We start from the raw sequence: 144,179 nt of genomic DNA, 5'->3' as shown, positions 1-144,179 counted from the left end.
AGCGTGGAAGTGTGGTCTGCCACAAGCGGGCGGCAGGAGCGGGGCTGTCAGCATCAGCTTGTAGATGGTATTTTAAACTCGATGCGCTCTGAAACTACGGGGCGGCCAAGGAAAAAAAATACACATGCGTTAATCGCGTTAAAATAATTAGTGGCGTAAACATTTTTTTGTTATCGGTATCGGTCTTGAGAAGCAGGAAGTTATCGGTATCGGTATCGGTTTCAAAAAACCAATATCGTGCATCCCTAGTTTTAATGCAAAACAAGTTATGGATAGAGCAATGTCAGCTCATCAGTCACCCAGAACTTGCTCTGTAATAAAGGAATATACAAAGAATTGAAGATGTCTGATTCAAAACAGCACAAATAGATTCATGAATGGATGCCAGATTTTCACGCGGATTTTCTCTGTAGTTGACTATATCTACTTCATTTTTAGGTGTAATAATTTCGTGTTACTGTCATCATTTCAAATGAAAAATAACAGATTTCAAGTAATGCAGCAGTCGCTTCCTGGAAAATAGCCTGAGCTTCATATTATTCACACTCCCTGCTGGTCCCAAACGGCACGGTACAGTGGAGGCTGGATTAAATGCCTTGTTAAAAGCCTTGGCAAAAAAGTCAAGCATGAAGCCTGAAATGATTACAATTTATAACATAACCGCAGAGTTAGGACAGGATCTGGAGAAATTAGGTCTCGAGCACACGGTAAGAGTTAAAGCACTTCAGTCTGTAGCTTCTTATTAAGCTATCACAGAGAAATTCACAGCATGCAGATGGCTGCTCTCATATTGTCAAGAAAAAAATAAATGCACAAGCCAAACACATGACAAATTCGGCAGTCATAGTAGCAGTGGCAGTTCTAGACCAATTTGACTGGGGGGGGGGCCACTGGGGGGCCAGTTATTTTCTGAGGGAGGCACAATAAATGCAGGACGAAAAAGAGAATTAGACAGTATGAAGTAATTGCGCATAAGAAAACAATGCAATACAGTTATTAGTATTTGTTTCAGTACACTTATTTATTTCAGATAGATCTTATAGTTATTACTGTTAGCTTCAGCTTAAGTTATAGTGCAATGTTTGCACTAACACCATATTTATATAAAAATAAAGGCAATGAACAGTTACATCTCCACTTTACATAAGGGTGTCTGCACAATCTCACATTACATCCTGCGGTTTTTGGCAAACCGAGTACCAGAAAATATACATTTAAAAAATAAATAAAATACTTTTCATTGTTAGGGGGGCCACAGGGGGGTCAGAGGTCAGTGTTAGGGGGGCACTGCCCCCCTGCCCCCCCTAGAACCGCCCCTGCATAGTAGAGATTAATAACGAATTCTGTAATACCTAATAACCTGTGGTTTTTCGGCTGAACACAGATTGTTTTCCAATGAACTCAGCTGACTGTTATAAGCAATACTTAAAGTTTCAGCTATCACAAACTATAGAAAAGTGAAACAACTTTGAGAAATATTACAGAGAAACCTATTAAAGGAAACTGTAACAAACACTTTAAAAGCTTTACTCTCACCAGGGAGCCGAAGGACAATATTCAAAACCACAGAATCCACCCACAGAAATAAACAACTTCATTAGCTTCATGTATAACAAGGCCACAAACTGCTTTCCAAAGGAAAAGCTAAGAGAGGGGCTAAAAGCATCTTCTCACAGCACTACTGCACAGAAAACCTTCCACACATTATTGCCTGAAGTCCGCTGCACAGTTCGGCTGGTTGTTTTCCAACAACAGGGAGTCTAGAAGATCAAAGATAAAATGAGAATATTTTAAGTATTACAAATAAGAACAAAATAAGAGGACTTTAAGACCATAAACCCACAGTATTGTGGACTGTTAACGCCTGACTAAAGATAACAGATGTGTTGTTCAGGATACCTCCCTTTCTCAGCTCTGTCGGGTCAAATCTAAACTTTGCACAAATTAAAGACTTGCTGTAATTTATGTCTGCATACATCTCAAACTGGGGTGGACTAGATAGGTAAGAGACCGGGTCATTGTTGTGTCGTCAGGTTTTTAAATAGTCCGGTTTCTAACATGGAGTTGTTTATATTTGGCTCTTAATTGAATGTGGTGATCACACACACGATCAGCTGATCTTTTTTAGATATCATATTTGTGCTAATCTTAATTCATATCATTTTTACTTCCTTACACATAGCATCAGCTTCGGTTTTGTCTCTGTGTTATGCATCTTTTTTACTCCAGTAAACATTCCACCATAAACATTTTCAAGCTCTTTAATAGGCTGGTTTTCCTGCTAAATGCTGGTTGCCCAATGACCTACACTAGGTAAAAAACAATGCTGCCGATAGGTGAACGTTTGGTGAGGTGTTTAGGCCACCTTTATTAGATATATCTTTTAAATGTATGTATTCATTCAGTATTGATAGAATTGGGCGTATAAGAAATGTGTATATTAGTTCATTTCTACTGTGCCAAATATTGTTTTCTAAAGCTAAATAGAGAAAGAACAATTTTAAGAATATAGCTCTATATAACTTGTTTTGTTTTAAGTGTCTAAAATCTTCTCTGGTTCTGCAAGGATTACACAGCTATATTACATGGTGAGAGATACTGTAGGGATCCCATATATCCTCATTTCATGCATTTCCACACACTGATTAATGTTAATGAGTGTGTGTCGGGTCTTGTGTACTAGAGTGTGATTTGTTCAGCGTCTGTATGCTTCACAGGGGTTCAACATCTGGACACACATATTAGCCCTGACTGGCCAAATGCCATTCACTGGTCTGGTGTGATTGTTCAACAAAAGCATTCCAGGCCTATAGTGAGCACTAGTGAGCCCATGGTATATTGGTTAAGCCACAATCTCCTGTTACAGTAAATCCATGTCATATTTGACAGCTGGGTGGCCGAAAACCAGACATGGAGGGAAGATGTATTTTGTCTGCAGCGCACTGTCGTCTCGGTTTATTAACCTAAACACACTAGTGGAGTCCATAAAGTTCTCATAACAACATATTGTCATTACATAATCAAAAAAAAGAATCAAATGTTTTTGTTTACAATTGTTGAACTTATTTCCCTGAATTGTTTTCTCATATTTCAGGCTCTATACTCAGATTTGAACACATCTATTTGTTATTGAAAATGAATAGTTTTTTTTGCATTCATACCTTGAGTTGTGGAGTGAGGGCTGTTGAAACACCGCATTTTGAGAGGTCCAAGTTACTGTTATCAATAAATCAAAAGCAAAACAAGAAGAGTGAGGTGGGAATACACCAAGAAAATAAACCCAACGGATGCACTTACACTGAAACAAGCTAAACATTTACTATAACATTCCTCACATTAATAAATGAAACTGCAATGGTTTAATGGCACCCAACTGGAGAATAAGCGCCATCTGCTATCTCAACTCATAATAGCATTAATAGTTATTAAAAAGTCAAACCAACTTTGCAGGAATTCAGTTAAAATGTGTGTTCAATTTGGATTAAAACCTGGATTACATTAGACCCAATATGGTAGGATTACTTTCTGTAAATGTTATTATTGATTAGTGTTGATAAATCCAGCTGTGAATAAATGTAACTATATTAAAACATCATTGGTTACATTGTATTGATTTATCAATCCGTTTTTTATTACTATTTCAGTATTAAGTACAATATATTTGGGTTGGAAAATACATTTCAAGATGTCAAATTGGGTTCTGGGAATTTATTATGGAAATGTTTGACCATCTTCAGACTTTTTAGACCATACCACTGACTGAAAAACTCTTAAATTATTATCAGTAGAAATGGAAGTGTGTTATTCGCAATATTTAATATGATACAAATCAAATATTGTTCAAGCTTTTTGTTGTTCAAGTGTGTATACAGGGGCAGACTAAATTTAATATGAGCATATTGTTTTCTTTACACAAAACAAATGGGGTAAAAATGGTGGTATTCACTATTATTTGCTGTAAGTGATGGCAGACTGCTGCTCATTTAGACAGGGAGAGAAAGAGAGATGACTGTTGTAGTTGTAATGATTTCAGCAGCTGACTCATGATTCCTCACTGCCTTTTTGGTAGACATTTTAACGGATCTGTCGTCTTTTTGTCCTTCAGTTCTTTCCCTTTGAGGCAGGCCTCCCTCGCTCTCACCCCTCCTTTCTTGCCCACATTTGGAAATGTATTAACACATTATTATCCAAACCATCCTTACTTTCTCAAAGCGAGAGAACAGAAGTGTTTTCATGAGGGGGGGAAAAGGCTCACCTGCTGTGCCGAGATTTGCTTTGAGGAATTACTTTTTTGTTGTTTTCGGCAGAAAACCAGAGATGCCTTTTACCTCCTATAAACTTTGCCGGATTCTTGGCAGCTGCTGCCGGTTCAGCTGAGGACAATGCAGATCTGGGAAACAGTCCTTTTACTGCTGCTTACTTATTGTGCTGGCGGGGCTCCAGAAACCGCAATTGATGAAATATCAAAGACTGAACCACAAAACAGATTGATGATATGTTTTCGATGCTGGCTTCTTCTCGTTCAAGCCACTGATATCTCTCTAGTTGCGCTCTCCTATCCGCTTCACCCTCCACGACCCCGTCTAAATCAAAGAGCACTAGTGTTCACGCTCAACTTGAATGAACTGCTGTTGCCTGCCCTGTGGGCTGTTTGTATCTCAGCAACTGGTGAGCCAATGAGGAGCGGGCTAAAATGTTATAATAATCAGTTTCATCTTGCTAGTCACATCACTCACAAGGCCATTCAAATAATCATCTTAGTCTGGACATTTCTTCCAACAAGAACAACCTATTAATATTAAAAATCCCAGTGGCAAGCAGCAGTGTGTGAACCTGTGAACCTAATCTCTAGAGAGCTATTTAAAAAAAGAGAAGTTCAAAAGGGAAAAAAAGGATTTAGAAGTGTATAAATGTTGTCTTTAAACCATGTATTGTGGGCTGATAGAGGGAGATGGTTTGTCACCTTCTTGTTTTCTGAGTGTCAATGATATTGTAATGTTATACCATTAGTGACTTTGATGGCATTGTGTTCTCTACAGCAGCTTTAGGCTAAATGGTAATGTTACAGATATAGAACCTCGTTAAAGATGACTGTCTGCCTGTCTGCTACTAAACAAAAGTACACCTGTCTGAGCCAAATCTCAAAGAAACACTGACACCTGATCAGTTGTAGGTAAGATTTCCTCGTATAAACAATTTAATAAAAATGCTTTTTCAGGGACACAGAGAAGCTAAAGAAAGAAACTGCCTATTAGAGTGGGTTTATTGGAATACAAAGTCAAGAGCAAAGACATAAGTGGGCACTAATAGACTTTCTCCAGGTCTTTTCTGCAGGGTCCACTTTTGGCAGATAATACAACATATATATATATACATACACACATATTTTCAAGCCCCCCATGCCAGCGCAGAACCATTAATCATTTGTATTTAGCCTCGGCGTGCACCACGTTATAACTGAAATCAGTTTCAATTAATTGTTTGCTTCATAAATCTTTCTCGTACAGAGATAAATGAAAGAATAGAGGAACTGGAAGAGAATAACAGAAAGAGCCAACTCTGGAGTTAACACACATGGTTGGGGTGCAGGCTACATTGCTAGATAGCTACAACTAGTCCGTCTGTACACCTTCTATATTGGCAGCACAACATGTATATCGTCGTGTAGTACCACATGGTTAATATTCACATATTTGCCTGCAAGAGGCACAAGAGAGCAAGCATGCAGCAAAATGCCATGTCACTGGGACACTTGAAAGAAACATGCTGTTGTTATTGTTGTCAGTGACACACGTGCCTTTTCAGCTACAACTAGTGAAAATGTCTGCCGTGAAAAAAGGCTTGCAGGTAGTGCAGGACGGAGAGTCTGTCTAAATCTACTGGTGCTGCGGCTCAAGTTAGATATTTTGGATTGGCCTAGATCCTTTGTGTGTGTGTGTACGTGTGTGTGTTTATTTTGTGTGTGTGTGCGTAATCCCTTTTCCTAACAATGTTGCTCAAGACACAGATAATCTTTTGTTCTAAACAATACCCCAAATGTGTATCTCGTATATATTACAACAAATATTTATATTAAAGGCGATAAAATGGATGATTGTCTTTCCTCTATGGGTGAACTCTATACAGAGAAAGCAGAAACAATGACAATAAGTGTACCTTTGGATTCAACTATGCAGATGATCTTTGACTACACCTCTCTTCAAACCTGTAGTGCAATTGCTTTTGTTTTGCTATTTATACGGTGAGATATTCTCTCAGCTGTTTGGGTGTTCATGGCAAGTCGAGACACAGTTTCATGACTCCGGTTGTCTTGCCCTTATTTGCACTCTCTGCGTAATGATGATGAGGAGCATGTCCTCATGTGGCTTCTCCACTGCTGCCTGTTTGAGCTTATTAGCGAGTGCCCGTCTGTACACACATTGATGCCAGTCCTCAGGACAGATGGTGGCAAGACAGGGTGGGTGAGAAAATCACACACACACACAGTAGATATTATCAAACCTTGACTGTGTGTTCATGTAAGATATTCTACTGGAATGCAAATGGTTTATAAATAACTGTTTGCAGGAACACTGCAGCATCAGTGAAGTCGAAATACATCTATCCTGGTTTGTTTGCTAATAATATTAACCTTTTTAGCAAACATTTTTTCTGCATGTTCAAAACGGTTAATGTGCGGTTTAGGAGTTTACCAAAAACAAAATCCCTAGGAGGTGAATCAAAGCTCTGCTGTCCTCATGAGGTTATTGTGCACTCAACAGTGTTTAATAGGATGTGTTTTCTGCCCTGAGTTGTCTCTGCGGGATGCCGCTAAAGGAGTGGGATAAACATCAACTGGCAGCATTTGTGATGCTGGAGAGGAAGGTGAAGCAAACACTGAAGGCTGAGATCTTCAGGCAGAGCAAGTTAACAAACGGATACAACTTTAAGTAAGATGCTCTGTAAAACGGGATTAGTTGTGTGGGTTTGTCTTCGATGAGCAGTTTGAAAAATCATGACTTTGTTCATTAACTGAAATCCAATTGTTTTTAAATTTTTCTCAATTGATTCATTAATCGTTTATCAGGTCAAATGTAGAAGAAATGGCATTATTATCAGTTGTAATCTTGTAGAGTGAAAGAGGATATCTTTAAATGATGTGTGTTATCAACCAACAGTCCACAACCCAAAGGAAAATAAATAGCAGAAAAAAACTCATATATGAAACGCAGCTATCATATATATTGCATTTCTTACAAAACCTACGGAATTGTTATAAAGATCTCAATAAACCTTTTTAGTCATTCATTTAAAAACATTTTGAATTCCCCAAATTCCCATCCAAAAACAAGAAATTCTAGGAATCTGGCCTGATTTATGTAATTACAGACGAAAGAGATCAGTAAGCTTGTTTTGGAGTTTTCAGTTGACAAACAGAGTCTTATAATATTTCCAGTTCAAGATGATGGAAATGATTATTTGTTTCACCACTGAACATGCTCTAAGTGTAAGTTGATCATATTATTGGCTCTTCATTCGATCTTATATTAAATCCGTTTTTAAATACATTATTTTAACATTGTGGTGTATATATATATTTGACCACATGCATATCTATATTACACTTGCCTAAACACTTGCTAAAAACTTAAACACAGATTAATACTATGCTTGAGTAACAGGATGCAACTAGATCTCTTCAAATACATGTTTTCCGCGCATGGTTTACCACTTCAAATCCAGGCATAAACACATGACTGAAAAGCATGATGTCATGTGTTTCTTATTTATATTATTCATTTAAGACGTAAACACCCAGAAAACAAAACAACAGCTTTCTTCTCTACAAAACAGTGTAAAATGTTTCCTGTTATATATTCCCTAGTTGGTTTTGTGTCATGTGTAAAGTATACGTCTAGCTTGCTGTTTAGAGTCCAATAAAAATCATCGTAATGCTGTCCAAAATGCTCAACTGAACAATATTAACAAGCAGGAGATAATAATATGGTTCAAATTTACATCAAATAAGGCTTGCAATAACATGAGCGTGTGGGTGGTGGAACAAAAAAGTGTGTTTCAAGTGTTTTACAAGTGATGAGAGAATTGCAAACATTTAAAGTCATCAAACAACAACTCATCGTAAATTAGGGGGATTTACAGCGAATCCAGCTGTTTTCCATTGGTTTGATTTCAATTGGTTTAACAGCTATTTTAGAAGATTTCATGATTAGTTGAAGGATTACGATATAAATCAAGGCACTCAAAGGATGTTAACATTATGAAAACCGTCCAAATTTCGTAATTTGAGGTCATCGGCAGCTGAGAGTGAAAGCTTTTTTATTTTTTATTTCATCCGTCCTCGTTTTCCTTATTTAACCCCATCTCCCCAATCTGCAACTACACATCCCCCCCCCCCCCCCCCTCCCTACCCTACTCTCCTCTTCATTATTGCCTTGGCTTTGTAAGACCCCCTGGTGAATCCTGGCATCACACTCTCATTTCAAAGGAATGAAAATGCAGCACTGGTCTGTGCCATCAGTTTGCACTATTCCCCCTTTCATCTGCCTGGACATATTAAGACAAGAATTGCGAAACTCTGCAGGAGCTCCCACATGAATCAGTCTTAGCCCCCCAGTGGGAACGTGTGCTGGTCATTTCAGGTCCCGTTTCAGGCGGGCCAGGCACAGAGAGAGAGATCAAGTTAGAGGAAGCATTAGGGGCAAGAGATAGTGACAACAGACACAACTTGAAAGAGACAGAAGAGAGAGAGGGCGTGTCGCGTGTGGCATGTGGCCTGTGCTTTTGAGGGCACGGCACAGCATTTGTTGCTTTAGTGTCCTTGTTTTTAAGAACACTGTGTGCCATGATAAGGAGCCACACCGACCACTTAGGAGAAACAGTGGGAAGCCAAGTATAACAAAATATTGGTAACACAGAATGGCCCAGAAGATGTATGCAACTCTTTTCCCCATATGCATCTAGTTTTCCAATTACATTGTGGTGAAAAACGTAATCACTGCCTGGATTTTGTCCAAACTAAGTGTATGTGCTGCATTTACAGTATACAAGTATTAGGGAGTAGATTGGGAGGGGATGGTGGGCCTAACCCATGGATGTATAATAAGAACTGGATACAGCGTGGGAGGCGGGGCCTCATTCATTCCTATGAGAGCTGCTCATTAGCGCATGATGATAAAATGGCCCAACTTTTGAGAGAGTGAAACGTCACAGATTACTCAGCATGCCTGAGAAGTACCCGTATGTGCACTCATAGAGCATGCGCAACTTTAACCAAAATGCTCGTTCACATCAAGCACGTCAATTTGCGTACACGTAACAGCACCGCGCGTTCATGACAGCATGGTAATGGGGTGTTATCATGGATTTGATATGAACGAGGCGGCAGTTAGCAGCTAGCGGCTAGCTAGTAATGATGCTAATGTACACATTAATCGTTATGTACTTATATTACGCTGTAACAGGATCTAGTGATATCCAACAGAGCTTCATTTAGCATGAAATAATTATGGCACTGTATATATATATATATATATATATTTATATACAGTGCAATAAGCTTCTTAGTGCAATACGAAGCTACTGGGACGTTAATAATGTCGGTAATATTAACTTTATTTAATACAACATTTACGGTACAAGATTTAATCATACAGCCCATGTAGTATGATAATGAATTACAGCAAACATGTGCAATATATCCATTATTACAGCTCCGTGGGATGGCAGTAAGACGATATGGATCCGTTCTTATTGTGCATCCATGGGTAAAGATAAACGCAACTCACATTGGTTTCTCATACAGCATCTCTGTAAACTACGTGTATTCACTGAATTTCACTCTCTGCCTTTAACGGCTCGTTGTAGCTCCAATAGCTCCAGCCCCACCCTCCCTGTGAGCACAGTGTGCTCTGATTGGTCGGGACACGTAACATGAACGTGCCGGGCGGCGCGGTCCTGTGGGTTAGATGCGCGTTCATAATGCAGAGGGAAATAACTCTCAGAATAACGTTATTAGCACATTTTTACAACTTGAGGAACGAATGTTTTTAATAAGGGCTATACAAGTGTTCATACTGGGTAGTTTATTTAGTTTAAAAAAAATTATCCAACGAGTTACAGACCACTCTTTCCCCATGTACGTCAATGGGAAAAAGTGTTTCCGGGCCTGGCAACCAAACGGAAGTGTAGTACCGCCGTTTGGCCAGCACGAATATTTTCATCTGAGTCCGGCGCACTTCCTGGGGGCTTGGCCTAACCCCTAATTTAAAACGACTGGGTTATTCAACCTAGGCCCTCCATAACACGAGCCCTCAACAAGCAAATAAGCCAGACAATTATAACCTACATAATAAGCTCAAACAAGCGCCTAAAGTGAGCAATATGGTTTAAGACCCTAGGCAACAATGGAGCTCATTTTGTCTGTTTTGTACAGAGTGCCAATAAGGCAAAGGGGAAGGTGTTTTTGATACGGGCTTTGCAGCAAGGTTAAGAGGGCCCATGTTTAGCTGAAGCAGATATAACTCTTGGAAAGAAACAAGCTGGGGTATACAAAAAGGACACTTGTATAGGCAGTAGGGGTGTAACGGTACACGTACCCGTACCGAAATTATTCGGTACGGGCCCTTCGGTTCGGTACAGGTATGTACCGAAGTGTACCGAACGAATATAACGTTAAACGTAAAAAATTGAGAACGTGAACAACTTTTTGGAAGTAATCTCAGGTGCTGCGTCGCAGCATTCAGAGTAATTTGGTCACATTGGGTTCAACGCGTCATAGAGCGAGCAAGTCATTTCATTGGATGAGAGGCATACTATGAGAGCTGGTCAGAGGGATGCGTTCAAATGTAGTCAGTAATTTGAGGAACTGTCGAAAATGAATGGCGAACGCAGATAAAGTTGAGCTCGAAAATCCTCCAGCATCATTGTAGTCTCCGGTTTGGGAACATTTTGGTTTCGCAGTTACGTACAAGGATGAAGGACAAAGACAGGTGGACCGAACCAAAGCTGTTTGTCGGCATTGTTCAACTAAAATTGGTTACGCGGCTGGCAATACGTCAAACTTGCACACTCTTGAAAAGGCATCACCCGAACGTGAATATCACCGGTACCAAAAGAAAAAAGACTGAAGTGCAAACCCAACTCCCGCTAGCATTTAAGCCTCCACCACTCGCAAAAAGATCAGACCGAGCCAAAGCTATTACAAACGCCAAATATCCTTATGTTGCCATGTTAGCAAAGCGCTACCTGGCTGTATCTGCTACCTCTGTCCCTAGCGAGAGGGTGTTCTCCACAGCAGGAGACATTGTTAGTGCCAGCAGATCTGCCCTTTCGGCAAGCAATGTGGACAAGTTCATCTTTCTTTAAAAAAACATGAAAATACAATGACAAGCAAGTCATAATGTCAAACTGGCTGCTTAGGTACTAGTTCAAATACAGATTATTTCAGTTCATCGAAAAGCTGCACCTTAATGTTTATTTTATTATATTTTGTATTTATTTGAGTGAATATTCACAGTTTAATAATAATTAAAAACCCAAAACTAATAGTTTATGTTTTGTGAGTACTAGTAGCCTACAGTAAAATTTAAATACAGATTATTTCAGTTCATCGAAATGCTGCACCTTAATGTTTATTTTATTATATTTTGTATTTATTTGAGTGAATACATTATTCACAGTTTAATAATAATAAAAAATATATATATATATATGTTTTGTTCTGTGAAAAAAAATTCTGCTGTACCGAACCGAACCGTGACCAAAAAACCGAGGTACGTACCGAACCGAAATGTTTGTGAACCGTTACACCCCTAATAGGCAGGAGGGAGGGAAGTGGCAACGGGCACTTAGGAAGAAAGGATCACAATACACATTGAATAAGGGCTTTTGAATTACTATAAAAAGATTTGAAAAGGAAATTACCAACATAATTGAGTATATATATCAAATAAATAAACACTAGAATATTGTTGTAGTGGATTGACACATAACACACATTGAATGAAGCCCCATTGGGCACCCTCTGACACAATGCCTAAACGCATAAATTATAACATAAATAATAAACCTTGGCATATCGTATGCAATTGATGATTTCCCATGACTTGATTTCTTCCATTTGCTCACGTCAGCTTTAGGTAAGGTCATTTAAGTTCAACACAGGGTTTCTCACTAATGTGGGTCTTCCTCACACAGGGTGACTGGCTGTCTACATGATGTGGCCTGCCGACATGGCCACTGTCGTAGATCATACATCAAAGCCCTTGACTCTGTGTGTCATTCAAGCTCGGGATAACCTCAGCTCAGGTGAGGTAAAGGACTCTGATTGTTTAGATAGTTAACTTTTTCTAAGTTCTCAGTGGGTCTCAAACGGTTTGGTCACCATTTATGTAAACACATATCCATTTGAAGGGGGAGCGATTAGTCAAATATGCATGAATAAAAAAAAAATTAACTAGATGAAAAAAGGTAAGATACACTTTTAAAACTTGTTGAGAGCTAAAACTAGTCTTTGCTGCTGCCTCAAATGCCCCTTTCACACCAGCGCTTTTTCAGCTCCGGCTCGGAGCTGGAGCCTGAAAAGCGCCGGTTTTTCCTGTTCACCCCGCTCGGTGCCGGCTCTTAGCTCCGGAATCGGGTTCACTTCCAGCTCCAAAAAATTGTCGGTCTAGAGGCAAGAGCTTCGGAGCTAAGAGGTGGCGTCGCTTACGTCTCTCTTACGTCGAGGCGTGCAGGAAACTAAACCCTCCTCCCCTGAACATGGGTCGACTGTCATGCCGGCCTACAAGCAGTAGTGCTTATAAACACACTTTATAAAGTCAGGCAACACTAACCAGGCTTCGTGTGATTCTGTTTATTTGTACCTTACTTTGACCATCCGTTCACTGTTATTGATCATTGTGGAGAGAGGCAGACGTTTTGTTTTGTATTATAGCAGCTATCGGATGGAATCAATACATGGGCTGCACAGGTTGTTGTGTCCGACTATCACAAGTAGAATCATAATAAAAATACGCCGGTAAAATGTGCCTGTAGAAAACGGTTTATGCAACAATAGGATAGCAATAGCAAGTAGTCAGTTTAGCTTCGGTTGCTATGCTAACATCACCCATTTTATACCAGAGAAACTTTCATAACAGAGTTGTGATACCAAACAGCGTCAATTCAGACTGACACACATTCACTTAGGCTAAGGGGAACTGGGGATATGTATCAGCTGCTTGTGTGAGTCGGACAGTGAATACTTTAGAGCGGCCGCAGCAGTGTGAGCTAACCGGGAGCTAACGGAGGAGAATAAACTCCGTTAGGTCGGTAAATGCTGCAGAAACACATTAATAAACAATGAACCACGGCACTCTGGAGCAAAGTATAAGGTTGGAGAAGTCGTTATTCAATTTAATCTGGCTTCGTGTGATTAAAAGCAACACGATCATCGACCCGACGCAGTTCCCCGTTGTTGTGAGCGCCGTAATGCCGTTGGGGAGCAAATCAGCGATGTAAACGATGACGTCATGACGCAGCAGCGGCAGCACCAGTCGGGTGCTGGGCGGTGTGAACAGAGCGGGAGCAGAAAAGGGAAACCGGAGCTGAACCAGAAAAGCTCTAGCTCGGAGCTAGAAAGGGAAAAGCGCTGGTGTGAAAGCCGCAAAAGAGGAGAAGGGAGGAGAGGAGGGAGACAGGCGAGGCTGATTCAGGAGCCCAGACACACTCACAACTATAAATGAACCAAAAATAATAAACAAGTTTCAGTATTTTTTCATATTGGATATGGTATATTATTGGTTATGGCCATGATTTTATGATTATTGAAATGTATACAGTTCTGTTTCATATAGGTGTTTCCATAGATCTAGTCTCTTTATGTTTCCTTATTGTCTTGGTCCGGCCCTGGCTGTACCTGTTCGCTCTGCCATCGCGTGAAGGGTCTGCTCACAAGCGACCAACAGAAACTTTAATGTTGTTGTTGCACGTCACGTCACACACCCCTCCCAAGTATATTTCAGATCTGTGGGAAATACTGACAGAAATACCAATCCCACACTCAGTCATTCAAATCACGCCTACTTCCTCCCTCCGCACACCTGGCTAATGTGAAGTTGCCATGTGTTGTTGTTGTGGAAAGGTGTGAGGCAACAGACAAAGCTTTTTTACAAGCATACTGACACCCTTAACACCCACCTCCTCCCTAACCGCTTTTGCTGCACTATTATTACACAACTTGTGCTTTTTCGAGGAAAGAACTTTTATCTTTCAGAGAATCATAAGCTTGTCAGAACACAGTAGGTAGTTTTAAGACTATTTTTTAGATAGATAAGCCAATAGAGGTGATTGCCTCAAAGGCCAACGTAATTTATGAGCTGTACTGATTGAAGAATAGGTAGTAGTTATTCAACAAGAATTGACTCCAGTGTCTCTTACAAGAGAATAAAAGCAACTTCTCCAAACATGAGTTTTAGTCTTGCAAAAGCTGTTGTCAGTGCCCTCTGCCTCCTACACAGTACTGAGACACTTTTTGTTCAAAAAATCACATCCTGACAGTCTAGTTACATAAGGATACACAAGTCCACTTTCAATTTGTGATTCCATATTTAAAGTGTTTGTGGGGGATGTGGGAGTTTTTCTTTTAGTAAACACCTACCTACGTACCAGCCAATGCGTTAGAGCTGTCTGGAGGGGAAATAAGAGAGCCGTAAGGAAAGATGCAAACTCAGAAGTTTGAGCTGAAGACAGTGCTGAACAATGTAGGTTTAGTAAGAGTTTATAAAGAGACAATCAAAAATCATGAAACTCATTACGTCCACTTTGATCAGATTGGAGAAAATCAAGATCAGTGATTTTGTGAGGAAGAAGAAAAAGGTTATTCCATTGGTTATATTCAATCTTCAGGCCAACTGTGTGCGGCTGTGCGCGTGCCGTTTGAGTGATTTTGGTTAAAACTTGTCACTTGAGTAGCCTTTTTTGTTGTAATCACAAGTTCATCTTAGCTTTACAGCATGTTATTCAATTGTTTTGTTATTTTTGTATTTACATTCACCCAGACAATTTGAATTTTCTTCTACGATTACGTAATTTTAGATGTTAGACGAGTAGGCAGGTGGTGATAAGATTGTATATTTTCCTGAGTTGATAGTGGTCCCCATTTTGAATCAGAAATCTGAGAGTAGTTTTTAACACATTTCAACAACTCAAAATAAATCTTTGATACCTGCTACTTTTCCCCAGAGACCTTGACTATTTATGTTTCAGAGGGAACATAAAACAAAAAACCAAAGTACATCTAGTTCATTATCGCAAAAATAAGAACATGTAAAACCTGGCTCCACCACTTTACACCTGGTCCTGAAGTGCTTTTTGAATCTGAAACTAAAGTGCAATCAGGCCGGCCAGACCTCCAGAGGTAGTCTGGCTCCCGCTGTTATCAGATCTCAGTCAGAATCTCCCAGGTGTTATTTCATGAAACCCACACAGTGTGTTTGACATTTCTTAGAAAGTTCGTCGTAACTCATTCTGAGGTTTTTCTTGTATCCACTACCTTATATTTCCTATTCATAGTGAAGGAGTGACAGCTGCAAACACGGTCACTTTTCATCGGTTTTGTTGCCTCCTGCTTAAACTCATAAAATCTGAGCCTTTCTGCACATGGAAAGCAAATACAGACTATACAGTATCATGTGAACACCCTCGAGGTTTCAACATCTGCTATTGGAAACCAAATGTGAGCCTGTTCTGGCAATCATCTGGCCGCCATTTATCACCAAGGGTTGTAGACCATGTGTATAATATGCCGGCAGCCGTTTATACGGGGAAGACAGTAGAGATGGTTTTCTGAAGTAGTTAACTGATAAGGGGGCGTGTGGTACAGTGGGTTGAGCGTTGGTGTTCGGATCAGGGGAGCACAGGTTCAAACCCCACTGCAGTGAGCATGTCGTTGTGTCCCTGGGCAAGACACTTCACCCCAAATTGCTCCTGTGGGGATTGCCCACAGTATTGAGTATGCAAATCGCTTTGGATAAAAGCGTCTAACAAGTGACATGTAATGTAATGTAATTTTAATATTAACAGCTTTTCTGATCATTGAATTCACAAAGGGACCAGTTGAGTTATGAGATGCTGTATTGAAGCAACCTAAATTGACTGTTCCTTTCTTCCTGAATTATATTTATATGCAAATATTTCATGAAACTTTAGTTCTATAAATTACCATATTTTGAATGCACTTGTTTCGATTCTAGTAATATAAGTGTAGCCTATGCATTTACCTAAAACAACATATACTTATCCATCCCACTAGATTGGACAACATCTGCTCTAATCCATGATGATTATAGATGTGACGTTGTAAGTGTACCATGTCTTTGTTCAAACTGTGCTGTATGGCAGATGGCGCAGAAAAACACTTTGTGACCTCTCATGTCATACGTAAAGAACATCTGGACCTTAATCAGTTTGTTCCTCAAGAATCACTCGGAGAAGAGCACAAATCACTGAGGAAAGCCTCAACATCCTGTGCTGTAATGTATGACGATGTCCTCCTCATGCACTGGGGTGGTTGCACAGATTATTTCAATTTTGCTGCTGGTTTATGAAGCTGCTGACTATATTAGTTTTGTCGATTGTCAGCATTATCATCGTCATCATCATAATCATGATCATCCTTGTTTTGGTCTTAAATCAGGGCTGGTGTGAAGATATAACGTGGTTGTGGTCATTCAAACACAAAGTCACTGGGATTTGACGCTATGACGCAATGCAGTATTTTTGGTTTTCCTCCTGCTTCCGTTGCACTGGTTGCCGGGGAAATAAAGCCCCTTTTTACATCCATGTCATCGGTGCACTTTTCATTAGGAGAGAGATGACCGGATAGCTTTTGCCTACTGTTTATACAACCTGGGTGTACGTCAGTGTCTGTGTGTGCACATGCATGTGTGTCTCTTGTTGGACTGTATCCGTCTGCAGCTCTGCCTCTCCATTCTCTGCTGTGATTTCAAAATGACATTCCTTTAACATATTGAGACCTGACATGAGTCCAACTTGACACAGTCATATCTCTGATCTTACTTGTTTACATCATGCTGTGTGCAGGCAGGAGGCAATGAAGCAAAGCGAGCTTATGCTGAGCAGAGGGAGAGATACGTAGACAGAGAAAGAGAGAGAGAGAGAGAGGCAGCGGCAGGACTCCGTGTATTTGCAGTTTCATCCACCCAAAGTTCAGACGAGGACACGCTCGTACATTCGCTGCCTTGAGATTAGTTTTTTGGAACGCAGCAGACAGCGGGGAAGGAGTGACATTCGACAGTACAAAATGCATCCCATCTCTAATATGAAACAAATTGAGATGTGTTTGTGTGATGATACAAAAGCCAAAAAATCTCAATCTTGTCAGACAGCTCCTTCCTGTCACATATTCAAGGTGTACAATGAATATGTAGGCACCATAGGGACCTTTATAACTCATCAGGAACTAGGCAAGGATCACATACAGAGTTACACATCAGAGCAGAACAAAGGGCTAAGGAAGGAGAGAACGTTCATTGGAGACACTGACGATTCTCCGTGGTAATTCTGTTGACACATAAATAGCTAAAAGGGTATAGACCCGGAGGAAGGATGGCCTGGACATAATGAAAAGCATGTAAGTTAGCATAATGCGAAGCAGAACATATGCGGGAGGGTGGGGGGGGGGGGGGGGGGTCCTACGTGCTCTGCATGTGTGAGGGCCAGCATATTGTCTCTGCTCATATTTTGTTTATCAGATAATGCTAAAAAAGCCCTTATCGTTCTACTGAATATACTCCCAGATGTTAGGGCTTGATGCATATAGAGAGAGAAATGTTTCCTTCTGTTTCAGCATATGTTCTCCGTTATGTCTCTTGCATTTGGTGTGAATTGCTCCCTGAGGTTTCCATAAACTATGCAGTGAGGCCCTCTTTTCTAAAGCCTACAGTATGGGCCTCTCCAAGAATCCTGGGGGCTGTTAACCTAAAACAGCCTTCCGTTGCCAAAACAAGAACTTTTGAATGTCAGCCCAACAGCTTGCCCTTGAAATAACCAGTAAAGAGCCCATGGTTAATTTCCACATTAGCCTTTCACCCAAAAATGCTCAGGTTTTCATTTGTGAGGTGAGTTTAGAAAACAACAACAACAGTACCAAAAGTATTACATTTTTAATTACTTAGGTGAAATAGTTGTTAAGCTTTTCTGATAGGCGTTAGATGCTGTCAAATGAGACAAAGGCCAAATAAAGAAGTATGCAAATTGATTTGCAACACAACCTGTGCCAAGGATACACTGACCTACTTGATAGAAGAGATTACACAGACATAAGGAATCATTTGGTGCTAAACAAAAATAAAAGCTAGATGGGCATCTTTCTTTCTTATCTTAAGCTAACTTGTGTGATAAAGGACTCTTAGTGCTTTTTACTGTAAGGATTAAAAAAACTTGGAGGCATGCCTTTTTGATTTCCTGTTGCATCAGTCATCTCTCATACCTTGTAGAAGTGACGAGTTTCCAGTAGGGGCTTGGGACTAGTTGAGATGCTTTTACTGGAAGACACATTGACTCACTCAGTTTCAGCTGAAATAACACTGGTTCTGGTAGAAATTAGTTACAACCTGGTGTGCATTTCCTTTGCAGGCTGCAGTATAGAATTTATCCTCTCACTTGTTCTTCGTAATTTCCTTGCTTTTATTATTTAAGTATTCCAGTTTTATAAACCTTCTATCAATAATACATTGTCCGTAGAATTCAGAAGGCTGGCACAAAAAAAGGTTTAATGTGTAACAAACAATCCACCAGACTGCTTGTAAATGTGTGAGAAGTAGATTATGAATGTCCAGGCTATGTTAAATCCTTTGGTGGGGATTACTGTTATAAGAGGGTCCTGTCGGGGCTAAGTTAAGGTTAACCAGGGATAAGATTACATCATTTATCAAAGATGCGCTAAATACTACAGTGACATTATCCACTGAGTCAGGTATGAGACGTGACTACATCCCGAGCTACCAATGTTAAATACTGTTCAGCACTCTCCATGGATACCAAGTGACTAATTCTGGTAGTGTGGTATAAGTTAGATAAGCTATACAACAGTGCTTGATTGAATGAATGAATGAATGCAAGGAGTATGCAATTGTTAAAGATCCCCTCAAAACATACAAAGTACTTATATGGAATAGGTTGTTGTGCCTGACACACAAAAATTGAGTTGCCTTGCAACTTGCACTCTCTGATCATTCCTGTGTTTTCTTTGAGAGCTCTATTTCTGTTCACAAAAATGTTCAAAAAGAGGTAACCACAAAGCGATATTTAACTGAAAACACTAGGGAAATGTTTACTCAGAATTTTTCTTCCACACTTGCCCCTGCTAACATCTCAGTAAATGAGCTAGTAGATCATTTTAATTCAAAAATTAAAAATGTTATAGATGCCATTGCTCCAACTAGGGTAAAGGAAGTGACTGGGAAGAAAATATCTCCATGGAGAAAGGCCATGACTGTGAGAACAGAGAAAAAAGAGTGTCGAAAAGCTGAACGCAGGTGGCGAAAAACAAATCTCCAGGTGCACTTTGAAATCTATAAAGGGAGACTTGGCCTTTATAATTTGGAATTGAAATTTGCACGACAGTCTTTCTTCTCTGATATCATTGCCAAAAACAAAAACAACGCACGTGCCTTGTTCGCTACCGTCGACAGACTAACCAACCCCCCAGTGTCAGTAGCCTCTGAATTTCTATCCACCAGGGCGTGCAATGAATTTGCCTCCTTCTTCACTGACAAAATTCAGAAAATCAGACAAGCAGTCAGTGCCTCTGCATCAGGAACAGCAAATGTTTTGTCTCTGTGTCCACCTAATATCAATTTAAACACCATGACACAATTCCATCAGATTAATGATAAAAACCTAGAGGACATTATACAACTTCTGAAATCCTCCTCCTGCTGCCTTGATATTATTCCAACAGGGTTTTTCAAAAATGTTTTTCCTTGCATGGCCTCAGATCTACTTCATATAGTAAACAAGTCTCTTCACTCAGGTGTTTTTCCACAGGCCCTGAAAACTGCAGTCATTAAACCGCTCTTAAAAAAGCATAATCTAGAGGCTTCAGTAATGAACAATTACAGGCCCATATCAAACCTGCCATTTCTAGGTAAAATCATTGAAAAAGTAGTCTTTCAACAGTTGAGTAATTTCTTGCATTTAAATAACTGTTTGGATGTGTTCCAGTCAGGATTTCGTCCAAACCACAGCACTGAGACTGCTCTTGTAAAGGTCTTTAATGACATCCACTTAAACACAGACAGTGGCAGAACTTCAGTGTTAGTATTATTAGATCTCAGTGCTGCGTTTGACACTGTTGACCACAACATATTACTAGACCGACTGGAAAACTGGGTGGGACTTTCGGAAACAGTTCTAAATAGGTTTGAATCCTACTTAAAGGACAGAAACAACTTTGTTTCTATAGGTAAATACAAATCTGAGTTGACAAATATGACATGTGGGGTTCCTCAAGGCTCCATCTTGGGGCCTCTTCTCTTTAACATCTACATGCTACCACTGGCTTGGATAATGAAAAACAACAAAATAAGTTACCATAGCTATGCGGATGACACACACATTTACATAACCATTTCACCAGGAGACTATTCTCCAGTTAAAACACTGATTAAGTGCATTGAACAAATCAATGACTGGATGTGTCAGAACTTTCTCCAATTAAACAAAGACAAAACTGAGGTAATGGTATTTGGAGCCAAGGCAGAACGTATAAAAGTTAGCGCTGAGCTTCAGTCTGCAATGTTCAAAACAACAGATAAAGCCAGAAATCTAGGTGTAGTCATGGACTCTGACCTGAGTTTCAACAGTCACATTAAAACAATTACTAAATCAGCCTACTATCACCTAAAGAACATATCTAGGATTAAAAGACTAATGTCACAGCAGGATTTGGAAAAACTTGTCCATGCTTTTATCTTCAGTAGACTGGACTACTGTAATGGTGTCTTTACAGGTCTCAATAAAAAATCTATTAGAAAGCTGCAGCTGATTCAGAACGCCGCTGCTCGAGTCCTCACTAACACTAACACTCCTGTTCTGAAGTCTTTACACTGGCTTCATGTGTGTCAAAGAATAGATTTAAAAAATACTGCTGCTGGTTTATAAAGAACTGAATGGTTTAGGCCCAAAATACATTTCTGATCTTCTGCTAAAATATGAACCATCCAGGTCTTCAGGGACTGGTCAGCTTTCTGTCCCCAGAGTCAGAACTAAACATGGTAAAGCAGCGTTCAGTTATTATGCTCCAAATATCTGGAACAAACTCCCAGAAACCTGCAGGTCCGCTGCAACTCTTATTACTTTTAAATCCAGGCTGAAGACTTATCTTTTTGTCGCTGCTTTTAATTTTAATTGAAACTGAGCCGTTGTGTTCATCAGTAAAGTGGAACTTCTGTGTGAACTATTCATATCTTAATGCACTATAACTTTTTATTCATGTACTTTTTATTCATGTATTTTTTCTTTTAATGTTTCTTTTATTATCTTTTACTGTTTTTAAATGCCTTTGTCTGAATGTCTTTCATTTTTGTAAAGCACCTTGAATTGCCTTGTGTTGAAAGGTGCTATATAAATAAACTTGCCTTGCCTTGCCTAAGATTCTCCCTCAATGACAAATCTGTGAATAAGCATATATTTTCCATTTAAAAAAGATAAACCTATAGGTTACTTACGTAACCCCAGTTCTCAGAGTAACATGAAGTGAGATGTCTCACTATGGGATGCGCCTCAACGCGTATGCAAACAGAAGCATCAATCTCATTACGCCAATCCTGATTGGCTGGTGATCTTGACGTCAACGTCAGGGAATCCACCCACCCTTTAAGTAGCTTGCGCTACGACGCAGCGTCATTCAAAATAAGCACCTCTTCTCGCTTCGCCTTAGCAAGAAGGGCCGTCTGGTGAGACATCTCACTTCATGTTACTCTGAGAACTGGGGTTACGTAAGTAACCTATAGTTCTCATTCATAACACTCCGTTCGATGTCTCACTATGGGATATTGAAACTCCCGTATTGCTAGACATGCTTATCTCGAAAATCACCAAAACAACTAGAACTTAACAGGTAGAACCCTGTCTCAACACGGGGCCCAGCACTGCGCGGGCCACACTTGGAGCAGAGACATCTAGCCTGTAAAAGCGGACAAAAGTGAGCGGCGAGGACCAGCTCGCTGCTGCACAAATGTCTTGGATGGAAACACCCTTGAACAAAGCCCAGGATGTAGCCAGTCCACGAGTAGAATGAGCATGCAGGCCCGTTGGTGCCTGCAAACCCTGACTCGTATAAGCCAGAGCAATCACTTCCACAATCCAGTGGGAGAGCCGTTGCCTGGTAACGGGCTTGCCCTTCTGAGGGTTAGCCCAGGATATAAAGAGTTGGTCATTACAACGAAACTCTTTTGACCTGTCCATTAGGGGTGTAACGGTACACGTACCCGTACCGAAATTATTCGGTACGGGCCCTTCGGTTCGGTACAGGTGTGTACCGAAGTGTACCGAACGAATATAACGTTAAACGTAAAAAATTGAGAACGTGAACAACTTTTTGGAAGTAATCTCAGGTGCTGCGTCGCAGCATTCAGAGGAATTTGCTCACATTGGGTTCAACGCGTCATAGAGCGAGCAAGTCATTTAATTGGATGAGAGGCATACTATGAGAGCTGGTCAGAGGGATGCGTTCAAATGTAGTCAGTAATTTGAGGAACTGTCGAAAATTAATGGCGAACGCAGATAAAGTTGAGCTCGAAAATCCTCCAGCATCATTGAAGTCTCCGGTTTGAGAACATTTTGGTTTCGCAGTTACGTACAAGGATGGAGGACAAAGACAGGTGGACCGAACCAAAGCTGTTTGTCGGCATTGTTCAACTAAAATTGGTTACGCGGCTGGCAATACATCAAGCTAGCACACTCTTGAAAAGGCATCACCCGAACGTGAATATCACCGGTACCAAAAGAAAAAAAGACTGAAGTGCAAACCCAACTCCCGCTAGCATGTAAGCCTCCACCACTCGCAGAGAGTTCAGACCGAGCCAAAGCTGTTACAAACACCAAATATCCTTATGTTGCCATGTTAGCAAAGCGCTACCTGGCTGTATCTGCTGCCTCTGTCCCTAGAGAGGGTGTTCTCCACAGCAGGAGACATTGTTAGTGCCAGCAGATCTGCCCTTTCGGCAAGCAATGTGGACAAGTTCATCTTTCTTTAAAAAAACATGAAAATACAATGACAAGCAAGTCCTAATGTCAACCTGGCTGCTCAGGTACAGTACAGTTCAAATACAGATTATTTCAGTGAATCGAAAAGCTGCACCTTAATGTTTATTTTATTTTATTTTTTTTTTAGTGAAGATTCACAGTTTAATAAAAAATAAAAAACCCAAAACTAATAGTTTATGTTTTGTGAGTACTAGTAGCCTACATTAAAGTTCAAATACAGATTATTTCAGTTCATCGAAATGAAACCTTAATGTTTATTTTATTATATTTTGTATTTATTTGAGTGAATACATTATTCACAGTTTAATAATAATAAAAAAAATATATATATATATATGTTTTATTTTGTGAAAAAAAATTCTGCTGTACCGAAAACGTACCGAACCGAACCGTGACCAAAAAACCGAGGTACGTACCGAACCGAAATGTTTGTGAACCGTTACACCCCTACTGTCCATATAGATGCGTAAAGCATGAACTGGACACAGCAAATTCGGCCGCTGTTCCTCAGAGGAACACAGCGGCGGAGGAAATGCCACAATGTCAATGGGGGTACATGAGCCAACCACCTTAGGTATAAAGGCAGGGTTGGGCTTCAGCAACACTCTTGTTTGCCCTGGGGCAAACTGAGTGCATGAAGGATGTACAGAGAGCGCATGAATGTCACTGACTCGCTTGGCAGATGCCAGAGCCAGTAACAGCACTGTCTTCAGTGACAAGAGTTTCATGTCAGCTTCTTCCAGGGGTTCAAATGGAGGTCGAGTGAGCCCATCTAAAACCACTGCAAAGTCCCATAAGGGCACCAGTGACCTGGAAACAGGGATGAGCCTGCGAGCCCCTTTCATAAAACGGCAGAGTTGGCTAGACGTCTTTCCCTCAAAGCCCACATGGCATGCAGCAATAGCAGCCAGGTACACTTTGATCGTAGAGAAAGCTCTGTGTTTATCAATTAAGTCCTGTAGAAATGATAAAATCACCCCGACAGGACATTGAAAAGAGATGTGTCCTTTTTGAAGGCACCACTCCTCAAACACCCTCCACTTACAGTCATAGAGGGACCTGGTGGAGGAAGCTCTTGCACTCTGAATAGTGTTTATCACCTTCTGAGGGAGCCCCACTGTATTCAGATTGTACCACTCACGGGCCAGGCCCATAGTGCCAAGCGCTCTGTGCCAAGCGCCCCCCCCCCACCTGAGACAGTATGTCCCTGCGTAGTGGGAGCTGCCACGGCTGCCTGCACGGCAGCTGATATATCTCCGCCAGCCAGTACATTGCAGGCCAGTGCGGAGCTATCAGGATAAGTGTGTGGCGTTGTTCTCTCACTCTGGCCAGAGTTGGGGGTATCAGAGCCAGGGGTGGGAATGCGTACAGAAGGACCGGAGGTCAAACGTGCGCGAGCGCGTCCACGCCTAAGGGTGCGTTTAAATTGCGCATTGAAAAGAACAGCTGACATTGAGCATTTTCTTTTGATGCGAACAGATCTACCGCGGCTCGGCCGTAACGCACCCACAGCTGACTCACAATTATTGGATGTAGAGTCCAGTCTGCATATAGTGGTGCACCTCTGGACAGCAGATCTTCCCCGAGGTTCATCACTCCTGGTACGTGCGTCGCTCTCAGAGAGAGGAGTCGTCCGCAGCTCCATAAGATCAGTTTGCGTGCCAGCATGTGTAACTGGAAAGAACGCAAACCCCCTTGGCGGTTTATATACGATATTGTTGTCGTGTTGTCTGTCCTCACGAGGACATGATGTCCTCTGAGAAAAGGCAGAAAGCGTTTCAGGGTGAGGAACACCGCTAAAAGCTCCAGATAATTTATGTGTGACCGTTGGAGGTCTCTGCTTCAGAGACCCCTCACAGGTCGACCTTCGTATATACCCCCCCCCCAGCCCGTCAGACATGCGTCTGTGGTGACCACTTTCCACGATAGGACAGCACCCATAGGCACGCCCCGTACTAGAAAAGTCGGGTGTAGCCAGTGGCGCAGTGCCATTACGCATTTCATAGTGACCATCACTCTCCGCGCGCCATGACGCGCGGAGAAGAGTACAGTCTGGGCTGGGGACAACATGCTCTTTTCTGTGTTTATTACGAAACCCAGGTCAAGCAGGTGTTTTACGAGGACATTCGTCTGCGTAATAGCCTCTTGCTCCGACTGTGCGAGAAGGAGCCAACCGTCCAGATAAGTTGCCAGGCGAATACCCTGTTGTCTTAACGGGGCTATCGCGGCTTCCGTACACCTACAAACACTCGCGGGCTGAGAGACAGACCGAAGGGAAGTACTCTGTACTCGTAACAGACACCCTGAAAGGCGAACCTCAGATATTTCCTGTGTGGGTAATATACTGGGATGTGGAAATACGCATCTTTCAGGTCGACTGATGTGAACCAGTCGTTTTGGCACACGAGACGCAACAGAGATGTGGGAGTGAGCATTCTGAATTTGTATCTTTTGAGATATTTGTTCAGGGCTCTCAAATCTAGTATAGGCCGAATTCCGTTCCCTCCCCGTTTGGGAACGAGGAAATACTTGGAATAAAAGCCGCTCTGACTCTGTTCGGCGGGTATTATCAATATAGCCTTCTTTTCTAGTAGCGAGAAAATCTCTTGCTGCAGAATATGGGCCGACTCTCCCCAGGCCTGTGAATACAGAATGCCCGAGAAGTGAGGCGGGTTGACAGCGAATTGGAGCCTGTAGCCCCGTGTTACTGTCTTGAAACCCAAGCAGAATCTGTGAGCATCCTCCACTTTTCGCTTCTCAAAGCGAGCGGAGATGTCACAGCTCTGTCGTCTGCCCTCAGTGTCTTTATTTGTTGTGTTATGGGGCCCTCTAGTGTCTGAACACGGTGGTACCCCAGGTTGACAACCCCGGCCGACACTGCGCATGCGCGTGACTGTGGTGCCTTCACAATCCCGTCTATTGTCCGCCTTTTGAGAGAGGCCGTAGCCGCTCTCAAAAGAGGGGCAGACGACAGACTGTTTTTATTTTCATTTGTATTAACTGCGCCCTTGGCTTCAAGCCTGGAAACGACAGTGGAAAAGGATTTATTAGGAAACAACAATGATGACATGTGTTTGTGTGACTTAAACAGGCAGCGGAACTTGCTGTCTTTGATGTTAAGTCCATTTCCCTGATGGCGCGAACTTGAGGATGACGTTCTGGCATCACTCGAGGTGGCGGGAAGATGGCGGCATGGTGGCACCCCGAAAACACATGAGCATCTAACACTGGAACGTGCTCTGGAGCTGGGGAACAGGGAACTTCCAGCTCCTTCGTCGAGGAGAGGAGGCTGTCAGGCCGCCCGCTCCTTCTTCCTCGCCTGGTAGCTGAAAACCTGGGTCGGCTGCGCCTGAGCGGCAGCTGCCGGAACCGGAGATTTTCTTGGCCAGCTCCCCCTCGCCCCGTGCCTGGGCTGGGGACCCGGGACGGGCTATGGTCTCTGCTGCTTCGGTATCTTGAACCGGGCAGGACGTGAGGCAGCTTGAGTGAAGGCCTGCCGCGGGACCATTGAAGGTGGCGGCTGGACCCTTCGGGGGAGACAGAGCTGGAGAGCCTCGTCTCCCTTCCTTTTTGATTCGCATCTCAGCTGCATCAAAGCTAGAGCGGAGCCAAATATGCCCTCGGGAACAATAGGCATGTCCAGAACATCCTCTTTTTCCCGGTGTGGAAGGTTCGTCAGGTTGAGCGACCTGGCTCTCTCCTGTACCACTATCATTCCCAGTGCTTTGCCCGTGGCTTGGACTGCACAGCGCTGCACACGGAGGCAAATGTCCGTGATCGCTGCGATCTCGTCCCACACGGCAGACTCAGGTTTGCTCGACAAGTCTTCGCAGAGCTCCGCCTGGTAGGCGGTCAGCAGCGAGGAAACGTTGAGTGCCCTGGCGGACAAAGCTGCGGCTTTATAGGCCCGTTCGGTCATCGCTGACTGGAACCGGTCTGCCTTTGCCGGTAGCATGGGGTTCCTGCTCGGTGTCGAAGCCAGCCTCGGTTGGAGGTGGACTGCCACCAGCGGTTCCATGGGCGGCATGCGGAGCAGGCCGAGCCTCTCCATACCGTCACAGTCCAGGGAGGAGGCACCCTGGATTGGGGCCTTGCTGCTAAAAGGGCGGTCTCTCCACGAGACCGACACCTCCTCCAGCATCTCCGGAAACACTGGAAGGAGCTGCCTCTTCGTCCTCGCTGCTTGGGGCAAGTTCTTCCCCTCGTAGCGAGATCTGGAGGTCTCCTTGGCCACTTCAGGCCATGGGATGTCCAGCCTGGACGCAGCGCGTTGACACACGGCCTGCAAGTCCATACTTAGGACGGGCGAAGCTGGTGTGCTTTCGCCCGGGAGAGCGGACATCGCTCCCGGCTTTGCAGCCTGAGCCGATGAAACGAAGATGTCATCCTCATCTGAGTCGGACAGGAGGAACTCAGAGTTATCCTCTTCGTCCTCCATATAGTCCAACTCCAGGACATCCTCCGCGGGTGGAACCATGGTGAGGTCCAGTTGGGAGCCCCAGCTTGACACAGCGCGGGGCTCCGCTCTCGCAGCTCTTGCCGCCACCGGGTCCCAGCCTGACACGGCGTGGGGCTCAATCTCTGCGGCGGACTCCACCATGTCTTGATTGCCGGCCGGCGAATCAGCGGACATGAGGGGGTCCCGTCCCGACAAGCTAGCTTGGCGTGCTAACCGTCGGCGGAGGCTCTTAATGGTGAAGCGGGTACAATGCCCGCACGAGCCGGGGTTATTGATAGCCTCCGGGCGTGTTCCAGCCCGAGGCAGGACGAGCAGACCGGGGTTGCGTTCCAATAGTCCATTTAGCTTAGGAACTTTCCTAACCAAGTGAAATGACCCGGAAGTCCCTCAGTGGCAGCCATGATAAGTACCGTTCCAATTCTCCAAATGAAAGGAAAGGAGGTTTCAAACTTCCTTTATAACCTCCTTTAGCTTAGGAACCACTGGACCTCCCTAACCGAAAGGAGAGGAGAAAATGCTGCCCCACAATGCATTGCAGCCGCAGCATTTGCTGTCACTCAACAGTCGGCCGTTCACGGAAACAACCAATTATGACCGAGAAATTATATCATGAAAGTTACGGTGCTTATTAAGCATTTTAAAACGTATGTGGTAAGTTGCCAAAGTGCTTTTTTCTGAACGTTCATCAGTATTATAATCAAAAAGAGAAATATGAACGTTAGTTTTTACTGAAATGATCAAATAAAGTCAACATCTCACAGTCTTTACTGAGCTGTGTGGGGTTTGTTCTAGAGTCTCTAGATGAGTTTACAGTAGTCCGTGGTTCTTATTGAACATCCATGTTGTAGTCCGCTGTATAGAAAACTGTAGTTTCCATAGTTTCCCCACAGCAGCAGATGCACATTCATGACGTCCGCTGGCACATCATAAACACGTCGGATCGTGAAAGTGCATTCGGATTCTCTAAAGTACCGCAGTCTCTTCTCCTAAGACCTTTTGAATTCTCCTATCCACTATCCCTTAACCCTGTGACGTTTCACTCAGAGGTCAAGGAATAAGAGATAGGGTTAGAATTTAGGAGCTGATTTTTGGATTATCGGAACGCAACCCGGGTGTGAGTCTGTGCCTGAGATCTTAAACCCAGCCGCATAGCCGAGCCTCCGAGTCCCTGACTCCTCTGGTGTGAGGGAGAGAAGTGTCCATCTTCGTTTGCCGGGGTGTTGGCGTGGAGTGGACACGCTAGTAACAGGTACGTTACTGAGATTTTTTTTTAACCTTGCCGTTAGTCCGAAAGGAAAAAAGCGACGGTGTAGATTTTATTCTTTAAAGAATATTAACTGGTGTGTTAATACCTTTTTTTATCTCTGTCTCCTCTGGTGTGAGAGAGAAAAGAGAACGTCCTCGTTACCGTGGTGTCGGTGTGGAGGGAAGAAAAAGCTAGCAACAGGTATATTACTAGCTTGAAGAAAAAAATCAAACCTTACCGTTATTTCGACAGAAAGAAACGGCGAGGCAGATTACAATATTAACTGGTGTGTTAATATTGTTCAGTCTTCTTGCAAAGGTATCCTAGCAATGATCCGCAGATCATACACTTATTTGGACTCTGACGTAGTTTATACATCTCTCTTGTACGGCCACTCCTCGAGTATGGGAATGTCGCTTGGTCCCCCATGTACAAAAAGGATGCTGAGCTCATCGAGAAAATACAGAGAAGGGCAACGAAGCTGGTTCCAGAACTAAAGGACCTACCATATCAAGAACGACTGCAAAGTCTTAAAATCCCGAGTATGTATTATAGAAGGGCGAGGGGAGATATGATCGACGTTTTCAAATATCTCCACAACATCTACAAAACATCATGCCCACTACAACGGGATTATAACACCATAACTCGTGGACACTGCCTCAAGTTGAAGAAACAGTACTCAAGACTGGCTATCCGCCGCGACTTTTTCAGCCTGCGTGTGGTTGACTTGTGGAATGATCTGCCAGAAAGCGTTGTCACATCCAAGACGGTTAACTGTCTCAAATCCCGCCTCGACCACTACTGGTCAAACATCACCTTCACTTTAGACTATGTGACTGTTGCCAGCATCCATAGTAAATAAAGAATCGGTGATCTACTCATTTATTTATGAGCGACTAAAAGGCCTTAGGCATATTACAGCCGTATCCTATTGATTGAAAGCAAAAAAGTAACCGGCAAGCGCCCGTCGACCGAATGTTAGTTTTGGGTTCAGTCTGTGGACCGTTAAGCTAGCCCGGTTACTGATAATTCGAGATGTGCTCTGAAGCGAGAAGAGGTGTTTGAATGACGCTGCGTCGTAGCGCAAGCTACTTAAAGGGTGGGTGGATTCCCTGACGTTGACGTCAAGATCAACTGCCAATCAGGATTGGCGTAATGAGATTGAGGCTTCTGTTTGCATACGCGTTGAGGCGCATCCCATAGTGAGACATCGAATGGAGTGTTATGAATGAGAACACTTGATTCTGTTAGCTACAATTCTCTGTAATGTGCAATGCAGGCTTAAGGCTTCCGTCACGTCTTACCCTCAGATTTACAGAGACCTTGAAGAAACGTTTAGCCTGTAGCAAAAAGAGCCCTTTTGTCTAAAACTCTAAACACATGAAGAGTAAAGGCTAAATATTCAAATGAACCCAAAAAACGTTCCTTAGTGAAGAAGAACATTGAGTATGTGAGCTCATGCCAGGATCCAAGAGGGGGAAGTGTTGTTCCAAAATTGGCCTGTTGATGTCCCACCACCTTCCCCAATTTGACTGTGTTGTGACTCAGCTCTACATCATGTTTAGCAGGGTGACTAATAGTCAGTCATTTAAGAAAAATTATAAAGTGGCATGTAAACATTATTTAGTGACACAGAGGTGTGATAAGCACACATTATTTTCTACACCAAGTCCTGGTGAGGAAGATGGGAAAGCATCAGGAATCTATTACAGTAATAACCTAAAGTCTAGGAACTCCATGGTTTCATAATGTACTCGTTATATTTGTATGTGTGTTTTTATGTTCAAATCTGTTCTGGGGTTTAACTCAACAGATCGGAGGCATTTGAGTGAGTGGTAACTGGCAGTATGTTGACTTGAAAAGCCAGAGTAGCCCATAGTAGTGGTGAGGTAATAAAGTGCTAGCTTAACAAGTTAGGGAGCTGAGAGATGAGAAATCTAGCGTAAATGCTGCAGGCCATGTGCTCACCATAGATTCAAAGCAAGGGCTTAATGTAATGCTCTAGCACAACAGGATTGTATTAGTCCCAAAAGGGTCAGTAAGGTTAAGAGCCGCTAAGTAGTAGTGTTTAAATCCTTCCTAAGCTCAGCCACCACAATGCAGCCCCCCCCCCCCCACACTCCTCTGGACTCATTTCACCTCAGGTTGTAGTCTGTAAAACTGGAAAGGGAAAAGTTATGGCCGATGCAGGCACAAGCCAGTATTTCCCATAGGATTTTCTAGTATAAATGAAATGATATACACAACCCTTGAACACTGAGTTTGGTTGGTTTAGTGTTGGTGCTTTGGTTTTGAATTAAATGTCTAGCCACGCTTGTTTACTAGTTGTAGTTTTAAGGGTCATCCTAGGTTACGCAGACTCAAAGGGCTTAAATGTATCAATGGCTAACGTGACTTTTCTATCTGCTGTGTTTCACTGATGACTCCTGAAGGTCTCTTCCTGGTTTTAGTCTGATCCTTTTTTGTCTTAAGTTGGATAAAATCTAGGGATGTCCCGATCACCTTTTTTTGCTCCCGATCCGATTCCGATCATTTGATTTTGACATTCTGCCGATACCTATTTTTCCCGATCCGATCTTTATGCAATGCATTAAGAGAGAAAAAGGTAACCGATAACGGCTGGTCATCCAACGCGATGAATTCAGCTAACTTGGCTGTTCTTTTTTTGGCCTTTTCACTGTTCTGGGGCAGTTTCTCTTTCCTTTTAAAAGTCTCTGAAAGTGTCGGTTGTTTCAGTGCCGTTACCTGAGTGGCCGCTGTGTACTCGTCATGTTGTTGTTTGTTTCTCAGGTGGCGTATTAGATTGGTCGTGTTGAACGTAGCTCTGTTCTTTCCACCACGCGGAACCTCCTTCTTGCAAACATTGCATCTGGCTGTTACACTGCCTTCGCTTTCAATTTTATAATACTTCCAAACTCCTGACATTTTCTCTGTCCCGAGTCACCAGCTGAACGTAGCCTCTCGTTAGCTTACTGCTACTATTAGACACTGCGCCCACTCTGTTGCCAGATTTGAGAGAAATAAGCAACCAGGTCTATGAAAACAAGCCCAAAAGAAGCAACACATACATGATGTTGTGTAATTGTTAACCAAAACTAAGGCCTCAGGATGACTGTAAGACGGGAACATGGTCATTTTTTTTTTGTAACATGAAATAAAATAATAAAACATTTTAAAAATTCCCGATCCCCGATTTTTTTCTCCCGATTCCGATCTTTTGAAAATCACGTGATCGGATCGGGACATCTCTAATAAAAACAAAAATAATGTTGGAGATTTTGTTTTAATAGTTGTGCATTACCAAAGCATATCAGCTACACATTAGCGCAACATTAACATAGACATTAATCGTTATATGTTAGTTTTGTAATTCTAAAGAAAGATCCCTATGCTACATTGCACAGCTGATGTATGTTGTAAATAAGGACAGCTTGCAAATGTCATTAGACATTGGCTTCTGCCATGACAGGAAGATCATTGAGGCTAGGAAGGTGGCCTAGTTACGAAGCTGCACTTTCAGGTATAGTATAGTATATAGTATAGTATAGTCGCAGTGCATTATTAGAAATCACGCGACATGGTGACCTGTTAATACCATCTCAAATGCAGGAGATGAAATTAAGGTAAAGCTCGATAAAGTGCTTCCTATGTTACTTTGATTGTATAGATAAACTAATGTTCAGAACAACAGGGATTACTTTATGACCCACTATTATTTTCCATAGCATGGGCATCTATGGCATTGTTGATTTTTTGGTCAGTTGGTCTGACAATTTGGTCTAAATTGAAATCTCTTAACAACTATCAGATGGATTGGTTTGACATTTCACATAAATGACACAAAAGATGAATTTTGGGTCTATGTGTTGATGCCCTGAGTTTTCATCTAGGGCCACCAACAGGTTTAAATGTCCACCATATTTCAGTTAATCATACCAACTTAACCAAACTCCAGCAAGCCTCAGCTGTATTGTTAGAATATGACATATATAGCCTATGAAAAAAAATAATATTGTGAACAACTCATTAACCAAACAACAGCTTTAAATAGAGACTCCTCTTGATACAAACAACCTCAATGTAAAGACATTTTATCTGAGACCAACCGAGTACAAACCGATATGATGAAAGACATTTCTGAACATGCTGGCTCGGAGATATCCACTTCTGTGGCATCCTCCTTAGGCAATACTTTACACTTCTTTGCCCTCCAGGAGGTAAGTCTCTTAGTATTCAAATTTGGCAAAGTGTCAGCCGTAATTTTACCTTTAAGGTTATATTTATTAAGTGGCAAATACATTATAAATTCTCCATCTTTAGAGGAGCACACTGGTTTGTTCCAACTATAGCTAAATTGCATCCCTATGAAGGTGATTGTTTGCCCAGTGCAGATTTACCTCGGATGAACCAGACTATTTGGCTGCAGGAAGACGTGGGCGAGAGAGAAAGCAGACAGGGAGAGAGAGAGAGAGAGCAATCTGAGCAGACTGAGCAGCGAGAGGTTGATTTATAATTAGAGTGAATGTCTGTTCACTACCCCTGCTGTTCTCGTGATAGCTCCATTGCATCTGATGAAGCATTGCTGCTGGGAACTTCATTTGGATTCTGAAGCACCATACATCTTTCAGCAATTTACAGACTGCACTCGCATGTCTGGGATAATGAAGACTTGTTGTGACAGTCACATCGAATACCATCGAGTATATTAAGATTTCAATTTTGTATCAGACATAGATGTAACCACAGATTCAAGAGAAAAAACACTTGAATAAAATCTGATTTCCAAATCGCACCTGCAACAATGTTAAAGTTAAATCTAATATGTTAGGTGGAAAAAATGTAATGTATCAAAACAAGGTACAAAAAGTATTGGCATTGACAAACTTGATACTCCAGTTCATGATCTTTAGATACCTCTTATATATTCCTTATTCCATGACATCTAAAAACCATCGAATTCACCAGACATCCTTGTGTCACAAAAATAGACACTCGAGAAACAATGAGAACCTTTTGGAATTGATTAAAGGTTTCACACAATATTATGTCTTTTTGGTCATTATGAGCAAAAATCTGAATAATTTTTAGTTTGGAATGGTACACAGAAAGCAGTAGGTTGGAGTAACTGCTGCCATGATTAACTTGTTATTTGGTAGTCTTAAAAGTTCTTCAAGGAATTCAAAGTAGGCCTACAGCAGACAGCAACTAAACTGTATTTTCTTTTTGTATTTACTTGCACTATATGTTTCTGTTTTTCTGTATTATTGTGTTGCACTGTTGGAGAAGCCTGTGACCTAACATTTTCATCGACATAACTACTCTGTAGCTATGTTCGTATGACAAATAAAGAACCTTGAAACACCTAAGCCACTTTTTCCATTGTTTGCACTATTCCTGCTTTTAGATGGCACCCCTCCATCATAGATATTATCAAAATGTCACACTTTATACTCTAAAAGTGGAATTTATAAAGTGAGCCAATTATCTGCAGTAGTGTTCAAAATGAAATATATCTTAAATTAAGATGTTATGCTACAAAGGGTTAATTAAAACACTCAGAACAACATGGTATAGAAAGTCAGGAATGTATCGAACACCAGATGATTGTTTCGACAATAAATGAATACACCTGTTAGGCATTTGTTTTTATTAGGAGTATACTGCCAGTTGTGCTCATTACTTTGAAATCAACATAGAAAACAGGAATGACTTCATGTTATGCAATGGAGGAAATACTGCCATGGATATCAATAGTCTCTATACCACCCATGATTCTTGTTTGTATCATGCAGTCATTTTCTTTTCCGGATGTAAGCCCCAAGTCACACTTAGACATAAAAGCGTTCAGTATGTTCTTGCATTGGGGCAAGACTTCCCCATACAAATATTGAAGATATACGTACGTCCTCTGTTATTATGGATATGGCAGTTCATTGCCAACGCACCAGCAATTACAGTAAAGAATGTTAGCTATCTAACATTTTCTGACAAGAGGTATATAAACATTTAATAACTGTACACGATATAAAGACAGTTAGTGATGAGCGAACCTTCCATCTTTCACATCATTAGCTCCCTTCAATCTGATTAAAATCTACAGGATATTTGGCTCATTAAAGAAAATTGCACCTAATAAAGACCGGATTAACCCGCATCCTTATATTTCAGGAGAAACTGTAGGTTATGAGAGGGCAGCTTATTACTTGAACAACTCTAGCATTCATTTCAACTTTCACACCTTAACTTATGACACGGTATATCGTGCCATGTAGGATGTGGATGTATATAATTTAACAAACATGGTCATTACTGAGGTGTCGGTATGAACATCTTGCCTTCTCATTGGAGGTGATAATTAAAGCTAAGGCCGTTATCCTCCCACATTTAAGCTATATTCATAAAGCAGTATTCATTAACATTGCATACCTTCAGGCTTTTATATGATTACAGACTTCAACAATTCTTATTCAGTGGGTTGTCAGTAACTTTCAAAAACATGCTTTCTTAACTCTCCCGTTTCATCTCAGACTGGAAAGTGATGGATTGATATACAATGTGAGATGTATCAGGGGCCAAGTACAAAAACACGTTGCAGTAGTTTAAACAAATCAGTGTATGGAGAAACCGGCAGGAAAAAAACATTTGGCATAAGACCTGCATGCCAGGTAATCATTAGTCAGGTACAAATCAGAAAAATGCTATCAGACATGCAGAAAGCTCTAGTGCTTTTTTTAATCAAATGTATACATAAAGAGTTAATCTTACTTCAGTAAACAGTATGTTAGGAGCCATCAAAAATGTAGTCCCCACAATATGTGAAAGAAAAAAGCGAGGGATTTTCTAAAAAGAAAATATATTCCCACTAAATTCACATAGCACTCAAATTCTGTAAATTATTTAAAGTAGACCTGGCTGTGACTAACTCATTGCCATTAATTATCGTACTCAACAGGAAGCTTTAATGGCGGTACAAGTATTGAAGTGTATATACTGATATGTTCTTAATTTATATTTCAAATGCATCCCACACACTATATATTATGGAGACGTATAAACTATTCAGGCATAGGTTACATGTAGCATGTTGAAAAGACAAACATAAGTGTAAGTAATCTAAATATTTTCATGAGGAGACATGATCTTAACCACGATGAATGCATTGAGGGTTGGTGCCTCCAGGAATCTTTGCCCTGAAGTGTGTAGACTAGAGCACTAAAAACACTGTAAACAATCATCCATATCAGCCAAGCTGTATTATTTGGTGTTATGGGTTAAAGGAAGGGTGTTTATCGGAGACGTGTTTATCAGAGACGGTTTGTCAACAGACTTTACCTATGGAATAACTAGGTAGTGCATGAGAAGCCATAAAATTGTGAAAATGCCAGGGAGATATTCTCTATTTTAAATTATGCTGCTTTTAGAAAACTTTTGAAAGAACAAGCCTGTGAACAGTAAATGAGCAAACTCCTGTATTGAATATCATATACCGATAAGAATCTATGAAATGTTACAGAATGAAGAAAGAGCACATTTTCAATGGGCTTTGTTGACAAAAGAAGAACAAGTCTGAAGTTAATTGGTAAGATTACTCTTTAATGCTTTGTTATTATGTGCTCTGAGTTACACTCAACACCACTCCAAACATCCACCCACACTATTTTTGTTGAGGTCGTGTAGATTATCTACCCAGTGCCCCGTGTTCCCAAAATTACAGAAATAAAACATAATTCACAGTGCTCGTGGACACAGTACAAAGACATCCAGAAATGTGTTCCCAATTTGTGCTTATTTGTTCCGCTCTGATTTAAATGTTCCATATCCTGTTAGCTGCTAGTGCATGACCCCTTAGCAAAAGGCAAAACAAACAGTTTGTTTAAAACACATCTCTGTGTTTCAATAGTAATCCTTGTTTCTCAGCTAAACCAGACTTAGTTGAGACATTTCATAGCACTTTTGCCTCAAACCATGGTGGCATCAATAAACATATATAAACAGAAGCATACTTGGAAATATCTATCAGTTCTGATATTTTTCAGGGTCACAATTAGAAGCTAAAATAACATTCAACAGTCAACGAACTACACAAGCCTGTCAATGTACAACAGGGCTTCCTCAAAGAAACCGTTTAATTGAGGCGATAAACCACCTAGATCCCAGGGCCCAAGACAAACTCAACAAGCACACAGTCAGCACACAGCAAACATTTGGATGCACTCAAACATATGAGTGCAGCCACCATAATCTAACCACCGAACAGGGGCACAGTCAGCACTTTCTGACATGAAGAAATATTAAGCAAGCTGACCATGAACCCAATTGTTCTGCTAGCTACTGTCCTATACCAAAAATACAAGCAGACTTCCCATGTGGCCAATCTTAAAAATCAGCAAGAAATCAGTGATTGAAGCCAATGTTGTGAATTAAGGCCTAGCTTCTCCAATAGAAAATAGGAACCACAAAATCAGCATGAACAACCCTAGGGGTAAATGTGTAGAGTGCCAAACAACAACACAAACAACTCAGCCAATAAGTAGAGGCCAAAATCACAAACAAACCAAACAATCCACAGCAGATTCGTATTACCATTGAAGCGTGCCCACACGGTACACAGCCCAAACAATAGCCCACAATCACACACTAGCAAAAGCAGCAAACACTTACCTTTAGCTTGTTCAGGTGAAGCTACCAAGCAGTCCACATGCACCCGGAAAGGAAAGCCTTACTCTGGGCTTGAAGTGGCGTTTGAGGTCCAGGGACAATGTTAGGAAGTACATATTTACAGAATAGTGACAGCAGGCCCACTGTATCCACATTTGCCGACGTCAAACTGATCACAGGTGTGCTTCATTATGACAGTGTGCGCAGCAGTACCCTAGCAACGGAAAATAGTAGGTTGTCGTGCGGAGAGTCAATAACCCGCAAGATTGAAAAGTGTGCAAAGATATTTTACGCATACAATAACGCAATAAACCAGTGAAATGCAACATTTCTGTGGTGAAAAGCTTATGATCACAGTCATATCTGAAGGATTCAGTTTGTAGTCTTTCAGTTTTTTCGCCAATAAGATTGATACAATATGAGAATAAAGTTTAACAGACTTTACAAACCTCTAAAATTGTTTTAACTGATCAAGTGCAGTGTGACATTTGGTCTAGCAGCCAACCAGATGTTTACATAAATGATTAGAGCTTAATGAGATGATTCTGTCAAGGTTCTGATTTCTATAAAGGCTATTCAGAAATAGATTTGTAACAGCTGCTTTTGCTACTATAATTCCCAATATTCCAAATATGCCTCTCAGATGCTTGTGCTTTCGATGACTTAAATGTTGACTCCATGTCCTGTTTTGATTTTCTGGAGCTTTTAACTCCATCTGGTTCCCTGCTGGTTTTGAGGCCAATAGCAATATCCACATGTGAGAATTGTGTGTTGTTTCTTTTTCGTAAAAAATAACATAGGCCTACATTTTAGTGGAAGTATGGAAGTGGCAGCCATGATAAGAGCTGGTTTAATTATCTTGAAGCAAAGTAAATGTGCTTTATTGATTCCTTCCTTATTATCTTCCCTCCTGTCACATGTGTAGCTTATTATAAGTTGATGGTTGGATTGTATTTGCACAGTCTTAATATCTTTCTTGAATAAGGACATTGTTCTGTCAAGGAAAAGCCTTTAGCAATAATATGACGTATTTTCTTTAACTAATCAACTACAGCCATTGGCTTTACCTTTGTCTACTGGATCCTGGTCTATTGAACTCTGCAGTCAAAACTGTCCTAAGTCAGGGTCAGATATTCAGAAAAAGTTAGCACTGTCCATTCTGGTCTTAAGGTTGGCTGACCTTTACATTTGATGTAGCTAACTTTAACCTTGGTGTCCTTCCAGTTTCACTGAATTGCTGCCCTTTGCATAGCAATAGAAAGACTCTTTATGAGAGAACCCTGTCAGTTATCCAGATGTATTGCCTGAGAAAGGAAGCGCTTGCATTTTTAACATCAGCCCTTATGATTAAAGCTCTGCATAGATGTGGGTCTGAGTATAAAAGTCAATGGATCAAATTAAATGCACCAGAGAGAAATGTAATTTTAAAAAGAATGCTGTACACTAGATATAGTTTACTTTTCATTCAAGTAGTCTATAAGCAAGTGGAAATGACAAAACAGCAGAATCATAACAATAATCTAAAGTAGATCCCTCATCTCAAGGGCATTTTCTCCCACAAGACAAGCAATGATTTAAAACAACCCACAATATAATCAACACTATACAATGTCTTCCTGCAGGGAAAGAACTGCTGTGTTTATCAGTGCTTTTCAAACCTCTACATACCTGATTGAAAATAATGAGAGGAGTCACATCACAGCTCGGGAAAATTAGAGAGAGAGAGATATAGAGGCAGAGCTGAAACCACCAGCAGGGTAATCAAATCGATTACCCTTCTGCGGCTGCCACCCTGGCACTCACCTCAGATGCCCTCTCCTCCATCTCTCCGCTTCCCATCGTGCAGAGTAACACTCCCCCCTGTAGGATGAAAGCAAGACTTCAACTCAGTACCTCAAACGCCTGGCTGCTTCCCATGAAGGCTTCTGAGGTGAGTAAACGGCCACGTGACTGGACTCTTTAGATTTTTTTCATTTTAAGAGGAAACAAATTAAGATTTCTGCGGTGAGTTAAAGATCAGGAGACAGTGCCTGTTTCATATCTCACAGTAAGTCACAGTTCTTTCCAATTCTAGCTTATTTTTTACATAAACTTTGAAGACAAACACATTTCTTTGTAAATACATCACTGTTTTTGCACATTTGACAAACAAGTAGAGATTTTGTTTATACATTTTATTAATAGGGAATAGCTAAGAGAAAATCATGAGAATACTGAAAGCCTTTGAACTAAATGTCAGAGTTGTTCATATGTAAAGTCAGTTAGAGTATATTTCATTTTAACTGTTTCTTTTATGCAATTTCTCACCTGATAGGCTCAGATTATGACCATCCTGGCAGCCATAACACCAGCTCTGCCAGATTAAAAAGTCCTCATTTAATTTTTCACCTGATAGGCTCAGAGTAAATTGCTTTTGTTTTGTCAAACAAGAAGGAACTAACAACAGTGTGATTTCCGTGATATTATGACCATCCTATCCAAAGTTACCGAGGGGGTGCCAAATCCGGCTGCTTTAACACCAGCTCTGCTCAGATTTAGAAGCCCTTGCAATTTTATTCATCATGAATCCAGAGTAAAAGGCTTTTTTGCAGTTTAATTCGCTCCATATGCTGCTTGCATGCAATCAAATATACCAGACTTTATATAAAAAGGAAGCAGATGTCTTGCACGACACTGCATAATGAGTCCAGAGATGATTTCTCAACATAACAACACAAAGATGTAACCATTCATACTGTATGTCCTCATAGGAACATACAGGTTTTTTCGACCCCACACGTGTTTCAGATCATTATCTGAAAGAATATGATTATATACGCCACTGGGTCTACCAAAATAAAGGTCAATTAAAATGTGAAAGATCTTTGATAAATCCTCCATCATGTAATTGCTTAGAAAATAATTTTACAGCTCTTCTAAAATAAGATGTATTTTATTAATTCCAATTTGGGAACTTTTTGTTGTTGCAGCGGCATAAAACAAAAAAAGGCATTGCACATAATAACAAATTAAAAGAGTAGAAATAAACCATTCTAAAATATAAACATCTCAAAATAGAAAAATAAAACAATTCTAGTCCTGTAGTTCTGTTGAATTAAAGATGACAACAGAAACAATATAGGTTGTGCCGAAATTGACTTTTGTAATCTAAGAATGTGATTCTAAGTATATATGGTTACAATCAGAGTCTCATTTTGGGCATCAGCAATCACTGTCAGATACAGGAATGTAGTTTGTCTGTAATATCTTCTTCAATACCTGCTGTGACCTTTGAAATTAAGGCAAATTCATAATCAAATATACTGAAAATTATACTAATGGTAGTATGCAATTTTATGGACCTTTTTTTCTGTACCACAAACTATCATGTGTTCTGCATAGTGATGAACCTTACCAGTGAATCCAGGAGAATATGCCTCCTCTTATTTGAAAAACCAATTGATATGGTATGCAGAAAAAAAAGGTTGGATGTAACTCGTTTTTTAAGGAGCCTCTTAAATGCAGCTGGGTTTCTAGGAAGCTCTAAAGAAGAACAGGTGAACACAGGTTAAATAAGGCTAATCGGCGAATCAGGTGGACAGACGGTCAGACAGAAACACAGACAGACAGACAATGCAACATTTTGGCTGAGCTGGCTGCTATACTGGCTTCCTGTGATGTTCCAGATGGTGGCAGGTTTTCCTTCCAGCAGCCTGTCAGACTTGGCTCGGAGCCACCTGTGAGTCAGGTAGGGCAAGTGAGGATAGCTTGGCAACAAAAAAACTGCGATACCCAAGCCGGAGATGCTGTGGGATTTGAGAAAGCAGCTCTGTACTGGATCAGTAAGAAGTCGTTTTGGGATTTGGTTGTATTTCCCGAACACGTCACACACGTACAACAAGAACGGCTAATTCAATGAAGCTAGACTAGAATTGTCTTTTTTTTTGTCTGTTCATTGTATACCTTTACAGTCTTTTAAGTCACACTAGAACCCCTGGCAGATTGCCAAATTGACATATGTAATGATTGTATGGCCTTGTTAATAATATAGCTGTCAAAAGGAAACAAACATCACATAAACCACTGAGCATTTGAGTTTAATGGCCACTTACTGTATATGTAGTGATGCAGTCTCTCGGTTTGAAGCTACCTGTCAGTGAACATGCTTTATAGGTCCCAAAGATAAACACTAAGGAAGGAAACAGAATGATGTGCTGTCTGCAAGTTCACTTTGGGTCATGGTTAATATGCGGAAAGATGGAGAGGCAGAAATTGCTTTGATAATCTTTCATCATCATCGAGGTCACGGCACATTCAAGCGTTTCAATCAGAGCAGAACGGCAGCTGCACTAACACAGCTGATTCCCCACCGGGCTACGTTAGCTCTTATAACTTTGGTGTTATTGTTATTATCATTATTTTTTTCATAATAGGTTTAGTATTGTTTAACTGTTGTTTGGTCACACTGAATAAGGTTAGGTGACCTCTGGTGAAAGTGTGACTGGATAGGACGACGAGGAGGATGTGAAATAAGCCGATGTCACGGTCAGATTACTGGTGGAGGTGCAGAAAGAGACACTGAGGCTCGGCTTGCTGGTATAGCAATGTGATTGGTGTCGAATAAGCAGGAAATAGGAAGTCAATTCTAGAGGATAACCAGAAAATGTAACATAAAAAGGTATTTCATTAAACTGATACTAGTAATTTCACTGCTAGACTCCCAGATGTGTATATATTCACACAGCAAAAGCCTCTGAGATTGGAGCACATTGCGTTCTTCTCGGTGCCTGCAACTGTACTGTAATTAATAGCAGAGCTCTAAAGAGTAACTTTGTAAAACTTCGTATTAACTCTTCATCAGAAGATGCAGTATTGATATACATAAGAGCATGGTAACTGTTATATTAACAACCTTCACTGTGATAAATACCATGATATTGTTATATCATGAGTCAGGAGGAATGCAAATAAACGTGCAACTAAGGCTAAATGTATCAAGTTCTTCAGTTAATTCTGTAACTGTCCTCCTCACAATAGACCACAGGGCGCCACAATGATAACTGTTGAGGACTAGTTTTGCTATGGTGTTTTTTGTAACACGTAATTGTTGATTTATTCATGGTTTTACAGACACTTGTTGCTGACATTTGTTGTGCTGCATGAGGACATCTCACAGGACTAAACATGTTCAAATACCATCAAAGTTTGGTTTCCCCTCCCTCCCTTACCTTCTATTGAAGCGGAAGTGAGCGTGGAAATACTTGTGCTTCAGGCCAACTGTGCATTTCAGGGATATTTCCGTCAGCAGTGTCAGGTAACAAGGCAACAGATTTTTTTGGATCAGAAATGTCTGGAAAAAAACTAACGTCATGCTTCCCTGAAATCCGCCCCTTCCTAAAAACAAACACTTGTTTACAGTTGGCACTGCTCACCAATTTTGTGACTCATGGCTTCTCCTTCACCTTGTGTAACACCTAGTTTTAATTCTCTCTCCGAATTGGGAGTTAAGCTACTACAGCCAACTGTTACCGAAGTACAAGGCCAATGCCATCGAAACAAAGTAACCCTCATTACTGAACCAGGAAGTAATCCATACAAGAGGATGACCCTTTTGTTTGTTCCTTCTGGGAAAAACCGAATTATTCTTCTCTACCCATTAACAAGCTTTGCACACTCAAATCACGTTCTCAAATCAAATCTGCTCATTGCAAAGAAGACCGTCTATTTTAATTATTTTAAACTCCACTAAATTGTTTCATGGAAATTAAAAGCTCTCTCCTGATGCAGGCAATTATTTAGAGTATGTATGCAGCAGTTTACTTGTATTGGTCATTTATAGGTCAATGACTGAAATATGACTCAACTCAAAATATGGCTTTAACTAATAATTATTTTCATTTAGAGCCCCAATCCAAAAGATATTCAGGTACTCTCATATCTGACGAAACCAAAAACAGCAAATGTTCCTATTCATGATGGCCTAACCAGGGAAATGTTGTTTTGTACACCAACTCAAGACAAATGAATCTTTAAGACTATAGTCACAGTGAATAGCAAAATAGTGTGTTATTGTATTCCCCAAGGGTTGGCGACATATTGGGGTTTTGTGTTTAGTTTCTCGCACTGAGACAACAATTGTCTAGCAGTGAACACTGATGACAAACATCTGCCCCAAAACACAAGACAGGCTCACTGTGTCAAACTTATTGAAATTATGTCAGATTGTGGGCTGCGGTCACATAAGACTTTCTCATTTAAGGGTGATGCTGGGAGCAAGCGAGACAGACATGGTCATTGCAGTGTGTTTGATTATTGTGATAAGTTTAGCTCTGAATACAGTCATAGATGGGAGAGTTGAATGCTTGAAGTGTGTTGTAGGTGTTATTTCTTTGCATTTTGATAATAGACTTCTGAATGTAAATTATTTTTCAGAACATCTGGCTCCCCCTTGTGGTCAAAGCAGCCCCCGACAAAGGTGGCACATTGATGGTGACATTACTTCTGTTTAATGTATTACACAAAATAAAATATTACCCTCATTGCTAAAACAAGCCGGCACCTGTGTTTCAGCAGATTGGCTGTGTTTTATATATACTAAAGTATGCAAGTATGTGTCAAAATAGGACTTTAAGATGTGCCCTTCCAGTCAAGTAAAGCCAAAATGGATGCATAGTTGAAAATATATATTCAAATAATCTCTTTATTTATACTATATAGTTGTACACCACTAAAGACAGTGATAGGAGCACACAACGGGCATGAACATTTGTCAGTTATATAGAGGAGGGAGGAAACTTTGCAGATTTGATAATAAAAATAAGAACATTTTCCAAATCCTTGTGTTGCTGAAAGTACATCTAAAAACAAAAAGTGGAGAAATAAGACGGTATGTGCCAGATTGACTTCTTTCACTTGCTATTGATGTTTTATTCTGTACAGAGGGACAATTTGTACAAAATTAATCTAGATATATAACACTACATGAAACAAGGTAAATCATATATACAATATTAAATGAATCATATAGTACAGGTCACATACAAAAGGACACTTTAAGTTATCATGTTTTGGAAATTATGTGAAATTAAAAGATCTGCAAAGATCCTGCAGAAAGAGAACAAGCCACCAAATCATCTCTTGTTTTCACGGCCAACTTGTTTTTCTGCACTCACCTCAAACACCTCTTGACTCAAACTCATAAAACATCTCTCCCAGCAAGCAGGACTGTTTCATAAACGCAATGACCTCGACAACAGAAATCAGTTTGGTGAATGGCATTCCTCCAGGGTAAAAGGTACATGTTTAACATGGTAGTTTTAATTTACATCTTTTTGCATTCAAGCAAATACAGTATTAATACAGTTAACAAGCCAAGTCACAATGTCAGTTTATTTTCAGCATCTGGCATTTTTGTGGCCATTTGATACCAGTCTGTTTCAGCGTGTGGGCATCCTGAATGGCCAGAACAAAACAAATCCAAAGACCTGACATCCACGCTACTTAACCTCCAGAGACAAGACAAAGAAATACAACACATCAAATATGAAGAAATCTAGCAGACCTCCTTAGTTTAAACAATGGTACAGACTGGAAGATATCTTACCAACCCTTAAACAGCTTCCTCACTGAAACAAAACAACTCGCAAGCCTGAAACTAGGAATGGTAGCAACAAAAACATATTTTTGGTAGCTTTCATCAAGTGTATTATTCATTTAATGTCAGTATGTTAATAGCTACTAAGGTTGACAGATCTTATTTTATAATAAATTAATTTCTATTTGTAATTAGGACATTAGAAATCTTTACAGCATACAGTACCAATACACCTCCATGCTCTAAAAAATAAGCACAATGAGCAAAGGTTCTAACTTTGTAACGGCTGATAAAAATCATCAGTGTGTGGAGTTTAAGTGTTGAGAAAGTACAGATCTGTGCCTCTTCTTCCATTCAACTAAACACATATCTCTAATTATATTTCCTTTACAAAGATAATAATCACTATTCATTTTACAGTATATATAAAAATCCCACCATTCACCCTGAACACCCCACAAGCTCTCCTCTTTTTATTCAGTGTGCAGCCGTTTCATGCATCCAATGGCTCTCCTTGCTACATCCAAGCTATTGTTCCTGCAACTTAGGTGGTAAATACATACAGCTTTCACTCAGGTTCCTCCTCATCTGTCAAACTCAAAAACAGTAAGTACCATTGTTTGAACTGTATAGTCATTACTATGGTCTGGTATTCAAATATTGCCAATGAACATAAGGAAGCAAGCATATCAAAGAGCGGCATATGGCACAAAACAATAAAATGGAAAGAGTCAGATGTCCACAGGACAACTTCCTCTTTCCTCGCCTCCTCTCCTGGACATTGCAAGGCTAAGGACGAGCCTCAGTTTGGTCTGGCGTGCTAAACTAAAAAAAAAAAAAAAAAAAAAAATCTTCTATAACACCAGTGACCAAAAACAAAGGCAGGTGTTCCTGTTAAAGTCAAAGATAAAAACATGAAACAAACAAAGAACACAAACGTCTTGGCACTGACAAGATGTCCGTTAGATTTAGCAAAAAAGAAAAGAAAACGGATGACGGGAAAGTATTGTCTTTCATCTGACCAACAGGGTCTGTTTTTGTTCCCTTTGACGGAAAAGAAAACCAAGCAGAGATCAAGAGACGATCCTTAGACAGTGAGTCAGTCAGTTCCTATGTTTCCACGTCCAATCCATTGTGTGAATGGAATGATGGAACCAGCGTCTGTGGCATCCGTACTCCCAGGTTCCACATTTACAGGGACCTACAGGGGGAGGGCGGGACAAAGGAAGGTAATCGAAGGGGGGGGAATAGTCGGAACGTAAATGTGGCAAGGGCTAAAAAGACACAACAAACACACTCCCACTCTTCTCCAAATAAAGACAAAAACCTGAGAAAGCAGAAATCTGAGGGGGGAAGATACAGGGCTTCTGCACTAGGGCAGCCGGAATGGAAGAGAACTGAGGATTCTGGGTAAACTGAGAGGAGGGATGGAGAGCCCAACATGGGTCGCCAGTATAATTCTGGCACCTGGGCGAGGAGGATGTCCATGGCTGTGGAGGAGGGGAAATGGGGGGGGGGGGCAGTTGAACAGAGAGCCGGCAGGAGGCGGGACCTAGAGTCCATCGTGGGTGGTCAACATGTCATCAGCTCTGCGGTGGGACTCCAAGGCTTTTGTGGTGTAGATATCCTGAGGCAACTCAGATTTGCGTCGCACCATAGGCCGCTCTTTCCGCTGGTCATGCTGTAACTGTCGGGTGGAGCGAGACAAGAGGAGAAAGTTAGACTTCATCACAACGCCTCACATTCTCATTTCCTGTCAACGTGTCATATCCTCTCTGTTCTGATCATATCTCTGAGATGAGGCAAGACAGCAGGAGAAGCAACATTTAATTTACAGAGGAATATTTATTAACAGAGGGAAACCAAGAATTACTGTGTAACTGGCTTACTGATACCTAGTTGACATGTACACAGGTATTTATTGATTATTTTGTTTTATCCTTTTGTCCAAACACAAGCAGAGGATATGGACCTTTTGTAAAAACGTTTCCAAGGTGAGGAGTGTACTTAAACTTGTCTTCAGTTGTTTTAGAAACGGTTTTTGTGTGGACAGGATTTATTTTTCTTACGATGAAGGAGGAAAAACCCTGTTCTCATAAATACCAGTGTACATATGGTCCAGACCAGAGCCAGCCATAGCTAGACAATAATATTATAACAACAAAATATAGAGGAAACTGATTTTTTTTTGGATCATTCGGTTATAAAGCCCCAAAGTGTTCAATATAAAAATAAATATGACTTATCAGATAAACTATCATATGAATACATTAAAATATCAACTATGTGAGAACCATTAAATAAATCAAGTAAAGTATTACAATTTGTTTTTATTTGGCTTAATTTATTATATCATTTATTTAGGCTTTTTTTTAAATTTCATTATGCTATTTTTACCAAAGACACATTTTTAACTACTTGTCATAATGCCAGTTTTTTTAAAATGTTTATTACATAACGCATTTCACACTGATTTTGAAAATTTGAGTTTGAATAATTGTATTATTATTATTATTATTATTACTAGTTAATTCTAATTATTAAAGGTGGGGTAGGTAAGTTTGAGAAACCGGCTCGAGATACACTTTTTGTTATATTCCATGGAATGCTCTTAACATCCCGATAGCAATGAATATCTGAAGTGCTTTGACAAAAAATCCATACAAATATTTCATCTGTGGAAGCCGTAGTACTGTAGTACTGTAAAAAGCACGACCAATCATCGGCTAAAGTAACTGGATGGCCTACCTGCCTGTCAGCTTTCCATCTGTGCACAAACTTATCTCGTGCCCTCATTGGTCATGTGCGCGTTCGTGTGTGTTGGAGGAGGGGCTCTGTGAGGAAGTAGCAGATTTCTTCCGGCTGTGTATTTTCAAATTCTAGCGCACTCGAGCTGGTTTCTCCAAAATTACCTACCCCACCTTTAATATTGTTATTTATTTCATAATTTCTATTTTATTTAGATGAAATGGAACACTTTGGGGCTCCATACTACTGAGACAACATGCAACGGGAAGCACACCATCAAATAAAAAGCTTGTGATTCCAGTGTTTAGTCCATTGCCAGCTAGTTTATGCGTTTGTATTAGAATATTAGGTTGGAAAAATGAAATTAAGAAAAAGAAACAAACGGACTACAATTCATACAGGAATTATACAGCAATGATATCCATGGAAATGTAATTTGTAGACTTTGCAAGCTTTAGCAACACACAAGCCTATCTAAAGGGATTATAGGAGGGGGGGTGAATAGAGACAGAGAGTAAGTCAGGTTTACCTGAGTCGCGCCCTCCTCAACTGTCTTTTTTAACCTCTGAACATCTTCTATCAAAGGGACATCCGTCTCCATTGCTACAGGACTATTGAGGTCAGAGGAATCAACATACATAAAGAACTATGTTGAAAAGAAAGAGAAACAAAAACAAAAACACAAAAGGATGGAGAAAGACTTTCAGTCGCATGCAAAGAACAATGAATCAAGAGGCTCTGAAGTGATTCAAAGAAGCAGATTTACTGTAGGTGAGGTTTAGAAGAAGAAAATGATTTTTAATACTGATTTATTGAAATGATGTGTTGACTTCGAAAAAGCAACTGTGTCAAAATATGTTGTGGAGCAGTAATGCTGTTACACAGATCTGTATTGTTGTACATTTTAAAAAGGAATGTACAACAATAGAAAAAGGTTTTAACATGTTGGGAAACAAGGAATAGTCTACATACAAAGAGCAGGGCTCAGTCTAACAATTACAAAAGCCATCCCCTTAAAACGCAGTGATTATAAATTACATGTTTGATCTGTACAAAAACTAAATGGTAAAAACATAAATTGCTGTTTGACAGCGGGTTTATGTGCCGGGGTATTTTTGGCCAGGCTTCAGGAAGTCTTTACTGGGTGACAATAAGACTCCGGGGAAGTTACTGCACCTAGCCAAGAAGTAGGATTAAATAGGACGGAGCCAGGCTAGTTTTTCCCCGTTGCCAGTCTTGGGATTAAGCTTTGCTAACCCACTGCGGGCTGTAACTTTAAATGTGTCAGGAGGACATGATGGTAGCAATCTTCTCATCTAAGAAAGTAAATAGGCATATTTACTAAAGCTATTCCGAAGTAATACGGTACTCTAGCGGAATTTTAAAATTCTAATTTTTGGGAGGGGACAGGGTTTGTTTAACAAAGTTACTCTTGGAATTTATCATACACTTCTTTAGAGAACATTTTAGAGCTGTTTGATTCAAGCATTCGCCACAACTAAGCACATTCTAAGACTACGGCCACTTATCAAGCTCTTTCCATCTTTAGCAGCAGTGTCATTTGGAAAAACATTAAGTCTAGTATCAACACATGAAGTCCTTAAAGGGATAGTTTGGATTTGAGGTAGGGTTGTATGCACTTCTCCCTAGTCTGTGTATTATCTACAGTCGATGGATAGCTAAGCAGGTATGGCTAAGGGCAGGGAGGCTAAGCTAACGTTTGTACTGCTGTGGAAGGGAGCACAAATGGTTTTAGGCACCTCAAAAGGCCTAAGCAACACTTTAAGTGTATGCTATAGTCATCATATTTTCCTTTTCGACAGTAGGGCAACCATACTCCCTTTAACAGTCACTTTGCAAGAAATGCTATCTTTCTGATCCCCCTACCACAGCAGAACATAGCTTAACTCCCCTACACATACTCCTGTGCTTCTCCAAACTAGGGGCATGCTGACTGCCTTTACTGTAGGTAATACACAGACTACTACCTCATACAGCCCCCATCAAACAATGTGAACTATCCATTTAATGGGATAAGATGGAAGGGGAACTAGAATTCAACAACAAAACTGGCTTACAGAAAACACAAGACACTTATTTCATAAAGATTAGTGCTACACACACTCACACACACTGGGGTAGAAAGGGGGAAAACAGGCGGGGTTAGATTATGGCACACAATGCTCACCTGTGGATTTGACTTGGCGAGGTTCTCAATCTTAATCCAAGCCTCCTCACGTTCTTTAGATTTTGCCTTCTCTCTGTTGAACAAAGCAGCAGAGCTCAGGTTATTAATCTGCTCTACTGCGCTGATAAATGTGAAACCCAGCACTCATTAAGCGCCAGTGTTCAGGCTGATTGCAATTCTGTGTCACTCAGACATTATTGTTAAAAAAGAGATTAAGTGAGAGGAGAGTCTGCGGTGCCTACTTGTTTTTCTCAGCCCTGAACTGCTGTGTGCAATCGTCGAAGAGCTTCTGATTCATCTCCATGAAGAGCTTCAGAGCGTTGTAGATGAGGCCGTGGATGGTCCTGTGAACACACACAAGAAAAAGTCAGACGGGGGTCCAACGCGAAAACACAAGCAACATTACCGTAAAGCCCAATTTTGTGCCCAGAAAAAAAATTGAAATGATTATCCGGAATTTAAAATAAATCTAAAACATGTGGTCTGACAATTGGAGAAAAGCTAGAGCACCTGAAAATGATTAACTGACAAAATGACACACAAACAATCAATGCTGATGGCAACACTTTTAATCCTATTTTATTTGTAATTTAGCAGAAATATTCAAATGTATTTTCCATCGAAGAGTCCAAAACTTTACAGATATTGAGTACACAGTGATATATAAAAGTAAGTGTGGGTTATAAATAGCATTTTGCTTCACAGATTATAAAAAACAGTTGCCGATTACTTCTCAATTAACTTTTTCAGTAATATATTAAATAAATTTGAAAGTCATTAGTTATGCATTAATCGCAGCAAACTTAAATGTATGTATAAATATGTGATTTCTATAAATTTATTTCATAAAAAATGGGATTAAAGTTGATGATAATCAGCCTTCCAATGCCTATTTTAAGTACATCTAGTGAAGTGGTTAGCTGATGTGCATGAGAGTACGCTCTGTGACCAAGCTGACATTTCTACATACACTTGAGAGTTATCAGTTATGTGATCTGTTGTGTCAGACTGGTGTTGCATGCAGTGTGAAGAACTTTGAAGGAGATAGCGTGTGTATGAACGACCAACGTTTGACATCTTACTTGTTCCAGTGGGTCTTGGAGTTGCGGTACAGAGCCGGGAACATGATGGGCAGGATCTTCGCTGCGTTGTCGCTGATCAGACTCATGATGTACTCGTTGTTCCAGTAGTAAAGAGCTCTCTCGGCCACCTACACAAAAAACCCTATTAATTTATTTCCTGAGAAAATTCTCATCAGTTACATGAAAGCGGTTTCACTTCCCTACCGAAAACTATGACTCAAATATGTCCATGACTAAGAGAAGACAATGATTATACATCATTAAACACTAACTTTGACTATCAACATGTTATCTTGTCATCAAAAAGGGACAATAACTACAATATAGATTAAAACAACTCTACCAAAAATATATTTTAAAACAATATGAAATGAGGGGGAACTATTTTTAAAAGTAGCTTTTCAGTTTTCAGTGCTAAACATGCCATATCATGACTAAAGCAGCAGCAGCAAACAATTAGAAAAGTCATGAGGACTAAGTAACTTACTTAAGTTAAAGTTAACATTAGGACTATGGAGATGAAAATGTCAACTGACTTATTGAATAAGGTAAGACTTAAAGGCCAAGACCTATTAAATTAGGTGTTTGACTATGTGTGTGTAGAGGTGTATGTGTGAGCAGGGTTGGGTTGTAACGGAATACATGTAACGGCGTTACGTAATCAGAATACAAAAATCAAGTAACTGTATTCAGCTCGCGTTACATTTGAAAAACGAGTAATCTGATTACAGTTACTTTCGTAAACCTGAAGGGAATACATTTTGGATTACTTATTGGAATTATTGGTGGAAAGATTTCCTCACAACATTTAATATTCATTATTAAAGGTACAGCCGAATCATCACAGCGATGATCCAAAAAAGGAAGCGTTTGAAAAAAAGGGGCGGGTCCGCTCAATGAAACGATAACAACGAAACATGGAGGAACAAAAGTCTGCGTTTAAATCACGCGTCTGTGTGTGTGTGTGTGTGTGTGTAGAGGTGTGTGTGGTTAAAACACATCAGCCACACCGCTCTTTAGCCTTTCTAATGATTCTGAAGGTAAACACAGTGAAGGCGGTGCGTGAAAGGCACTGCACGCTCCTCTTCTCAGAGGCTGAGTTAACCCTCCCGCTGCCTCCTGGTGCTGCAGAGATTTCATGAAGTGAAGGAGGTTTTCCTTCTATAAAACAGCTGTGGGCAGCAGATACTGTGAGTGTCACGGACATGAATTCATAGATCAAGGCAGACTGGTGCACACACTCTCCTGTTTTGCCAATCCGGTGCTTGAACAAAAATACACCCCCGGCCGAAATGTCCTTAAAATGAACACTGGCAGGACAGAAGGCGACACGCCCGTTCTAAGCCGTGTCCCTCACTCCTCACATCCCAAGCTGCATCGCCAACAAGTTTATTATGTTGTTACATCGTTTCAGATGTTATGTTTCAGTTGTGCTCTTGATAAGCCATTAAAACATTAAAAACACGTTCAGTTTCCTTTTGCTTTTTGTGTCTCCTGTTCACCAAAACATACCCATCTGTGATGGAAAAAGAAAGTAATCCAAAAGTAATCTAAAAGTAATCTGATTACGTTACTTTTTTAAGACACGTAACTGTAACTGTATTCGGATTACTTTCAGAGCCATGTATTCAGTAATCAGTAACTGATTACATTTACAAAGTAACCCTCCCAACCCTGTGTGTGAGTATGTAGGTGTGTGAGTATGTATGTGTGCATATATGTATATCAGTGTATGTATATGTATATATGTCAATCAACAGGTAAAGCAGATTCATAATAATAATAACAATAATAATGAATAATGACAATTATTGCAGATTATAGATTATAAATAAATCATTTAGGGACAAGGGGGTGAGATTAAATAAATTATACTTCTTCTCACTCCTTTTCGAACACTAGATGTGGCACTGTTTATGTTGCTAATGCTGTTGTTGTTGTAAATGTCATGTTTTTGTTTTGATTTCTCTTACATGACTATGCACTGCAACATTTGTTTTGTTTTGTAATTATTTATTTTACTTGTTCGAAATAAATGTATCAATCAATCAATTCAAATAATTAAAAACTAACGAGGACATTTGACAGAACTGAGACTCAAAGAAAACAAAAAGTACCTGGAAGTGCGGGCTGGACACACACTTGGCCAGCTGTCTGAAGAGAGGCTCCTGCACTTTGACAAACTCAGAGGGCTCGATGACGTCCAGGATCTCCTCCAGCTCGTTGAGAAACATCACCTCCTTGGGACTGTGAGTCTTTGGCCAGTACTTTAAAAGGGCCATTACCACCTATAGGGACGATAAAGACAGATAATTACAGTGATGAATAACTGAGAAGGGAGTAAAAAGTCAATCATCTGGACACTGTATTCATTTAGAAAGTCATAATGTAGTAGAAAAAGGTCAACTTCATATTTAAAGAGATTAAAGGTCCCCTATTATACTTTTTTTCATCAATATATTATAGGTCTCAGATATATACAGAACACGTTTCTGAAGTGTTTGCCTCCAAATACCAAACAGATCACCCATTGTAGCATCCCATAAACCCCTCTGTTTCAAAAGTGCTGATTCTCTGTCTGTTACTTTAGATGAAAAATAATGAGCCACGCCCCTCTGAGAGATATTTGGTTAAAAAGAACACAATGGTGCTCTCATTTTCAGACAGGTTTTTATATAAATGGATCAGGACAAAAAGTGAGCAAATCTTTTTTCCTGAAACGTTCAGAATCTCTTTACACAGAGGGGACACATGTTGATGCAGAAAAGACAGGAAAAAGTGGATGTTGCACAATAGGTGACCTTTAAACATTATTCAACCATGTTTTCATTTGACATACCGGCTCAGTTAGAGTGCTGTCCTTTTCCAAAAACTGCACCACGCAGTAGGCCAGCTGCAAACAAACAAAAACAAATCATTTAGTGTGAAAGTATTTAAATGTATGTGCAAGCAAAGTAAAGGTACGACGGACACGTAGATTCCCGAGGGACAGCCTGGGGCGGGCATCAGTCTTTTTACTACAACTTGCACAATGTCTTGTTGCTCTCATGAAAAGATCAGTGTACTCAAAGCAGGTTTGGACAAGAATATTTAAATACACTTCTAAAAAATGTGACCGGTGAATAATTGATGTGCCGTGTCTTGCTTTTCATACATATGAAAAAAAACGAACCACGCTTCTCGTAAATCACGTTGTGTTCAACAAACTCACCTGTGGATGGTAGACACTGAGTGATTTGACTTTGTGCAGAGGCAATAAAACCTTCAACAGGAAAATCTTGTGCTCTTCTTTTAGTGGTAAGGCAAATCCATTGATTATGCTGTGAGAGAAACACAAAAGTACTATCAGAACACCTGACAAGTTCCCTATTGTGAAGAAGAAGCGTTGGTGGTCATGTAAAGGCTGTATAAAAGACACAAAGACATTTCAGCTTTATATAATCGCTCAGGGCCGTACCTTCCAAGAATTTCCAGTAGTTCAGCTATACCATTATGGTGCTCCGTCTCATAGATGAACCTGTAGGAACAAACAAAACCAATGATTTATATATTGACTATCCACCTGGCTAAATATGTTTTTAAAAAAGGAGCAAAGGGAGACCTGAACTGACCTATAGAAAATGTTATTGATGTGTTTTCTGATGTACGCCCTCAGCCCCAGGAACTTTCCATAGATCCTGTGGAGGGTAGTTTTGAGGAAGTCTCTCTCTCTGGGATCCTCACTGTCAAATAGATCTAGGAGCTACATTGCAAGAGAAGTATCAAGTTAACATCATGACAGTCACTTGATATTTTTGTTTTTTCGACTGTACAGTAAAACATTTTCTTACCTGCATAACAAATTTCTGGTCGATGTATTTCTTCGCTATGTTAGGCTGAAAGTCGGGTGATTCTAGAAACCTAAGGAAAAACTCATAGACGAGCTGCAACAAAAACAAGAAAAACAACAATGAGAGGAATTCAGGCGAAATGGTGCATAAGGAACAGTGTCGGTGTTAAAACCGGTGTAGTACCAAATACACATTTAAAATCTGATACAGACAAACTTAAACTTCCCAATTTCATACTTTAGCTGTGCTGTGTTGTTATAAGAGCCTCCCAGGCTCTTATAACAACTTCTCATTGTTTTTAATAGATGATGCAATGATTTAAATGTCAACCTGGAGGTGTGGCCATGCAGCTTCAAGTGTTGGCTCGTCTTCCTCTGGATCAAACTCCGCTCCAGTGGGGTTGGACGATGGAGGCAATGTTCTGAACATGTTCACCGCAAACTGGAAGAGGAGAAGTGAAAATAGTATTGAAAATGTTTATTCCACTATTAAAAGGAAACTTCCGCTTGTTGTTTTGATAACCTGGTTAACGATGCCAATAGCTCTACCCAGAATAGGTTATGACAGATTTTCAAAAATACACTGCAAGACCTGGACTTCCTGTCAGATGTTTCCCACTCATTAATTAATGTTTCCCATCATGAGATATAAAGCAAAAGTGAAACCACATTAAAAGACTGCATACTTTCCCTTACATTTTGAAGCATTTCAGTGCATGTAGAGAGTTATGTTGTGTATGTGAAAATAAAACGTATTTTATGAATACAAATGCATTTTCACAACATTCCATACAATCAAAGTAACAGCACCATTCAGTTACTAAGGCCTACAGCACAGCCTGCACAGAAAGTTTGCTCAAAAGGTCGATTATAATGTCTTATGGAGGATTACGGCTCATTAATTCAGTTTCTATCGTTTGTGTTAAATGATCACAAACGCAGGTAAGTGCCACGTTTAATGATTTAAATAGAAAATCTGTCAATACTCTCATTGCTATTTATTTCGTTAGAGTCTGTAATCCATTTAATTAAATGTAAGTTGCGTTTGTATGTCATTTCTATTAAGGGTCCTAGTTTAGACATTCTTAAAACATTTTTTTAAAGAGGTTAAAGTTAAACGTTGTCTTTGCAACTGGCCTCCAAGGGTTTGATCCACAATAATCTAAGTGTGTTGTATTTCTGGTCTCTCGCAGTGTCAACTGACTCCCCTGTGGGCTCTGCTCCCTGGCAGGCAGATCATGGGACAGTGCAGGTGGCCTACTAAAACACTGGGAGCCTTGTTTGAAATATCTACAAGGCTACAAGATAGATAGATTAGCTGAGCTGTGCTGCACTTCAACCCAGAAGAGGCTTTGAAGATGACTTTGCAAAAACGCTGCAGTAGAAACTTTAAATGGAAAAGTCAAAACTGTGATTCTAGCAGATCTGCGGATGGCCTTGACAATACAAAGATAATAGTTTGTAGTCCAGTAAGATGCTCTTCCTTTGCCATGTTTGTATTGTTATTTATGTATCCTTGCACACCAAGGCTAAAATGGGATGAGCAGAACATCTAATCAGGATTGTTTTTGGTTTGATGGGATTTGTTGATGGTGAAGTTTAGTCATAAATGATTAATTAAAAAAAACAAAGAAAACTAAAACTATTACTTCTGCTGAAATTAAATATTTATCACAACCCTTGGACCAGAGGAGAGCCTTCCCAGGGAATTACTAGAGAAGGCAATTGTTTAAGTAATTGGTTGTTAATGCTGGATGTTGAAAAGATGACAGTGACCTGCCTGCTGGCTTAAATAAAAGTAAGCTCTGTGACGATGTACTTATGAACAGCCGAGCGTGAGCTAAATGCTAATGTCACATGCTATACCCTATATGCACTAAATGACTATGATAGCATGCTTACGTTAAGCTTGTAATACAATGTTCACATATTGGTTTAGCATGCTAGCGAGTTATCAAGTTAGAATTAGCTAATTTAACAAATTGCAGCTGATGCTAATGGCTCTGATTTAGCATGTATTTTTAAATAATAAAAGGTATTGGACAGATTTAACTGTGATGATTTCTCTAAATGAAAAGTCCAGTTCACTAATAAACAAACATTTGCATTCATTACATCTTGTAGATCATTCAAGCTTTTGCAAAAGTAAATTGCATCTGGTTTCTGTTTGGCTTTAACCCATTTAATTCTGACATTTTTTTTTTTTTTTTAAAGGTAATACTCTGAGCATATTCTCTTATTCTCTGAACAACTGAATATCATTTTTTTAGGCGACTGAATAGACACCTTAGGAAAGCTGACTTCTGCCCTAAGCAAGTAGCCCCCTCAAAACCTGATCACAACACAGCTATAAATGGACATTGGGAAGATGCCCATAAGACATTCATGCCTGTGTTGTGTCTCTGAACAGATGGCTATATTGTATGATAACACTTGATCAAAGGAAATAAAAAGTTTAAAAAAAGATCACAAACATCAGCTGGAACACCGAGCTCAGCTCCTACCCGCAGCTACAGCCTGCCCTTATTGTTGTCCCAAGTTTCACCCTCATCTTTAGCTTCAACTGCAAACTAACTTAACCCCCTCCTGGTTTACTGACCATGTGCACCACCTCCGGGTAGATGGGCTCTGTGATGACATTCCTGTTGTGGGTGATGTACTCCACCATCTCGCTCAACGCCGCCCGCTTTACTTCCTTCCATTTCAGGTCGCTCAGCGGGTCGGACAGGAAGTCAAAGAGAACGCAGCACTGCCGTAGCTTCTGGATGAAGAGCTTCTCCTGCTCTGCGGGGGCCACATCTGAGGAGACAGAGGGGGGTAAGAGAGGTTTGTAAGCTAAGAAATTAAAGAGTTCAGAGCATTAAGACGTCACAATGCTACACAGTGGTTATTGAATAAAGTGGTCGGGAATAAAGAGAGAATGGAGCCATGTACAAAGAGTGAGGGGTCAGAAAAAAAAGGAGGGGAGGTCTAACTGTCAAGGATGAGTTGAAACTAGCAATGGATAGCAAAAAGAATGAGGCATCAAGAGAGAGATGAAGGAAGGCAAATGAGTCATGAAGACTGCATGAGCGAAGGGCTTGGATGGTCAAAGCCCAGTGGGGATACAGAGAGGATGAAGGATTTGGGAACTAGGTGAATGGTCACAGTCTAGCTATTTGACACACACGCGGAGAATAAAAAAAGAAAATAATTTTTTTTATAGAAGAACCCCAGCTATTCAAGTCTGTCATTACAATTGTCCATTGTGGTTTGAGGACTTCCTCTTTTCACTTCGTTTCCACTTTTGGAGCACTCAAGAGCAGTTAAACAGCCCACACGTCACACATGACAACACAGACAGAAAACATCCATCTCGGTTTCTCTAAATTCCTACCTGCCCACGTGGTGCGCACGAAAAAGTCACATTGGACACAGCTCTTCAGCTACCCAAGTAACCGCTCATTAGAAAGCACAATTTGCTTAAATAATATCCCCATTCACTTGTTCTTCCTTTAATATGAATCTTAGCATAAGGATTGGAAATAGGGACAACCGGTTTGTTTGTTTGTCAGCAGGATTACAGGGAGTCAGTGAGTCTACTGACCCAAATATCATGAAACTGTGAGGAAATGTGTAGATTAGGGCTAAGAAAGAACCCATTACACTTTAGAGCTGATCAGGGGCGGACACAACATATTTTTGTTAACAATGTAGAATGGCGGATAGGCATTTTGTGCTGCATTCCTGTGGTGTGGTTCTTCATCAGGTTTGTGGTGGTGTATATTAAGCTGCAAATAAGGCACTTAGTTGGAATCATGCCTCAAATGTCATTCACAATAACCTCTATACTACAATTTAAAGTAGATAGTTCTCAATTAAATAACAGACAAGTGTGATAATCTCAAGTTTTTTCCCCTGATTTAAATGTATTTGACTATAAGCCCAACCAATCGCTGTAATGAAATAGGTGTGAAGCAGCTGCATGCGACACAGATAAGAGGTCTGTCCGATCAAGTGATGTACAATGGCCCAACAAACCAAAACATGAATGGGATTAGTTTGCTTAAATCATATTTATCTTTTCATTAGTGTCTCTATTTGAGTAGTTATAACTAGGGATGCTCCGATCGATCGGCCGCCGATCAATATCGGCCGATACTCACTCTCTGCTGATTGCATGACGTAAAATGATGACGTAAAATACATGACACTTTTCTCTATGCGTGGCTAAACAAGCTCGCCAAAATGGCTTCACCAGTCTGGCAGTATTTTAAGGTGTCCGAAAAAAAATGACAATAAAATAGCGGTATGCACAGAGGCGTGTGGCGCAGTGCATAGAGTTGGTGTTCGGATCAAGGGAGCACAGGATCAAACCCCACTGCAGTCAGCATGTTGTTGTGTCCCTGGGCAAGACACTTCACCCCAAATTGCTCCTGTGTGGATTGCCCACAGTATTGAGTATGTAAGTCGCTTTGGATAAAAGCGTCTAACAAGTAACATGTAATGTGACGTATGCAACGTGTGTAAAGCAGATATCCTGCAGCTCCACCCGCTGTGACGGACCAGTGAGCGGAGCAAAACACACACTAAGAGTTAGACCTAACACACTTAACACGCTATTTTATCTACCTCTGGAACAAGCTAAACTAGTTATAAATATGTGTATTCTTCACTGTCGGGTCACTCATTACTGGATCAGTGAGCTGCATGAGATACAGACAGGCTGTCAGGAGAGAGAGAGAGAGGGGGGGGGAGAGGAAAAGAGAGCGCTTCCGCTAATTTCTCCCATGTTATTATCCAAAGTTAATGTGAACTTGAATAATTTACTTTATTTGAAAGTAATAATGATGTTGGTTGTTGTTTGTGGAAGCGTCAGTGAATGAGCCCCATTAACTGAGTTTTAAACATCAATTTAAATGGAAGATCCCCATAGGCCCAGCCAGGGCTCGCCAGTAACGGTTGCCAGGTTGCCATCAGTGGCAACCAGTTTTTAACATAAAGAAATAAGGACAGCAAACAGCTAAATGTGCACCCCAAAAGAGATACATGTTAATTATTTGTTGTATTAAGAGTGATATTTAATTATTGTTGTGACCAGTCGGAACCTGATACTTAAGTTGCACGTGCATTGGTGTGATTACGGAGACAGAAAGCGATGCACGTTTACTCGCGTGCACGGTGCGCCCATGGATGTATAATAAGGGTGCGCCGTGTGTTTGTTTTACAAAAAATGGCGAAGCAAATTAAGTTGTTTGACTGGGGTAAAAAGTTCGGCCAACTAGTCAACATCTCAAACGAATGTTCAAAGTGATTCAACTGATAAAGCGTAAGGTAAACCCGAACGAAAAGCAAAGAGGAATGTTGTCCATTCACTTCCGGTAAAGGTTCCTTCAAAATAAGAGTCCCGATCTTATTACTACCAAAATAAAAGTGCAAAACGAAACTTTACCATTGAAAAAATATTGCCATAAAAATATAATCACTTCTATTAAAAGGTAACACATTTTAAATATAGTTAAGACATATTAATAAATAATTTACAGCATTTATAATTAATATCTAATTCTTAACTGTGAATGGTTTTCAATTATTTAACATTAGAAATGTATTTGTCTGGCCAATGCAAGACTTCGATCCTGAAGGGCCAATGGATCTATGGTGGGGGACAGCACAAAGGTCTGGAAAACCCACATTTGAAAGGGAGACAACGGATGACCAAGAAACTAGTGATCTGTGAAGAACATGACAACAGCTGCACTACTGGTATTTACAGCAATTGACAAGTTTACTACCACTTTAGTTTCAATTAATTACTTATTGTAAAGCATTTGAATATTCTTTTGTGTCACATGTTCATTATTAAGTTGATGAATAACTGTATAGTATCTTAATTATTTAAAATATAAGGTGACCATATTTTCGGTTTTGGCAACCACAAGCTGATGCCTGGTTGCCAGCCTGGCAACCACTTTTAAAAGTTAGTGTTGAGCCCTGCCCGCCCAGCGCACTCGGTATCGGCCGATACTGATTCCAGCGATCGGCCCCAAAATGCAATAGTATGAAGCTGCAGCGTCGGAGGCTGCAGTCTCAGGACCGCACTCCCAGGAACCTAGTTGTTTTTGCAACATCGCCACCTAGCGAATTAGATGACCGCAAAAGTACAACCAGCGAGCGAGTCTCTTTAGACATTGTAATGCTTGTTATTAACCATCTAAAAATGCATGAAAATGTGTTTTTCTTACAGAAATTAAATTATTAACAACAATTTGTTAATGTTTTATTTTTTTTAAATAACAAATGTATTTTGTATATCAGATGTAAAAAGATAGTCTTTTATATTTGTCTTATCAAATTTGACATACAACATAAATATATATACTGTAGTAATAATGATATATAATTGTAAATGTATATTAGTATATTTTGTTAAAAGAAAACTAAAATGTTAATTTAGTTTTTGGGAGAAGGGGTGGGATTAAATATGTGTAAACTCCTTCCCATGCCTTTTCGGATGTGTAATTAGGTAGAATAGATCATTTGTAAGTCAATCATATTTAGTTTATCAATTTGATACTGCTTATGTTTCTACAGTATCATAATTTCATTATTATAATTTTTTTAATATTGTATTACACGTTCGAAATAAATCAAATCAAATGTGTCTTTGAAGAGGTGCTAGATTACTCAAAAACAACTGTTAGTGTGTTTATGCACCAGGCTGCAAAAGATAAACATGCAGTTTGCCCGAGAGGCATTTCAGTGCAGAATACATTTTTATTCATTGGGCACAATTTCCACACTGTGGATCCTTCACTGGGGTGAGGCGGGGTCTGCTGTTCCCTCAGCCACCAGAAAACAGCTCCAGCATGCCGGGAAGCCCTCTTCGGAGTAAAAACCCTGTAACATTCCTCGCCGTCCACTTCCCCGGTAGCCTGTGCCAACGTCCTGATAAAGGTTGTCGCATTGAAAGCACCTGGAAATTTGGTAGGCCTTCCAGAATTCTTGTTTGTGTCCCTCTGTAAAGACATTCCAGTTGACGACACCTGAAGTAGAATGTCAAAAACAATTACAATTCAGACAGAAAAAGAACAAAACCTTCCTTCATTTAGCTGACCTTACTCTTAGTCAATCAACTTCATAATACTAGGATAGGAGAAGGCAGAAGTAAAGACACTTTATAAACATACTGTCAAGCCAGTTGGGTCTGACACGACAGATTCTAACCTACAGAATAGGCCGACATAAAACACTTCATGCAATATTACAAAACATGTCAAAAATGATGAGACTGTCTGATAAACAGTAAACAGGCAGTTAGCACAGTTAAGATTATGTACAATGAATTCAAATAGTAATACAATGACTATTAAAGAAGCATTTACACTGAAGACAGAACTTAGGCTACTGCTGATTTAATGTAGCAGACAGAGATCATATTGAAATGCTTTTGTCATCCTTTGAAGTTTAATTAATTAGCTGACTATAATTAATGATCAGGGTTGGGAAGTTTACTTTCTTTAAATGTAGTAGGTTACAGATGACTAATTACCCTGTTAAAAATGTAATAAGTAATGTAACTGACTATGTAACTATTTGTATTGATATTCTAATGTTAATTATGGTTATTAGGAATTATGACGTCATCCCGATAAAAGTATTAATAGCCCCAATAATATACAATATATTTTTTGGGTAAAAAAAAGAAAAAATACTGCGGTGTGGGTGGATTGGGATGAGGGGCGCTTGTTTTTCACTCGGCTCCTCCCGTTTTGCCAGTACTGTGGTATTAGTGGTTTAGGAAGAGGGGAGTTTTTCACAAATCCAGCGCTCCCTAACTCATGCCTGGCTGTGACGTAAATGGTGTGCGGCCGTGAAGCCAGGACAGTAAACAAACATGTCGCCGGTAGTATGGGACTATTTCAAAGTTTCAGAGTTAGATAGTTCGCTTGCTATTTGTATTAACAAATGCAATGCAGAAGTTCCACGAGGAGGGAAAAAGGCAACAAGCTATAATACTTCCAACCTGATTAGTCACCTGAAATATCGCCATCGCTACGATGGTGTGTTAAAAGCGTACGAAGACGCCTGCGCTGCTAAACTAGCGGCGAATCCAAAGCCAGCTGCAAAGGCACCGGGGCTTTTACCTATCGACGAGGCTTTTGAAAAAGGCAAGAAGTTTGCCAGAGACGACCCCAGGGCTAAAACGATCTCTAACTTCATCATAGAAATGATGGCGCTTGACGAGAGTCAAAACTGTTCTTGGCTTTGTTTTGTTCATAGTAGTAATGCTCATGTCATTTGCTCACTACTAGTCTTTTTTTTTACCACCAGGTGTGCAAAAACTACAGGTACATTTAATATATATATATATATTATATTATTATCGGTTATCGGTATCGGTCTTGAGAAGCAGGAAGTTATCGGTATCGGTTTCAAAAAACCAATATCGTGCATCCCTAGTTATTTTATGTTTTTTGAGAGTCACTTTGGATAAAGGCCTCTGCTAAATAACATAACCATAACATACGGTTTCATTAAACAAATAAACAAAAAGGCTAACAGTTGGTTTTGCAGCGAGTCATCATAGGCTAACAGATGACTGTTTCCCTGTAAGACTCACATTTAGCACGTGTTGCTGTCCAATTCAATACACCACAATAGTTGTTAACTTTAAACAAACACGATTCACATTACTCACACTATTACTGTAATTAGTGATTCAATCAACAATTAATGTAGGACACCTAGTTGAGCTTGCCAAAATCACGCTACAGTTTCATTAAACAAATAATCAAATATGCTAACAGTTTATAGCTATTTAAAGCTATAGCTAACGAATAATTGTTTTTAGTGCCTTTAATAAGGTTAGAAGCTATCATAAGCTCATAGTTAATGTTAGCTAATCACACTTCATTTCAAGACACTGGAATTGTTATTAATATTAAACAAATACAAGTTTAAAAGCACTTCACATTACTCACATTCTCTGCGTTGTCGTTCATATTCATGTCTCCTGCTCGCTGGTGGCAGTGTCACGAAAAACTAGGGTCCTGGGAGTGCGGTCCTGAGACTGCAGTCTCCGACACTACAGCTTCATGCTACTCCCAAAATTGGCGATCGGAGCATCCCTAGTTATAACAATCACTGCCAACACACAACACATCTACAGTAGCTTTACATACGATTATGCAACTGTTCTTATGAAAATCACATTCTACTGCTCTAAATGGAGGTAGGGGAGTGCAGTGTGCAAATTCAAATACTCCTTACATGAAGCAAAAGCTGCTCTCTTCTATAGCCCATAATTACTAATCAGTAAAGGGTGTGGCGTCCACAATAGGCTTGCACGTGGGCTGGGAGGCTGTGTCTGCACATGAATGAGGACGTTGGCGCCATGGGTGAAGTGAATTTGATCAGATACGTACAGGGAATATACATAAAAGGCAAACATAATAGATGAATTCCATTTGTCCTCAATGACGGTAACCTGTGGGCAGAACACTTCCAATTACGGAGATAAGAAAATGATGTTGTGGGACAAATTATGATTTATGAATTTGGCATAGGGGTTCAAACAAGGAAAAATAATAAATAATAACAATTTGTTGATGGCAAACCGAGCACTGTAAACATACTAAATGAATGCAGGAATATATATGAAACCCAATTATTCTAAAATAAATGAATTTGTTCTTGGTGGCTACCTTCTGTCTTGTTTAATTTGAATGAAAGTAATGAGCAAATAAACAACCTAATGCAGGTGTGTAACAAGGAGGAACAGTGCTGGAACAACTTCATAAAAACAGAGGGGGAAATAGGCAAGTAAAGTTTACCCATGCCTAGTGCTGCGTACCGGTACGCCGAACCGGTACTGGACTTGTAAAAAGTTTCGGTTCAAGTCCGGTTAAAACCGGAACGTCGGGAACCGGTACATGGACTCGCAAAAAAAACTACCACTTACGTATATTCTGGTCAGCGTCAATAAATGAGTGCTAATCCCAGTGTGCTCAGTGTACAACATCACATGTCATTTCACCTTAGATTCACAGTTTGAAAATGTAGCATTTCGCCACATGCTAGCCGGAAGTGAAGAATTTTCAGAATACACACACACACACACACACACACACACACACACACACACACACACACACACACACACACACACACACACACACACACACACACACACACACACACACACACACACACACACACACACACACACACACACACACACACACACACACACACACACACCACACACACACACACCACACACACACACACACACACACACACACACACACACACACACACACACACACACACACACACACACACACACACACACTTTTCTCTCTGTGTGTGTGTAACGGTTCACAAACATTTCGGTTCGGTACGTACCTCGGTTTTTAGGTCACGGTTCGGTTCGTTTTCGGTACAGCAGAAAAAACCATCACAAAACATAACATATTTTTTAAAAATTATTATTAAACTGTGAATAATGTATTCACTAAAATAAATACAAAATATAATAAAATAAACATTAAGGTGCAGCTTTTCGATTAACTGAAATAATCTGTATTTGAACTGTACTGTACTAGCACCTAAGCAGCCAGTTTGACATTATGACTGCTTGTCATTGTATTTTCATGTTTTTTGAAATAAAAATGTACTTGTCCACATTGCTTGCCGAAAGGGCAGATCTGCTGGCACTAACAATGTCTCCTGCTGTGGAGAACACCCTCTCTCTAGGGACAGTGGCAGCAGATACAGCCAGGTAGCGCTTTGCTAACATGGCAACATAAGGATATTTGGCGTTTGTAATAGCTTTGGCTCGGTCTGAACGTTTTGCGAGTGGTGGAAACTTACATGCTAGTGGGAGTTGGGTTTGCACTTCAGTCTTTTGGTACGGGTGATATTCACGTTCGGGTGATGCCTTTTCAAATGAGTGTGCAAGTTTGATGTATTGCCAGCCACGTAACCAATGTTAGTTGAACAATGCTGACAAACAGCTTTGGTTTGGTCCACCTGTCTTTGTCCGTCATCCTTGTTCGTAACTGCGAAACCAAAATGTTCCTAAACCGGAGACTTCAATGATGCTGGAGGATTTTCGAGCTCAACTTTATCTGCGTTCGCCATTTTGACAGTTCCTCAAATTACTGACTACATTTGAACGCATCCCTCTGACCAGCTCTCATAGTATGCCTCTCGTCCAATGAAATGACTTGCTCGCTCTATGACGCATTGAACAAAATGTGAGCAAATTACTCTGAATGCTGCGACGCGTATCTGAGATTACTTCCAAGAAGTTGCTCACGTTCTCAATTTTGTACGTTTAACGTTATATTCGTTCGGTACACACGTGTACCGAACCGAAGGGCCCGTACCGAATAATTTCGGTACAGGTACCGTTACACCCCTACTATTCAGACATAATGGAGACTTGGCTCGGGGACAAACACACACACTTCTTGCAGTGTCAGTCTCAAGTCGGCCAATTTATCTTGATGACAGTGAGAGGTTGGGAATTCCAGAGGAGAGGGTACGTTTGTGAGATGCCATTAACGGCCATTTCCATGAAGATTTGGGGGCTAAACGCCCTGTCACTGAAAAAAACACTACCAGTGCCAGCTCGCCTGACACATAAGAGATTGATGTTCATTCCACACATTTACCATTATCATAATTGTCTCTAAAGTGCACATGCATTAAATTGAGGTCTAGTAGGTCAACTGAGGTGCACCAGTTTCAACCCAGATAACTAACAGAAACAAGGGGAACAGCAACATAGAAAAAGTAGAGTATAGTTGCAATTATTCATTACCATTCGCCAACACTCTTTGGCAATGAGTGTTGTGTTTTTCCTCGCTGGTTGCACTGGGACATGAAGTTGCACTGGAATGTCTTTCCATGCCTTCCACCCCTGACCTGTCGGACTTACGTTGCTCCTATTACATAAGTCTGTCTGCTGGTTTTAGGGAGTTCCAGTTCTGCTAAAAATATCAAGCAGGTTGTTGTATAACAAATAAAAGACCCAGTGTTGTGATCCCAAAATGGATCTTAACCACCATGTGAGGATTATTAATCGAGCCAACAGAAGCCTCAGGAGGAGGACAAGCATCACACACACACACACACACACACACACACACACACACACACACACACACACACACACACACACACACACACACACACACACACACACACACACACACACACACACACACACACACACACACACACACACACACACACACACACACACACACACACACACACACACACACACACACACACACACACACACACACACACACACACACACCCTGTTCAAAACAAAATATAACTGGAGTCACATTGATTCAACAGTTTCTATTTTTTCTCTAAAATGGGTCAAATGAGCAGCTGCCAGTCGAGTCTGGAGTTAGGACTTGTTTGGCATTCTGCTTTATCGACAGCATGTTATGATCGATGTAAACATTGACCGATTACTATTTATATCCATGTACAGGGACAGTGTGTTGCAGTTTAGAAATCATATGCGCAACGAGGTTGGCCAAATTCATGTATTAGTTATTTTGGCTACATTGTCTGCAACATATGAGAAAGCATCCAGGATATATATATACGGGTATAAATCTTTCATGAATCGTGTATTGTTTGAAAATAGTTTCAAAGATGCAACATAGACATGGTCATGTCTGCAATTCGGAAGCTCCCTTGTGACTGACAATGACAACCAAATGCTTCACAGTGCCGGTTATTAAAATTGATGCCCTGCATTCAAAAGAAACACACAGGCAGCAATTGAGATTCACAGGCCCTGTTCACACAGTGCAAAAATGTATCTTTGGTGACAAAATGTGTGCCCCAAAATGTCTGATAACATGCACATGGGTCTACAAGGAGGCATTAGTGCACTTAAAAACATATTGAGGTAAATGTAGGGGTGTGAAGCCTGAGAGGTGGCCTGGGATTCTTCTGTCTAAATAGGTAGTGTATTAGGAATGCAAATGCAAGCATTAAAGCCCCCTGAGGCTAAATGTGTGATATTGAGCTATATAAATAAAATGTTCTTGTATTTGTTCAAATGCTGAAGGGCCACCTAATAATTTTTGTACTGTGTGGAGCTCCCAGCTATACAAATCCATTACATGTTATTGGTTAAGTAGTAGTTTCAGTTCCCCACATCGAAACCAAATGGGAGAAGGGAAGTTAAAACAGTATGAGTAGTGGCTAGGGGTGTAACGGTATACATACCCGTATACGTGGCCCTTCGGTTCGGTACACGTGTACCGAACGAATATAACGTTAAACATAAAAAATTGAGAACGTGAACAACTTGTTGGAAGTAATCTCAGGTGCTGCGTCGCAGCATTCAGAGTCATTTGCTCACATTAGGTTCAACGCGTCATAGAGCGACCAAGTCATTTCATTGGACGAGAGGCATACTATGAGAGCTGGTCACAGGGATGTGTTCAACTTGTTTTTATATTGACTTGTTGTTGCGTGTTGGCACCTTGAGTCTATTGTAATTTCGTTGTACCTGTACAATGACAAATAAAGATCTATCTATCTAAATTTAGTCAGTAATTTGAGGAACTGTCAAAATGGCGAACGCAGATAAAGTTGAGCTCGAAAATCCTCCAGCATCACTGAAGTCTCCGGTTTGGGAACATTTTGGTTTCGCAGTTACGTTCAAGGATGACGGACAAAGACAGGTGGACCAAACCAAAGCTGTTTGTCAGCATTGTTCAACTAACATTGGTTACGTGGCTGGCAATACATCAAACTTGCACACTCATTTGAAAAGGCATCACCCGAACGTGAATATCACCGGTACCAAAAGAAAAAAGACTGAAGCGCAAACCCAACTCCCACTAGCATGTAAGTTTCCACCACTCGCAAAACGTTCAGACCGAGCCAAAGCTATTACAAACGCCAAATATCCTTATGGTGCCATGTTAGCAAAGCGCTACCTGGCTGTGTCTGCTACCTCTGTCCCTAGCGAGAGGGTGTTCTCCACAGCAGGAGGCATTGTTAGTGCCAGCAGATCTGCCCTTTCGGCAAGCAATGTGGACAAGTACATTTTTATTTCAAAAAATAAACATGAAAATACAATGACAAGCAAGTCATAATGTCAAACTGGCTGCTTAGGTACTAGTACAGTTCAAATAAAGATTATTTCAGTTCATCGAAATGCTGAATCTTAATGTTTATTTTGTATTTATTTGAGTGAATACATTATTCACAGTTTAATAATAATAAAAATATATATATATATTTTGTGTTTTGTGATAATTTTTTCTGCTGTACCGAACCGTGACCTAAAAACCGAGGTACGTACCGAACCGAAATGTTTGTGAACCGTTACACCCCTAGTAGTGACTAACATTTACACATTCAGAGACCAGGTTTCAGTTTCAGCCAACTCTGGACACAATCTAGAAAGATCTGGGTAACAAGACATTTGGTCAGAACAGGGTCAGCGTGACAGAGAAACACAAAGAGAGGAAAGAGGCAGAGAGTGTGATTGTTCATCAACACTGAGTTGTCATTCAAGGCAGTGGCCTCTCTGTGGCTCAATAGAGTGATCAATAATTGCCTGACGCTTCATCTAACGCTGGGCTGCACCCGAGTACAGTGCTAACAGGCTGGGCCTTTCAAACATGACTGAGTACATTGTACACATATTAAGAGGCAGAGGACGATGTTTAAATCCTCAAACACTGCTGCTATGGCTGGGTCTTACTGACAGCAGCGTTATGTTGACACAGATAAACTTGTAAAAACACATTCGGCTTAAGTTTCATGTGTGTAGCTTGGACAGAAACGTGTCTCACAAGGGTAAAGGCTGGGAAGATGGAGGTAGGGTCTGCTTGCTGCAGAGCTGTGTCTGGCTACAGCCTACACACTATGACCAATTTGTGCCCAGATGAACTAGAGTGTGACAAAAATGCCGGGCTCGGGAGAGCAGCTAAGACGGGGATGAAGAGCAAAGACGATATATCGATTCGTTTCCTCAGAGGCTTTACTTGATAATTGCACGTGTAAATAGGGAATCACACAAAAACAGTCAAACATGAAAAACTAAGGAGAAGACCCTTCCCTAGGCTCTGACCTCACTTCCTTTGACATCACAGCTTGGCGGGGGGATGGGCAGAGAGCAGCTAGCTAGTAAAACCAGATTTTTATGTAGCTGCCGCGTCCCACATTAATGCACACAACCCATAGGATAACCGTTCCCTGGTTCCTGTTTTAAACACAATAAAGCGGCTTTCCACGGCACAGTAACACTGATGTTATCTCAAACGCGAAACGCCTGAATGCGGAGTAACAAGCTGTAACCAGTGGAGGGGAACAGCAGCACAGCAACACACAGCTCTCTCCTTAATACCCTAGCACCATACAGGAGGAATATTATATCCTTACGTACCTCTGAAGTGCATAAGAGCCACCGGCTGAAAAGGCCCATTGGAATTAGGAGCATCCACAACCATCCTGTCTCCAGATTTATTGCATGTCAACATCTAAACCTCAACCAGGAAGGCGATCTACTCAGGGCGAGAGGCCAGCCTCCATTTTAGCACAAAAGCAGATCAGAAAATGAAGCTCTCTGCTGCTGGAGGGAACTGGCTAGTTAGTGATGTAAGCAGTGAAGGAGCCAGCTGATTGGCTGAGGTCAGGCTGCTCTGGAGCAATGGAGGCAAAGGCTGCTTGCAGAGAGCGAAGATGATTGGCTGAGAGGTGCGTCGGAGGCGGGACATGCATTGGAATTTTCGGTGTGGCTCCTCCTCTCCACTGACTGGTCTCTGGTGACGCTCTGCGAGGCAGGCCCTGCCACAGATCTCAGATCAGATTGATTTAAGTCCTTTCCACAGTTTAACCATTAGCAGGGGTTTCAGCATAATCTGATTTAGGATAAACAGCTGGAAATAACTTACTCCGAGTGTGCCCAGAGGCCCCGGCTGAATCTTCAAAGTCTCTCATTGTTTTCTCCTGTCATCTCTGCTTGGTGCTTTATCATAGGGAGGTGGAGGAGAGGGTCAGAGGGGGCCTCAAATCTTTGGATTCAATGAGGAACAGGAGGAGACAAGAAGAAACCGCACAAGGGGCTGAAGACAGGCTGAATGTGAACTCAAACACCAGAGCTCTTCGGTGAGGAAAACCAAATAAATTCAACAGAAATGTGTGTGATTATGCACAACACAAGATGAAAGACCATGTAAATGTGTGGCACAGTCATTCTGAATATGAGCAAATAATGTGAAGTCTGAGAAAGGATTAGATCTATTTTTTAAAAGACATGAAAAATACAGTATTCCACAATAGGAACTGGATTAAGCTTCAATCAGCCCTTTCGTAACATAATAATATATTTTGAGAGATGGCTTTCTGACTCACAATGTTCAGGGCAAAGGCAGACTTTGCTGCATTATGATATTCTGGGTGATGTACAGTGCTTAACAAAATTAGCTGTAAACAGGAAATGAAAGCGAGGATAGAAAAATAAATTGCACGGGCACACAGCGCAGGAAACTGCTGCAGCTCAGAGCAGCATTATGCAGCCTGTATGAAAGTTCACCTAGGGACTTAAACATCTCTTTAAAGTCAAAAATATATATCATACAAATTGAATATCACAATATATATCACAATAAAGGTTGTGTATATTTAGACTGACCATTGTTCCAAGAATCTACACCAAAAAAGTAAAACTCCAATGCAACAAATGCATATGATCTGCATTTCATCTTTATATAATAAAGCATGCAGCTGTCCTTCTCATGTGATTCATCAGAGGACCCACGAAGTGAAACCACATTCCCATCACAAGGCCGACCACAGTTTTTACAACAGTGGTGTTAAAGACCATTTTCACAGTCTTTTCACAGTCATTTAATGACAAAGGGAGTGCGCTGTTTTCCAACATTAAGCAATGTCAGGCATGTATTTCATTAATGTTGGCCAATTAGGAAATTGTTACTAGTAAGTAATGTTTCAATTACTAAGCACTGAGTTCTATTGAAGTTTGAGGTCTGAAAGCATTGTATAAATGATCAGTTTTGAGCACAAAATATTATATGTTTTATAGACATATTACCCAAAATATGTGTCTGGATTTTTTGGCAAGGTTTTTTTTGTCTCAGCAGGTGTAGTTATAACTTCATTGTGGATTGAGTTTTTTCTCAACGCTTCTTTCTTTTTTCTCGAGGTTAAGGGAGGAGAGGACAGGAGAGGAAGGCCAAGTATCACTAAGCAGTTCTCACTTGGCATTCTCTCACTGAGGGGCCAAAGCCTCTCCAAGAGGTGCCATTACATTCCTCAGTCATGACAACGAGCACCGGTATTTTCTAAAAGCTGCCACTTACTTCCTAAAGAGAGGACAGGCTCAAAAAGTGTACCGGATCAGAAATACTCCAGGACGACTTCTGGATCTTTACAAGACAAAAAAGAGTATTCTGACGATGTCATATATTTTAATTGCTCTAACAAATCTCAAGTAGACCAAAAGCCACCATGAAGGTATTATCCAGTATTATTAGTGTAGTGTGATGCCATTTCTCTGTGCCATACACCTCCATTACTTTCCAAAATCAATACAAAACACATCTCATAATAGTAATTTCAACACAGGCTTTGACATTTATTTTGAGTCAGGCCCACACACACACCATCCTGATCACGTAAACACTCACTAATGCACCACATGTGGATTAATCTGCACTTGAACATGCTCCCCATTAATTGTATTATTGTATTGTTTATGTTTTGCACAGTCCTCCATTGAAAGTAATTGCATCAGAGTAACTTATAGAAGCAAATGTTGCATCTGCTTTCACTGGGCTGGTGGACAACCACAAAACAATAAAAACATTACAAATAAATCACTAAACATTCAGGTGAGATAATTGCAATATAGACAGATGACAAGCTGTTTAAGGAAATTAGTGAGACTTTAATAAATACAAAATAGTTTGTATGTGTCCCAGGATTAGAGATCCAGGTATTTTCTATGAACAAATGATAATGCAGGTAAGTGCAACAGATGGAGTAGGGAAGTCAGAAACGTATTGAGAGTTATAATATCTTGTTTTTTTTGTATTTTCAATAGATAACATACACTGCCATTATTCATCTAACAGAGAGAAACAATAGGTTAACTTTAATTTAAAAAAAGGCTAGACATTAACTACTGAAAAATCTCCACAATTTACTGTAAAAGTTCAACCAATGAAACAGCTGTTTTCCCATTTACAGCCACAAGAAGGCAGCATAGGCTCAGCTATTTGACCAAGAGTGTCTGCAACCTTTGTCTGTAACATGAGCCCATCACTAAATGTTTTACTGACACTTGGAACAACACACTGTTTACTCCTCTACTCAAACATGCATTGTATTTCAATTGACAACATGTTGCCCACGGCAGCAAGTAGGACTGTTGTCTGTAGTCGCTTGATATTCAAAATTGAAAAAAGGGAGATAAAGTCTCAAATTGGATCCATGATCAAGAAATATACGTTGCATTTTTATTTGATGCTGTCAGGGTACACACTTACAGATCGACGTGTCCTTTCTTTCTCTTTTAGTATTTGGTCAGATATAAAGGGCACAAATTTGAATCCTGAAACCGGTGGCAACAGTTTTAGCTAGAAACAAAAATCAATTAGTTTTCTCTTGTATTTCTCTCTGTGGCCTGATTCATCTTTCCAAGACTCACAGAAATTGTTTATTTAAATGAAAAACCAAACTTTTTTTTGTATTTATTTTTAATTAATTGTCACATGCTGTCAACTGTGACCGTGTCTTCCTCAAACTTGCACATCCTCTGGGCTGTACACCTCAATGGTTCCTCTGTAGTGTCACCAGGCTCATCCAGGTATGAGAACAAAGCATAGCTGTGTATAGTTTACAGGAAACCACTTAGGCCAGATCCTGTAATGTAATGTAATGTGGTGTGTAAACAAAGAAGCCATGAAAGATTGATGTAGATGTTCAAACCTCAACCTCACTGTCTCGTCTCAGAATCAGCATCAGTGTGATACGTAATGATAAATCAACATGGTACATTTAACAACTTACAGTATAATGATGGTTCTGTTATAGTAACTACGCTTCCAGTTATTTCTACATCTTCATCAGGCTGTATTTCCGATTAACCTTATTTTAAAGTGCAGTATTGAAGTGTATTGAAGGCCTTTCAGCTGCATGATGCTCCAACACATGTCACCAGTTAGGGTTCATGTTTAATTTGGGCTTACATTTTGTGCCCAGATTCCACCACTGACCATTCAGTCTGAGTTAGAGTTATCTTACACGAGCGAGTCCTTCCAGGGCAATATCTGTTTCCTCCACTGAACGGCTGGAGATGCAGCTGATTACACATCATTTGCATTACAGATAAAGCTGATGGGCAGTCTGCTTAGCTATTAAATTATGTAGTGAGCAAAGGTTAAAAAGGCGGTTGTGAGGATCCACTAAGGCCATGAATTGTTAATAGCATTCCCTTCATCCATATAGGCCAAACATGCAATCTAGATAAAGGTCAGCTAGCATTTTCCAGGAGAAGGGTAACCGCCTATCATTGTGTCGTCACAGAGGAGGGACATGTAGTGGAGTTGCATTGAAGATAAAAATAGATCAACTTTATATTTAGTTAGGCATACCTGCCAGTGCAGCCAGTTTCTGTAGCTCTCTGTTAGCACTGAGTGGGAAGGAGGAAGTGCTGAACCTCTTCTCCCTCTTGACGGCCGAGTGTGACCCCGGCTGCTTCACCCTCATCAACTGAGTTGCAGGAGGCACTTTTTTATTGGAGCCCTGCAGAAACAAGAGTTGCAAAGGAAGAGCTCTCGTTACTGGAGCAAGGTAGAGTGAGGTAGTTCCTGCACCCAAAGGAAATAGCACAGGAATCACTTTACTCAAGTGTCACCCATGGAGTTCAAAGCAGGAGAAGGAGTGGAGAGGGTCAGGACACCCAAAGGGAGGAGGGGAAAAACATAGGACTTGAAGGGAAAAGAGAAGGAGTGAGGGTGTTGTGGCTAGAGTCAAGTTCCTTTCCGAATCAGATCAGGTGATTCTCAGTGAAGCAACCTGATCATAGTTGGCGGTGTACTGCACTGCATCTGTTGACAGTGTTTGTGATGGACCTCAGTGGACAGAATAATTGAGCATGGATGGAGCTGATAAAGCTGTCATTGGAACAAACAGGAGGCCAAGCTGTCAATCAATCAGGTCTCTTCCAATCTCAAAGCAGGTTACTCAACATTACTGATGCCTGCCAGAAATGAATGTGAGCCAAAAATAGCCGCTACAATGGCTCGTATTATACTCAGAGCACAAGTCATGACGGGGAGGATTGAATGCCATTGTTTTCAGACAAAATAAAGTCATAAGATCATGCTGAAATGTCACATGAGCAACTTTTCCTTAATTCATGCTAAACATTTTCCACAAAAAGGTCAAAAGAAGTTTACAGTGAACCTCCTAAGCGCTATCAAGGCTGTTTGTTAATTAGGACACCAATTAACACAAAAGACAAAATATATTTACTTTATAAAATTCACAACAGCATAAAAGGAGCTTGTTTCCTATAAAAAATAAATGTAACATCTTCATTAGAGCAAATAAAACTTGTGCACTGACCTTGCTAAGGGTATTTATTGCAGTACCCTGTGGTGTCTTCACAAAAAGCAGCACAGATTAAAACTTTATCTACATGCTAGTAATGCATTTTTATGTTTTGCATATATTTAAAAAAAAATAAGCCAATGTAAGTTCTGTCTGGACAGAGAAAAGTAAAACAATACTTACATCTTGGTCGTCTGCAGGCCCATTTTTACTTCCAGACTTTTTAGATCTTCCAGGTTTAGTTTCCTAAGGAGTGAAGAATCAATGAAACACATTAACCCACATTATATAATGGTAACATGTAATAAAGTACCATTGCATCAAACATCCACTTTACCTTTTCTTTTTTGCTCTTGTGAGGCATGCTGAGATGGGAATCCCGGTGTCAGCAGGTCTCGTTGAAACTGTGTGTGTCACACACTGACAGCTAAAGCCTGGTGAACGCGTCTCTACCACAGACTGTACAGCTCTGCACACACTGATGTGTCTTCACTGACTATGCAAAAACCATGTGACTGCTTCCGAGCCACATTCAAAATCTCAACCTATTTCCACGGTGGCTGCATAGCACAACAACTTGTTAAAAACGTACAGTTCATGATTAAAGAAAATACCGATTGTGTTCGTTGTCAGCGCCCAACTTACTGCTGCCGGTGGGTGGCTGCACTTTCTGATAGCCGTGTGTCCTCCACCAGCCTCACTCACCGAGAGATGTGTGCCCTCTGCCGGCTGTAATGCTCTGTGAGTGCCGCAGGAGGGCAGTGTTGGATATCAAAAAGAAGGTGGATTTACAACCTCAGGGCAATGGATTGAAAGTGTTTCTAGAAGTAAGTAATACAATTATACACATAAACATATTTCAAATTAAACTGACAAATACATAGATATTGAAGCTAAAAAGGCAAATAAATGGATAGAAAAGTCAGTTTTAATTGCTTTTTAATTGTTTTGCTAAATGTTTTTTTCTTTATGGACAATAGTTGAATTTATTTCATTCGGATGTGATCTTTAACTTCTTCAAATTTAAATTCATTAATGCAAAACTTTCATAAATGTTCATTCATGAGTACAAAGGTTATCATGACTTGACCTGATTTGGACCATGGTGATGTCAAGTGAATAATAACACTGTTACACATAACTAAAATAGCTAAATATATGGAAACATGTAATGTTTGATGTTTAACGCTGATGCAATGATTCAGATCCTCACATCAGCACCACAACTCCACTAATTTTGAACACCACCCAAACAAAAAGCATTGAAAAGCATGTATTCAAGTTGAAACTACAAATACATTGTTGTATTGGTTCAAGTGTGATACTATTTATTTTACTTCCTTAGTTGAGCTTATCAATGAGAAAGTGTTCTTCCTGGGTGATGTTCTCAATGTATTACTGTTATTTTGCTGCAATACGTAACTTGGTCCATGTGGTGGCAGTGTTGCATGCTTTTCAGCTTTGTGTAAATTGATTCTTAAGGGTTTCCATTTACCTGAAAGCAGGTGTACTCTATAAATATAAATCTTACATTAAGTACCAAGGAGTCTGTAGAAAATTCTGTCATATAAGATTGCCATGCAGTGACAATGCATCTTCCACTAACCTTAAAAAACAAGAAAACGTACACCACCCACATAATCCTTTAATACTCTTTTACTTAAAACACTTTAAATGAGATTATGGTCCTTGAATTTCTTCACCTCTGTCTGTAGGATAGGTCATGAACTCCCACATATTTCTGGTGGTTTAACTATAGTGTACCTCTGTGTTTTACACTTGTTTTGACATCTAAAGGGTGCGCATGTTCTTATCATGATTAAAAGAAGTAAAGATTGACTCGAGCAATGAATGGATGTGTGGGCTACAAAGAGAGTGGGATTGTTTTTCTATTCTGGTTGTCAATGCTGAACACTGGTGTGTATTGATCAGGCTGTGAGAGTGTGCTGTTCACATTGTGTTTCCATCTTTCTGTGCATGGTCAGAGCTTCTTCATCAGCACTCAGTTATTACTGGCTGATACGGCTCCCTTCATTTCCTGTCTCTGCAACAGCAGTGAGTGCAACAACATAGAGGGAAAAAGTTTGTGGTGTGTGCGTGTGTGCGTGCATGTGTGCGTACACAGTTGGGTGGATGGCTGTGTGTGAGACAGTACACAGCGACATGCAATAAATAATCTAGACTTTCACAGGCAGCTGTTTAATGAAGAATATCAGTGATGTGAGGGAAGATTTGTATTTCTTCCATTCTCCAATAAATACATATTTTATTCCTCCACATAAATATGTCCAATAGACTTTTTTTGATCCACTTCAGGCTCAAAACTAATTTCTCTCTCATATATTTTTTATTTTCCTGACTCTTCATCATTATATTTCTTTAAAGCTTTCTTTGAGAATCACCTGGTTAACATTCTTTATCCTTTACCATAACAATTAATCCTCTTTTACGCCAGAGCTGAAATGTGAGTTGCGATAACACCAGCTTGTTTTATAAGAAAGCTGTCCGGCCAATAGGTCCTAATGAGCAGGGCAGCTCGACAAAAGCTTGTTTATTTGTCAGGGAGGCAGAGAAAGGGTTAAGGGTAGATAGAAATAGACAGCTTGTTGTAGTGGAAGAAGATTGCTGGAGAGAACAAAAGAGGGTAACAGGGGAAAAGATGGCTTGGTTAACTGTAATCACTGTGCTGCATCACAGGTGCACGATCCCCAATGATAAGACATACATGTGTATTGATTGTGACACAATCTGTCACACACAGGCTCACACTTGCATGGGGGTCTGTTTGCCTTCTTTCATTGTGAAAGGGGACTGTCAAGGCTTGGTGGATTGATTTAGAAAGGATCGTGTTTCATGTTTTTCATCACATTTCAAATGTCTTTGGTGAAAATCAGGACACCTCACAGATAACTCTAACAATATAAAATCACAAATTCAGGAAGTAAAAACAAGTTAATGTGGGCAACAATATTACCAAATGTAATCTGAATCAAAGATAAAGCAAAAAAAATCACATTATAAAATAAATTGTGATTTAAATCTTGATTATCTTACCAGACCTCTGAGTTGTCAACCCAAATCTAAGAATTTCCAAATGGGCTAAATGACAGATGTTTCTGCCAGTTCAGAGGAACAGTTGACCTCTCAGAGCTTAGCAGTATAGCTTATAGATGAGAATGTTAGCATCCCTGTGGGACTCTTATTACACAACAACATTTTTAGATAGACGATTTCTAAGAACTTTCCCCCTTTTTTAACAAAACAGCCTCGCCTCAAGATCTATTGAGTAGCTTTCTTCACATGCTTTTCATTAGCAGATGAGGTTTTCGAAGTAGTCGTTGGATAGTAAATGTCATGTTTAAATTTACTTGTTTTCCTAAGGGCATTAAGAACTACTTATGTTGGTTAAAAATAATCTTGCCTCGAGATCCAATTGATAGAGATTTCCACAATCTTGATCAGCAGAAGAATGTTTAAAATGTCTGCTTATGTTAAAAGTACTTGCTGTGCTAGAGAAAAGGATCCTGTCATCAGCATGCCACTGTTATCACGCTGCCATGCATATTATAACAACTAGGATGTTGGAGTGCTTATATTTATCATTATGGAGCGCTCTCACTGAGAACAGAGACAACATCCAGGTGCCCTCGTCTTGCCTCAGCAGAGAAGATGTTTGAGGCAAGAACATCGTGTACAACTTGCCTCAGGAACATCGTCCTTTGGGATTTAACTTTCCAGTTCCTTCAAAGTGACCTTATAGTCTTGTAGCCTGTAGCTACTTTCTACAGTCATCTTGCTGTTTCATGCCAACTCCACTGGAACTCACCTCACGCTCGGCAACCCCCAGCTCTGCTGCACCAGCTCCAACCTCTTTTCCTTTCCCCTGGGTGTTGGAGCACTCCCCAGACTGCTCTCCCCTGTACTCTACCCTTTGCATTTTTATTTGCAGCTTTATTTCTACCTTTTACAGAAATGTTGTGCTTGCAGACAGCTTTTAACATTCAGCCTGAAAACATTAAGGTTAAAATCAAATCAAATCTAATCAAATCAAGTTTTATTTATATAACACATTTATAAACAATTTTTGGTCGAGCCAAAGTGCTGTGCATATAATAAAAATAGCCTACAGTAGAGACACTTTACAGCAAATACAACAGCACAGATTGTTCAGAATATCAGTATGATAAAAACGACACCCTCTATCCTTAGACCCTCACATCGTACAAGGAAAAACTTCCAGTGAAATACTCACAGTTTAAGGGGGTCTATCCCACGTGCTCCACTGAGATCCAACATCTAGTTTCAGGTGGCCTGTGGAACTGCCAGTCAGCTGTTCCTAAGGCTGACTTCATCTCTGGCTACGCCTCCCTGCAGACCCTGGATTTCCTTGCTCTCACTGAGACCTGGATTACTCCATTCAACACATCCACCCCAGCAGCTCTCTCCACAGCATATTCCTTCTCCCATACACCCAGACCCACTGGCAGAGGAGGTGGCACTGGTCTCCTGCTCTCTCCCAAATGGAGCTTTTCCCTCTTCAAGCTACCTAACTGCACTCCTTCCACCTTTGAATTCCATGCCGTCACAGTAACCCATCCTATACAGTTAACCATTGTTGTTCTCTACCGTCCACCAGGCGCCTTGGGGGACTTCTTGGAGGAATTAGATAATCTCCTCTCACACATCCCTGAAACTGGCCCTCCCGCTGTACTTCTCGGAGACTTCAACCTCCAGACAGGGAAGATAGACGAACTAACATCTCTGTTAACCGCCTTTGCTTTCTCACTGTCTCCTTCCCCACCAACTCATAAAGCTGGCAATGTCCTTGATCTCATATTCTCAAGGAACTGCACTACTTCTAACCTCTCTGTAAACCCGCTCCACACATCCGATCACTTCTTCATTTCATTCTCTCTACCCCTTTCCAAACATAACAAACTAATCTCTTCTCATCCTGCACCTGTCCGCCGTAACCTCCGTTCCCTCTCCCCCTCTACCTTTGCCTCATCGGTGCTCTCAGCCCTCCCTTCCTCTGACTCGTTCCAACTCCTGCCTCCAAACTCTGCTGCAGAAACTCTCCTCTCTACTCTCTCATCCTCTCTGGACTCTCTCTGTCCTCTCACATCTCGGCAGGCTCGTCAGTCCCCTCGTCAGTCCCCCTGCCAAAGCAGCATCCCTCTCCTCTGTCACCATCCTATTGGACCTGTCTGCTGCATTCGACACGGTGAACTATCAGATCCTCCTTCACACTCTCCAAGAACTTGGAGTTTCAGGCTCTGCACTTTCCCTCCTCACCTCATACCTGAAAGACCGTACCTACAGGGTAACTTAGAGAGGGTCCGAGTCCGACCCTTGTCAATTAACTACAGGGGTCCATCAGGGCTCTGTTCTTGGTCCCCTCCTCTTCTCCCTGTACACAAACTCGCTCGGATCAGTCATTAGCCCGCATGGTTTTTCATACCACTGCTACGCTGACGACACCCAATTAATTCTGTCTTTTCCCCGCTCAGAGACCCAGGTCGTCGCACGCATCTCTGCTTGTCTAGCTGACATCTCTCAGTGGATGTCCGCTCATCACCTCAAGCTCAACCTTGACAAGACTGAACTGCTTTTCCTTCCGGGAAAAGATTGTCCCACTCTTGACCTGACTATCAACATCGGCACCTCTGTTGTTTCCCCGACTCAGACTGCAAGGAATCTGGGTGTGACCCTAGATAACAACCTGTCCTTCACTGCAAATATCGCTGCTACAACCCGTTGCTGCAGATACACGCTTTACAACATCAGGAAGATACGTCCCCAGCTGACACAGAAAGCGACGCAGGTTCTGGTCCAGGCTCTCGTCATCTCACGCCTAGACTACTGCAACTCCCTCCTGGCTGGTCTACCTGCATGTGCCATCCGACCTCTGCAGCTCATCCAGAATGCAGCGGCTCGTCTGGTCTTCAACCTTCCTAAATTTTCCCACACCACTCCGCTCCTCCGCTCCCTTCACTGGCTTCCGGTAACTGCTAGAATTCACTTCAAGACACTGGTACTTGCATACCATGCTGCGAATGGATCTGGCCCTTCCTACATCCAGGACATGGTTAAACCGTACACCCCAGCAGGTGCACTACGCTCTGCATCAGCCAAACGCCTCGCTGCACCCTCGCTGCGAGGGGGACCCAAGTTCCCATCAGCAAAAACACGTGGGTTTGCTATCCTGGCTCCAAAATGGTGGAATGAGCTCCCCATTGACATCAGGACAGCAGAAAGCCTGCACATCTTCCGGCGCAGACGGAAAACTCATCTCTTCCGACTCCACCTCGAGCGATAGAATTACTAACAAAGAACTGCTAACAGAGCACTTATATACTAATAAAGGACTGGCTTATCTATAGCCAGTTGAGTAGCACTTGAAATGTTTGGCTCTATGAAACCTGATGTACTTATATGATTCTGTTTTCTTCAAGGTTGTGTCTTCCTGGTCGAATGAACTTATTGTAAGTCGCTTTGGATAAAAGCGTCAGCTAAATGTAATGTAATGTAATGTAATGAAAAAATGGGAGAAACCTCAGGGAGAGCAACAGAGGAGGGATCCCTCTCCCAGGACGGACAGACGTGCAATAGATGCCGTGTGTAAATCGAAGAGATAATACATTTTACAGCATATAGACCGAATGTTAGGAAATGCATGTGTCTGTAATAAGAAGATGAATCCACGAGGATGTCAGCTACAATCCTGTGGAAGCCATCAGGGAAGCAGCATGACGAGACCCAAGGCAGGACCGCAAAGACAGGTTCAGCCACGACCCGAACGTCCACGACTTAATCCAGAACTCAGGATAGAGGAACCAGGACACAGGACTACAGCAAGAGGATCAGCCTCGACTCCGGATCCCGGCGTAGATATATATATCGGCGTATAAAATACTAAAATACTCTGCGCACCTCATATAAACAAGGTTCAAGGTTTTTATTTTGTCATACGAACATAGCTACAGTGTAGTTATGACGATGACAATCTTAGGTCACAGGCTTCTCCAACAGTGCAACACAATAAAACAGGTTAACAGAAAAATATAGTGCAAGTAAATAGTAAATACAAAAAGGAAAATAGTTTAAAAAAGTGAAATAGTGCAATAAGAGTCTATATGCAAGTTATTGGAATATTATATATTAGATAAATAGATAAATAATTTCTAAATAGCAGCCAGATGAATGTTATGGATGTTGTTTAACAGTCTTATTGCCTGTGGGATGAAACTGTCCCTGAGTCTAGTGATAAACATTTCACATGAGAGTTATACATAGCTTTCTCTTATTTTAGATTCCTATATAGCTAGATAGTTAAAAGAGAGAATACAACGGCAAGGTTCTTGGAGAGGAATTTTGTTTTTCTTTTCTTTCAAAGACAAGTCATTATGGTTAATGCCAGTCAAGTCATCTCTAATCCAGAAGTTCATTAAGAACAATTACGCCAACCATTCAGATAGATAGATCTTTAATTTTGTCATTGTACAGGTACAACGAAATTACAATAAACTCAAGGTACCAACACGCAACAACAAGACACTATAAAAACAACAAGAGTCAAGACAATATAAAAACAACAAGACACTATAAAAACAATAAATGGGACTTAAAATAGACATGATAGGGAATATGTACATAAATAAATAATAAATTAAATTGCACGATTCCCCTCGTATTGCACGGAAGGCTTATATAATTTAAATATTAGCAGCGTTTAGTGCACATATGGCCCTGGGAAAAAAACTGAACTTGAGTCTGTTTGTCCGGGAAGACATGGTACGGAAGCGCCTGCCTGAGCGCAGCCGTACAAAGTGCTCGTTACCCGGGTGGTGTGGATCCTTGAGGATTTTGACTGCCTTCTTAAGGCAACGAGAGCTGTACAGTACCTCCAGGGAGGGGAGGGGGCAACCGATGATCTTCTGGGCCGAGTTGGAGCGCACCCCTCTCTGCGGCTGTGCAGCTGAGGAACCACACGCAGATGATGACACAGACATAATAGCCATTGATTGGCTGACTTGTTACACTTTTTTTCAGTAGACCACCATCCTCGCCTCTGTCTCGCTGAAGCAATTAAAGGCATTTTCAGAATCAGTACATTCCCTTTTGTTGACCTGCTCATTTACCAGAACAAGTTAAAGAGCCACCGTTCACAGGGCACAGTGAGGGCTAGATTTTAAAATCCTAAGTAAAGTCTGCAAAATGGGACCATATTTCCATTTATTTGACATACTTCAAATTGAAAAGAGCTAATCTCAAAATAAGGTTTGATCTTTCAAAAAGTTCCCCTTTCATGTATTCAAAAATGTATTCATTCATAACTGAACTTAAGGCTGTAACTAAAAACTTTCTTGGTTTTTATATAAAATCTAGTAGTAGAGGATAAGAAACATATTCTCAACAGATTCCAATTTAAACTCTCTCATCAGCCTGAGAGCTCAAGTCTGGATTGTGGTAGGTCAGAGGGGCCGGGCTTTTAAGAAGGAAAAGCCCTCAGGTTTTTTCATCTCTCTCAGAAAGCACATGCATGAATACAAATGTGAACACAGCTGGCACATCAAACGCTCACACTGCATACAGTTACAGTATGGTATGGTTTACAATGCGCATGTTTTTAAATAAAGCATGTTTCAGTGGTGAATATGGCCCATACTGAGTCAATGTTGGATGAAATTGTATTCTCTGGCTAAATCATTGTTGCCAAGCTAAGAATTGTTTGAAAAGCTGAAGTCCTAGTTTGTCAACACTGATTCAACTTGAGCACTGAACTGGGACTGAGATGAAAATGTGATTTGCTGCAGATATTTATCTTTCTTTTGTCCATGAGGATTAGAGATAAAAGGCATGTAAGATTACAGGAGAGGAGAAAAACCAGTAGCTCTGAACTGTCAGGTGGTTATAAAACATTAAAGAGAACTGTCATCCCACACGTGTATTCCCCACCTGCCAACATACATTTGCATGCAAAAAACATAAACAGGCTATACATATTAAATATCTGAGATGCAGGGAAGAAAAAGGCACATAAACATACAGTTGCAAGAAAAAGTATGTGAACCCTTTGGATTCTCCACACATAGCGTTGTGTGTTCCTTCCAAACAACTCAACTTTGGTTTCATCTGTCCACAGAATATGTTGCCAGTAGTGCTGTGGAACATCCAGGTGCTCTTTTGCAAACTTCAAACGTGCAGCAATGTTTTTTCTGGACAGCAGTGGCTTCCTCCGTGGTGTCCTCCCATGAACTCCATTCTTGTTCAGTGTTTTACGTATCGTAGATTCGTCAACAGAGATGTTAGCATGTGCCAGAGATTTCTTTAAGTCTCTAGCTGACACTCTAGGATTCTGTGCTCTTGCAGTCATCTTTACAGGACGGCCACTAGGGAGAGTAGCAACAGTGCTGAACTTTCTCCATTTATAGACAACTTGTCTTACCGTGGACTGATGAACATCAAGGCTTTTAGAGATACCTTTGTAACCCGTTCCAGCTTTATGCAAGTCAACCATTCTTAATCGTAGGTCTTCTGAGAGCTCTTTTGTGCGAGGCATGGTTCACATCTGGCAATGCTTCTTAAGAATAGCTAATTCAAAACTGGTGTGTATTTTTTATAGGGCAGGGCAGCTTTAACCAACACCTCCAATCTCGTCTCATTGATTGGACTCCAGGTTGGCTGACTCCTGACTCCAATTAGCTCTTGAAGAAGTCTTTAGCCTAGGGGTTCACCCTGCACTGTGAATGTTTACATGGTGTGTTCAATAAAAACATGAAAACATATAATTGTTTGTGTGGTATTAGTTTAAGCAGACTGTGTTTGTCTATTGTTGTGACTTAGATGAAGATCAGAACACATTTTATGACCAACTTATGCAGAAATCCAGGTCATTCCAAAGGGTTCACATACTTTTTCTTGCAACTGTACATTTGAATCAATGCAGCATCATGTGAAAAGGCTCTGTTGTTTACAATATTGTTTGCAATGTAAACAAAAAAAAGGTGTTATCATGTTTTTTAAAGGTATTTCTTGGAAATGTGCATTTTTGCATTCTTGCCGATAGTTAGGTGAAAAGATCATTACTTTTTTTTTTTTTTCTTAATATGATGAAGTGTTCCTTGTTTGTCCAGAGTAAGGCCATCTGTTGTTCTTCACTTCGATTATTTATGCTCAGATGAACAGTTTCTTGTCTGATCGTAATATTGAACAGACTTATGAGAGTGGTACAAGTTGGCATAAAACTCTTTGCAATGATTCATAAACGTTGACTACAGTATTAATTCATTAATCTTGAATTCAGCGGCCCAATTTCAGGCACTTAGCTTCATCCTTATAGAAACCTCACCTACAGTCCATGATGACAAATGAGCTAAACGTTTTGCAATATACTAGATATTGTATCTCTGGTGAGCATCTGAATGTCCTAGCATGCCTGCAAGTATAAGAAAAGAATAGCATATGATGCACCCACAAACATCCTCTTGGACATATCATAATCCATTTGACAGACAACGATTATGTTACAATGCAGTACGTAAAGCTACAGTGTAAACTCTTCATTCTGGCAGTTACCTCAGACAGTATCTGCTGTCATGTGTTTGTGACTGGCTCTTTCTGATGGATGAGACACACAGTTTTCAGCTACAGCTGTCATGTCATTGCGATACCGATGCTAACACTGGGTTTGTCAGTCCTGGGTTGAAATGGCTAGAGGATACGGTTCCTGTGGCAGAGCGGACTTATTTCTTCTTCTGCTGCTTAGATGACATCTGCAGGCTTTTTGAAAACTGTGGGGGACAAGTCAATAATGTAACTGAATCTCCTGTGTGTGTGGGTCAAATCCTTTTTTAAATTTTTTGTTTTTACCTCCCTTTATCTTTCATTAAAAAAAATGAAAAGGGAATGAAAAGGCCTGTCACAGCTGCAGCTGTCAGTCCAGTAAAAGGAAGAAGAACAAGTGAGGAAAGGCTGAAAGAGGCAATGGATTAAGAGAGAATCTAAATGTAATAATCAGAATGAAACATTGCAGAGATTTCATGATTGATTCATTTTTAGTTGGAGTTCAAATACAAAAGATAACTTGATATATGAACTAATCTTTTCTTAGACTTATCTTTTCACCGACAGTTGTGATTGATTGGTTGACAACCCAAAGACAGTTACGTTTTTACTTCCCACGCATTTGTATTGTTGCTTGTGACTGGAATTTTGTCTTACATAAATGAAAGGAAACATGGGTTCATATTATGTAAGCTGTGAGAACAAACACTGAATTTATGTTTTTACAGCTTTATCTTCGAGGCATTTGATCAAACCTCATGACAAAATGTTTCTGTTTTTCAGTTTTTAGATAATTTCTTTAAAGCGAATGATAGATATTAAGCATTGCTTCCATTAGCATTGTCAGACTACCAATCGACCGTTAAAATAAAATGGTTGCAGCCGATTCAGAGATACTGTCTTTTTTATTCCAGTCATTTTATTTTCTTGTCAAACATGGAATACACATTACCTACAATGCAACTTGACCACCGGCGGCAGCAACTTGACAAGCTGTTTTCACATTGTAATAAACATTGACCACAGCCATTTTCAAACATGACCTTTACTTTGATGTCAACTACACCTCTGTAATGTTCTTGACTGAATCTTGCACAGTTGTAGTAATATCTCGATCCCACAATCTGTCCGCAGACATATAAAAACGTTGTGAGGTACTCAAACTGCGGTCGCGTTCTGCCACGTCACCAATCCAGAGACGACTTGTGATGGTTAAGCTGTGTCTGCTTTGCTGATGTTAAATATAAAAATGTATTGAGATTTGTACAGCCATAGAAATAAAGCATGACAATAAGAGTATTATTGGTTTATCTTCTAAATAACTATCTGTTCCGAAAACTAGTGGATCATGAGGGCTTAAAAAAAGTCTGCTCTCTGACTTTCATCCTGCTTTGATCCGCTGCGTTGCATTACAGATAAAATACTGAAAAGCTTCTGAAATGAAATAACGCTCCTTCCCTCTGTCAGTCAGTACTCTGACCCCTCTCTTCGATCTAAGACCGACCTTTCTCTCTACATTCTCCTTTTCACATTTCTTCATACTATCTCCTCTTCTGCATTCTCTCTCAGCCTGGGCTCTTTTCCTCTCTGCTGGTGAGGTATTGAGGTCAGAAAATGAGCCAGCTGCCCGGACTAATCTGGGGAATACAGGCGGCTGGAGACCGAGACAGAGGTTGACAGAAAGGCCAGCTTTTCCACATCGATAAAAGGCTGTGCTTGGGCCTCAAATCAGATAACATCTAACTTGAACTATAAATGTACTCGAACTCCAAAGAAAAAGAAACGTAGCTTCATGGGTGGCTCCACGCCAGACACGAAGTTCAAAATAGCCTCGCAGAAGAAGACATTTGAATTTAACACCAGGACCTGAGATTGATGGAAAAGATGATGCTATGTATTGGCAGTTTTGAAGAAAGAAGAAAGAAACCATCAACAGCGGAATAATACTTTAAAGCATTTCACATCAATCATCCGCCTGTAAATAAACAGCTTTTTGAATGGGTAATTACATAATTGCATGTTACTGTACGTGTGGGAGTTGTTAATTCATCCTTTTATGCCTGCAATGAACTTGCTTTGGGCTCCGCTTCGAGGCTCAAGGCATAGATTCAGAAATGTGATTTCTGCCAGGTATGGATTCGCTTAATTAGAAATTACTGGGGTATTTCAAAAATGTGCCGAAAACCAGACTGCGCGTTTTGCTATGCCACAATAATTAGTCCCATTGTTACTTTGTGTAATTATAACAGGTATGGAAATAACTCAACCATTTTATCTGGCCAGGGTTGCATGGCAGCCATTTACAAAGAAAGAACATTGGGATTTAATTATTTATCTGGCAAAGTTAGACAGTGAGAAAATTATTTGAGGATTGCTGGTGGTCTTTTGGTAGAGCAATGCCCTGAAGTCTGTATTGCTTTCTGTCAAAAAAGTGTAATGTTGAGGGTGGGAAAAAAGACATTTCCTTAAATAGTAACATATGCAATCATTTATTTACTACAATTGTGCATTTATATTCACTGTAGCTTGTTTATGACAATGTAGGATGCTTTCTGGAACATTTAAAATAGCAACTTTTTGAGGAATAAAGGGAAGTTATGTTATTAATATGTCCATGCTCAGTATGCTACCAAGTTGCTTGCATGGATAAAGGCTTGTAGTCATGTTGAAATGTTTGTTATAGTAAAATACAAGTGAAAATATCATTATATATTTTTTCATTCAAAACACTAGTCCAATCTTTATTCCCAGATTGGCAATTTATTAACCCTTGACATAAATATTATTTATAGAGAAAATAGACAAACTTCACTGTATAATTTGTTGTGAGTTTTGAGTGACACATCTGCTCCAGTGTAGGTCTGAAAAACAAGATTTATTTGAATTCCTGAAGGAGCTTTCTGAGGGAGAAGCAGCGATTAAATATTTATTGGATCTGCCACTGGATAGCGTAGGATGGTGAGATGGTTCGGTCGGTTGCTCAGCAGAGATGTTGCAGCCCACCACTGATGGCAGGAGTCCTATCCCAAGAGCTATTCCAAGTGTCTGTAAAGAGGATGGAGACCAACATAACAGGAGGACATTCAGGCAGGAATGCCATCAAGTGTGTATTTCACAAACTCCAGATAAGAATTCTTCAATTGTGTTGCAGATGGGGAAACATATTCTACTTATACAGCATAATAGTCGACCCAGGATTAACAACATTTATTATTGAGATATTTCATTTATTATTCCTTCCTATAAGAGGAATTCTACATAAATGTACAATCATTTGTTGTTAAGATAATGTTTCGTAGTAAAGAGCTCTTGTGATGTGAGGGTCTGACTTTAAATTAATTGCATCTGAATAATTAATGAAATATTTTCTTCTTCTTTCGGGAGTTTTTTTTATGAGAAAAGGATATCAGGGTTAATATCTCCTTTCACAATGTCTATTCATTGATTAAATAAAACTCAATAGAGCTGCCATGTATTTGTCTTGTTGCAGCCCCAGGTGTTCAATCTCTTAGTGTGAGTAGTAAGTCAATGTGGCTGTATAAGGCATCTATCTGAAGGTAATAATTATAAGGACATGTCTTTTAGCAGTTTAATAGCCCATCCCCTCCAAAAAATAAACAAATAAAGGAATAGAAAATTGATTTGCTTTATTTACCAACTCTGTGTGCACAGACTTTGAAAACATCTTCTTCAAATATTTAAAAAAATAATTCATTAAATAAAGAAGATTGCCATGCCTCATTCCTTTTGGGTTCAACTGTGGTCCATCAGCTAAACTAGATAGATCACCGGCTGTGACGGACAACCTCTCGGAGGTGTGTGTGTGTGAGTGTGTGTGTGTGTGTGTGTGTGTGTGTGTGTGTGTGTGTGTGTGTGTGTGTGTGTGTGTGTGTGTGTGTGTGTGTGTGTGTGTGTGTGTGTGTGTGTGTGAGTGTGTGTGTGTGTGTTTGTTTGTTTGTGTGTGTGTGCGTGTGAGTGTGTGTCTTTCCTACACCCTCCCCGTTTCTCTGTCTCCACCCACACTTGAAGATATTGCATTTTCTGTGCCAGGAGCTCCGTGATTAACATTGTTGTGAGCCGCAGGAGTTGTTATGGAAGCCATCTTGCCTGTTTGCTCATTAATCTGTCTTTGTGTCTCTGTATATGTGACCTGTGCATGCAGCTCGCCTTCTCACGTCACTGTATGGAAACATTTGCATGTGTGTACAAAGGTATATTCAGTTTCAGTCTCTTTCTTTGTTGTTATGGTGATTATTATTATTTTTACAAACCCATCACCTACCTGGGTGCGTCCACCTAACAGGCAGGTATATTTCACAATAGGGGTTCATAAGGTCAATCTGCCTCTCCATAGTGACCGCCCATTTCCTTTACCTGCCATGTGTTTGCTAATTGCGGAGGCCTGTTGACCTTTAGTCAAATGTAATATCCTGGCCTTTTCCTGTCCAGCACCCCACAGTAGCCCAAAGAGCAGAATATGAAAGACTTATTGTGTCAAGGCAATGTAAAACTTCATCATACAGTGCAACTTGAATGCAGCATTTGAGTTGCCTTGAAGCTCTATAAATCATCGCAACAAAATCTGCAGAATGATAATACCATTAGATAGATTAGATGATATCTGTTAGTACTTTCATCAGTCATTTTTGTTTCAAAATGAGATTTTAACTGATTCATAGATGATTGATTGACTGTAAAGTTATTTAATTCTTCATCAAAAATCCCTCTCTTCTAACCCACATGCTTATTTTCTGCATCCAAACGCTATTTGCTTTAAGCATCAGTTTTCTTCTCCTCTCCTCTTGCTTCAAAGATTTATGAACAACATTATGAGTCTCCTCCCCGACTGTGGAAAGTACACGAGCCAAGTCTAAACTGCTCTATCATAGAGCTATTTGAAGGAAGAGAACGAGGGGAAGGAGGGACAAAGTGTTCCCAGAGAGTACTCGCTGAATATTTACTTGGAGATTTGGAACTTTTAATGGAATACATTTCAAAGGATAGCGCGTCCAAGTTGATTGTAAATGCAGCTGAAGAAAAACTTTTCTTTGAAAGTATTTTAAAAGTGTCACAGACTGAAATTGGACTGAAGAGAAGAGAAACCTCTGAGCAAAATACCCTCTTTATAAAAGTGCAAATACAATCTTATCAATGTATGAGAAGAAAGTCCAATTAGGAGACTTTGGTCCAACTTCTTAGACACCTTCGAATTTGAAAGAAATAGAAGGGCACTATTTTTGATGAGTGATTTCATATTGAAAATGGAACATCAAACTAATGATGTGTTAACTGAAAGAAATATTTAAACTTTAAATACAGTGAAGGATTATATTTTAAGGATTGCCAGAAGAAGGTAAGAAAATAATCCAGCAGCAGATTACCCCCCTGGGCAGCTGCTCTGTTCTGTGCTGCCATTCTCTCAGGCGGGAGTGAAAACATAACGAATGATTGGTTTTGCAAAACAAGCCACCAAGTTTTTCCTTGGTGTTGAGGCATCGTTGTCAGCTGTCAACTAAAATATTTCGCCTCCGAAATGTTTGGCTGTAGGGTCTCACAAACATCTGAACTTCACACCACACTTCAAGGGCTCCAGATTTGCGCTTCTGGGTTTATTTGATTCTTGCTGAATGATTTTCAGACATAGAAAACTACAATATCTTTCAGTGAAAAACTGGTACGAGTGAGTTCTGCTTTGCTCAAAGATTACCAGAGAGATTTACTCACTTCTGAATTCTACCCCTGCAGCTATTGATCACATGTTCAGTAGTTCAGCCTGCCAACCAGCACACTTTTCTTGCTTGGTTAACCTTCAGTCCAATCGGTAGCTTTGTTGTAGAATCAGCAAATACTCTGTGCTTTTCCCCATACTCCCTGATTTGTACTCTTTCTCACCCTGCCCCGGGTTGTACATTGCATAGCTGGCATAAAGGTTTCTAGTAAACTCACAGCAGTGATGACTTTGCGTTATATACTTCACACCTTCATGTAGTAGATGTCTAGATGACACATGGCAGAGGTCGCTAATGTGTCTGAGGCTCATGCATGTTTTAAACAAATGTTTTGAAGGACCTCTGCTGCTCCGACTTCATGCATAAAACATATGTATTGGTTTGTGTGGAAAATCAGTTGGCTGTGCATCTACACACACTGAGGAGAGGGAAAAGAACAATATTTGAAACAATCTTTGAGCATTACTTATTCATTTGTATTTTGAATGCCGCCTTAAAGGAATGAGTATACACAGGTGACACTGATCTGGGTATTGATTTAGCATATTTGTTTTAAACACGGCTATGATTCACAGCTTCCCTGAGAGTTTGGGAGATGAATTTAATTAACTAGATTGATTACTTCAGTTTATGTTGCGAGGGCGGTTTTATTTATCCTTCAGTAAGTCTCGTTGAACGTCTCCCTGGAGAACCTTATTTCACTTGTTCTGGATGAAATATATTTATGCAGTAGTTTTTGTGCGGTATAAAACATTTCATTACAATTTCAATGGAGCCTGCATGTTCTTTTCATTTCATTACCACTCCATGCTGTGCCTTACCAGTAAGGGAAAGGATTTGAAACCACTGTTTTACACAAGGCAAGAAGTCTAGAATATTCATGTAGCCTCTTGAATCATTCATGTTCTGTGTTTGCGATCATGTATGATGAGTTAGCAAAGGTGTTTTATGAGTGTGTGTGGATTTGTATACAGGAGGCCTATAGACCACACTAAAAATGCATGTCTGGACGCACAGACAGAGTGCAGTTTAAGTGTCTCTGTGTGAGACGCCTGTCAAATTGCATAATGTGCTTGTTATTCAAAAAGTCAACTTGTTGTGGACAGCACTCTGTCTCATGTTCAGAACGACTGCATCATTAATATTCTGTATCCTCTCTTCCTAGTCTACTGCAACTCTTAGTATAACCCTACAGAAAGCAAGAAAGTAGCATTTTAAGGTGCGCTGATTTATTGGTATTTCGGTTCACAGTAACTCAGGATAAAGGAAGAATTTGACATTTGAAATGTACTTAATTATTTGACATCTTTCAATAATATCAACGATATGTTTTTAAAAAGTTGGCAGACTTAACACCATCTACAGGAGTTGTATTTCTCTCTTCCAAAATACACAGATGGGAAGTGACTGAACTGCACAATTCATTCTCAAACATTCCCATAGGACTTTTTTCCTTATTAAAGCAGCTGAGTAAATAAATAAAGTATATAAATAAAGTATATAAATATATCTGTTGGGGTTGATATTTTTAAGTTGCTAAACATGTGTGATATATATGGTGGAGTTGCACTGTATTGCCCTTCATCCTGACTTGGTTAACAGGCCCGTTGGACTCAGTCTCAGGGGGATGAATTTGTTTAGTGCAGAATGAGTGGAGAAGTGACAGTCCTCTTCCCGAGAGGTTAAGTGCATCCTGACCTTTTGGTTTCCCTGCTCCAGACAGCCTAACATTTTCTGAAGTGGTCCCCCAGCCAGGCTGATACCAAGTGATACTACTTTTGGCTCCCCTTTTGTGCAGTTCTTTGGCATTTTAGTCTTTATTTGATTTGAGTTCACAGAGGAGAAAGACACATGCAGCCTGATTTAAACCCAAGCTTGACATTTGCTTAATCAACTCAGCTGTAAAGATTATTCTATTGTGTCTTTTGCAGATATTCCTTTTTTGTTTGTTCTGCACGTGCTAGCTAGTTAAGTCACCTTTGCACGCCTCAGTTCCCGAAGGCATTGATCAATAGCTGATGGGCTAATTGTGGTATCTTTTAATGCTGTATCCTGAATAATTACATTTTCTTTGTTTAACACTGTTAAATGTGACCAGCCTTTTAAATTAAAAGAGAACATTCATTTGGTAACACTGCAAGGCTAATGTGACCTCTTTTCACAGAGCTTGATATATTCACGGTGTAATTAATTTGGTTACATTAGCTGTTAGCTTCCATGTCTATGGATTATTTATTTAAAGCTGTCGCTGGTATGCTAAGGAAAAGTATGAATGTCTTTGCCCTTTTTTACTTCTGTAGAACTTCGTAGCCGTGCGCAACTGAGCGACAACTCTGACCGAAGGCTGATGTATTTTACATTGCAAACTATTACAATTAATCCTAAAATGTATGTTATGTGACATATATTTCACATTCATTTTCACCCAATGTTGAGATAAGTTTCTGTACTTCATTGATGAAAATAAAACGTATGACATGTATACTACCATCTGTATATCTAATATATATATATATGTGTAAATACTATGTAAAAAGTATTATTTTATGCTAGGAAAATCAACCAATACTTTTGACATCTAAAATGTCATCTATAACATATGTAATGCTCCGTTCAATATACTGGGCCAGTGATTGAACTGCAGCCATGGTTGAAAAAGTATACAAACAAGTTGCACATTAATAATTCATTTATTTTATAATTTAATAATCAGACTGAATTGAGTCTAATGCAACATTGACCACATCTCCACTGGTTCATTCAGCCAGTCATTTCCAGACCAGTGGGAGACACTGAGAGCAATGGTCGTGGTATCACAGAGATGCATGGTGTATGCATGTATATCATAATAATAATAATAATAATATAATAATAGTATATATAGATGTATAGTGTACAGCTGGCACTCTGAGAGCCAGACATGAAGAATTGATGGCAGAAACCATTTGGTCACTCTGTGCTCTGCTTTGGACGTGGTAAAGGTGGACTCTGAAGTGCATCAGTGGGCTGAGTCAATTTAAGTCACTCAGACTAAACTAAATCTCTTATAAAAAAAATATGTTATAGTTCTTTAAGTGACTTTATTCTTTCTGTGGGATTGATCAAATAATCTTTTAATACATTTATTGGCTCATATGAGCGGCATATCACCAGCCTCTTGAACTCCTGGCACGCACAAACATGCGAAGGTTATCCAACTTGCTCTGTTTAACGCCTGATTTCTCTCCTTTTTTCTATATTTCTGAGTCTCGACTTCAATATTTAAAGTGTACCTTATAGATAATCAGGGATGTAAATAAGATATTTGCCACAAATGAATGATTAAATTGACCTGCAGCAAATTTTAGTAGCATTCCAGTCACATATTTTTCAGCACTCTTGTTACTCCTACTCTCAGGCATAATTTATGATTTAACGTTAGGGAGTTGTCTTTCTGTTAAGTTTCTGTCCTTATTTCCTCAAACAAACTCACATTCACTTCTTTTTTAACACCGTCTCTGTAGTACTTATTTCTGATTGCATTTCCCTGTGCCTGTCGCACATACAAAATGAACCATGGCTTTCATGTGACCTCAACATGTTGTGGGAAATCTGTCCTGTGTGTGACCCACCATAAAAACCCATACACTACATGTAGTTTCTCATCTCGTCTGACATGTATTGTAAAAATAGCTTTGAATTTACACTCCTCCTGTTCTGTCTGTCACTTGGAATGAATGTTGTAAAATGGTAATTTGACTTGTATTTTGCATTAAAGTGGCTGTCAACAGTACATCTGATGGATTCAGCAACATGTTAAGCAGTCAATTATTCAGTTACTTTTCTGCTGTCTAGACCTGAGAAAAAAAAGCCATCATGGTTTCTGGGGTGTTACATTTGTCAAGGAAACATGTCTCTAACAAGGGAAACTCATATTTTGAATAGAGCCATTTAATATACAATAACTGAAATAATGTTTTTGCTCACCCAGTATGGGGTGAGGGGGTCTCTACTCAGGGCCATCTAATCTCTGTACTCCCAAAGCGAGAGCTGTGTCCAGGTCCTCGGCAGTAAGTCGGACCCATTTCCGGTGAGGGTTGGCCTCCGCCAGGGCTGCGCTTTGTCACCAATCCCGTTTGTAATATACATGGATCGGATTTCGAGGCGTAGTCATGGGGGAGGGGGTCTGCAGTTCGGTGGACTAAGGATTGCACCACTGCTTTTTGCAGATGATGTGGTTCTAATGGCTTCATCGGTCTGCGACCTTCAGCACTCACTGGATCGGTTCGCAACCGAGTGTGAAGCGGCTGGGATGAGGATCAGCACCTCCAAATCTGAGGCCATGGTTCTCAGCAGGAAACCGATGGACTGTCCGCTCCAAGTAGGGAATGAGTCCTTACCCCAAGTGAAGGAGTTCAAGTATCTCTGGGTCTTGTTCTCGAGTGAGGGAACAATGGAGCGTGAGATGGGCCGGAGAATCGGAGCAGCGGGAGCGGTACTGCAGTCGCTTTACCGCACCGTTGTGACGAAAAGGGAGCTGAGCCAGAAGGCAAAGCTCTCTGTCTACCGGGCCATTTTCGTTCCTACCCTCACCTATGGTCATGAAGGATGGGTCATGACCGAAAGAACGAGATTGCGGATAAAAGCGGCCGAGATGGGTTTTCTCCGCAGGGTGGCTGGTGTCTCCCTTAGGAGATAAGGTGAGAAGTTCGGTCATCAGGGAGGGACTCGGAGTTGAGCCGCTCCTCCTTCGCGTCGAAAGGAGCCAGTTGAGGTGGTTCGGGCACCTCAATCAATCAATCAATCAATCAATCAATAGGATACGGCTGTAATAGGCCTAAGGCCTTTTAGTCGCTCATAAATAAATGAGTAGATCACTGATTATTTATTTACTATGGATGCTGGCAACAGTCACATAGTCCAAAGTGAAGGTGATGTTTGACCAGTAGTGGTCGAGGCGGGATTTGAGACAGTTAGCCGTCTTGGATGTGACAACGCTTTCTGGCAGATCATTCCACAAGTCAACCACACGCAGGCTGAAAAAGTTGCGGCGGATACTCAAGTACTGTTTCTTCAACTTGAGGCAGTGTCCATGAGTTATGGTGTTATAATCCCGTTGTAGTGGGCATGATGTTTTGTAGATGTTGTGGAGATATTTGAAAACTTCGATCATATCTCCCCTCGCCCTTTTATAATACATACTCGGGATTTTAAGACTTTGCAGTCGTTCTTGATATGGTAGGTCCTTTAGTTCTGGAACCAGCTTCGTTGCCCTTCTCTGTATTTTCTCGATGAGCTCAGCATCCTTTTTGTACATGGAGGACCAAGCGACATTCCCATACTCGAGGAGTGGCCGTACAAGAGAGATGTATAAACTACGTACTACGTCAGAGTCCAAATAAGTGTATGATCTGCGGATCATTGCTAGGATACCATTCGCTTTGTTACTTGCCCGACGGATATGGTCACTAAATGTCAGGGTATTGTCAACATTCACACCAAGGTCCTTTTCATTCTGAGTCTCGGATAGGTTTATAGTGTTTGAATTATCACCCATATTATACTCATATTTTTTATTCAGAAAACCTAAGTGCCTAAAAACCTAATTACTTTGCTGCATTGAATTTGAGCTGCCAACACTCTGATCATCTTTGTATTTCTCTGAGATCTGACTGGAGTTTTTCTGCATCCTCTTTACACTTAATTTCCTTGAAGACTTTTGTATCATCTGCAAACATCTGGACCCTGGAGCTCACATTATCGGGTAGGTCGTTGATGTAGAGGACAAACAGTGCAGGACCCAGGACACTACCTTGTGGAATTCCACTGAGAACTGGGCACCATCCAGATGGTTTCCCGTTAACAAAGACTCTCTGTCGCCTGTTTTTGAGAAAGTCTGAGATCCAGTTAGGATGCCACCTGGGCGCCTCCCCCAGGCACGTCCAGCTGGGAAGAGACCAAGGGGTAGACCTAGGACCAGATGGAGGGATTATATCTCTTCGCTGGCCTGGGAGCGCCTTGGGATCCCCCAGTCAGAGCTGGTTGATGTCGCCAGGGAAAAGAAAGTTTGGGGCTCTCTGCTGGAACTGCTACCCCCGCGACCCGACCACGGATAAGCGGGAGAAGATGGATGGATGTTTTTGCTTATTTGAGTAAAAAAAAACATAAGCTTTTAGTTAGAACTATTCGTTGGATTATTTAAACAAACGTTATAATTTCTCACAACTGTGTTTGGCATGTACATTTCATTTTAAGTATGCATTTCTTTGTTTGCCATAAATGTGTGCACTAACTAAGCAGTGTGTTATTCATTAGCCAATCGGTGGCACTGATCAGTTTTTATATGGAAGTAGAAGAGTCGCTTGGAAAACTGCTAGATGATTTTATCCTGAAAACACTTCTGCAGAGGTTATACCATCTGCCACCGATACGCTTTTACTGAACTGTAACACAGGTATTAACATTGAATAAACCAAACACATAAAATCGCAAAAATAGAGTCCAATTTTGCCTTCAGAAGCCACCACTCTGATCCGTGTCCTCGTAGCAGAGCACATCATTTCATAATGTTTTTGAATGGGTTTATTTGTTGCTATGGCATTAGCTGTTACTTAAAATTCAGAGGCAGAGTGGAAATGCTGTTTCCATTTCTGTCTCTGTAACAACGAGACAAGCCTCACTGGGAAAAGCATAAATGGCAGACACTTGACAAGTCTCCTTCTTCAAACACGCATATATTACAGTAAAGTAACTACCTGTACCCACACACAAATATAATTGCATACTGAACATGGCAACATATACTGAATCTCTGGATTTTTGCAGTCTTTTCTAAGTGCTTTACTGTACCACAGAGACATTTTATGGGAGCAGCAGCACACAGAGATTAAGACAACATATATTTCATGGCTTTTCATTTCCGCTGGATTAAATCCAGTCCTTCTGAGTTCCCTCATCCCACACCAATCCTTGTTTTTGATCTCTGCCTTTGTCAAAGAAAATAACACAAGTGTCCCATTGACATTTAAATGGCCTTGAAATCCTCTTTCTTTGTCTTTGAAGAAGCGTTCCAACATTCTTCGGGATCAAGATTTCCTTTTTTTAGCATGCATGATTAAGCCTGTATGGATGATATGCTTTAGGTATCTAAAGAGCTATGGCACAGCGCTGTTTGATATAAAAAAAAAAAACAAGATGGGACATTTACGTGTACACAGTACTTCCATTATAATTATTATGTTGTTTGCTTTTTCTCTTTTACACTCACTGTTCTTTAAAAGTTTGAATCAGTTTCTTTCAGTGGAAGCGTCTGCATTTCATGAGTTTCTGGAAAGCTTGTTTGAATTCATCGTTGAATACGGTGTAGATAACAGGATTGATGAGGGAGTTTAGGTATCCCAGCCAGGTAAATACATCAAAGAGCACTGGATCAAACCAGCACTCTTTACATATGGCCGTGACGAGTGTGCCCACAAAGAACGGGAGCCAACAAACAATGAAAGCGCCCAGGATGATGCCCAGTGTCTTGGTCGCTTTCCTCTCCCGAGCCGCACACAGGCGTTTCCTCTCCAGCACGCTGTCTGCCAGCTTCACTTTCACGCTATTCATGAACAGAGGTGATCCTCCCCCTCCTCCCACATTGCCAGAGTGTAGGTGGGCTTCCTGGTTGGAGGCAGAATTTAGAGAACAGAGAGAGGAGCCTGCAGAGGTCTGGATGAGCTGTGCTGTGGTGAAACGCTTCCCAGAAGACGACGGCGTTTTAAAGATGCGGGAGCGGGCGGCTACATAGATCCGTCCGTAGAGGATGATGAGAAGCACCGTGGGGACGTAGAAGGCGCCGAAGGTGGAGTATAGGGTGTAGGAGATCTGATCTGTATTCACCAAGCACTCTGTGAGCTCCTCGTGGGCTTTGGACTGCCGCCAGAAAAGTGGAGGCATGGAAATAGATATGGAGATCACCCACACTACCCCGACCATGACCGCTGCCCGGCGCATAGTGCGGCGTTTTGTGTACTCCAGTGCGTCTGTGATGGCCCAGTAGCGGTCCAATGCAATCACACACAGGTGCAAGATGGAGGCCGTGCAGAAGGTGATGTCAGACGACAGCCAGATGTCACAAACAATCTGCCCCAGCGACCACGTCTTGCTGACAGTGTAGACGATGCTGATCGGCATTACTAAAATAGACACCAGCAGGTCTGTGACGGCCAGGGAGCCGATCAGGAAGTTGGCAGGTGTGTGGAGCTTCCTGGTCAGATAGATGGTGGCGATGACGAAGGCGTTTGAAAGCACGGTAGCCAAGGTGACGAGGGCTAACACGGCAGAGAGGGAGATCTGGAAACCGAGAATTGTTGCCTCACTCCAGGGTGGAGCTGTAATGGTGTCAGGGTTTTCTGTGGAGTTGCTGGTAAAGTAGTCCAGTGAGCTGTTATCCAGCTCCATCTCGCCTCCGCTTCTTTTAAACCCTATTTTTTTTCCAAGGTTTAAACCAGCCTCATTACATCAGTTCAGGCATGGCGCTTAAAAAGGCTGTACAGTGGCATGGCATTTTTGGTTTGGGCTGAAGAAAAATGTCTTGTCTTTTATGCATCTTATTTCACATTGCAATATCCCTATTGCTATTTTATATCAACCATATAACAATCATCTAGTTCCATCCACAACTAATGCTTCTGTAGTTTAAGCCAGCTAATATTTGTATTTATGTCTAATATGTCCATTTAGTCTCTCTCATATTGATTCGCCTCACTGGTGTAGCTGCTGGAGAGAGGAATCCTAATTTGTATTCAGCTCCTGTCAGGCTGGCACTCCTTTTCTCTCTTCTCAACGCTCTTATCTCATCTCCAGCTAGCAGCCAGCCGGCAACAACACCTTCAGACCAAACCTTCCTATCTATCAAATGCTTTAATGGACTCCTCCTTTTCAATAACGCTATGCTGGGAGCTGCATGTAGGAAGATGATGACGAAAGATACACAAGGCTTGCTTGTTGTCTCTCTTCTTATCTGTACCCTGTCCACGTGAAGCCTTCTAAATTGAGATTTGTGCTGAAACTTGGCTAGTGTCTTCGATGATATTAGAAAGCCAGAACATTACAGTTACATGATGCAGAGGAGGACAAACATCCAGGAATCCTTTGGTTGATTTTTAATCATCTCGTAGCTTTTAGTCGTTGTATAGAAGCCGATCAGAAAAGCCCTTTTTTCAGGTACTGGGTGTGTGAAAGCTTTCCCTCTTCACTTTTAGAAAGCCTTTCAGAAGCAGCGTCCATACAGCGAGGAAGGATTTGTCATGGAGCTTTCTCTGCAGCACGTTCATCCTATAGGTGAGATAAATAAGAGAAGAGCAAAATAGAAAAGAGAAGATTAGTTCTATTGAACTTTACCATCATCCCCTCCCCCGTACTGGATACAGGCATCCACAAACTATCCTATTACATACAACACACAACACATAATGTTACAATCTCAGGCACTTAGGATGTTGGACCCAATTGCAGACAGGGAGACAGAGGTAAAGTATTGTAAGATACTTTATTTTTCCATGACTGGCAAAAATGAACAAAAAGGTAACCACCAAAACTCTAGTCGAGATGACAAAAAACAGAGAACAAAAAATGAAGGCGCTCACGCAGTGAGGAATCAAAAACCTTTCATGAGTACCAGGAGCATAGACCTTACCATGACAATAGACCAGACGAACTGACACTGAACACTGGGAGACAGGGGAATTTAAACACAGGGCAACTAGACACAGGTGGGAACAATCAGGGGCGGGGCTGACACTGATGAGCCACACAGGAGACACACAAGGAGTGACAGGTGAAAACAATCAGGAAATTAGACACACCAGGGAACTAACGACAGACATGAAAACACAGGGAAAAGAGACCAGACAATATACAGGGAGGAAAACATGACAAGGAGAACGGAAAAACACCCACACCTAGAAACGTGACATGACATACTAATCCTGACACATAAGGGGAAATAAAGGAACATGAACAATGGAAACTCAACAGCGACCTGTAAACAGAGCATTATGACTTGATACAGGGACTTAACAGCCACTCACTTCCAGCTGTTTTGTAGATTTATCACATTTCACCAAAGTTACACAGTCTATACTAAAATTATTATTTGAGATTGTTGCGGGAATAAATGATATGTTTTGCCAGAGCGACTACTTTCCCTAATTGACAGTTCCCAGAAAAATGAAAAGCATGTTGGTTGACTAGTTCATCATTTCCTCTCTGCTCCATCTCTGTCCGACTTCCTCTGGATTTAATTTGGATGGACTGGAAATAAATATGTAAGAACAAAAATCTAATATTTTTTGTTTAAAGCACACAAATCTCATTAACCGAGAAAACCGTCTTTCTCATTTGGAAAGCCTTACGGACCTTTGGACTTGTGATTGATAAACTCCACTTCCTTCACATTTACTGTTAATGATGCTCAGGAAATACAAAGACGCTGACCATATTGCCTCCAGGTAACAGAAGCTGACTTACTTTCAAGTTATAATGAACGAGATAAGAGCTGAAATGTGGAAATGGGGTATGGTGTACCAGTGGGCATAAGGACTGTTACTGTAATCACCATAGAAGGCATTCCATTTCCTCCAGCTTTCCATATGTTCGGTTTGCTTTAATGTATTATTTAAGAGCAGCAGAAAGGATAATAACCACTTGTAATTCAGAGGAAAAGTAAACAAAAAAAACGTAATTCAATTACACTACTACAGGATACATTTTGTAACCATATGTCGCTGTATTCACTGTAATCTGTAAAATAGGAATAGATTAGGGAGTGTAATGTGATTATTCTAATACTGGCTCTCAGGTGAGCATTCGAATGATTACAAACCAAACTGCAGTACACGTACAAAGAAACGGACACAGAATGATGGTACGCATCCAGGCGAAAATGTGCAGCGTACTGGAACATCCACACAAACAGTGGTCTAACTTATAACTGCGATATAAAGTTAACTAATGCTGCTCAACAGGCTTGACACTTTATAATTTCATTGTAATGAAAGCTTTAGCGCAAGTTCAATAAGGAAGACCTAACACGAGTCACTTACACGTAGGGATGGGTATCGTTTGAAATTTATCGATTCCGATTCCGGTTCTGCTTATCGATTCCGGTTCTTATCGATTCCCCGTTTCGATTCCAAAATTGTAAAATAAAGAGGTCAAACGTTTAGATAACAAAAATATATTTATTCTTAAAAGCTTTAACTGAAATTGTTACTAAAAAATATACATGCAATACAAATGTATTGCACAATAGCTGTGCTTTATTTTAACTGAGCTATGCCTGTGGCAAGCTATTAACAGGCATTACACTTTGCCTTTTCTTTTTCTTTTTTAGTGTAGTGGAGCCTCACTTCAGAGTGTTTACCGCGACCCATCTTTGGTGTTATGAAGTGACTGAGCTCGTGAAATGTCTACGGGAGGGCGGGGGAGCATCGCTGCGGGGCAACTGTGGACCTCTGTCGCCTGTCAGCGCAATTTATATGATGCCGTTTAAAAAAATGAAGGGCGGTGCCGGACGTCAGCGTACCGAGCCGGCCGTCAACGGCCCGCTGACGACCGGCCGTTCTGTGATTCTCCAGGTCCGCCCTGTATTCCACCGGGTCACCGCAGCACCGCGGTGCAGACGGACCCGCTGGAATACAGGGTCTACCGCGTTTAGGAACCGTTAAGCAGAACCGAAATTGTGTATTTTGTATGGGTACCCGGTACCCGGCATTTTCTTATCGGTTCTCATCTGGAACCGAGTTTCGGTTCCCAACCCTACTTACACGTCACTCTATGGCTCCCTTCCCCCCTCATTAAATATGAGGGCGTCACCCCTCAGCAGCCAATCGCTGCACATGCTAAATTCCTTAAATGCCTGCTCTTCCTCCCTGTCAGTTGTCATTGCAGATGATCACACGCAATGGTAGTTGCAATACAATACTCCTTTTCGTGATAAAAACCGTAAGAAACAACTAGCTCAAGATGTCCAACTCGGACAATTCGGAACACGAACCTTCTCTGGAAGTCTCCGATCCCGGTTCGGCTCCCCACAGCGGCTTATCAACAGAGGCAGACTTCCTCATCGCCCGGCTCCTGCAGCAGGGATTTCCCACAGCCCCAGGCCTCACTCTCTCTCAGCTGCGAGAGCTCTCGGACCAGGTCTCCAGCGTAGCTCCCCAGTCCGGGGCAGCAGCTCCAGTCAGCTCCCCAGAGAGCAGGACGAGGCCGCAGCCGCGGAGGTAAAAAAAAAGGGCAGGAAGTCGAGCCCTCCAGGATCCCGTCCCCCTCCAAAAAAGCCACCCCTTCTCAGGCTCGCCAGTCCGGGAGCGTCACTAACACACCCCATGGAGAGTAGCGCGGCCGGCTCCCTGCAATCCCTGACTAGCTCCATGATAGCTATCGATGCTCGCCTCCAGGCTCTGGAAGACTCCGCCACAGGAGCTTCAACTTCCGATGCACTCAGGTACTAGTTTTAACGAAAATGTTTGCACTCACCCTTACACAGGGTTGGGTTGTAACGGAATACATGTAACGGTGTTACGTAATCAGAAGAAAAAAGAAAAAAAAATCAGTATATTCAGCTGGTGTTACATTTGAAAAACGAGTAATCTGAGTGTAGTTACTTTCGTAAACCTGAAGTGAATACTTATTGGAATTATTGGTGGAAAGTGTCCTCACAATATGTAATATTCATTACCGGCAGAACCGTGTGCACAGCGCTGCAGCTATCTGTGAGCGAGAGATGCAGCGTGTCCGTGAGGCCCCGCCCCGCACGCAGATGAGAGAGAGAGAGTTCTCTTTCAAAACATATTGGAAGGTAGAAACGGAGATGTTTAGATAAAACGTGGAAGATAACGTTTATGTAGCATTTATTTATTGTCGAAATGATGACATTTATAACGGGATCAAATCTAACTGAATGGCCTGCTGCTGCCGAATGCATGGGGCAAGTAACTGGGAAAAGTTTTAAAAGTTATTACATCGTTTCAGATAATAAATAATAATGATAATGCATTCTATTTAGGGGGGCCTTTCAAAGCACCCAAGGACACCTTACAATGCATAAACTTTTCCAAGGAAAGGTTTTAAGACAGTACAAAGAATGCAGTCTGGGTGAGTTTTTCTTTTTATGTGCGGTGCAGATGAGAGAGCTGTCCAGAATGACACTAAAATGTTGTGTTTGTGCTCTTCATAAGCCATTAAAACAGTAAAATACGTGTCTCCCGTTCACCAAAACATACCCATCTGTTATGGAAAATAAAGTATTCTAAAGAAGAGGAGAAAAGATAAGAAGAGGAGGAAAGAGAAGAAAGGAAGTATTCTAAAAGTAATCTGCCACGGCGGGATTGTGGTTAGTTTCTGATGCGCAGAAGAAAAATCTGGCCCACCCTATATTTTTACAGGCCCACCCTAAAGTACATTTCTGCCTACGCTACTGGTCCGCACAGCAGCAACAACCAATCACATGAATCTCTTGCCCCCGACACACAAAGCAATAGCAATGTTAAAACTAAGTAAACTGGAAGAAAAAAGAAAAAAATCCCCAACAGGCGAAAACCTACCAGTTTCACCCACTGTCTCTGCCTCCTCCCTCCATGCCTCGCTCCTCTGGTTTGTATCCCGGTAGATGAACAGAGACTGATCATACAGCACCGGGTGATTCACTACCGCTATAATGAATTTTCCCTCAAATTTTTGGAATATGAGGAATTACCTGCGTAGTCTCTCCCAGCATACACGCGGTCTGATTGGCTAGCGCTTGTACTGGCAGATTTGCATAAACGGGATTTCATTGGCTGACGCTTCTGCCGAGGCGCCAAAAGTTGAACATTGCTCAACTTTTTGAAGCGAGCAACGCCAGCAAACGCTCCACGTCGCTTCCCAAAATACAGTTCTACTAAAAGTGACGTCACCCCATTCAAAGTGAATGGGCAGAAGCGTTTGGAAGCTGTAATGCACGCCACCGTGTGGACGGGCCGTCACAGTGGCTCTGCGCCAGAAACATCAAACCATAAATAAATAACAAAAAACATTCTGGAATATCACCCCTCCACTCCCATTAACATCCCTCAGCTAGCAGCTGCGCTATCTACAGATTCCGTGTTTGTTGACTATCTCCTGTCAGGGTTCTCCCAAGGCTTCAGGGTAGGGGTCCTCCCATCTCCCACAGTGACTTTCGTGGCAAGAAACTTACAGTCAGCAGCTAAATAACCCAACATAGTTTCCCAGCTCATCAACAAAGAACTTCTCAAAGGATATATAATCGGTCCTTTTAGCTCCTCCCCCCTTCTCAGTGTTCCGTTCAAATCCCATCGGAATAGCCACACGTAAATAAAAGGCTGATTTTCGATCTGTCCGCTCCCTGCTCCGGCCCATTCTGCAGCGTCAATAGCATCATCCCTCCAGATCAGTTCTCCCTTCACCATGCCTCAGTGGATAATGCAATAAAGATGATCACAGGGCACGGAGCTCGGCTCTCCAAAGCGGACATTACCGATGCCTTCAAATCATCCCCATTCATCCGTCTCAGTGGAACTTGTTCAGTATTAAGTGGGAGTCCAAACTCTATCTTCGCCGTTCGCCTGACCTTCGGGTGCAGAAGCAGCCCCCGCATCTTCAATTCCTTCTCGGAAGCGCTCTATTGGATCCTGCTGAACATCGTCAGAATCCCCTCCGTCCTTCACCTACCGGACGACTTCCTCCCCATAAACCCGCCACAGGACAGCTCAGGGATCTCACTGGCCAAGCTTAAACACTGCTTCAGGAGTGAGGTGTCCCTCTCTCCAAAGAGAAAACGTTAGTTCCCGACACACGCTTAGAGTTCTTAGGCATCATCCTCGACTCCATAGACATGAAGGCGTCTCTCCCCTCCGACAAATTGCAGCGCATCCGGGACATCACCAAGTCATACTGCGAGCAACAAGTTATCACAAAACAACAGTTGCTCTCCCTTCTCGGACACCTCAACTTCGCCATGTACGTCATCCCCCAGGGGCGCTCGTTCATCTCCCGCCTCCTGGACGCAGCATCAGCGGTCGACAACCTCCATGACTGCGTTTTCTTAGACGAAGGCTGCCGCTCAGACCTTCGATTCTGGTCCCTCCTGCTCGCCCACTGGAACGGAGTTACTTTCTTTTACGATGGCCTCGTGCGTTCCTCTGACTCAATGAGGTTCTTCACGGATGCCGCCCATCCATGGGTTTTGGGGGTTTCTTCCAGGGAGAGTGGTTCGCAGGGTCATGGCCCCGTCAATTTCTACCTCAAGCAAGTTCTCACTAAATCCAGCCTATCACCCATATCATACCCGGGGCATTCCTTCAGGATAGGTGCAGCCACCTCTGCTGCTAATCAAGGTCTCTCTACCTCATCCCTACAACAACTAGGACGGTGGTCCTCCTCCGCCTTCACAACCTTCATTCGTCCGGACATCAGCGCCGTACGGACTTCCCAAAGATCTCTCAGACCCTAACTATGGTATCTATGCATATAACTGGTGGTGGCTCATAAACACATTCATAAGTATACATGTCTCACTCAGGTACCTGATATTCAAACTGCATTCCCGTCCTAGTCCGCGGGCCCCGCCCACAAGGAATAACGTCTCGTCTCACGCGCACCTACACGTAACAGGCTTCATCTCCTGGACACAGGTATCCAAATCCCAGGCCCGCTCAAATGTGTCAGTGTAAAATGTATATCCTGCAAAGTCAGGTACGGACTCGGGCCACCGCACACTTCGGTGACAGTTACAAAATAAAGAAAGAGGAAAAAGTAAAGAAGAAAAAGATATATCCTGCGAAGTCAGGCGTGGACTCGGGCCACCGTACACTTCGGTGTCGTGGCTCCGGGCCACCGTACACTTCGGTGTCAGTTACAAAACAAAGGAAATAAAGAAAGAGGAAAAGAGTAAAGAAGGAAAAGATAAAGATATATCCTGCGAAGTCAGGCGGAAGGCCACCGTACACTTCGGTGTCGTGGACGTTGGGCCACCGTACACTTCGGTGTCAGTTACAAAACAAAACCGTTCGACCTTCGGGCGGCGTAGTCAGGCCCTGCTAGCCAGGCAGGCGACCCGCAGGTCGTTTTCAGATAAGACCGGCACTGATTTCGGCAGTCAGAGTCTCAGCATGACCCGTAAGCTCCGGCAGTGATTCCGGCCCAATGCCGCGTACATATGTTAATCTATTATCTTTCATTCCCAGATCAACAGTCACCCCACAAGGTAAGCAACTCAGTTCATCTCAGTATTTCATACTTCACTGGTTTTGGGGATTTCATCGGAGCGGTTCTTTCCCTCCTGAATGATTATCCTGCAAACCGGGGCCTAATCGCCAAACACCATTACATTCTCCTGTTGTATTATCATGGCAATCATTTCATTCATATGACGTGTAAACAATAAATATGTAATTCTTACATCACGTCTCTCCGGTTTGAAATGAAAGCTTTAACGAAAGTTCAATAAGGAAGACCTAACACGAGTCACTTACACGTCACTCTATGGCTCCCTTCCCCCCTCATTAAATACGAGGGCGTTACCCCTCAGCAGCCAATCGCTGCACATGCTAAATTCCTTAAATGCCTGCTCTTCCTCCCTGTCAGTTGTCATTGCAGATGATCACACGCAACCCGCCTCCACCCCTCTCGCCTCCTGTCTCCTTCAGGACAAAGCTAAACCTTCCTCCTTCAGACCGGTCTCACCTACTCATCACCACCACCAGTGTCTAGACCCCGGGGATTTAATCGGAGCGGTTCTTTCCCTCCTGAATGATTATCCTGATCGCCAAACACCATTACATTCTCCTGTTGTATTATCATGGCAATCATTTCATTCATATGACGTGTAAACAATAAATATGTAATTCTTACATCACGTCTCTCCGGTTTGAAATGGCTTTACCATCACAGTGTCAGTAAACCAGTGCTGCTTCCTAAACCATATGCATTGGTCCTACTCTGCTCTGTAAAAGTAAATTATAGCTTGAATGCCTTCTTCTCTCGTTCACAACTATTTTAAAGCAAAGGAATATGTTCTGTCTAGCTCAAACTATGGAGGAGCAGTGGTTTTTAGAGTTATTTATTTGCATTGCAAGGCAAGTTTATTTATATAGCACCTTTCAACACAAGGCAATTCAAAGTGCTTTACAAAAATGAAAGACATTAAGAAAATGGCATTAGAAAACAGTCATTAAAAAGAAAAGATAATAAACATTAAAAGAAAAAATACATGAATAAAAGTTACAGTGCAGTTTAAGATGTGAATGGTTCAATTAAAAGCAGCGGCAAAAAGAAAAGTCTTCAGCCTGGATTTAAAAGTAGTAAGAGTTGCAGCGGACCTGCAGGTTTCTGGGAGTTTGTTCCAGATATTTGGAGCATAATAACTGAATGCTGCTTTACCATGTTTAGTTCTGACTCTGGGGACAGAAAGCTGACCAGTCCCTGAAGACCTGAGAGATCTGGATGGTTCATAATTTAGCAGGAGGTCAGAAATGTATTTTGGGCCTAAACCATTCAAAGCTTTATAAACCAGCAGCAGTATTTTGAAATCTATTCTTTGACACACAGGAAGCCAGTGTAAAGACTTCAGAACTGGAGTGATGTGATCCACTTTCTTAGTGTTAGTGAGGACTCGAGCAGCGGCGTTCTGAATCAGCTGCAGCTTCCTAATAGATTTTTTTAGTGAGACCTGCAAAGACACCATTACGAGTCTACTGAAGATAAAAGCATGGACAAGCCTTGTATAGAAATATTAATTGAAAATATTGAAGACAAGGCTCTGGTTTGTTCATACCAATAGCTGCCTAGACTACAACTCAACAGTTAATCCATTTACATCTGTTTTTATCATTGAGCCATTTGTGTTTAGCAGTACTCAGTCCAATATCAGAATTACAACTAAGTTGTCCAATCATAAGTGAAAGTGTGACGGGTACACACAAGAGTTTGGCATGATTTGCTAATGCTTATTTGAGAGCACAAATTAGGTTTTTTCTTTGAAACCATGGACTATTAATTGTTGTTGAGTCCTGTCAAATTAACTCATCAATTCATAGAACAGTATCTAATAGACTAAAAGTTGTCCAGTATTTTTTAAAGTGATATTCTTTCCCATGTACTGTCTGGGGACTACTCAAGCAGTAGAGGCAAATATAGACCTTAGTATGAGTCACACAAACACACACAGAAAATAGATACGTAATTCCTCAAAATGCAACTGAATTGCTTATATAATTGAACCTCCACGCTTGATTAATGCCTCCAATTTTCAGAAGTCTTAAGCCAAAATGCAGACAACCATGGTAATATCACTCTGATGAAGAAAGCTCCCTACAGAACCGCAGAAGACATTGAGTGTCACATTAAAACATTTCTCAGATCTCAACAAGAAACCTCAACGTGCAGATGTGTTGAATATAACTGTCACTGACGGCGGGTGAAGATTACCCAGGCGTGACTACCTTACAGTCACGCATCATCGCATCAGTGGAGAGGAGATTGATATATTGATATTGACACACTCCACACAGTGAGCTTAGTAAGACGATCGTCGTGGGCAGCATTGACTTATTCATTCGGTTGTCTATGTAATATGACACACACACACACACACACACACTGTATCATGTTTGATAGATGGCTGAAAAGCTTATCTGTTTACACATCAAACAAGTCAAGGACAAGGCTTATCTCCTCTGGGTCTGGTTTACAGCACAATGAGGTAATGAGGTTCATAATGAATGGATGAGAGGAAAAAGATTTTCAATTAAGAGCAGGCCCTGCCTAAATTGGGCTATATAATGTATAATGTTTATGTGAAATATGTTGGCTTCTACATCTGGCTTTGAAATTGAAGATCTAATTCAGGGAGGCATCTCTCAGCCCAATGAAAGGAGACATGCATTTATCTTCGTTTAAACAAGGGGAAAAGTTGGAACAACAAAGCATGATCACAATGATATAAAACACAAACATCTGATTGTTCTTGTGAGTCTTTCGAAGAGCATGACTGGAGAAGAAGCACAGTAACGCAGCCCTGCCCAGTTAGCCTGCATCACAAACCGTTCACTACAAATCCAATTCCTTCCTCTCAGGCTTGGGCCAAATCCAAGCAGATGCTGCAGTGTGTGCGGTGTTTTTATGTCGGGGTGAAACAGTAATACCCTCTGAACCCAGCCGGCCTGCAAACACTGCACGGCCCCACTGGAGATAGACTAATTGATTTAGCCCAGAGAAGGAGACATTGCTACCTCTGCTGTCATGCAGCTAATATGGTGTTCACTCAAGCGTGCTGTAAATGTGTGTGGTTGTGTTTGTGTGTGTGTTTGTGTAAGGGGGATTTTACTTCAACATAAAGGGATGCTGGGGATTCATGATGGGGTAAATTAAAGAGGGCTTAGATAGCCGGAGTCATGGGAATAGACAATTGCAGCTTCATTTTGTAACCAGATGATAGGGGGTCAGCCAGGGGGTCAGCCAGGGGGTCATTTCCAATATTGAGTGCTTTGACGACTTTCATTTCCCTCATGTTTTTGCCTTTCACTGTTCAAACAATCTCAATCTTCTTGGTCGTCTTTGTTGGGGCTGTAGGCAGCCTGAAAAGTTTCAGTTTAAGTTTAGTTTTTCTGGATAATAAAAAGTTTAATTAATTAATTAATATTCAATTTTTTCTCCAAAAAAAACGCTTGAATTGATTAAACGTCAGTGAACTCTTTGTAGAAGTGTCATCAACACATTTACTGTATGGATTCAGAGAAATGCAGACATTTCATAACTACTTCATTGTCTTTCACCTACACACAAGCAAACACACACACACGCGCACACACACTTGGAATGCCTTTTTTCCGTCCTATAGACAAGCTTGCTCTGCCAGGGTTGTTGGCTCACTTTGCTGATCATTACAGTCAGTATGCAGTCCATGATGCTGTTGTTCAACACAATGGAGTATTCATTGCACCATGCAGATACTGAATTATAGATCGCTGGGCGGCATCATGTGAAGGAAAGTGAAACTATAAAATATAGATTACTAGGAATGTATGAACAGTCAACTCAGAAGTGATCTCTGTCAAAGTACTGCCCAAAGGTTAAAGTGCAAACAATGAAAACAGACAGCGGAGAGATGGAAACCACGTCAATATATACAATAAAACAACAGCAATTCCAGTATGCTATGCAGATTAATAGACACATTTCATGAATGGCTGTCATTTATACAGTGACATGTTTGCATGTCACGCTGCATTTCAGTAAATAGCAATGAAATCCAATTATGTCTCAAATGCTCAATGATTTAGCTTATCTCTGTTGTTTGCAGCTGCCTGGAAGAATGAAGAGTGTTTTTTTCAGCCTGCGTGGGATGCACATGGCACAAGCATGCACGTGTTTCACACATACTGTACATGCACTATTTGCACCACAATCTACCTACACACATAATGAAACTATATGCAAACAGTAAATACAATGAATCCTCGACCGGCACTGGAGGACATTAAAGGGGCTTCACAGGTACATGCTAATTTATGGTGAATAAATCAATTGCAAGGAGGGAGCTAATGCGACACATTCAAACCTCTGGGTACAAACCTCAGGACTCATTATAGAGGCTGGGAAGGATAATATCAGCTCTTCTCTAAGCTGATAGAATGGAAATAGATTGTAGAAAATTGGACAATTCAGCCTTTTGAGAAGTAAGATTTTTGTGTTAACAATTTACAGGTTGCACAGCAGCAGGTTAAAACGGTTCAAAACACAACCCATCAATTTCTGCCTAAACTTTATTCCACACATGAGAGCCTCCTACTGCTGAGGCAAAGTTCCAATCAGTGATTTTTTTACACCACTCCACTGCAATACACTCCTCACTGTGTGTTCATGGTCCTTTTAAAGATGAACAGATTGTGTGTGTGTGTGTGTGTGTGTGTGTGTGTGTGTGTGTGTGTGTGTGTGTGTGTGTGTGTGTGTGTGTGTGTGTGTGTGTGTGTGTGTGTGTGTGTGTGTGTGGTGTGTGTGTGTGTGTGTGGTGTGTGTGTGTGTGTGTGTGTGTGTGTGTGTGTGTGTGTAGGTGTGTGTGTGTGTGTGTGTGTGTGTGTGTGTGTGTGTGTGTGTGTGTGTGTGTGTGTGTGTGTGTGTGTGTGTGTGTGTGTGTGGTGTGTGTGTGTGTGTGTGTGTGTGTGTGTGTGTGTGTGTGTGTGTGTGTGTGTGTGTGTGTGTGTGTGGAGGGGAACAAACAGGAAGATGAGTGTCTGGTTTAAATCTGCAGTGATGTAAAAAGAGCTTGCATTCAGAACATTGTTCGTGCTAACTATGTAATGTAACAAAACAAAAGATACGATTTCCCTCCTGAAACGTGTGATCTGTTATGTGCATTGTTTGTGAGAGCTTTAAATTATTTTTAACCCTGAACATATTTCATCAATTGTTCCAATAACATGAATGCTTTTGAATACAAATATACCAGCTAATTTCCGTCCACCCATCAGGTCAAATACACTTAAAGTGGACCATTAACAAACCAATGTTTTCATGCCTGAAATATTTATTTCCCCAGTAAATCTTCACAGAAACTCACAGGCGCTGAAACGCTTTCAAAAAGCTTCAATAAGTAAATATCGTTCCTATTCTTGTAACGGAATTGAAAACATCTAACCTTATACTCAAGGTAATAACTATAACCACACTACTTTTATGTTAACCATTTTATTACTAATAACTAAGGCCGAAAGTAATAGGGAGGCGTGTGGCGCAGTGGATAGAGCCTTGTTGTTGGGGTCAGGGGGTCACAGGTTCGAACCCCACTGCAGTCAGCATGTCGTTGTGTCCCTGGGCAAGACACTTCACCCCAAATTGCTCCTGTGGGGATTGCCCACAGTACTGAGTATGGAAGTCGCTTTGGATAAAAGCGTCTAACAAGTGACATGTAATGTAATGTAACAGTAGTAGCAGTACAGTCTATCATGTACAAATACAAACTATTCTCAAAAACATTTTTCAATTCTTTGTAATTTTCCAGGACTTAAATACTAACCATGACATACAAAATGGATGTTTATTTTGTTCAAAGTTGTTGCAGGCTGAGTTGTTTCTGGCTTTCAAGTCCTGGCGCTCCCCATATTAATCCCATGTGCATGACAAGGTAATTATTCATTAGAAATGTTAACATTAAGTGCATTTCCCGAAAATTCCCCACTTCAAAGGCGTTCTGTTGTCGCTACCATGGCTGTGTTTGTCATAACTCTCCACCTTAGGTGAAGGAGACGGTTACAGTTGTTGCTGTCCTGCCAAAGACATTTTTATATGAAGACATGTAGGGAAGACTGCTGAAAACAGACAATGATGTAGAAGTTAATTTTAGGGAGGCTAAGCAAATGTATGGGTCTGAAATAAACTTCAACAGCTACCAATTAGTCCACATATTCAATAATTTTCGTAAGTGTGTATTAATCATTCTAACATGATCATTTGCTAACTCACATAAAGTCATAGTGACTTGAGAATGTGTTAATGGTGAGCAACTGGAATTAATGATACATCCTGCATTAAATCAGAATGAGCATGCATTACTTATTACTTGTCCTCTTACAACCAAAAAACGACTGGCTTGATTTCCATGAAACTTAGAGGAAGGGTGAAGAAAGAGCCAAGGAAGAGCCCACTAAATGTTGCATCCGATGTGAATCACATTGCACGATTACTTTTCCACCCATGGACACCGCCCAGGGCCGGGGTCTGCGCTCTCCGAGTGCTCTTCCAATTATTAGGTCTTACCAACTGAAGTGTGAAATTGTAGTTTCGTGAGCATCACTTCTGGGCCGCAGAAAACACATATTTAAAGAATCACATAATATAAAACAAGCCTGCCCACTCATGCAGTCTCTGTCTGTCTCTTATCTGTCCTACTGTTGTTTCAAAGGATTCAGATATTCTGTCCCAAAGCCTTAAAATAGTTTTAATGACAACAAAACTAAACCGTGGTAACAGGAGCTTCAAAGCCAAGCAAAATACTTTGAATGGATAAGAAGAAAACCAAAGAGATTCAAGGCTTTTATTGTCATGTGTACAAAGCTACAGTGTAGATATATCAATGAAAATCTTAGATCACAGGCTCCTCCAACAGTGCAACACAATAAAACAGATACAATAGTTAAAATAGGACTGATATATTGGTGATATGCATTTGTTAACTAAGTTTTTTCAAAATCTCATCAAAACAAGCTCTGGATGCCACTATAGAAATATACAACTTGTTTGACCAACAATATCAATATATATAATTATGATAAGTGTAAGTGAGGAAGCTCTGCAGTCGGGATTCATATGAGTGTTTGATGATGAGCAGCAGTGGTTTTATCTTTATCTTCTATGTTTGAGTGTGAGTCATGAAAGTGAAGGGGCAGTGGTGTAGCAGAGGTTTGGAAAGAATAATCCCTCGAGGAGGAAACAATGGATGTTTAACGGAAGCACTGAAGAGGATAACATGAAAGGCCTATTACAACTTTCGTTTTTTAAAGTGATGATACAAGGCATGAAGAAAAAACAATATAGTTAGCATGACTAAATATAACAAGGAACAAACTGTTTTACAAACAAAATATCTCTTTATAAGAGGGAGTAAAGGTGACTTCATCAAGGACTTCACATTAAAGAATGGGAACATGCATCAACAACATGATCACATGGAAAGGTGTACAAGTAGCAAACCACTTTTATGACGATGTATGTGTCCCATCTACGCTTTTTAAACTATCACTTGTCATTTAACGCCTGCTTGTCATTCCTAATTCATTACAAACCAATGTACCATCGCAGTTTTCTAGCTAAACTAAACTACTAGAGCTAAACTGCCTGTTTAGGTTGAGGAAAAATATCCTGTTTTGGGTAAAACATGTTTGTTTGTTTGTTACAGGAAGTAAAGTTAAACTCTCAATGTGAATGAGTCAATGGTAAAAGTAAAATAATTATGACTTGAAAATTACTTAAAACATCTGAGAGTTATATTTGCGCCATTTGGTTAGCAAGCTGGCAATAATAGCTGGAGCTAAATACTAAAGCCAGCTGAGTTGTGTGGTAAATGAGTTTGATCGATGGTGGATCCAAAGCCGTTCTCATTCATTAGAAAGAAAATGAGATGTAAAGAGCTGAGAGTTTACAGCACATTTATGTGATGAGACCAAGAAACCAATAGTCCTATACTGGATGAAGCACTCTGTGAGAACAATATTAAGTGGATTGAAAAAGGTGTTAGCACTTTAATTGTAACACAGTGCATCTTTACAAGACAGGGCTATAAGATTAGGTTATAGGAGGAGTTAGTATTGCACTTTAGTGGTTCATCATCCAGTCAATTTTTACAAGTAATCACATTCCCAAAAAACGACTGAAACACATGAACAGTTTTTGTGTTGTCTTTCCTACTTTGTGTCTGTCAATAATATTTTCACTTTTCCTCACGGTATGTTCAGACAGAGAAAACTAATCAAATTTCATGCTAATATGTGTTGTTTTTACCCTTAAAGGTGGGGTAGGTAATTTTGGAGAAACCAGCTCGAGTGCGCTAGAATTTGAAAATACACAGTGCTTTTTACAGTACTACGGCTTCCACAGATGACATTTTTTAATGGATTTTTTATTAAGAGCATTCCATGGAATATAACAAAAAGTGTATCTCGAGCCGGTTTCTCAAACTTACCTACCCCACCTTTAAGAAGGCAACATTATTTTTCGTTTAACGCACTCGTAAGTAGATATTTTCTGACAGGAAACACATGTAAATATAGCACAATGAAAAAACATTGACTTTAATTAAATCTATAGTTGAAAGCAATATTGTTAAATAACCTATTATCATTGCTTTCAACTAACTAACCTATGAGAGTTATGTGAAATCTGTCTACATAATAGATTTAATTAAAGTAAATGTTTCAGTTTTTTAAGTGCACAAACTTAAGATAGATTTCAAGAGTTTGGTTCATATCTCTTGGATTCAAAAGAAGATGCAACATTACACTCCTGATCATAAGACATGCCTAAGACGTGGTAAGAGAGAAGCAGGGCTTGTCATCAACATGGCAGAGAAATAAAGCAAAAAGATTCACATGGATGAGCATGTACTAAAATTGGAGCATGAATTGAGCCCTGCAGCACAGCATGTTGTGAGGAAAATGATCTGCAGCGGTGAGCGATTGTTCTGTAGCAACAACAGCATCAGATGATCCAGCAGAGACATTTACATATGGGTTGATCTGTCCACTGTATGCTTTCTGCCCAGTACACACACTTTTGTGTTTTCCGTACCGTAAACATGATGGTTATAACTCCAGGCATTCAATTAAAATGTGAATGAGTATTGTTGAAGGATTAACATTTGACATAAGCCTTTGTTTACTGACATCTAAAAGGTAATTAGGGACTTTAAAACATGAGGTGTTTAATCTCTTCAACAAGGAATACTTGAAATGTTCTTTAAAAATCAATGTCAGATAAGAATAAGTATTTTTAGGAGTTTACATATAAATGTCAGAGTATTACTGTTTATTTAAAAAAAGGGTTTAATGTCAAAAGTACAGACGTCCTATAATATATTTTCTCATTTCTTTGTCTTCTACCTGATAAAATACATTATTGTTTAAAACGCACATTATATTGCATGTAAATTACCTTTTTCTGACATGAAAACAGGTCGTAATTTAAAACTACAGTCCTTAAAGTTAGTAGTTTAGGTGAGTTCATTAGTGTTAACTGACAATTCTAATGAGATTCGTCAAGATTGTGACTTTTAATCAAACTAGTTTTGAATATTTCTGCAGTAAATGGTATTTGGTGAGTGCTCGACAGGCAGCTGAAACTTTCATGGAGATAAAGTATGGATTTAATTGTCAATTAAGAAGGATGGATCCATACAGCATTGCAAATCCCTAGGGAAATCGTGTGGAAGCCTATTTATAAGTAAAAGAAACAGAAACTCTGACATATTGACTCTGAATTTGGAAGAAGTGTTGAACTAAATTAGAGGCAAGTTTCAGACGGAAAGAAGGAGCTGTCAATTAACAACACAGTCTACTTCAAAAATGACGAAGAGGCGCTTTCAACTTTTTGTTAAGAGGATTGTCTGAATTATAAGTACAGACTTTGAAACCTCTGGGTCAAATGTGTTAAACAAAAGAGACATGACCAGACTCCTGCCCAATTAAAAGAAATCCACAAGTGATTACCCTATCCATTCATTCTGTCCCGGCTCAATGATGTGTATCAAATGCAGCATTTTAACCTCACCTACGTCCTAAGACTTTGGGGTCTTTTAGTTTGATTCAGACCACAATTACAGGTGTCAAATCTCCCCCTGACCATGGTCCAAACCAAACAGCTGACCCTTGGTTTGTCAAAAAGAGGTGGTCTCACTCTGGTTTATGGTTTGTTTTATTTCTAGGGTAAAAATATGTTTGGGATAATTCTGATTTTCAGAACAATTACAGAAAGTAATGGTAGACTATCTCCATGGTGTGGGAGTAGGGAAGAAAAATATGCGTATCGAGTGTATAGTAGGGAATGATAGAAAGAGAGAGAGAGAGAGTGGCTCAGGATGTGTGTGGATGTGCTCAGAGCAGAAACTGTTTGGCAATCGAGCAGATAATAAATTAGAAGTAAAGTTAGAAGTAAAGTTGTCCACTTAAGGAAATGTGTAGGTTTCAGTTTGTCTATAAATAAATGCTCCTCAGCAGAAAGTCCTGCTACTCAACTGCTGAAGAAGGATGGGGAAAAACATCCAACACAAGACATTCAGACAGGGGAGAGAGGATAAGAGAGGACGGGAAATCGATCTTCAAACCAATCAAAATTATGAAAAGCACCAGCTTACGTGATGATGCCACATAAGGCTAACTGTTCAAATTCTTGTGTGGGGAAGTTTCATTCAATGTTTGCAAAGTGTAATAAATAAGCATATCACATTGCAAAGTTCAAGTCCTGATTGCGTGAATCAGCAAACTGAAACTGAACATCAGTCAGTGGTGGTGAAACAACATGGCAGCTGTCGATGGCATTTCATCGGTGCAGAGTTGTACTGTGACAGGGAATATTTAACACAATTAGTCCATTACTAATGAGAGTGACGGTCATTTCACAGTCACACAGATATTAAATGGATGATATTATGGCTTTCGGTAAGTGATGTTACACTGATGGTGCTTCAAAGGATGATACTGGACACTTCAAAGTGCAAGACATTTCTTAAATCGCACAATTGTGCCACATGAAACTGTTTGTATTGGAGCGTGATTCAATAAAGAGAACTGCAATGTTATGAATAAAATAATTGTTATACATTAGTAAGAACTTTCTTAACCTAAGTAAAGTAGGTAATATAAAAGTTACTGTAACAACTCTAAAATCGACATACTGTGCAGTAGACGCTGTGTCATGGTTCTGGTTGTGCAACAGTACAAACACCCTGTCTTCCTTTTATTTTACTGCTTTGTGGTATTTTCCACTTCTTCGAAAATTCCTCCCCACAGCCTTTCCGTCAACAAATGACAGACTCTCGCTTCAAGTAATGGAAAAAGACATCTTTCAACAAGTAGTCAACCTTGGAATAATGACCACTAATGGCCTAAGTGGCCGAGCTGCTGCCGCTGCGAGAGCGAGGAGGGCGAGCTTTATCGATCCCGATGAGACACATGCCGTCATTCTCACAGTGAGTACAAATTGTCTTGATCTATAATTACAACTTTCATCCGAAGAACCCGATGTTATGATTCAGTGCTAATTATATGGAAAAACACAAAACCCAGAGATAATGCCAGGAGGTTAAAAAAAGAGAGAAGGGAAAGTAAAGGAACTGAGTAATGCAACAAACATTTCAGCAAGACAAAAATACATCAATCTGAGTTCAAAAGCATCCACAATATAAACAAAGTATGATTAACCTTTCCTAAGTCAATACAATGAAGTGGATTTCCTACTCCGCTTAAAATAGTGTATAAAAGGATGTTAATGAGAGAGACGGCATGTTATTTTCTGCTTTCTCACACTGAGCCCAATCCCATGTGAATCATCCTGCCTGTAAATCCGATGGGATTACCATTGATTCGGTCTCATTTTCATGGATTGCTTTAATTAAGTGTAAATACAAAACACAACAGCATGAAGAGTGACAGGAGGATTTGATGAAAGAAGGGAAGCATACCAGAGATTGGGTTTGCAAATATTTATTTTTCCAGTTTATATAGTTTAAACGCTATAGATCAAGCTGTGTTTTAGGATTAGAGCTAGACTTGAATGTAGTCATCTCTGATGCTTTGTGAGGGGAATCTCTACCTGAGTTTGAGCTGTTTTACTCTCAGTAGGTATTTTGTTTTTGTTGTTGGTGTCTTTCTTTCCTTCCTGATTATCTTGCCTCCTCATCATGGTTATCATATAGCTTTTGAAACTTTTGTCTCTTATGATGGTAAACCTCTTTGGCTGTGGTACATTCTTTAGGTATTTCCAATCCCGACAATATCTTGATTTAATTGCTTCTATCCAAATCGACTAACAGTAAGTGCAACAAACCATAAAGATTCAAACTCAGAACAAGAAGAAGAATATATTGTATATGTTATGGAAATAATTATCATAAGACGCCAATTAGTAACATACAGGACAAACCTCGATGTCTGTTTACCTTCTTTAAGGACACAGGCGGCTTAGCCAACAATGTTATTGTTCCCATTCTGTGACCGGTCAATACTGGGATACAGATGGTCTGTGTTGTGGGTACACTGGGACACTTCCTTCTCTGTATTTGTGGACTCCAAGGTAAAATCTTCGAGGTCATAAGTGTCCGAGGCAAGTAGCTCTGTGTTCCCACACTGTTTAGGCTATCTCCTCAAATATGTTGTTTACTCTCTGCGAAACCAGTTAGATGGGCTGGCAAGAGAGAGGCTCTCCAGAATTGACGTGGCAACTCTACCGTGGAGTCAGAACCTCTGACTCTTGGATTTGTGATGTGAATACTCTGGTACCAACTCCAAATAAATCACAGTGGTTTGACATCAAAGCTCCGACTCTTCCCGTGTCTCCTTCCTGAGTCGGTGACTCCACTGCATGCTACACAGAAGTTTCCTCTACAGTATATAGATATATTCGCTTCAAATACATCAAACCATTGTAAGCGCATAGATCCTGTATGGTGGATCACTGGGTTGATTTCACTCCTTCACCATCACCTGATGTTCCTGAATGGTTAATAGCATTACCTCCCCTGTAAAATGCTATGGTCATGATGGACTCATACTCAGACTTAATCTCTGCTTTTCCTATTTTGCACACAATTCCACAAAGATTCATTTCTGGGGAAAGTTTGCCATTTTCAAGCATGTCTTTGTTGCAATGTCGGTGGCACATCCAAATGAACGATGTTTGGCTACATTAGCTTGGAAAATAGCAATATGGGGCACTGAATTAGCGCACCCCGCGGTTCCTCCACCTCACTCTACGCCGCTGGGAGACTGACCGTACATGTCCACCAGATCAGGCCTGGAAACCAAGTTATACCTTGAGGCAACACTCCTAATGTAAAACGGACCACTTGGAAAGAGGTTTGTGTGTGTTATCTGCTGTTGTCCTCTTTCACACACCAACATCCTGTAAGTCACTATCAAAATATGGGAAGCAGGGAGAAGCAGCTCGTATGCAATACATACAGTAACTGACCAATTAAGAATACCAAAAGGTAACTACATTATAGTGATGCAACATGGGGTTTTCCCAGAATTATAAATCTTCTACCTATAACTACCTAAAAAACATTTTTATTTGAAAAACTGAAAATGTAGACATAATATAGTTATTTTCAGATATTAAACTGGTGTTTGAGGTGAGTATGCTACAGACTATAGATACATGTAATAAAGTTGACATTAATCTAATTTTGTCAAAATTATTCTCTATTGCACTTCAATACTTCATCATTTCCGATGACAAGATGTATCAGATTTGATGGTCACTCATTTCATTTTACAGATACAGTGTGACACCTGTGAAAGATGGTTCCATGAGCAGTGCCTGGGGATGAATCAGGACCAACTCCAAGAAGCCAGGGCAAGCAATTGGAATTGCTTTCTCTGCAACTAGGGCAGAAGAACATGGCAGTGTCATATGTCTATGGAAGAAATGTTTTTATCCCACAATAAAGTTGACAAAAATGCTCATTCTTGTTCTCTGGAGAGGACTTTGAAACTCAAATTACTCAAAAGTACACAGTAAAAGTAGTTCATATTATTTTTGCAAGTAGTACTAGAAGTACTAAGTACAAACATGGCAGTTTCAGAAACTACTTATGGAAGAAATGTTTTTTATCCCACATTAAAGTTGACAAAAATGCTCATTCTTGTTCTTCGGAGAGGACTTTGAAACTCAAATTACTCAAAAGTACACAGTAAAAGTAGTTCATATTATTTTTGGAGGTAGTACTAGAAGTACTAAGTACAAACATGGCAGTTTCAGAAACTACTTACGGAAGAAATGTTTTTTATCCCACAATAAAGTTGACAAAAATGTTCATTCTTGTTCTCTAAAGAGGACTTTGAAACTCAAATTACTCAAAAGTACACAGTAAAAGTAGTTCATATTATTTTTGCAAGTAGTACTAGAAGTACTAAGTACAAACATGGCAGTTTCAGAAACTACTTATGGAAGAAATGTTTTTTATCCCACAATAAAGTTGACAAAAATGCTCATTCTTGTTCTCTGGAGAGGACTTTGAAACTCAAATTACTCAAAAGTACACAGTAAAAGTAGTTCATATTATTTTTGCAAGTAGTACTAGAAGTACTAAGTACAAACATGGCAGTTTCATAAACTACTTATGGAATAAATGTTTTTTATCCCACATTAAAGTTGACAAAAATGCTCATTCTTGTTCTCTGGAGGGAATTTTGCCATTCTCAAAAAGTACACAGTAAAAGTAGTTCATAGTATTTGTGCAACAAGTTTATGAAGCAATAAGTCCTAACATTATTCTCATAAATTACCCTGTTCCTCAATCGCAAATAATATAAATGAACCACATGCCATCCTTTACTTTGAAATCCTCACCAGAAGTGTTCCTCGGTGGGATTTTCTGTAGCTTTAAAGTGGTCGAATATATAATACTGCACATACGAAACGGGAGAAGTGTACGGCCGGGCACTAGAAATCTTCCCAGCCAGGGTTGTTTTTATTGCATTACCGTAAACCTGTAACTAATCGCGCACTCGAAATACAGGGGCGGCTGGTTTGACCACGCAGAAGTGAAAGACGGCTGGCTTGACCGCAGTTCTCTGAACACCATGGGACTCTGCGTTGTGTGATTAATTGATTGATTGAAAAGTTTATTAACAGCTTGTATATTGGGTACAGTACAGTACAGCTCAAAACATACAATTGTTAAGGGGATGCAGACCAGAGAAAGACTTTCGTCTTGTTTACATCAGGGTCCCCCATTTCCAATTCATCATATCATTTAAGACATATAAGACATATTTGACATACAGATGGCTTATTTACAATTTACATACAGGTGGTTTTTTTACATACAGATTGCTTGTTTACAATTTTCATTTTAGATTTCGTTCTAATACATCCTAACCGGACATTTAAGACATACCAAGTCTACAGATATACAGTTAGTAACAGAGTCTAAAATGCGAGTATATACATAGATGGGGGGGGGGAAGCTGTCCATTGAACGACAGGTTGAGATTTGTACCATTACCGGGGCCAGTTTTGCAATGCTCTCCCCCGAAGGTGCTCTTTAAGAGAGGTTTTGAAGGTAAGTATAGTTTTACTTTCCTTTACAGTTGTGGGAAGAGCGTTCCACCTTGATGTGGCATAATTGCGAAACGTGTATTCCCCCTTTTTTGTGCCAAATCTGGGTTTCACATGATTTGTGGAGCTCCCTCTGGTGTTATGATCATGGTATTCCTTGACCTTTGGGAAGAATTTTGACATGTACATGGGTACCATAGAGGTGTAGTGGATCTTGTAGACCAGGCCCATTGCAAGTAGCTGTACTCTGTCGTCTACTCTAAGCCATCCTAGGTTGTCAAAGTGGGCAGAGGTGAGGTGGGTTCTAGATGAAAGGTCAAGCAGTAGTCTGACCAGTTTATTTTGCGATGTTTGAAGTTTTATTTTTAGCGCCTTGGAGGTGCTATGGTACCATGACGTGCAAGCATAGTCATAGTACCCTTGAATGAGTGCTCCTGCCAGAGTTTTCAGGGTGTTTTTGTTTACCAGAGAGGAGATCCGGTATAGGAATCTAGTTCTTTGATTGACTTTTTTTATTACATTGGATGCCATTTTGTCACAGGAGAGGTTTGCCTCAAGAATAGATCCTAGGTATGTAATTTCCTTCTTACTTGTGACAATAATGTCGCCCACTGCAACTGAGAAGTCGTCGGATTTGCTGAGATTATGTTTCGAACCGAAGAGAATGGACTCTGTTTTACCCAGGTGTAATGATAATTTATTATCGGCGAGCCAGGTGCAGATTCTGCCGAGCTCGGAGCTGAGGGTTTTTTCAACCTGCAACCTGTTCCTGTCAGAGACCAGCAGGGCTGAGTCATCCGCGAACAGGAACAAGTTGCAGTCACATGCTGATGACATGTCATTTACATAAATTAGGAACAGTAACGGACCTAATATGCTTCCTTGTGGAACACCACAGCTCACTGGGAGGGGGGGGGACAGAGTGTTTGTTATTGGTGATGGGATGTTATGCAGAGGGGTGGAAAACAGGACACAGCAGATCGGATTGCGGTGGAGATGCTGAGTAGCGATTTATTCTTCACAATGGCAGCTCTTCTGACACACCTTTTGCGGAGTAAATATAAACATTAGCGCATTAGCTACATGCTAACCAATACAATAACCAAATGAACAGACAAAACATAAACATCTCACTCCCAAACATACACAAACGGGTAAATAAACATTTAAACTAACCCATTAATTAAATGAAATGTTTGGACGTTTTTAACATAATAATGTGTACAATTATTTGCCGCCATTAACACTGCTCACCTTTTGCGGAGTGAATATAAACATTAGCGCCAAGATGGCGGCCGCACAAGAGAAAAATGGTGTCCCACAATGGACAAAAAACAACAATTTGCTGCGCAACAGCAACACCTAGTGGCCTGTCAAGGCTGTTACCTTACATCTACCCCTTCTTTAATTGATGGCGTCCCAGCCATCAGGCCAAACAAAATACAACAAAGGCCATGTAGCACAAACAATTTAAACAGTTAAAGAGAAACAAATAACCTTTCTGTATGTATGATTGTCTTATAAAATGTGTGCGTGTTATACATTTTAACAGTCAGAATGTTGTGGCTTGATTGTGTCACCCCTGTCCTGCTTCTCTACTTGCTTTGGCCCTTTGCCACAACTTCCATCCCCTTTCTCTCCTCCTCTGGTCCTCTTCCGAACTCAGGACTTGTGACTCACATGACTGTCTCTTCGGGGCACACCGATTTCATGGTGGATTTCTCCTAGGAGCCTTGTCAAGTGATTTGGTGTCACTCACAGTCGTACTTTCCTCATCTCCTTCATCCATTTGTCCTTCATCCACATCCACTTCCTCCATTTGTTTGGGCTCATCGTGTACCACTGGTGTCCCAGGTCCCACATTCTCCTCAACTTCCTCTGTATGATCGATCTCACAGTCCTCTGCTGCATCCGATTCAACCTCTTCTCCCATCACTTCACTGACTCGTTCCACTGGAAGGAACATACACTGTGTGAGGAGGTTGCGGTGCACCACCCTCTCTCTCTCGCTGTCCTCCAATCGTATCACATATACAGGTGTGTTGAGTTGTTTCTTCACCACAATGTATGGACGTGCCTCCCATCTGTCTCCCAATTTCTGCCTTCCCTCCACATGACATACTTTGACAAGGACTCTATCCCCCGGTATGAAGACTTGACCCTTTGCTTTTCTGTCATAGTGCTTTTTCTGTTGAGCCTTAGCATGCCGAGAGGTTTGATTAGCCTGTGCATATGCCTGTGACAGACTGTCGTACAGAATTTGGACATAATCACTGTATCCACATGGCTCACTTGCGGTGGAAAGCCCAAAAATCAGGTCCACTGGGAGCCTAGGATGTCTCCCAAACATCAGGTAGTATGGTGTGTAACCCGTTGAATCATGCTGTGTGCAGTTATAGGCATGTGTCATTGCGTCAAGATGCTCATGCCAGCGGGGTTTCAAGTGTGGCTCCAAGGTCCCCAGCATGTTCATGAGGGTCCGGTTGAACCTTTCGGTGGTCCCGTTGCCTTGTGGGTGGTAAGGGGTCGTATGAGTCTTTGTGATGCCAGTGCACTTACACAGCTCCTTCACAACTGTACTTTCAAAGTTGCGCCCCTTGGTCCGCATGCAGCTTCGCAGGGAACCCAAACCGGCAGAAGAAGTTTTTCCACAGTGTTTTAGCCACTGTAGAGACCTTTTCGTCTTTTGTCGGGTAGGCCTGGGCGTAGCGGGAAAAGTGGTCTATAACCACAAGCACATTTTCTATGCCACCTTTGGACTTCTCCAGAGTCAGAAAGTCCACACACACCAGCTCCATTGGGGCACTGCTGTGGATACTGACCAGGGGAGCCCTGGAGCCTGCAGTAGGGGTCTTCCGGAGACAGCACCTTTCACACTGCTCACACCAAGCCTTGATTTCTTGAAACATTCTTGGCCAGTAGAATCTCTCCCTTATCATTTGCAACGTCCTCTCGAATCCTAAATGCCCTGAATCATCATGGAGAGTAGTCTTTACTGCTGTATACATTAGTGCTGGGGGGAAACGATTATTTTGAAAACGATTAATCGGGCGATTATTTGATCGATTAGTCGACTAATCGAACGATTCTTTTTCTGTTGTTCAATTCATAAAAAACGTAATGTAAAAAAAAGTAATGTAAACACATTTTTTTTCACGATACTGTGTCTCAGGGGATCTTAATATTTAAGAACCTATTAATGTGTTATACCAGATTAACGGAAATAATCTCAGCTAACTGACGATACAAACCATGTTTACCAACACAAAACAAAACACAAATCTCATAAGAAGCAAACTAAAATGCTATCTAAATGACCCCTGAGCGAAAAATGCTAACGGACATTGGCACAGAACTCAAGATAACCCTTATTACTTATCGTAGCTGCACATACAAGATATCCGATTAAAGCTGACACTCCACAGATTATGTAGGTATATAGTATCATCACTGAGTGATCCGGACTCGCGACAGGGGAAGCAAATACATACCGTCATCACAACACGTACCTTCACAGAGCTTCTAGGGAGATCGTCTCACCGCCGTAGCTGTCAATCTGATCAAAATACGTGTTCAATGGCATTAAAATGAGAAAAAACGCGGCTGAATCGGTTAATCCATAGGTTTTTAACGTCTATGTATAAAAAAATTATTGAATTTATAATCCATAATCCCATTTTTATGTAAAAATCGGAGAGCAAATGCTAGCTGCTAATGGTTGCCACCACAGCTAGCTGCTGCTTCCGGTCAAGCAGCAGTCTCAGTGAGATATAAATATATAAATATCTTTGCGTTTTGGACTAACTTTAAAATATTCCCATGCTTTTGAAGACCTAGGGCGAGATGTTTTCGTTTGAGGGCTTCGTGCGCAATCCTGTGAGGTTTCAGTCTCCATTGTGTTAGAAGTGCGATTGCGAACTGCTTGTTGCTTTGGGTGACGACCAATACAGACCGATACAGTCTATGGTGGCGACGCGTCGACGCTGAAATATGTCGTCGACGATATTTTGAAGTCGACGCGTCGACATCGTCGACGCGTCGCTACAGCACTAGTATACATGCAGTTTCTCTGGCAATACTAGCTGCTCCACTACTCCCCTTTGGCCATCCTGGATGTGGCGGTACATGATACCATCCCTCACCATTAACCTCCTCCACTCTTTTAAAAGAAGGCACACCTGCCCACCACCACTGACCCTCTCGCTGTGGCTTGGTTTCCGGTTCAAACTTTTGTAGTGCAAGATGGGGCCAATGACAGAGTCCTCCTTCTGCCCCACACGGATCTCCTGTTTTGTCATGGCAGGCAGGGATTCCGTCCCCACCTCCCTGTAGGGCTCACTTGACATGCCCGGCCCAATGTCTTGTGAGTCAGGGTTCTCTGCGGCAGTGTTCTCATCAGGGGGCCCTCCTGGTTCTAGTGTGGGCTGTGTCTCCCCATGCACTCTCACATTGATCCCCACCCGCTGAGGACAGGTTTGTAGGACCTGTGTGACCTCCTGGTTTGACATACGGGAGAGGGCATCTGCATTTGCGTTACATTGTCCCCTCCGATACTGGATGTCAAAGTGGAATGTAGACAGCCGAGACACCCATCGCTGACCGGTAGCATCCAGCTTTGCAGAGGACATCACATATTTGAGGGGGTTGTTATCCGTCTGGACAGAGAATGGACGCCCATAGAGATGGTCGTAAAACTTGTCTGTCACTGCCCACTTCAGAGCAAGGAACTCCAGTTTGTGTGCAGGATACCTCGACTCGGCCGGGCTCAAGCCTCTGCTCGCATAGGCTATGACTCTCTCAGCTCCATCCTGGACTTGAACCAAGACAGCACCAAGCTTGAACCAAGACAGCACCAAGCCCCTGTCCCGACGCATCGGTCTGAAGCACAAAAGGTAGGCTGTAATCCGGGTAACCCAGTACTGGAGCAGTCGTCAACTTTTGCTTCAGGGACTGAAAGGCTTCTTCACACTCTGTAGTCCACAAAAAGGGCAGCTCAAGACCCAAAATTGTCTTCCTTCCTCTTATTTTCTTCCTGGGGTCACCAGTTGTCAGGCGGTATAAAGGAGCAGCGATGCTCGAGTAGCCACCAACGTACCGCCTGTAATATCCAGCAAACCCTAAGAACTGCAACACTTCCTTCCTGTTTATAAATAAACATTTAAATTAACCCATTAATTAAATGGAATGTTTGGACGTTTTTAACACTATAATGTGTACAATTATTTGCCGCCATTAACACTGCTCACCTTTTGCGGAGTGAATATAAACATTAGCGCCAAGATGGCGGCCGCACCCAGAACAACAAGAGAAATACGGTGTCCCACAATGGACAAAAAACAACAACATGCTGCGCAACAGCAACACCTAGTGGCCTGTCAAGGCTGTTACCTTACATTAATAAACAAGAATACAGTTTGAAAGTGGAGTGATTTGTAAAATATCCATAAAGAAAATCTGCTTACAGTTCTGTTTCGTATGGGTGTTGAGATGTATCCATAGATCTACTAATGTTGCTCTCAAAGTGTACCAGATTGATGCTTTTAACTTCAACATTTAAAAAAAAATCTTCCCGGGGGAGCATGCACCCCGGACCCCCCTAGAGGAGGTTAGGTCCCCCCCACTTAAATCATGTTCACATGGATAGGAGTCTAAATACATTTGCACACATCTTGTGTCCATATCTTTCTGTTTGGGTGGCCATGCCACAACCGTGCACGTGCATGCGCGAGTCATGGTAAGATATCTGGATTAAGGGGTTGCTTTTTTTTGCACAGCATGAAAGAAAGGTGAAATGAGTGGGCTGTGATTTTAGTATTTTTAAGCAGAGGTCAATAATTTGTACGGCCCTCGGAGGATGTTGAAAACATTGAAATGGCCCTTGAGAGGAAAAAGGTTCCCCACCCCTGGTCTACAGCTTGCCAAGTGTATCTATTTTCCCCGTATTGTTGCTTTTAAAACCTTTCTTTTTAGTTGTAGCAGTTGTGGGAATTGTAGGTTATCCTGCACTGACATGCTGTCACACTGTCTAATAGTTTCTCACAGAAGGTAGGGAATGTAGTTTGTCTGACAGTAGTCAGCAGCAAGGCAATGAGCACAATGTCAGAATTCATCTTCCTCATTGCACTTCCAGTATCACTTGGTCACTAATCTCATATCGACATTTCCTTGGCACATGAGAATGGCACCCTTTGCCACTTCAAAGAGCTGCCACAAAGACATGTACTCAGGCAGAGTGTTTTACAGCTGAATGGTAAAGTATTCTTCACTGACGCTGCCCCACCATCTGCTCAGCTACTTTCAGCCGACTCACATGCTGCACAGTACTGTAAACATCAGTGTGCAGGACAAACAATGTAGCGAACAGACTGTTAAATTAACTCAAGTGGTTTAGCGTGTTAGCTTTGTTATGTTTTGTAGCCGTTCCTGAAGAAAGTGACATTTTGGAGGTAGGAGTAGTAACAAATGTTGAAAGTGTGGAATGAAGCTGTAAGTCAACTGCACACATCTGCTTCTTGTTCTAGTTTTTCAACACAGTCCTGCAAGTGAATTACCTCCAGTCAGATTGAAACGTCTGTCATGCATTGCCAGACCTGAGGAAACATGCAATACATTGAAGAGTGTACTGTTCTAGTCTTTGGTATGTCTGCTACAGCGGAGATGCTCATATTCATCCCATTGGGAGCCTCTAAACATGAGCATCTATGATGGATATTTTGATTTTGAATTGGCCAGTTGGCAGATTTACAACTCAAAATGTGTAGTTATCTTTAAAGAATTGGTCCTTAATTACAGACAGTAGTCGATATGCTCTGCAATTCTAGCTGATCGTCATTATTTTCAACTGAATTGACAACTGCTTCTGCTAGATTGCATTAGCTGTAGCTAGATAGCTCATAAAGCTAACATTAGCTCCAAGACATGATTAAAAAAAATTCTCCAACTCACTTTTTAGTATTTGAACCTAATTTAAAAACAAGAACATGGGTCCTTCAAATATACCCCTGATGGATATATACAGTCTGACATCATTATTTTATAATTTTCCTTTTCTTGCAGTATAGAGTTAGTTAGCCGGGCCCTATACTGTATATCTCATGGGACTGGGATTTTCCGCCCCTATATTTTCTGAAGATGTTATTAGAGGGAACGGTTCTTCCGTATACACATGCAGCACTCGTGGAACCATCAGGCATTTATTCCTGCATTCATTATTAAACCATGATTTGATACTTTGCATAATTAGCTACAAATGAGTCCTCTTTGTGATATCTCTCATGTCCCATGCTGGGGGGGCGGGGGGGACTCCCTCATCATTGTATAAGGAAATTATATATTCAACAGTATCATCATTTTTCAGTTTCATAATTGTTTCCAATTACCCACAATTGTAAAACAGTGTCATAATAAAGTAGGGAAAGGGGACTGCATGATATGAATAGGATTTGAATTGGGTTGAGTTTAATGGGTCGTAAATTACATATTCTGTCACACCAAGGTTGTTAAGGCGCATTTGGAGAGCCGTGTGTGTGTTCATCTCTGAGTGTGTGTGAGAGTCTCCAGATGAAATGGAGGTACATTGTGTACTGAAAGGTATACTTTTCATCAGAGCACCGCCATGGTGATTCCCTTTCATTTTGCTGAGGATCTCTCACATCAGCTTCAGGCAAAAGAAAAATGCAACATGCACAGCAAAGATTTCTGAAAAGCTTGAAAGCACAGAGGACAGGTATATTTTCCCAACTTGAAAACACTGGTTGGACTGCTCCTCCTCACCAGCTGCTGCTAATGGCAAAGATGTTCTGGTAAATTCTGAAGATGTTAGTAATTTATGTCTGCAAGCGGCCAAGTCAAATAGGAATATTATTATAATTTGAAAAGAGCCCACTCTCCAGCCTTATCTGTATAATTAATTCAGCAGCATGTGCCACGACTGTGAAGGGTTGGAGGCTGCAAAATAATGTCAGCATCCTGGACAACCAGTATTAAGCTCATATCATACAGGATTTGAAACCCTATAGTGAAATTAAATAGGCTTTATCACGCTATAAGCTCCTCACCTGCCTACAGCCTAACCCTTAGCAGTTATATCACAGGTCAACAAAAACAAATAAACCTGAGGGGGGAAATATCTTGTCCCCTCTCATTTTATAATTATTTTGATAGTAATTAGAAAAATGTTAAGGACAGCAATGTTATGTTTTATTGATATACAATCAAGAACTGTAGTGTTGTTATCGTTACCATGTATTTCCTGCCTCCTCCAGCAATATTCTCCCTCTTTAAATCAGTTTTGGCACACTGGGGCTTCATGCCGGTTTCATACAGTACGTGTACTTGTTTTTTACCTCATGCCTTGCAGTTCATAACACGGTTAAACCCATGAGGCTGCTGTTACTTCCCCTTAGGGACTCATACAGTATACTGTGTGTCCTCCTCATTTCCTACTTTGGGACATTTCAATCTCTTTTGGTGTCACTAAAATAGTCCTAGTAGGACTTACATGGTGCCAGTGGTGATCACAAGTGACCTTATCATGCTCTGTTTCATCTCTGGTGTAAGGGATTTGTTCAGGATTTTCAGCAGAAATCTTTAATCTTTCTAAGATTTTGAACCTGTGTTAGTCACATTAGTCCAGCTCTTTTAGAAAATAAAAAGATTATTATTATTAAAACAACAAATAATGCCTTCTTTTCTGCGCCACTGCACATCGGTGTGTAAGTAACAAACAAGGTGATGTACTTATTTTAAAGAGAAAAGATCATTAAACTTACCATGCTTTTTCTTTATTTGGTGAATTGTTGTCTTCTTTCTTTTTGAATTATGCTGAGCACAAAAGCAAACAGGGAATCCCAGCATCGGTGTCCTTCATTTATGCACGTCCAGTACAAACAAGCGAAATAGTAGACTGTTACATTCAGAGGGAATCGGACAGCTTCGGTAGTCTTCACATCTCATCTGAAAGGAGAGCGTTTAAGTACAATCATAAATGATTTCAGTTGTCCGGGGAAACTTGAGCGACTCTAATTTATGACATTCAGCTTCAAAAATATATTTTCGCACAGATAAACCGCAAACATTTCTGAAAAGTGTCAAAAGTGCGGTGTCCGTATAGCTCCATCTGACGTTTTAAAGCGCAGCTTTGGTGTGCTGCCCTCAGCAGCCCTGGGGAGAGACACGATCCCCGCTGCTCCGGGGGAAGATCACAGAGACGTCAACAAGTTGCTTTCAAATCTGCGTTTCTGTGAGGTGTTGATGGGACTGGCTGCACGGCATCGCTTTGTGCGCCTTTTTACATACACACTAGAATACACACACGCACATATACGCACGCGCGCGCAAACACACACACTGAGTGAATTTAATCGACGGAAACCACAGGCGTGTTTCCTAGTAATCCAGTTGTTTTGACACTCCATTTCTTTTAAGGAAGAGGTTCTCAAGATCAGGTGCAGGGACCTCAGAGGCCACGCTGCAAAGCAGTATTTCGGGATAGACCGATATTGACTAAATACCTAATTGAGCTTGGAGAGGAAGCCATATTCATTTGGATAGCCAAAAATACCAAAAACTGCCGACATGGTGCTTTAAAACAAACGTTCATGTTTTTGGTAAAAAAAATAAAAAAATTACAGCATAGGCTATGGCAGCTATATGATCATCCTGGATTCCAAGCAGGATTTCAAATTTGCATTGAATATCCAATTAAACTTCCCATACCATTCCTACAGGATTGGTCCCCTGCTATATTTCCCTCATGTTTCTGTTCTGCCTAAGTCTGAACCATACATCCTAGTATAGTGTAGTTGCATGCATTAGTTGCATTACAATTTCAAGACTTCTAAAACCTCGTCCCTCCTCACACATATAGCCTACTCTTTAAGTCGATACAGTGTTGATGTGATATGCACTGTAATCCTGGAGCAGCATCCTGGGTCTTTACTAGCTTTACCGTGAAAGTGAGTCAGCAACACAGATATTCACTGTTGCAAGGCAGCATGACTACAAATTACTAGCAGTCTGCGAATGTTGCTCTGTAAGCGAAACAAAACCACTGGTACTTTTAAAGTGTTAAAACTCAAATATATAAAAAATATTCCCTTTGATTTAATTTAAAACCAAGAATGAAGTAAGTAGTATTTTTTTCTGTGGCAGAGTTTGTGCAACGTATCATTTTACAGCTCATTTACATGTAAACAAGACAATACCACAAATTATGTACAGATTAAGATGAAGGGTTCCCTGAAATAACTCACATCTTTGTGGTGAGTTATAAATATTAATGCTGCTCAGGCTGTTTGAGCAGTGTGAGTTTTAGGCCAAACTAATGTCACAGATTAAAGCAGAGTGATATAGAAAACTGCAGCATTCAGCTGATATGTCCTCCTCCCCTTTTTGAGGTAAAACTGCACAACTGTTAAGTAATGAGACTGCAGAAACCTGGTTATTGCATCTATTCGCCAATTTGCTACTTATTTCCAAAAGTGGAGGAAACTGCCTGCTGAGAAAAACCTTGGAAATGTCAAATGATAAACCCACACCTCAGCCTTATTCTCCTCCTATATCAACTATGCCACATTGCAGAGACATGTATTGGGAAGTAATGAGCAAGAACAAATAAAAAGAACATCAAAGATTAAACACACCGAATGTCTCCAATATAAACTGGAATGAGAGAGATACTGTAGCAGTTAAATCTGAGAGACCATGGCAAAACAAAGTCCCTTAAAGTCCCCTTAATAATGCCGTTGCTCTATGGAGAATGCAGTATTCAGCATTAAGTTGCCATCAACAGTATTTCTTCCCTTTTCCACAAATCCATTTTAAGCAAATGCACAATTCAGACAGTTATTAAACGTGTCTGTCTGTCAGAAATCACCTTCATTTATACTGATGTTCTCTATTAACTATTGTGATTCTTCTCCATTTCCTGGTGAATTAATCTCGAGAGAATTATTTGAAAAGCTCCACTTTAAAGTACAACTAAAGTGTCTTGAAATTATTTTACATGCTCTGTGCTAATTTAAAAAGACCGTTCTTGTTAGTTCATTAAATACTTTGATTAAACAGCTTTTTCTCTTCCATCTCCTGTATATTTTATCTTTAATTGAATCAATAGCAGCTCCTTGAAAGCTAATTAGCAGGCTCTTCAAGTATAGAAAATGGTAATGAAGAAATTACACACAGACACTTTTTCGATGTGGTTTATTTATGGCCACGCAGACTTGTAATAATCATAGCATTTTCTTATGGGGTTTTTCAGGTTTAGGCGACAACACTTATGGCTAATGTTAAAGAAAGTATTGTGTTTTAGGTTCAAATGACGTGTTTGCGTTTTTAGAGCGGACACAAACAGCAGTCTGTTTGTGAAAGTCCTGTGTTTGTTTTACTTAATTAAAGTACTGTTGTGTCTTTAGAAATGCATTAAACGCAAACAAAACATGCATATTTAAATACCATAAGCAGTGAATACAGTATGAAAACACTCAATAACTACAAACACCTCCCTATACTCTGCAGTAACAGTTTATGACTCTTTTCCAAATCAACAGACTAATTTTCCCCTCAGTGACTTGAAACTCATTGCAGTAGCAGCTTGGTAACAGCGAGACTCCAATAAATCCCATCACATCTTTATTTGAGCTTTTTAAAACTTAGTGGTAAGTGAAGCAGGATGAGTGTGCACATTATAACGTCCTGGAGACTGACCAAGTAGGAACCAGATATCTTTATTACCTCTCCAATGTAAACACTTAAACTATCAAACCCCTCCCTGGTCCTAAAGCACAGAACAAAGGCATACTTGTATTGATATCATATCCACAAGGAAACAACATATCCCTCAAGGTTTGAGACATTACACGGTACAGCTTTTTTAAATGTAATTTTTACCTGAAATGCAGTCATTTCCAAACGTTAACTACGTCTTAGTTTATATAAATCGCAAAAAACAGCCTTTCCTTTGCATTGATAGATTTTGATATCGATTTTTAGGCCAAACATTTAACTTTAAAAACAATAAATCCAAATGTAACAATAAGGTAACCATTTCCTAAATATCACTTTACCGTTTATTTGTGATGTTATGTATATTGTGTTTTTTTATTTTCAGATTAAGTAAGAGGTAAGCTTGGTTCGGTTAAAGTATTTAAAAAGCAAATACGATTTTGGAATTTTTTATTAAAAAACTGCCTTACTGATGAGTACTTAATTAATTACCATAGAGCTTGATTGGCGCTCGACCCTCTCAGACTAATCCATCATCACTTGCTGTAAAGTGTTTGGCTGAATTCCTGTGTATCCAGACGATGGCTTGAATGGTATTTTAAATAGAGAGCCGTGCAGATCAAGAGTTCGGATTTATCGAACAATCTGATATTAGAAAAATCTCCTCGACAACTTAAAATTATCTATTTTATGGTGTTGGCTACTTTAAACTGATTTTAGGCATAATACACCTACTACTGTGATATCAGGATTGTTGAAACACAATTTAATGTTTCTCTCGGCATGATTTTACTGACTGACGATACTGTCTATGTTTGCTCAAAATATTATTTCTTTTGGAGCGGCTTCAACTGCCTGAAGGAGTTTATTTAAATGTGTGTGTTCCTTGAATACCAAACAGACTGCAATTGTTACCTTTTATTTTAACTGTTAAGAAATGCAGGAATCTTTTTCATAACTCATGAATTTTAACAATTTCAAGATCCAAAATGTCACTGTAGCTCCCAATTTTTAAGTTTGCTGCTCACTACAGTGTTTGCCAATCAAAAAAATAACCTGTTTTTGTAGATAACCCTAAAGGCAGTTTAGCTGCAGAGCTGGGTTTCATTTTTTCTGATTTCCTGAGAAAGTATTTGCAGCATTTGTGAGGTACAAAGGCCAGAGTGATGAGATATACAGGCAAGTCTCAGTAAACAAAAAGGAAGACTACCATACAAAGGAACAAAAGAATAAGAAATTAGACTAATACTGGCAATATTATACTCACAACAGTCAAAGAAGAATGACAATTATTAACAAACATAACAAGTTGTCCAAAAATGTTTAGATTCATTTGCTGTAAAATTCCACAGAAAATTGTTCAACTACAGTACAGGTGTTTACCTATGATTCAAAAATGGCATTCATTTCGAGATTTTTAGGGTAAATGTACTTTATTAAATTTGCCCAAAACACATTTTTCTGTAATAAAATAGTTTTGATTACTTTGAGCATGAGGTATCTGGATCTTCTTACTGCAGTCGGATGAAAGAGAGGGGCTCTTCAACCCATACTGAACTATTATTCGCTCTGACTCTTTCATTGACCACACACACACACACACACACACACACACACACACACACACACACACACACACACACACACACACACACACACACAATGTCCTGAAAGCAGAAAAGGAATTGCTTCACATCTTGCTATTGATTCAGTAGCTGGTTGAGTGACAGGTCAACACATGGTATTGCACCTATCTCTCAAATGAATTTCAAGCTTTTTCAAAGAGAGAAGAAAGTATAAACCACTGTTTGATAATGCCTTCTATATGAGTCACTAAACTATTTCATGTCATAACACTGAATAACATATAGATTACAGTTTATATTTAATATCACTAATATAAGTGAAATAGTGTGCTTACTTTACTCGACTGTATTTAACCATCAGTGTGTGCGGTCTAACTCTTTAGATTCAGATTGAAAAACACAACCTGCTGCACTTACACTTCAGTTCTCGTCTTTGCACATTCACTTAATGAAGCAGTGGTCTCAGGGTTGTTGTGATGTTAATAGTAAAGATTTCCCATACAGTATATGCCTGCATGGACATGACATTTTAACATAGAGCATGGTGTCAACGAGCACATTCTCAGTGTGCAAACGGTATGACCTGAAGTGATTCCAAACTGATAGCTATTTTAATATTAATATAACATGCAAACTCTTTAAGTGTCATTACATTTTTGTATTTTACAAATTAAATTGTTAAAAGAACCATGGGTCTTCTTTTTACAACGGCAGTATTAACTATTTTATTAAGATGTTGACAATAATTTCTTAGAATTATTGATACGAGGCAAACAAAGATTATCCAACTCCTCTCGCTGGTATAACTTGTTAAAGCTGAATTTGAGTGACTTGTTAAAACACAGTTTTTGAATGTCAACAACCAGTGCAAACTAGAGAAAGATTATTCCAATATACTTTTACTTTCCATCATAAGTAGTACTGTCTGACCACACTAAACTGCACTAGTATAAATATGCAGAATGGTATTGATACCCATGACAATATCATTTATTCCAGTATATAATGGAACAAAGTTATCACCTGACATTTAAAGTGCACAGCTTCCTGCATGTTAACCAATGAGAAAACTTTGCATGTATTCTAACACAAGGACACATATTTCCATGTTTCAGCAGAGTGAAGAAGATCTTCATGGAAAAATAGACAAAAGTGTAAAATAAAACAGTGAACGTTCCATACAGAAAAGTTAGACTTTGAGTACAAATCTGCAATATGCACTAGAGCAGCTGCTGCCAAACAAAACAAAACCTGTCCACCACCCTGAAAGATGTTTGAGCTCAGCTCTGACAGCCCCTTGTGTCAGAGCGTTGTGCTTTTTCAGATGTTATGCTACAGAGGCAGGATGAGATAATGAGGACAGGTCCCCAGTCTATATTTGGCAAAGGTAAATGACTCCCAAAACAAACTACCTGACATTAGTCCTCCCTGCCTCCTAATTCTCTATCATTTATCATCTAGTGAAGCACAATATAAGTAATGACCCATGAGTTTGACTACTTGTGACGGCGTAAAAGGGATCGCTGGCTGTGTGGGGGTAAATTAAAAAATTAAAAATAATATCATGCTTGACTGTGTTGTACTACTGACAGAAACAGAGGGACCTTTCTTTCTTTCTTTCTTAGATCCATATCCTTCTTAAGCTTCACAAAGCATTGCCTTTTGAAGTGAAAAACTACAAAGGTGGAGGACTTTTATGAGTCTAGGAACAAAAAAACAAAGGGGTAGGGGAAATATTCTCCAAACGATGAATAACATTGAGTTAATTAAACACTTTTTATTAGATTTTGCATGAATTGTGTTCAATCTTATTCGAGAAGCGTTTACATCTCCCACCACAATAATGCTTTAATAAATGAATCTGATGAAAACACTCAGATACATAGACTGAGATGGAAGTGTGTCTACACACTGTCAAGACAAAAGACTATGGCCCCTTCTCACTTCTCTTATTTTTAATTTACTCGCTCCTCGGTCTCGGTCTCACCGGAAGTTGATTTGTCTGCGCCATCTTGAGTAGCGTCCCAATGGCCTTATTTCTGCCAGAGGATCGAGGACCAAGGAGCGATAATGGAGGAGCTATAATCGAGGAACCACCAGACCATCCTCCGATGAAATCCTCAGATACTCTCCCCGCCCCCTTACTGTGTATCGCTCACTGATTGGACGATGCAGTGCATGCACTGATCTGATGCTTCTTGACATGAGAGCAGTTTCCCAGCGGAGTGAAGAAAATACATGAAACTCACGAGAGTCACTCCTCAGTTTATACCGTGTTTTGTCTCAATTCATGTATCATTTAGTTACAAATATGTGATATATCTGAACAACAAAGTGGTCAAAAATCATTTTATTCATTTATTGGAAACATTTTCATGATCGCTTTTTTCGTTTTACATTTTCATTTATTGTCATTTCCATTCAGTCAGTCATTAAGTGCTATTAAAATGTTAATGTGCAACATGTTGAGGTTTAGGACAACACACTCTCACTCCCTAAGCGTCCAGGAGCGACGTTTGGTCAGTGTCCGTGGCGTCCAGTTGTAACGCTCCTAGGCTCCTTCAGCGTCATAAAGGGACGCAAATAGCTTTCAACTGATTGCAATGTATTCCCATCTGCGGCGGGATTTGACGCTCATGGAAGCACGGCATTCGTTTGTGTCGGCTGCCCTTAAAGGCAATGTGAGCGTCCATTCCCATTGGATAACGGAGAATTGTACACCCGGAAGTAAGTATTCCTCTTACTGTCGATTGATTTTACAGTGATATCTGCACTACTCATCGACTAAAAAACACCAGATTATCCTTGCTAATTACACAACATTGATTGGTTTAAATTGTGTGCAATGCTTTTGTATTTTTCCCCTTCGATTCGGAGAAACAAATGTTTTTTCTGAGTAAAGGATGGCAGAAGACACTATACTACCCAGAATCCCCAGCTATCGTTTGGACTACACCATGTGCTCTGTTTGACAAACCCCGTTTTTTTCACTATTCATTCCAATGGCTGGCGTCTATGTCACGTGATCTTCAAATTTCTCCCTGCAGAAAATTTAGTATAATCACACAAATTCTGTGTTTTATATTTAACAATTCTGTGTTCTTTATTTATTGATTGTTCAATACCTGACAAGGCCGGAGATGAAATATCTACATACATCTTATAAGAGTATAATAAATTATGTATAATATCAGTTAAAATAAGTACTTCAACATAGTTAACATTGCTGGAGGTATGCACAAATATTGATAGATGTCTTGTAATGCACTATTGAGGAACCTGCGACCCAAGTTTTTCATTCAATGCAGAACTACACCATAGTTGTGTAGGCCTATATGATATGTCAATAAACCTTAGAAAATATTGAAAGGGATGTGCAAAATAGTCATTATATACAGTCTTTAATTAAATATTAGTAGAGAATAACGAGTAATGAATATACTTTATAGGGATCCTATTAATATCTAATAATAAAAATAATGAAATTAATAACATGCTTTAACCACTAGGTGTCCCTTTATATCAGCTGTGCACCTTTATGGTGTAAATACAGCCTATCTACCAATTGGATCAAATATAAAAGTCAGCCGAATTAGTGTTGATACTGCAAGGAGACGTATTGTGTGAAAAGAAATGTAAGATGTTGTTTAATGGCTGATATATTTATGATCCACGTCACGTTTTCAGTTCCTCATGTTTGTCTAGAAGTCTTCTCATCAGGGCTCTATAAATACAGAACTACAGCAGATATGTAATATGTAATGCAGCCGAACCGTGTATTACAATGCCGTTATGTGATGACTTTCAAAGAGAAAAGCAAGCACACTCGGAATAAAGTATTATTTTATTATTTTTTTAAATGTTTTCGGTCTGTTTCCGGTATTTGTTAATGACGATGTGCTGTGAGATGTGAGACTGAAATTGCACAGGGGAAAATAACGTAGGCTATCTTTAGATGCGGATTTTGTTAAACTAATATGTTTGCGCTGTGGACCAACACTATACATTGACGGGGAAGGGGGTAGCAATAAAGATAACACCATTAAACAGTTACACAACATAACAGAAATAATATCGATAGCAGCGTCCCTAGCAACCACCTTGGTAACAATGAAAACGTCGCGATTTCCTGAAGTAATATTCGTAATAATTAACAAACTAAAGATCATGGACATCCACTGCACACATAATCTGAAATAACAACTCATATTTCTCGCATCAAATGACATCAAAACGCATTTTAATGGCCAAACTAACTTTAAAATAGGCATTTTCCACCGAGAATAAAACGAAGTTCGGCCATGTTTTCTTTTTCTGCAGGGAGACATTTGAACATCACGTGACATAGACGCCAGCCATTGGAATGAATAGTGAAAAAAACGGGGTTTGTCAAACAGAGCTCATGGTGTAGTCCAAACGATAGCTGGGGATTCTGGGTAGTGTAGTGTCTTCTGCCATCCTTTACTCCGAAAAAATATTTGTTTCTCCGAATCGAAGGGGAAAAATACAAAAGCATTGCACACAATTTAAACCAATCAATGTTGTGTAATTATCAAGGATAATCTGGTGTTTTTTAGTCAATGAGTAGTGCAGATATCACTGTAAAATCAATCGACAGTAAGAGGAATACTTACTTCCGGGTGTACAATTCTCCGTTATCCAATGGGAATGGACGCTCACATTGCCTTTAAGGGCAGCCGACACAAACGAATGCCGTGCTTCCATGAGCGTCAAATCCCGCCGCAGATGAGAATACATTGCAATCAGTTGAAAGCTATTTGCGTCCCTTTATGACGCTGAAGGAGCCTAGGAGCGTCACAACTGGACGCCACGGACACTGACCAAACGTCGCTCCTGGACGCTTAGGGAGTGAGAGTGTGTTGTTTAGGATGGCAGCTTCTTCTTACGCTGCACTCGGAGAGAAATATTGGAGACGGAGACGATGAACTGTTTAGCCCTTGAGCATGATTTATTCCTCTGCTTCACAGGTGATTCCTTTGCTCAGCCCAGAGTTACGACATCTCCGTTCACTCCAATGGACCACTTTTTTTACAGCAATGGCGGATCGTGGAGCCTCTCAATCGTTCCCCGGAAGTTAGCGCCAAGGCTAGCAGAGCTGTAGAGTTGCAGCATAATAGACCGTTCGTGACGGACTTTTAAAGGTAAGAAGAAGTTTAAAGATTTATATTGCGGATATTATCAGTACATCTGATTCAAATTAACATGTGTATTAAAGGATGTCAGTGGATTATCCCTAAATTAGTAGATTTAGGGAACGTTTACAGATAACAGATTAAGCTAGGATACCGAAGCAAGTTAGCAACAGATGTTGAACAGCCTTTTAATTGTAAATTCCGTTCTCTTAATGTCATTTCGTCCAACGTTGTTGAATTAGAGAAAAGGGGCTTCTAAGCGGGGGTGGAGGGAGTTAAATATTAGATAAATATAACTTTGGTGCGTGTAAGAGTGAGTGTTTTTAGCAGAGCCATATTGTGTCCTTGTGATTATGTTGATTATTACCAGTCTGTATAATGTTGCAGCTCAGCTGATTTTGGATTGATGGCAAAGGGAGAGGGACTTAAGTGAGAGTGAAAACACAAGGTAAGTTTAATACTACTGTTTTATTTAAGTAAGCATACTAAACATGTATTATATCACTGTATTATATAAGTAATCTTGTTAGTAACCTACTGTATGGCAGAGGGCAGTGATGTTACAGGTGGAGGAGCAAAACTGCTAGACTGCAAACTCACAAGACAGAGAAATCAAAGTTTGTTCTCCAGAGAAGAGGTTGATTTCACTTCAATTTTTTATTTCATATTTTCTATAGATGTGGAAATGGCACAAAAAAAAACTTGAGAGCTGTAACCAAGACAACTGTAACAACATGAGTAGAGAGCCACCAAGGTTTTTCAAGTCCCTCTCTTACTCCATTTTGCCAACCCAAACTTCCAGGTACATGACGGGACACCTTGCTTGTTTTTGTTGTTTGCGCTCCTCTGGCTGGGTGCTGGCAGGTGGAGGGCAGTGATGTTGGCAGGTGGAGGGGCAGTGATGTTAGCTGGGTGCTGGCAGGTGGAAGAGCAATGTTTAGTCCAAATATTTCCATTGCAACGGCTAATGGAAATGATTGCAGCTGTGGATCTGTTTGGGGGTTGCTGGATGTGGTAGCTTGGCTGCTGTTGTTCCTTTCACCTTTTTGGATTGGCTCTTGCTTCCAAAATGGCCATCTTTTAATTTTATTTTGTTTCTGTCATTTCTGATTTGTTTGGCCTCAATTCTCAGCCTCAGCCGTATGAATCTTTTTACGAGTTGTTGTTGTACTCCACAGCATGACGGAAGCCTGCTGGAGAGGGCCTGAGCTTCTTTCTCCAAGACACCCACTGCGTTGGGGAGCTGCATGAGGGAGGAACCAGTCTTGGTCCTAAATAGTTCCTCAATTTGGTGAATGAAGTCAAAGGCTTCTTGGGAGGGACGACAAAAAGCACCTGCCTTGAAGTCTTTCAAGTCCACTAACAAGCTGTTGTCACCAGAAGGACTCTCATCATGGTGCTCTGTTGCAATTTTGCATTTTTCACAGATGCTGGCAAACTTGATGATTTTGTGGACGATGTAGCCTGCAAGATGGAAGAGAATACATTTCTCAGTTTTTGTGAGGTCAGGTGCTGCTGCTCTGTTCACCGCCATCAGCTGTTCTACTCTGACTGATGGAGTGATTTGTGGCTCCCCTGTGTCCAGGAAGTCTGCCAAAAAGCTACTGTGGTCTTCCTGGTAGCTCCCAGAGCTGATGGTGGTGAGGAACTGCCCCACAGATATGATTCTCAGTGCATGAAGGAATTCCACTGGAGTTGGGACAGGATTTTTAGACCTCACACAGCTGAATGTATTTTCAAGGCAGTCTTGTGTGAACCTTGACGTTAACACAAACCTGTGTCCTTGTGTAAGCATCTCCTCTTGTATGGCCAAAATTGATGTTGTTGCCATTATCACCCCTGTTTGAACAGGCTTCCAACCTCCCTTTTGACCTATCTTTATCCCACGAAACAGATGGACGATGTTCTGGAGGAAGGTGATGGCCTTTTGGTACTCCTCCATCTTGAGCCTGCT

General features: G+C 40.6%; 3 protein-coding genes across 7 annotated transcripts; all 3 read right to left on the bottom strand.

The window, feature by feature from the left end:
- Positions 1–44,298: 44,298 nt before the first annotated feature.
- Positions 44,299–70,709, bottom strand: ppp2r5ca (protein phosphatase 2, regulatory subunit B', gamma a). Of its 3 annotated transcripts, none has more exons than XM_034231699.1 (14): positions 70,485–70,709; positions 57,657–57,856; positions 55,389–55,499; positions 55,059–55,151; positions 54,840–54,970; positions 54,686–54,745; positions 54,440–54,548; positions 54,068–54,121; positions 53,346–53,516; positions 51,229–51,356; positions 50,389–50,490; positions 50,147–50,219; positions 48,488–48,604; positions 44,299–46,897 (listed from the first exon to the last, which is right to left on the bottom strand). In XM_034231699.1, the coding sequence occupies exons 1-14, from the start codon at positions 70,576–70,578 to the stop codon at positions 46,763–46,765; spliced, it is 1,578 nt and encodes a 525-aa protein (XP_034087590.1). In that variant the 5' UTR covers positions 70,579–70,709; the 3' UTR covers positions 44,299–46,762. The 3 variants fall into 3 exon arrangements, with proteins under 3 accessions (XP_034087590.1, XP_034087589.1, XP_034087588.1); XM_034231698.1 differs by having other exon boundaries at positions 48,488–48,569; XM_034231697.1 differs by lacking the exon at positions 48,488–48,604.
- Positions 70,710–73,436: 2,727 nt separating this feature from the next.
- Positions 73,437–76,341, bottom strand: LOC117556389 (serine/threonine-protein phosphatase 2A 56 kDa regulatory subunit delta isoform-like). Its single transcript, XM_034231700.1, has 4 exons — positions 76,014–76,341; positions 75,860–75,922; positions 74,716–74,866; positions 73,437–73,984 (listed from the first exon to the last, which is right to left on the bottom strand). Exons 1-4 carry the CDS (start codon positions 76,038–76,040, stop codon positions 73,959–73,961), a joined length of 267 nt encoding a protein of 88 aa, XP_034087591.1. The 5' UTR covers positions 76,041–76,341; the 3' UTR covers positions 73,437–73,958.
- A 21,872-nt stretch (positions 76,342–98,213) lies between these two features.
- Positions 98,214–132,962, bottom strand: htr1d (5-hydroxytryptamine (serotonin) receptor 1D, G protein-coupled). Of its 3 annotated transcripts, none has more exons than XM_034231687.1 (2): positions 132,534–132,962; positions 98,214–101,268 (listed from the first exon to the last, which is right to left on the bottom strand). In XM_034231687.1, exon 2 carries the CDS (start codon positions 100,390–100,392, stop codon positions 99,247–99,249), a length of 1,146 nt encoding a protein of 381 aa, XP_034087578.1. In that variant the 5' UTR covers positions 100,393–101,268; positions 132,534–132,962; the 3' UTR covers positions 98,214–99,246. The 3 variants fall into 3 exon arrangements, with proteins under 3 accessions (XP_034087578.1, XP_034087580.1, XP_034087579.1); XM_034231689.1 differs by lacking the exon at positions 132,534–132,962 and adding an exon at positions 103,991–104,035; XM_034231688.1 differs by lacking the exon at positions 132,534–132,962 and adding an exon at positions 101,630–101,645.
- Between the last annotated feature and the right edge of the window lie 11,217 nt (positions 132,963–144,179).

Source organism: Gymnodraco acuticeps, unplaced genomic scaffold, assembly GCF_902827175.1.
Source record: "Gymnodraco acuticeps unplaced genomic scaffold, fGymAcu1.1, whole genome shotgun sequence".
In the NCBI taxonomy this organism is placed as follows: domain Eukaryota; kingdom Metazoa; phylum Chordata; class Actinopteri; order Perciformes; family Bathydraconidae; genus Gymnodraco; species Gymnodraco acuticeps.
The sequence above is the reverse complement of the archived record's forward strand: the minus strand, read 5'-3'. Positions and strand labels throughout refer to the sequence as shown.

Excerpts from the sequence above, each read along its gene's own strand:
- ppp2r5ca (XM_034231699.1), bottom strand. The coding sequence starts at position 70,578 with ATGTTGACATGCAATAAATCTGGAGACAGGATGGTTGTGGATGCTCCT. Across the intron at positions 57,857-70,484 it reads GGCTCTTATGCACTTCAGAG|ATGTGGCCCCCGCAGAGCAG; the intron begins GTACGTAAGGAT and ends CTGTCTCCTCAG. Across the intron at positions 50,491-51,228 it reads TCCAAGACCCACTGGAACAA|GACCATCCACGGCCTCATCT; the intron begins GTAAGATGTCAA and ends GTGTGTTCACAG.
- LOC117556389 (XM_034231700.1), bottom strand. The coding sequence starts at position 76,040 with ATGCCTCACAAGAGCAAAAAAGAAAAG. Across the intron at positions 74,867-75,859 it reads GGCCTGCAGACGACCAAGAT|GGCTCCAATAAAAAAGTGCC; the intron begins GTAAGTATTGTT and ends TTGTTTCTGCAG. Across the intron at positions 73,985-74,715 it reads GAAACTGGCTGCACTGGCAG|GATCTGGCCTAAGTGGTTTC; the intron begins GTATGCCTAACT and ends ATTACATTACAG.
- htr1d (XM_034231687.1), bottom strand. The coding sequence starts at position 100,392 with ATGGAGCTGGATAACAGCTCACTGGACTACTTTACCAGCAACTCCACA.